Source organism: Pezoporus flaviventris, unplaced genomic scaffold, assembly GCF_033815535.1.
Source record: "Pezoporus flaviventris isolate CSIRO_AGI_PZ_B2104156 unplaced genomic scaffold, CSIRO_AGI_Pfla_v1 ptg000096l, whole genome shotgun sequence".
NCBI lineage: Eukaryota > Metazoa > Chordata > Aves > Psittaciformes > Psittacidae > Pezoporus > Pezoporus flaviventris.
In genome coordinates, this window is record NW_026892644.1 from 2337260 (window position 1) to 2470364 (window position 133105).

At 43.2% G+C, this 133105-nt stretch overlaps 4 protein-coding genes and 1 long non-coding RNA gene across 15 annotated transcripts; 3 read left to right on the forward strand and 2 right to left on the reverse strand.

Moving 5' to 3' along the window:
* Positions 1–23719: 23719 nt before the first annotated feature.
* LOC133281158 (zinc finger protein 79-like) lies at positions 23720–29817 on the reverse strand. The gene is made up of 5 exons (XM_061476403.1): positions 29694–29817; positions 28798–28870; positions 26405–27064; positions 24667–24768; positions 23720–24586 (listed from the first exon to the last, which is right to left on the reverse strand). The coding sequence occupies exons 2-5, from the start codon at positions 28868–28870 to the stop codon at positions 24279–24281; spliced, it is 1143 nt and encodes a 380-aa protein (XP_061332387.1). The 5' UTR covers positions 29694–29817; the 3' UTR covers positions 23720–24278.
* Positions 29818–37914: 8097 nt separating this feature from the next.
* On the forward strand, positions 37915–58443 carry LOC133281143 (zinc finger protein 436-like). Of its 3 annotated transcripts, none has more exons than XR_009747393.1 (3): positions 37915–38279; positions 38770–40102; positions 58352–58443. XR_009747393.1 is itself a non-coding variant. In XM_061476368.1 (2 exons), the coding sequence occupies exon 2, from the start codon at positions 38781–38783 to the stop codon at positions 39762–39764; it is 984 nt and encodes a 327-aa protein (XP_061332352.1). In that variant the 5' UTR covers positions 37915–38061; positions 38770–38780; the 3' UTR covers positions 39765–42679. The 3 variants fall into 3 exon arrangements, 1 of the variants encoding a protein (XP_061332352.1); XR_009747394.1 differs by lacking the exon at positions 58352–58443 and adding an exon at positions 50916–51331; XM_061476368.1 differs by lacking the exon at positions 58352–58443 and having other exon boundaries at positions 37915–38061; positions 38770–42679.
* Positions 53066–69553, reverse strand: LOC133281144 (uncharacterized). Of its 5 annotated transcripts, none has more exons than XR_009747396.1 (4): positions 66988–68763; positions 66682–66766; positions 60958–61027; positions 53066–53723 (listed from the first exon to the last, which is right to left on the reverse strand). It is a non-coding gene; the product is annotated as an uncharacterized LOC133281144 (long non-coding RNA). The 5 variants fall into 5 exon arrangements; XR_009747399.1 differs by lacking the exons at positions 53066–53723; positions 60958–61027 and adding an exon at positions 69412–69553 and having other exon boundaries at positions 65723–66766; positions 66988–67798; positions 67924–68010; XR_009747397.1 differs by lacking the exons at positions 53066–53723; positions 60958–61027 and adding an exon at positions 65257–65628.
* LOC133281141 (uncharacterized) lies at positions 69169–104449 on the forward strand. 2 transcript variants are annotated; one of them, XM_061476361.1, is made up of 15 exons: positions 69169–69536; positions 88601–92165; positions 93969–94050; positions 94416–94480; positions 94788–95050; positions 95873–96033; positions 96941–97093; positions 98429–98558; positions 99438–99512; positions 100251–100340; positions 100658–100812; positions 101483–101644; positions 102057–102127; positions 102448–102552; positions 102829–104449. In XM_061476361.1, exons 2-15 carry the CDS (start codon positions 88616–88618, stop codon positions 102981–102983), a joined length of 5217 nt encoding a protein of 1738 aa, XP_061332345.1. In that variant the 5' UTR covers positions 69169–69536; positions 88601–88615; the 3' UTR covers positions 102984–104449. The 2 variants fall into 2 exon arrangements, with proteins under 2 accessions (XP_061332345.1, XP_061332346.1); XM_061476362.1 differs by lacking the exon at positions 69169–69536 and adding an exon at positions 69720–69843.
* Positions 104450–107416: 2967 nt separating this feature from the next.
* On the forward strand, positions 107417–124199 carry NOBOX (NOBOX oogenesis homeobox). 4 transcript variants are annotated; one of them, XM_061476367.1, is made up of 9 exons: positions 107417–107747; positions 110613–111305; positions 111717–111823; positions 112339–112427; positions 112787–112920; positions 120038–120308; positions 120843–121186; positions 123063–123404; positions 124086–124199. In XM_061476367.1, the coding sequence occupies exons 2-9, from the start codon at positions 110705–110707 to the stop codon at positions 124121–124123; spliced, it is 1926 nt and encodes a 641-aa protein (XP_061332351.1). In that variant the 5' UTR covers positions 107417–107747; positions 110613–110704; the 3' UTR covers positions 124124–124199. The 4 variants fall into 4 exon arrangements, with proteins under 4 accessions (XP_061332351.1, XP_061332350.1, XP_061332347.1 ...); XM_061476366.1 differs by lacking the exon at positions 107417–107747 and adding an exon at positions 107794–107956; XM_061476363.1 differs by lacking the exon at positions 107417–107747 and having other exon boundaries at positions 109562–111305.
* Positions 124200–133105: the final 8906 nt, after the last annotated feature.

Consider the following 133105-nt stretch of genomic DNA (forward strand, 5'->3'; position numbering starts at 1 on the left):
GCTATACACTTCTATTCTATAGTTCCCAAAGTATAGAGGTGATGACCACACTGGGAATGCAAGCCAGATCAGTTTCATGATCAATGAGTCTATTGTATTACAAGTCATTACCATAAAGTACAATGAAACAAGCCCAAGGCCTGCAGCTGATGTACACTAACACAGCAAATACCGGCTGTAAGTAAGGTATGATGTGCTGAAACTCTGAGATCAAGAGCAACAACTTTGAGAGCCAATAAATCAGCATTGTGAAGAGTGACTATTAATCCAAACAATGAATGCTTATCACAAATACGATTAGACACACTCTGGTCAGATCTGTCGTTATCTCAACCTTCTGTGCCTCACGTTGGGCACCAAAAAGAACTGTCGTGGTTTAAGCCCAGCCAGCAACCCAGAACCACACAGCCGCTCGCTCACTCCTCCCCCTTCCTCCCCCCACTCCCGAAGGGATGGCGAGGAGAATCGAAAGAACGTAACTCCCATGGGTTGAGATAAGAACAGCCCAGTAACAAAGGTATAACACAAAACCACTGCTGCTACCACCAATAACAATAATGATAAGGGAAATAACAAGGGAAGAGAATACAACTGCTCACCACCCACCGACCAGCAATCTGTCCCTTCCAGGTAACTGCCCCCAGTTCATATACTGGGCATGACATGCTGTGGTGTGAAATACCCCTTTGGCTAGTTTGGGTCAGGTTTCCTGTCTCTGCTTCCTCCCAGCTTCCCCTCCTCCCTGGCAGGGCATCAGACTCAGAAAGTCCTTGGTCAGACTAAACATTACTGAGCAGCAACTAAAAACATCAGTGTTATCAGCGTTGTTCCCAGGCTGAAAGTCAAAAACACAGCGATGCACCAGCTACTAAGAAGGAGAAAAATGACTGCTACTGCTGAACCCAGGACAAGGTGCTTACTTGACGGCCACTGCAGTTCAGCACAGACTGTATGTGCACCACAACTGTACCACATCTGTAGGACAGCTGCTGGCGTCCTGGCATACGTGGAACGGCACCCCATCTACAGGCAGCTGCCAGCACAGGGACCAGCCAGGCAAGGAGTGGGGACACGAGGATAGAGAAACCCCAAACTTTAAAAGCAATGACTCATGAGACTTTAACCCAGACACGTAAGACCTGGAAGGGTCCATCTGATATGTGTCCTCCAGAAAAAGATAGGGACAGGTCTTCAGCAAGGCCAAACTGATCATAATCCGAACGACTTCCTGAGCAACATACTATATCCACATGAGAATACTACCCCAAAATTCTTAGCGTTACAAGGTAAGGATTTTCATTTAGACTCGGTGTTGACACCATAATCCTCTTAAAGTCCAGAGAAATATGGTACGGTTTATTTCACCATATAGCAAGAAAAGTTTAAGGATGTTACTGCATTGGCATCTGTGGGAGGTGGGAGTAACCATGGTTTAGATGCATTTCTAAAAGTTTAAACAATAATAGTTCAGGCTGTTGGGTAAACTCTTAATCTAGCAGTTCTCAGGCTTGCCAGGAACATTCTGACTCTATGACAAATACTTCACAGTACTTTAAATGATGCCTGTAAGGCCATTTGGAAGCGGTGGTGCAGTAAGATAATGACATCACTTTGACAAATAACAAGAAATTTGGTTGTTTAATTTACAAGTAGAACAGTTCTTGCCTTTTCCAGTTCCGGAAATAAATAAATAAAAAGTCTTTCTTGCTGACATAAAATCTTCAGTTTGGAACTTCAAGAGTCAATAATCTCTAGCAGCCCAAAGCAAAGACACTATCTCAAGGTCTGAATTCAGGCACTCCATCAGTGTGTTTGTAGACAGCGAGAATGTCACATCCCTTAGAAGTCTCCACTGTCAAATATTCAAAAGGGGGAGTTTCTATTTTAACATTAAAGCTCAAGTCTAGTAAATGTTTCCAGCCATCTGCGTTGGAAAAGCCTGAAATCAAACCATCTCCAGTCTCTTGGCTGCTGCAGCAATTGTTTTCAAATGCCTATGCACAGCAGAGCCTACCATGAGTCCACTCGCATCTCTTCTAGCTGGTCTGCTGGATCTTGGCTCATTCCCCAACACTTCACAAAGATTCATGATAAACAGATTATCTGGGCTTCTTCCAGTGCTCAGCAGGAGCACAGCAGGATCAGACACGCTGAGTGCTGAGCACAAACTGGAACTGGTCTGTGTTTCTGTATTTCCACTTTAATTCTAGTCACTGCAATAACCTCATTTTCAGAAACTTTAAATCTCATAAACATGTATATATTCCTAGATACATGTGTAGAATACATATATTAAACATATGTCTCAAGACAGGACTTGTCAAAATATTTGGCATTCATGTTATCTGTGGATGAACATATGAGTGCACATAGACATACACACAATTTTGGAAGGCAGGGAAAGAGGGCAGATCTAACCTGAGTAGGGCCAAATCCTCACATAGCTTGGTTTCTGGAATGGGAGAGGAATGGAGTTTTAGTATTGACTGCCATTACAATTAAGTGAGGCTAACAGGAGGGTAACAATGTGCAAGCATGCTGTAAATAGTGGCACACTATAAGGTACCAATGGGTGTAAAGGGAAACTAATTTTACAGAAAGCATAGCCAGAGATGCCTTAATTTCAGTACAAAGGTAAGATATGCCTTACCTAATTTTTAAAGTCACACATACTCAGTGACCAAAACTTTTGTCCCCCAGACATTATTTTAAATGCTAGAAGTTTAAATTACTTTAAAAAATACCTGCTGTTAAATCCCAAGGGGGCTACAAGGTCCAAGACTTGGAGATAGTCGATATGGATGGACTGGAATTTTCCAGTTTCTGTCCACTGCTATTCAAGAAGCAGCATTCCATTGTCATAAAACTAAAAAAATACTTACAAATTTCTTAGTTTTCAAAAGAATTGTTTACCAAAAAACACACTACAAAACATTTTGCACCAGGCATTATTGATAAAAATGTTCTCATCAAGAATCAGAAATAATTTTACTAACTCCTTTCCAAAAATCATATCTCTTGTAGAAAGTTTTTCATCTTGGACTCATTTCACCAAATCACAAATATATTTTCCTCTAAATTTCTCCAAAAGGATTTGGTTTTGTTTTTAATTGAAAAACTTGAGATATATACCTTGATAAAAGCAAAACAAGAAACAACCAGACCAAGTCTGAAAAAGGGGTATGAAGACTGAGGTGGTATTAAGCAACTATGACTAATTCTGGATGAGAAGTGTTTCTTCCTGCCATGTAAACAATCATGCAAGTAGCCTGTTACTCATCACCAGCTGGCCAGTTTCTCCTAAACACTATGGTAGAAGTGGCCTTGTGGAACGCACAGCACGCAGAGTGCTGCCAAATACAAGATAGCAACCTCTTTTCAACGACTCAGGGTAAATAGACATAAAAGCACTTGTGTATGTGTGTGTATACATCTATGTATGTGTGTATACATCTATGTATGTGTGTATACATCTATGTATGTGCGTATACATCTATGTATGTGTGCATGCATGTCATATATATATGTATATCTTTAGATATAGATATGTAAGTGTGGGTGCCACAGATTCTGCAGGTCTAATCCATTGCTGCAGGCAGGGGAGCTTGACTCACACCAGCACTAGAGCCAAATCCACACCCTATGTTTCTCAAAGGCACCTCTTTGCCAAGATATCTGGTTTGTCTGTTCTGTTGTCCCCAACAGCAACAGTATTTCTCATAATCCAACATCACATTTCTCGCATTCTTCTAGAAGTTATGCAGCTCCAAATTTCCTCTCTCCTCATTATCTGTTCTCTTTTCACACCCCACACACATCTCTTGAAACATTTTGATTATAAATCCTTTATGATAAAAACATTTTCTTTATTACAGATGAGGAAGAGAGAGGGGAAGGTCCAGAGAGGCTCTGGCATGCCTGTGGTCCAATATTAGAAGGAACCGACTCGTCACAGCTTTACTGTAAGAAGAAAGAGGGCTGAGCTTGATGTTTCTCCATCCCCAGAATATCCACTTGATGGTCCATAGCTGTTTGAGATAGGCTAAAGCACAGGTAGGGAAGTAAGGAGAGAAGGAAGCACAAAGCTGCCCCAATTTGCACTGAAGGACTCCAGATAAAAGGAGTGGCTTTGTCTCAAACTTTGCACAAGCTTCCTGCTACTGCTATGGCCACCGCAACTTTATTTCAGTCTCACCTAACAGCATTCAGCATGAAAAACAAAATCCGACCCCTGCTGTTCAGATTAGATAGAAATAGATTTCATTCTTGTTTTCAAGTTAATGGCACCCTTAGTCGTATCGATTTTATAATTATGCTCTTCCATCAGAATAGCATTTTGGCAGTCTTGCTCCAGGCTTTGTAAGACTTATACTACACATCCTAATCCACTAAGAAAAGAGAAGGATGTTGAGGGCTTTTTGTTTGCTGGTTTCTGGGTTTTGTTTGGGTTTAGAGAACAAACAGAGGATAAGCCGTTCAGCCCTACTGGTTTTTAAAACTGAGGATGGAGATCACACCTCATTATGTTGGTGTTCTGTAAAATGAAAATAGATAATGTTTAGTAATCATCTTCTACTTCCTTGCAATAGAGCAGACATTAACAAGAGAAAAAGACACAGTGATATCAGGAGCCTTCCCTTAACGAAAACTGTTTAAAATTCTGAAACTCAGGGCATACAAAGACACTGTTTACATTCTGCTAGCAAATCTTATCTTAAAATATGATTTTCCACTTTGTTAATGTAAATGTGATCTTTAGGGAGAAAAAAAAATAATATTATTTTCCATTAAGACGGATCAATGAATTGAAGCCATCAGCAAGAAAGTGCAAATTCATTCTAAAGCACAAAGATGTAAAGGCCAACCTGCAGACTTCAATATTTAAAGCTTTTCTTCTGAAATTCTGATAACAGAGTATCATCAAGCCAAATAATCAGTTAAATAAGCTAGGGAAATTGTATTACTATTCATTTGCAAACAGAAGCAAAAGAGGGAGGTGGAAAATGATTTAATGCAGGACAAACAATCCTCAGTTGATAGACTGTCACTTATATGACCGAATAAGCACCATGTCTCAAGGGGAAGGGATCCCAGCCAATCTCCTTCATCTAACGACAACTAGAATTTACTGTTGTTCATTAAGAACAGACCCCACTGGTCCCAGTTCATAACTGCCTGAATCAGGATTATCTGACCATGAAAAATGTGGCACAGTGATGAAGTAGATTTCTGGACTCAGGCATTCATGCCCTACCTCTCAAATGGGATACCAAAGCAAAGAAAGTTGAATTAACCCATATCCTATTCAGAGCCGTGAAATGGGCACACCCTTACCTACTTCTCTCCATTTAAGTGACCTGATGATGCAAATTCCTTTAACTCCTTGCAGTGCAATCTCACAGGTGACTTGCTCCTTCTAGGGAAACAGGACACACTATGCTGCTAATCACATGAGCTTCACCCAGCCCCAGATGTAAAAGCCACATCGAAAGTAGACATCAAAGATCTGCATATTGTAGAACAATGACCCAGAATGAAGACTAGACAGGACAGCACGAAGGCAATAGCTCTGAAGCTGCCTGTGAAAAGCCACCTAGTAGTGATTTCAATTGGCTGCCAAAACAAAACACCACAGGGGAAACCACACTAAATCCCCTAAAACCATTATTCTGCATCCCTACCCACTGGTCTTGTCTATGTCCTGATATGTGTCCAGGTACCACAGAGAAAGAGGAGAGAGTGAAAATAGAACATCATAGATGAAGGTCCACTGACACAGATTGCAGGCACAGGTGTACAAGTGACAGTGTACCTGCACAGAGATCAGCCTGAACATAACTTGATCCAAAGACAGGGAAGAAAGTAACTTTTAAAATCATGGCTGAACAAAATGCACACTTCAATAGCGTTCTCTGAACAGGGTATGCAGAGAGCTTTTCAGAAAGCTTTCAAAAGGAATTCCCACCTCAGTGAGTAGCAAATCAAATGCCATATGCCTGATTCACTTCTCATTGCAAGCTCCTCTCCAACTGAGCTGTTTGGGCTTATAACCACTCCTGAGACCAGGAAAAGCTGCTGCCAAAGTGCCACATAATTATTGGACTAAGTGTATATAAGCTAGTTAGAGAAATCAGGGCTGGTGAAAATGCCAGCAAAAAGGTTTGTAGGAAGAGGTTGTACCTGTATCTAGATCACTAAATGTAAATACAGAACAGGCAAGATTTGAAGAACACAAGGCAAATGTTTTGTTAATTATAATGCTGGTCCCTTCCCACTGTCATTTGTCACTGCTTCTGACAGTATTTGCTGTACAAGACACTGAAAAGGCCCCAGAGAATGGGCAAGTTACACCAGTCTCTCTGCCAGTTACATCTTGATGAGAAAGTAATAGAAAGCTACAGCATGGCACAATCTTGCTGAGATAAGGTGTATTTACCTGTATGTTATTCCTACCCATTGCCTCAGGCCCTCAAAAACAAACACCTTTTGAAATTTGAGGAACTAAAGAAAAACTAGAGTTTGCAATTGTAGAGTAATAAATAAACATTTGGCTACTTCGAAGTGTGAATGACAGTAACCTATTCAACACTATGTTTATGCAACACTGATTTGAAGGGAAGTAGGCAGGATTGCACTTCCCAAACACAACGGTGACTTGGTGCTAAAGTACTCAAAGTAAGAGTGCTTTGCGAGAGTAACTTTGCATAGATATTCCTGCATCCTCTAGTGGGGAGCTTCTTAGACAAACCTCACAAGCCAATCTGGGACCTAGCAGACATTCACATGCGTAATTAGCTAGGCAGCAGCTCTAAAGAAAATTACATCTGTTTGTACCTAGCCTGACAAGTCAGTCAAATGGCTGCTTCTGGGCAGTGAGCCACACATTCAAGTATGCTGTCTTGAATAGAATGTTGTAATCTTGCATTGGTTTTGTATTTGCTGAGATTTTGATTCATATTTTTAATCAGATTACCATGGAGAAAGACATTAGAGGCTTAAAGTTTCTCCTTTGCTGTGAGGGGAAAATCTGTGTTTTGTAAACATGTCAAATGTTTATACAGTGAAATTAACAAACCCTGATGAAACTGAGTTCTGTGATACCACCTGATCTGCAAATGGATTTATGTTTGGTTTATCTACCATCCCACTTATCTTCACAATAAAGCTTGTGGGGCAACAATATGTTGAAAATAAGATGAAAGCTAAGCACAGCAGTTAGCTTCAGTTCAGTTCAGGTTACCCTGAGACACCAAATACTGTAATCACCTTTCCAGGGTTTTCTTTCTCTCCTTCCACCACACTCACTTTCCAGCTTGGTCACATACTCTCTCCCCTGTGAGCCACTGCAAGGCCTCCTTACCTCAGCTCCCCTCCTGAAGCTGCACAGCTTACTATTTCCACCTCAGCAGCCAGCCTGAGCATCTCTATATTGAATTATCTCTGAGGCCTTCAGGACATTCTTCCAAATTCATCAAGGTCATTTCAAATTTTAATCATATCCTCTCATGTTTCAGCTCTCACTGCCAGCCTGATGCCATCTACAAAATCGAAAAGCACACATTGTATGCCAACATTTAGATCATAAACTCGACTCCTAGGCAATGCCAAACCCTCTAATTTCCCCATGCTGCTCCTTTTGTCCCTTATCCCCTGCCCCTTTCACCTCACTTCCTCCATGGGGAAGCTTGTGTTCAACTGCTGCTGACTGGGAGTTGGAACAGATGATCTCCAGAGGTCCCTTGCAATCCTAACGGTTCTGTGATAGCCAATGCTATAGGCCAGGCACAAACCCTTACTCACTTCCACATGAGATGACATCATCCTACAAAGCTACTCATGGATGCAAGCAGCCCCGCCACCACTGCTGCAGATGCATCACTCCACACCACATCTCACCTTGCCTCCCCCCAGGCCCTCCTGACACAATTTCTTTTTCAGAAGGTTTAACTTCAGGTTTTAGCAGGAAAAATCCTTTAATCAAAACTCAAGCCTTCAGATTTTAACACAAGCTTCCCATTTTCTAAAATGTACTCATAATGCATAACCAGGGGTAGCTAACCCTCCCCCTCAAATCAAAATACTGCATTTCCAATCATTTACATTTGTACTAGCCATCTTTGGTCCTGTTTATATTATTTGGGTAAATAAAAGAGAGAAAAACATTTTTGACACAGTCCTACTTTATCACCTTATTCTATATTATTCCCTTTCTTTTTGTGAACCAGTACCTCTCTTACATGTGTAATAATTGATATAAAGTAATAACAGTAGTACAACGTTTGAGGGAACAAAATTCCTTCTCATCAGAGAGCCTGAAAACCAATATATCACACTGTGTTTATTTCCTTACTGAATGGGTCATCAGAAGATCTGAGAACTTCTCTGATGTTACACTGGCTGCAGTTTCACCTGTTCTGAAATACTGTTGTAGAGAGAGACGAAGTAAAACTGAACCCTGAGCTAGGAGTTCTAGCCTATGATCAAAACTATCAAAGACTAAAGGGTCTGAGAGAATGCTTATCAATAAGGCAGTGAATTTTGCTTAAATCTGTTTGATCTAAATCAATTTACACTGCTTTTGGCTTACCAGCAGGGCAAGGAGGATATAAGCAAATTAATAAAAGAAAAGGAAAAGGAGAAAAAACATCCAAGCTGCAACAAGCTTAGCTCTAGTTTGGTAGCCTAATATCATAACCAGTATGAAACAATAAAGAGCTACTGAAAATTCAGGTCCAGTATGCAAATGAACAGAACTGTAGAAACATCACCCAAACATTTAACAGGTACAGTGTAATACCATTAGCTACAGCAAGCCATTTCATCAGAAATAACTGGCAAGGAGCTGATGCCTAAAAATCAAACCATAAGAAAGGGAATTCTTACAGTTCTGTAAGTTTGGATTGGTTTAGAAAAAAGGAAAAGTGAGAGAGAACAAGATGAAGTGAACAAAGTGATGGTATTTTCCTGATTCATGACCAAGGAATCCCTCTGTCAGCAAGCTTCTGAAAAGCTTCAATGAGTAATAGCAAAAGCTGGGGGAGAGAATGTGAGCTTAGACATTTGATAAAAGACAATCCCAGCAGTGGATAATAAAAGCAATAGCTACTTGTTTCATATTTATTTTTGATCTTTGGCATTAAGATGAGTCTAATATATCTATAAAGACTTTTTATACATATTTTTCCCCAGCTTCATTTGCATAATTACTGACTCAAAGAACATGAAAGAAAGCAAAAGAATTGACTAGACCTAACATACATTAAACTAAAACTAGCTTCTATTTGTATTTCTTCTAATCAAGATATTCTTTAGCCTTAGAAAGCAGTATAAAATCAGCCAATGAGCAATACAAAATAGCAAATACATTTTTGTATGTAAAGCAAGAATGCCTGCTGCTATCGTTTTTCAGGATTTGTTGTATTATAGCAATTGGCATTTTATTTGGAAGTGCTATGTTCTGTGATAAATATGGAACTGGAGCATTGAAAAGTTTTACTAAACTAGACACATATATCAGTTTGACTTATTTCTCAGCAACAAAAACGGGCATGAACCCTCTGACTCTGCGCTTACTGGCAATCTTCCATGATCATGCAACAACCAAGATAGTGACACCAAAAAATATGCAGGAACATAAGTTAGAGGTTAAGATACTCACTACCCACACCTTTTTACACCAGTTCCACTGAAAATATCAGAGAAAAGTTTTAGATCTGATGGTAAATTCAGAGAGACAGAAATAGCATTCCCATGGAAAGACAGATCAGATTTTCCTAAGCGGGCTTTGAGACATACAAATATTGCAAGATTCAGTCATCGATGCCACTAGCAAAACATGAGCGAACAATACATTCTTAGGAGATGGAATTTTCAAAGTAACATGACTTTACAGGCTATTATGACTTAGACAGTCTCCAAACCCAGAGAGTATGGAACCACACACCCAAAACTGACAGAGGATGCTACAACCATATGTCACTATCCTGCCAGGATAGCCCTGACTAGGTGCATGAAACTTGCCCTGGCTGAATGGCACAACTCTGGGGAACCAGGCATTAAATCTCATCTTGTATGGATATTTTGCCATCAGAATCGCACCTTCCATCTGTACAATTAAGTTATGCACCTTCATGAATGTCTGCATATTGAGACAAGGGGGCACAAAACGGAATATATAAACCTTTAGAATCAGTTTTAAGTAATGTTAAGTTTGATGGCTTTGTAACAGTAGCAATGGAAAATTACTGAGGTGCATGATACATAGAGAAAAAAAGTAGACTACAGATAGAGAACATACTGAGAATTCTTGTACAAGATAAATCGTTATAGTTGACATAGTTTTAAGAAAAACAGTCTAGAAGAACAGGACGCAGGGATAAGGAGTATCTGGGAATGGCAGGTGTCCAGGATGGGCTACAGTTAAACTAACTGATAAGTAGGAGGACAGGAGGATTATTGTGTCTCTGGTGCTAACGAACCAATTAAGCTGGCATAAGCATCTACTGCGCGTGCTCCAAAGGTGGCCAGAAGTGATGAAGATTGTTGGAAGAAGTAAACGACCCTCAGAGACCACCACCACAATTCTGTACGCATGCGGGGAACTTTCTGGAAAATGATGTAATCCATACGTAGCCTCATGAATATGTATGTATGCCCAGTGGCTATAAAAGGACGGCTTGCGTGGCAATTGGGGGACACACATTAGGAGGAGCTACCCCCCGTGCCTCCCAGCACCGCAATAGAGAATACCTGCTTGTCAGCTTGAAAACTTTGTTGGCAAGTTTGTTCCTGGAGTTTTCTCTGAATCAATGTGTGTCATCATAAAACGAAACAATTAATTGCAAATTTACCCCTCGATAACAGTGGAATTCACTTCAGCATACTGATCTTGGCAACATAAACCTCTTCTGTTTTTTTTATATGGCACAACTGCAAGATCTTTGTGCGTTAATTCCCTTCTATAATATCATTTATCCTGCAGGATTCCAAATTAAAAGATCAGAATTTCTTGGCAATAATTATCCATTCTAACCCCACATTTCTCTGGTAAAATTTATGGAAACTGTACGACTACAGTCACCACTATAAAAATATCAGTCATATGTCTTGCATCCCTTTTCTTACACACAGAATTTTCTATGTAATAGATCCTTACATTTGCATCTTTTCCTGCCTTAAATGTCCATGTATATGTAGTTGCAGCATTATTTTTCATTAATTTCATTTATGTGCCTAGTACTTTAAAAATTACATTTAATCCATTTTATATATAGGATAATCAGTTCCCTCACTGAGAACAAAAATTAATTTTGTTACAACATGAAGAATATTTACCTGTTTCTCCTAAAAAAGAGAATCAGTTGAATGATTTATCCATGAAGCCCACAATTTCTTATACAGCTAAATAAGAGGGAATAATCCTTAGAGCCGTAGCAAAGCTATAAGGCAGTATTTCTTACCTGGGCACTAATTCTACTCATTCACTGACACAAATTCAGAACCATAGACAGACATTTGAGGAACAAGTTATAGGAGAAAAACAAAACAAACACACACAGAAGTATTCCAAAGAACTAAGTTTTAAACCGTATTACTTAGATATGCTAATAATTAAATAGAAAAGTCAAAATAATGTAATAAAAGTATTACATTTAAAATCAGAGATATTGTTTAATGTTGCAAAGAAATCAGGGGGGGAAAATCTGCCTGAACATGTAAGTTCTTCTAAGATGGTAATAAACAGCAGCAGGTAGCCAGCCAGCTGGGATTAAACCTTGCCCATACAAAAGTGAAGTGAAGGTGCAAGGAAAACAGTGTATTTTGTTAGCTGCAGGTGGAAACCTTAGTAAGAACATGCAGTCCACTGCCAGAACACAGCTCCAGGGCAAAGCCCATCTTTTATTCCCTAATCACTAATAAAAAGCTGAATGATTATGAATTGATTATGGCAAATATGATCAGTGAATGTACATAATTCACCATTCTCCCCTCAAGCAGGAAATACGCAATGTTTTAACTGTTCTTAGAACATGCTGTCTCTCGATCTGCTGCTTCTACTCCACACCTACCAGACTGAAAAAGCACATTAGAAGCCACTGATGAAGTTTGGCAATGCTGAGGACCACCCTATGTCATGATTTACTTTAACGACTGAATTAATCCCAAAGAAAGACACTGTAATGACATTTCAAGAATGACTTCACTTTACACGACCTCCTGTCAACTGATCTCAATGAGAGGTGGAACAGGATAAGATTTCACTCCTAAAGAAAGGCTGTGCCATTATGACACCAGCATGGATTCACAAGAAAAGCAAGGGAGGGAAGCAGGAATAATGGAGGCATTGTTCACAGCATGATGGTTCAGAGCTTCAGAAACAGCAGTGAGGAGACTGTGCTATTACTTATTCACTCTTTTCAGTAACTGCTTAATGGGTTTCCTACAGAGTTAAGGCATTTTCCAAATGAGGCATTTGCTGAGTAGGTATGTCAGATTGGCAGCTGCCTGTCTAAATTTCAGCATGTCTACAAATCACCCACTTCAGGCCCTGCAGTGACCTGCCAAGACATCAGACTTGACTGGAAGCAGAGGAACTGAATTTCCAGGTCTCCTCCTCAACTGTGCATGCCAGAGACTACTTAGCACCTGCTAGTACTCACAGCAACCTGTGTGGAGGGTAAACCCTCTATAACAATCTCTTCTGGCTGTCCTCACATACATGACAGTGCGGTTACTGCTGTCATTTTCTGCTGCCAGTGGCTCAGCAATGGTGTAGGTTTTCTGTGCAGAGTACTCAGCAAGTTTTGACTTGAAGGTGGTCTTAGTAATTGGCTTCCTCCACCAGAGAGTAAATGCTGGTCAGCCCAAGTCTCCTAGATAGCCATTCTGAATAACCAACTACATTCCCCAGCTGAGCTTGCACCATTGCTGTGTAGCAGAGACCAAACACCTACATCTTCTTCTCCCCCTTCAAAAATTATTATGATGAATGGGAGATGACAGAGGGGAATGGGAACACTTTCATGCTCTTTTGTGTTCTGGTTATCTGCATGACACCCAACTTGCCCATGGATTGGAAAGGGATCAGTCTAGTTTATAACTGGTAAACACTTCAGGGTAGGGAAACACCTTGGAAATAAAATGGACCAGATTGTGAACATGGCCCTGCTCTGAGAAAGTTGACAGAGACCACAGTTCAGGGTGTTGAATCTAGATGCACAGTGTGACTGTCCAGAAAATCAGCTGGAATATTATGATCATTAACCTAAGAAGCACCTCACTAAAGAGACTCTTCTTACATACCACGACATCATTGCTTCTCCCAGCTTCTTGGTTACCAGAGAAATGAGAACAGCAAATGTTTATCTTGTCCACCACCTGGAAGATTTTAACATATAGAATCATAGAACAGTTAGGGTTGGAAAGGACCTTAAGATCATCTAGTTCCAATCCCCCTGCCATGGGCAGGGACACCTCACACTAAACCATATCACCCAAGGCCTCGTCCAACCTGGTCTTGAACACTGCCAGGGATGGAACATTCACAACCTTAATATGCCTTAAGAAGGAGTCCCACATACCTTAGGACTCACCCCAATTTCCTGACTTCAGCACCCAGCCATTTAATGGTGTTGAGAAAGAAATACACCTGCTTTAGCATTATGATAATCTTGCTAGTCACTATCATATTGTATTGTCCACAAAGCAGCTGCAAGAAAGAACTTACTGGAACCAGTCAGGTTTACAGAGCAGACCAGCATGATGTAGATAAACTGTATCAAACAACTACAACAAAACCTTTCATTCCCTTCACTAGATTTAAGCCTCTGTGCTGACATCACTCCATCTCTCCTGAGGCTGCATGCCAATACTGCCACTGTCTCATGAAAAGAAATATGCATGGTAACAAGCTATAATGCTACTTCCAGAAAAAAACTACTTTAAAAACTGTGTGCATTTGTTTAATTTTAGGTCCTTGAAACGCCTCCTCTTCTACATTTGGTGTGTTTTAATAAAGAGCGCCATCTGTGTGCTTTCATGCAAATAACAACCAAGAGAGGAGGAACAAACTTACCTACAGATGAGATAACAAGAAAATAGAGAACAGGACTGAATCCACCAGATGTCCACATAAAGAAACAGAAGAACTGTAAAAATCAAGAATTTTCCCTATGACTTACGAGAAGTGAGACAAAAAAAATGAGCGAAGAGATCCCAGGCAACACGCACTGCCACAGGGCACAAAAGGCAAATCAAAAGTGCATTCCCTACTTCTGCTCAACAAGAACCCAAGAGACATGATGAGAACTTGACATCCACCACCGCTTTGCCTCCACACTGAGCACACATTTTTGGGGCCAGGCCACACATGCACACACATATTTTGGTGTGTGAGAGTCCGAGTGAATTAAATCTATGCAAGAATTAATGTGAATGACCAAAAGCAAATTGCTTAGAGAGTTCATTAAAAAAAAGTAGAACAACAAAACCAACAGAAAACTACCTTCCCATAAAGTGCTCTTTCCTACATTAGCTGTTATCTATACAGCAAATGGATAACAAAGCTAACGAAAGGTATGGAATAGGAAAATGTCATGTTGTCTTCTCCTGTGATATGGTAGAAAAGAGGCAGCAGCTGACAAAGGGAATGATTGATGAGTATTAGTGATAGAGAGAACTACTGAGGGATAAGGAATACAGGAGATCATTCTCACAAAATGATTTGAGCAAGAGCGCTCTTACAATCCCGATAATATTCGGAGACATTCACTTGCTCAGCAGAAAAAGGGGATTACTATAAAAAGCAAACATATAAAATGATCTTTCAAACTTTATAGTGTCAGGACTTTCAAAGAGCACAAACGGTGAAAGGCAGTCAAACTGATTTTTTTTAAAGCTATTTTTTCTGCAGATTGCAGCCAAGTAATCGGTTACACTCATGTACACTTAATGCATCTACACTTTAATGGCAGAATTCTCACCGACTTCAGCAGTGAATGGGTTATGTTTCTGTGCTGTACAAAACGCATATCCACCAAAGCAAGGGCTGCTTGCCACTGACCTCCTACTGCAAAGGAGAAATGAGTGAATTGAATCAAGTCCTTGATGTGACAGTCCTTTATGCTTTCCAGAATCTTAAATCTGGCATGAATTACCTGCTCTATGAGAAGGCTTATCTGGTAATTGTAATGGGTTTCTTCCTCTCCCACTCCCCCTTTTCCAATTTCCTTTTTAAGAGCTGTGTATAGTGGTGGGAAGGACCTTTTCAAAAAGGTTTTCTGTGAACAAGATTTAAATTACCATCATCACAAAAATGTGAATAATGCCAATGGAATAGTCAATGATCGTAATTCTAAAAACCTAGCTGATTTTTAAATATAAATCTATATTTATTACTGAAGAAATTAAGGCATTACTTGGCTTGTAGAATTATAGAAATGTACTGGTAATATTTCAAATTTTGATTTTGATCCAATGCCTAAATTAGAGATAATGCTGCCTTGTATAGTCATGATTACACACTGAACTCCTTAGCCTTAAGTGCTTTATTTTTTTAACAAGATGACCTTCTTCTGTGGAAGTATTAGTTCTGCCAAGGTGAAGGGCTTTGTGTCACTGTGTGCAAAAAGTGACTCATTTATAAAATGGTGATTCTAATTCTTTAAATCTTAAAGGACTTAATGTTTGACTTTAAAAACAAAATAATTTATGAAGTGAGGTGGGAAGGTGACGCATGACACGTTTCCAAAAATTGTAATTTCCTTATGCAAAATTCTAGACCTTGGAAATTCAAACCAATTTCAACATTTATACTTGTGAACCAGTGATCTGAACACTGAGAAAAGCGAAATTAAAAAGGGCAAGGAAATGAATCATGATGGGCTGTTTTCCCATAGCTTTTCCCTACCAAATGGCAGCTGGACTACTTTTGGTTTTCTCCAAAGCATTTTGGAAGCATTTAAGAACAGAGGGACAGAAAGCAGCCTTCTGAGAAGTTAGTTTGTCCAGTTCAGGATGGTAAAAGGAGGAAACATTTTGCAAAGAGCAGGCAAGAACACCCCTGGGTTGACAGCTCAGAGCCGGGCAGCTGCAGAAGCACCACAGTTACTAACAAGTTGGTATTCATCTGTCCATCTGTGGTAATACACATTTTAAAAGTTAGATTTGACAGTTCTGTATTTTCTAGTCTTGATATATTTTGCATTTATATGTCAGACTTCATGCACATTTGTGAACACATCAGGCGATGCTGGCATCAGACATTATTATATAAAGTCTATTTTAATCTAAAAATAACCAGAGATGATTATGTTGCCTCGCTTTGGTGGATTTTAAATGAAAGGCAAAATGGAACAGAATTCAAATATGTTTAGTAGAAATAGTTATTTCACTGCCTATTTTCCTTCTTTTTTAAGATGTTTTTATTTGTACTTGCAGATCTTATGCAAAAGAGAGAAAGGTATCTGCAAAAGGAGAACTTGCCACTGAAAAGAATGTGTATTATTAAAGTGCTCCCTATAAAACAGATAAAAGGAAAACATACATGTTGTTATAAATGTTCTGTGTATATATATATATGTATACGCACACAAAACACGGTGCAAATACCTGACTATATACAGTAACATGGTGTAAATGCCTGAGGAACATATTTAAAGATGCTGTCATTTGAATACTTGGCTGTACGATAATGGATATACAAATAAGGATATGGAAAAATAGAGCAGGTGTAGCACACACAAGTATTTTCATACAGAGGAATAACACAGGAAGCATTTAAAACACAAACATATCTAAAGAATCCAATGCACATTATAGAAAGATGGAAATGAAATAATGATTACTAAGCTACTAGAGGATGGGAAGTTTTTGTATCTTCCTGTGACATTGCAGAAGTTGGCTACTAGATGCTGTATTTGTTAAACGGAGAGTTTCTGTTGTCTTTAAGTGTTGTACTGTAAAATTACCTATGTGGTGGTGTTTTTATTTTTTCATTTTCAAGGCGTATGAAATCAGCTGCATTTTTCTCACCACAAGACTGTAGTATTTGTCTCTCTTAAGCCTACACTATAGCTATTATAGAGCTTGAGTGATATTTGCAAATATGCCTAAACTAACAGAGAAGGAGAACAATGAAGTAAGGACACGTTATTTCCAGAAATGACATAATTAACACAATACCAACAAGAAAAGGGTAAGAACTCGGGTTAGAGCAGGTAGATAAGATATTACAGAGAACTTAGGTTAGATTTTTTTAATGTCACCCATAGACTTGAGCAAGCTGAGGTGGGCTGGTAGATATCATGGATTGCTCAGGAAGAATGGCAGGATTGTAAAAGACAGACTGCAGGAAATACAAAAAGAACCTGGGAACTATTTTTAGTGAGGCTGACTTCAGTATAAGAACAATACTGAAACAAGATGTAGCAGTCACATAGCAGTTAAAAAGAATAATAGACAGTATAGATTTCCAAAGTCAAATTATGTCATATCAACTTTTCTCTTACAATAGAGTGAAAAGCATTGTTAAAAACAGAGGAGTTGAACATGGCATACAGTCAATGCTTTAAAAGGCTTTTGATAGTACCGCACATGATTATTCTCTTGCCGAGGCAAGAATACCATAAAATTAATGCAAAACATGTCAGCAAAATCACAATACTTATTTGCAATTTAATGCTAACCTGGAAAACTGTATTATGTGTTACCACACACCAGAAGGATCTGACAGATTCATGAATGATTTGAACGACGGGATACAGAGAATGTTTTTTAAAACTGCAGCTAACCCTGAGGTGCAAAGGCTGCAAGCCCTGCAGAGGGCAGAGTTACTTAGAACTCTGAATATTCCTGTTGAATTAGAAGACACAGCTCCTACTGAAGTTAGTGAAAATCATATCTTTCAAATTAAAGGCACTGGCATGGACATCTAATATAGACTTATTATGCTAATTTCAGAAACAGTTTTAAAAGGATTTTATATAAATGAACATTTTTCATTTTCCAAACTTGAGAATTTAAAATTATAAAATGCCATATCAAAGCTTTCTATCCCACTGATGTATTTATGACAGGCTCGTTAATTACTTGCATATTATTTGTGCATGAAGAACCACTAGTTTCTTCAGTGAACTTGATGAATAAGAAAACCGAAACATTTTTTTTTTTGCATCTCTGTTACCTACATGTGGTCTTACAAGCTATCATGCCACAGAGCTCAAATTCCACTAAGCCAATAAAATAACTCATTTCTTTATTAATTTTTCTGTGACAGTCATTAAATGAGATACTGGAAACATTAATAATTTTGACAACTTCAGACACATTGAAGTGTCCAACACCACTAACTCCTATATTATACACTATGAAGTCCAGGGAAAATAATCCAGTTTTACTGCGAAGTAGCATCTGCAACCCTTAAATGGGATACTTAGATCCTCTAAAGTACACAGGGAATTAGCCACTGCAGAAAACGGGACTGAAAAGCTGGATCAATGAGCAGCACCTAAAGCTGCCATAAAATGAGTGACAGAAAAAAGCTGGCACAGGAGAGGCTGGCTTGTGGGACTGGGAAATAAGGACTGCTACTCCTGCCAGAAACCTTCATTCCAAATGCAGTGAGCTACCAGGACCCAGCTGGAAAGCACTGTCCAGAGGTCTCTTGAATTCCGTTTCAGAACACCTTAGGAGTTTCTTACCTCTGAGAGTGTGTCCCCATGATCTGTGCTATTGAACTGCCCACTTAATGTTCCCTAACCATGTTCAGCCTCTAGGACTGGCAGTGTACCATCCCCTAACATGAAAGAAGAGGGAAGGGGCATGCTCCTCCTTGGAGTGGCTGGATCAGTCAGGAATTTTCCGTAGCCCACATTTCCAGCAATAGTCCCAGAATTATTACATCCCTGTCCAGGTTTGGGCAATGACCCTCTGTGATACAAACATCAGTAATGGCTGTGCCAGTAGTAGCTTAAAAGATCACTGCTCATTCTTCCTATGGTGCCTTCTATTTCTTCCCTTGCTTCCTTTCCTTGCTTTGCTGTACACAACAGGGAATGTGCATTTTCCCCAGATTTGCTTCATTTGTCATCATTTTTTACAAAACTGTAAGGAATGGCTTTCTTCTCAAAGCAAGAACTACTATTTTTATTAATTATTTGCAGAGTTCAGAAAAAGGGGGCAAACCAGTTGCTGGTTTTGCTGTAGCAGGAACAGCAATAAAGCACTAACACCTAGCTAGACTATAAAGAATACTCACATAGTAACATAAGACAGGCATCTCCTTTGCCCTTCAATAGAATTCCTGAAGACAGACACTGATGAAGACAAAAGTGTTGCAGTTCTTGAGGAACCTTAGAGAAAATAAGACTGAAGGCGGCCCTCAAGATTATCTAGTACCTACTCTGGTGTGTCTGTCTTGAGTATAGTTCACATGCAATAACTAAACTGTCTTCAGATTATGCAAAAATCACCTATCAAAAACATTGCTTTCATCAGAAAACTGTTAGTGAGTACGGTATTAAGTGTGGCATCCAGTCTGAATAATACAAGTAAAATGTAGACATGCAATATGTTAATATTATTCCCAATTTCCATATAAGTTACCAAGGGATTGTGTAATGGTGATAAAAGTTACCCACTGATCTTAATAACAGATTATAGGAATGAAATCAGCAAGAGCGCTGTTAGTAAGTTGTGGAGTAAATTCTCTGTTTATCACAGAAAACAGTTACCGTTGGGTAACTGTACTACTAATAACCTACTATTTTTTTACTTGTTAGGTAACTCTGAATCCAGAGAGAATAATGGATCACATCTGAGGCTCTTGCCATCACCCTCACTTACCTGAGACTGCAATTCCAAAATATTTGGAGGACACCAGCAGGCTCAGATAGCAGGAAGTGTGCCAAGTCCACTTGCTGGTAGAGAAACTGGTAACGGGTTTGACGGATTAGTGCACTTCTGGCACTCTACAAATGGAACTTAATAAAAAAAGACAACCATAGTCCCAAAATAGTTCAGAATAAGGAGCAGGGCAGAGATTGTTCTTGAGCTGTGTTGCAGAAAAGAAAGTGGCCAGATGACCAGTCAAGCAGGAAGACATTGCTCCCCATAATTAACTGGCTTCTTTTAAACAATCAGCATTTGGTGTTTTTCTCGTCTTTATTTCTCTGCATCTGCCACAACCCTACCCATTCTTACTCTTCACCTCCTCTACCAATTTTATACCTTCCTGCACAAAACAGGACGAGAGACATACTTAGGTCAGCTATTTACTGCTCTCTACTGCACTGCCAACAGTATTCATGCTGCCTGTGACTGTACAGCAGGATTACTCACTTGATACAGGCCTGATCAGAGATCAGGTACAAGTCAGGTGCAAGTGTCACTGGGGATATGGCAGTGAACTTCTCCAAGGAGTTCAGACAAAAAAGTGTCTCTAAATTCTAACATAATACCCTTCACAGAGTCCTTTTTTAGGGACTTTGCACATGCGGCATCTCTGCCCTGAGACTACTGGAAACATCACTGGACCTTCCAGCTCCTGAATTTCGATTTGTACTGATCTGTTGCTTGATGTCAGGCAACTATCAGGTATTTTCACCAGAAAAAAAAATACAAACCAAAAACACAAACAAACAAGAAAAAACCCAAACAAAACCCACAAAACACCAACAACAAAAGCTTAAGGAAAAACAAAAAAAAAAAAAGAAAGAAATCATTACTTGACTAAAGCAGTAATGTCTGAGCAGTCACACAAGTTAATCACAGAAGACTGAGGTAGAAGAAAACATCAAATCCCCAACTCTAATAAGCTTTGAGCAAGCTATTTACAGTTTGTCAGAAAAAGCACTGCTAGAGCACTGAAAGCACTTGTATTTCCAAATACATCTCACTGGTGCCAAGCTGCTGGAACGGAAACAGAATGGAAATACTTAAATGTGATCTTAGACTCCCACTTCCTTCACATGGCTAAGCCAGGATGTTTTAGTAGTTTTCCTTTGGAAAGCAGACTGTAAAAAAACACTGTATTTTCCTGCCTGCAGTACTTCAACATTTTGAGCATGGAATGAATGAATTCCAGACCTTTCCCTGCATATGGATTTTGGGAAGGGGGGGTGGGGGGGGGGGCGGAGTTTGGGTTTCTTTTAAGATGTTTTAAGAGAAGCTGAGGCTGAGAAAGTTGGGGCTGTTCGGCCTGGAGAAGAGAAAGATGTGTGGAGACCTCATAGCAGCCTTCCAGTATCTGAAGGGGGCCTTACAAGGATGCTGGGGAGGGACTCTTCATTAGGCACTGTAACAATAGGATAAGGGGTAATGGGTTCAGACTTAAACAGGGGAAGTTTAGGTTAGATAGAAGGAAGAAGTTCTTTACTGTGAGGGTGGTGAGGCACTGGAAGTTGTGAATGCTCCATCCATGGCAGTGTTCAAGTCCAGGTCTGACAGAGCCTTAGGCGACGTGGTTTAGTGTGAGGCGTCCCTGCCCATGGCAGGGGGTTGGAACTTGATGACCTTAAGGTCCTTTCCAACCCTAACTGTTCTACAATTCTATGATGTAAGATATTGAACCTCCAGTCCTAGGAACTGTCAGCTGTCAGAGTTCACATCTCTGCCAGATTACCTTTCATTTGTCTACACTCTGTCCAGTCCCCAACATCAACTACACTTGCACGAGGAGAGCATCTGTGATATCCTCTTACATATTCCTGGACACTGCAAAGTTATCTAGTATCCTTGGCATGCTATCTGATATTGCCCCACACACTCTTTTATATCATTGCTGGAGCACTGCAAGGGAGAAAAGGAAGCAAGAAGCATTCTACGTACCTTCCAACATGGGCAAGAAGACCCCAGCCCCACTCCACCTAGGAAGTGGTGTACTTTTAGTGTCAGAGATGCTTTTCAGAACAACTTACGTGCTTGGAAGGACAGGAGGAGAGAGACTTCCAGCATCCACTCTCACACAGGAGAGAAGTGTAACACAAAAATAGTAAATATGTTGGATTCTTGTGCTTCTCTCTATAAATATTTCCTTCAGTCCTCAGCACATCTGCAGTTCAGAGGTATTTCAGGACTTAATCCTCAAATTCAGATGTGACCCAACAAACATATTAGAGAGCACCAATAAAAAGGATGCAGCTCACCTTTGGTTTGCTACAAACTGCTCCCAAGCCTATCACCTACAAACAGAAACATCATATACAAACTCCCTCCTGAGAGGCAAAAATCCTCCTAAACCTAAGCCCTTGAAGAGATTCCTCCTACCTGATCTAGACTGCAGAAGTGGCAGACTTAGCTACTTTTTCTTTTACAGGAGCTTCCAAAGACATAAATGCAAGGAGATACCTTTAAATCTTCTTGCATCTAGGCAGGATAGAAAGAGGAAAGCAGAAGGAGCCACATATGCTAGGCACATACATTAGAGTAACTGAACTTTAGTCTGGGTATTGAAGTCTAAACACTGGTGCTATTTTATAAAGGACAGACACTCAAGAAAGACTCATTTCTAACAAAAACACAACATTTTAATACTGAACATCTTAAAAAACACTACAATACAAAACTTTGCTTTGAAGAGGGGACTCAGCTTCTAAGCAAAATTACATTAAACATTCAAGAAATTATGAATGGCAGGCATTCCCCAGTTTCCACACAACATCAGCAACTATTATTGGAGCTCTTAAGTCTAGAGCCACACAATTAATATGCTCAACTGAGGGAAAACACACGCCAAACACTTCAGTACAAATTCACACCAGAAGACTGCCCTTTAAGGCCTCTCAGTTCGGCTTAGATGACTATCCTACTGAGTTAAGGCCAATACAAAATCCTACATAATAAGAACCAGTGAGTAATTTTCATAGTCTGTGTGCACACATAGAGAAAGAGAGTCACGCATCATCCTACAGACTTTTATCTTTGGAACAAAATCTGACATCACTGCACTGTCACCAACAAGACAACTTGTTAGAAGAAGTGCTTCCCATTCTTGTAATCTAAATCTGATTTTAGTAATTACTAACAGTCCTTTTACAAAAAAACACAAAACCAACAACCCACAAACACAATGTCAGTTTAAGAGAAAGACTGGCATAGCCCCTAAATTTCTTTATCCCAACTGTTGTCAGATTAAGTCACAATTAGCTTTTTGGCACTCAAAGGCTCTGACACTGCTACTAGCCTGAGTCACTGAGAGAAAAAAAGGAGGTAGAAAGAACTAATACTTCTTAAAACCCTATACTTATTAGAAGCAAAAAATAAACATCACCATCTCCTCTGCAGACAAGATGGCACACCTGAGCTTTCCAGTACTCTTCCCCAACAGGTAATTATTTACCAAGTCCTAACACCAGTGAACCAACACACTGTAGTTAACAATTTGTAATAATAATCCAAATGGGATGTAACAGAACACGTAAAAAAGAGACTCAAGCAAGTTCACCTCTGAACAAAAGAACAAGTGTTCTATAAGCCAACCTGGCTTTTCCTCAAACTCTTAACAAGCAAAGTAGACATGAATGATGGTATTTTGTTGAGGTTTTGGGTCTGGGGTTATTCTGGGGGGGGTGGGGTGGTGGTTTGTTTGTTTGGGGTTGGTTTTATTTTTTTTGTGGGTTTTTGTTTGGTTTAGGGCTTTTGGGGGGAAGAGAGGGGTGGGTGTTTGTTCATTTTAAGCAAAAAATCCATAAAATACTTTTTGCAGTTTCAGTAGTGATGCTGGCCTAAAACACAGCTATAGTCACCTGATCTAAAGCCTTCCTGAATGAAGGAAACTTTCACAAATGGATGCTGGGAACAGAAGTGCAGTTAAATTGAACTTCTTGCATGTTACTTCTACATAAATCAGACTTACTAGGAGCTGCTTAAAGCACCCATGATGATTTTATCATTAGCTTCAGCTTCTTAGGCGAGGTCCAATTGCCCAAGTACATACTGAAAGTGTATCAGGTAGAAAAATAAGTTTTATGCATTATCTTACATAAGGATGTTGCACTTAACTACACCCCAGTGATAAAGATCTTGAGCTGCCCTGACAAAACACATTACTGGTCAAAATGTCTGCATGCCACTACAAATGAATGGGCAGTGGATTTGGCCAGCTGCTGTTTGCTGATGGATCCAAGGCATGCATCTTTCCAGGTTTGAATGTACGGTCAGCATCTTCACAGCTACTACAATTTCAACATTACAACACAAGAGATAATATGTTTGAATGATAAAACACCACAAAACAATAGTCACATTTGTCTACATTGGATACATTCACAGCACAAAACTGATCAAGCTGTAGAAGAGGCAGCATTTTGAGAGACTGAGGAGGGAGTGGGAGGCAGACTTCCAGGTGATGACTGGGATACAAGACTGGCATTTTCAGGGAGAAGACTGCTGGGATTAAGAAGGGGAAATAAAAGAGATGCTGCTGCTGCTGCCTGCCGTTCTAGCAGAAGTCCTAAAGTATAAACATTTGAATTAATGAGATCATTGCCTGAGAGAAGTATGGTCAGTTGTTTCTGTATTTCTTGCAGGACCTGCAGCTGACTTTGCTGATTTAGAAGAAGCATATCCGTATTTTCCCTCATTTTCTGCACTGTACAAACAGAAAAGAATGTTAATGCTTGCTATGTAAGAATAATTCACATAACAATTTAGAAGCCTTTTTCTACTTACACTCTTCAAGAACAATATTCAAGTGATCCGTGTCAGGTTTTCCTGCACCACAACTTTGCTCTTCTTTATGATGCAGAGATGTAAATCCAGAACAGTTTGCATCTAAAAGCAAAACAGTACAAGTCAAGAGCCCACTTTACCACCAATTACTAGGTCAGCATTTCAAATATGCGTGCACACAAGGTAAAGGCAGATCAGTAATAACCCTTCCTCTTACTCACATTTTAAACTTAAAACTTCAAGTCAGATGCTGAACCAAATTAAACCAAACCAGAACGAAGACAAAGCAAATATAGCCCCTGAAACATCTCAGGATTGTGTTTTATCACAATCAAGATACTTTCCTCTTGTTTCTCCCCTCCTTTATTTTTCTGGGGGGAAAGCAGGGAAAGGAAGCAAAGTCGGAGCAAGAGCTGCAAGGAATAGGACAGCTGAGATTCAGTAAAATACTCAATTTATAAATACATAAAACTCTTTGAAATAGTACCAGATACAGAAATCAAATTTCATTCCGAACCCACACATTACAAGGCTGATCACAAAAGAAATTTTAGCATACAGCTTCAATTACAATGATGCAGTAGCAGATGCAGGATAAGTTTATACATTTTCTTTTGATGCAGGTATACTACTAGGCTGATCTGATATTAATTGTAAAAATGAGATTGTTTTGTTTCATGAATTATAAACTCTTCAATCTAACAAAAAGAAAAAAATTGAGACAGAAGAAAAAAATCATTAGAAGTGAAAGGTCCCATCTTTAAAGCTCATTAACAGAGTTCCTAGGCCACCTTTTTACATCTATGGACTGAGTGTTCTCAAACTCTACCTTAGGAATTCAGTTTTGAGTTTTGCCATTTCAGTAGAAGTTCATTATTACTTCCATTGTTAACATGAAAAGTTCTCCTGCTCAGATTTTTTTTCAGTAGGAAAACTCAAATAAAACTAATGAAAACAAACCAAACCAAACCTGAAAAGCCTCACACACAGCCTCATGTCTCAACTGCCATACTGTTACATGATGTGGTCAAGACACCAACATCCAGAACAATTCTATGGGTAGCTAGGCAAGATTCAAGATTCAAAATTAAAACATTTTTGACCAAGTATTAAGGGACTACCCATGTAAAGGTACAACAAAAAACAACCCACAATATTAGTTTTTATCCTGGAGTTTCTGGTCACTACAAAAATGTGGAATAGTGCAAAATCTCAAAAATTCTCTACTTTAATCAATCACCTTGCCTGACAGCCTGTACTATGCCACCAGTATTACAAAGGGGGAGCCAGGAGAGGCTTCCCCCTGCAGGCAACTAAAAGCTGCTCATTTAATATCCACACATAACAAAATAACTGATAGAGATTATCAAGTCTCTGATTCTCAGCCTAAATTCCTTCTGCTTCCCTAAACTTAGTATTTTGTTAGCCGAGCACTTCTGAAGATCTATTTCTAGACAACTATGAAGCAGGAATTTGTGGGATCCAAGAGCTTTAGAGCGTCTAAAGCCTAAGTTTCAACTTTGGCATTTTCAAGGCGCTTCTTCAATGACAGAGATAAACATATAGGAAGGGGAAAAAAAGAAGGGGAGAGGGAGGAACCCTAACCAAACAGAAAATACTCATAACCACAGCAAGGAGGTAAAAGTGTTTAGGAACAAATGGAGACCAGAATATCCAATATATCCCCTGTGAACTTGCACAGTTTGAAATAAAACTCAACAGATCTTAATTCAGTTACCTGCTGTTTGCTCACTGGGTCTTTCTGTTAAATGAGTCCACTGATGTTTGATGAAGTTGGAGTATAGACGGAAGCTATTTCCACCCTCGGTACACCTAAAGGGCTTCTCATCCATATGGACTTTCTGATGGTGGAAGAGAGCTGCACTGCCACTGAAGCTTTTCCTGCATGTGGTGCAGGAAAAGGCTTTCTTTTTTGTGTGGGTTTTATGGTGAGCGGTAAGGTTTGAGGCACGGCCAAAGGTTTTCTCACATTCTTTGCATTTGTAGGGCTTCTCCCCTGTATGGACTCTTTGGTGCAACACCAGGCTGGCCTTCCTGCTGAAGCTCTTCCCACATTCTACACACTCAAACATCCGCACTCTCGTGTGGGTTCGCATGTGGTTCAGGAGCCTGGGACACCCCTTAAAGCTCTTCCCACATTCTGTACACTTGTATGGTTTCTCTTCTGTGGGTGCTTTCTGGATATCAGTAATGAGGGCAGGTTTCCTGAAGCCTCTTTTTTGGTGAGAGGGGTTGTTACAGGCTTCCTTCTGCTGCCTTTCCAGACTGGCTGGCCCCATGTCCGGGCTGTGGGCTTCTGGTAGCTGAGGCAGTACATCTTGCTTAAGCTCTTCAGGGATTCCTTCCTCTTCCTCATAGTTACTCAAAATGCAGTCCCCTGATGGAGGAAGAGAGCAATCTGACACTCCTCTTTCCCTAATGCAGGTAAAGTGCCCCTTGTAAAATAACTGATTTTTCCAGGCCTAGCAACAACTTGCACCAGAGTCCCCTTCTCCAAAGATGAAAGGAAATTATGAAGATTGAGACAAAAAAAACAAGGAAAAGTGGCACAAGGAAGAAGAGAGGTAAGAAACCTACCTTTTCTCTTCCCTCCCCTCCCCATTTCCTTGTTCCCTCAGGGAATGGCAAAGGAAGACTGCCAAAATGAAGGAAGGCAAAGGAACATGCTGAAACACCTTACCTGTCATGAACACCTACTTTTAGCTATTTGTCTGAGACTTCGCTCAGATGCCTCATAGCCTGCTAAATTAGGATTAACGCTCTGTTTTAAAGCTGTGCATTTGGGTGGGGATAGCTCAACACAAAGTAAGTCCCCTTAAACTTTGTTAGGCAAAATTAACAGGGAAATTAGGATGTTTTCCACTTCTGTTAGTTATTTACTAACAGCATTTAAACTACTTCTTTTACAGGTTGGCACATCAGCATTTTTTCCCTAAACAAGATCAGTTGAAATTACTACAGGGAAACTGTCATGCATCAGAAGTCAAAGGAATTATTTCTTGATTAAAAAAAACCAAAACTAATTGCTAATTAACTATTACTATGTCTTTACTATCTAAATCTAGCATGATGCCTATTTTTACTGTAGCTACAAGCTAAATAAAAGGCATTTCAAGGAAGTTCACAAGGAATATTCAAACATGGTCCTTTCTTTCCTAAAAAATGCAACCTAGGTATTTCACAAATGAGTTTGTATGACCATGCACCCTACAGTTAGCTTCAGTTACCTTATTCTTCTGACTAAATTTTATATTTAGTACATTATTAACTGTAAGGTTCACCTGACACAGGCTTATCCAAGTTTGATTTCTGCAGGCATCTTAAAATATTTATTATTCACTCAAGTACAGGACTTAGCCATTAGTATCTCTGATCTAGCATTAAAACATTCAGTTACTCACAATACACATACATCCACTTAAAACATTAAGTTTCATTATTCCACTAACAAAAACCAGGCTTTCTACCTTCACAGTAAAACTCTGCAGTGCGATTTCAGTCCTACCTCTATGACACCAAGAAACAGAATTCTACAAGTAACGCCCTTCAAAAGACAAAATGCTACTTACTTGGCCACATGTGCCAAGACATAAATACCAGCAATAAAACAACCAGAAACACCCACTTACTGAGAGAGCCTCATCTCTTACATTAAGGAGTTAGAGCCAAGAGACAGCTTTCTCCTAGAGGGATGAAGATGACTCCATCTTACAGGAGCAGTCATTCCCTCATTCTACAGCTGACTATTCACAGAAGCCCATGTAGGCCCCAAGTCTGTAACACTGAAATGGAACTGAACAACCCTCCATTCCCATCTATAGCTAGCGCTGAGGAATCACACTCCTCAGATGCAGTTGTGCATCTCCCTGAGACCTTCCTCACCAGTGAAAAAGCCTGAATAGAAATGTGCTGGCTTTCCTTCACCCCAAGTTAACTGTATTATCTTACTTTAAAACAGTTGCTTGGCAGAAGAAACAGAAAGAAAGACAAAATACCACCGAGCACCTTGCCCCAACCTAGCATGCGACACCATCCTAGCAACCAAGGCCAGCCAGTTAAGGAACAAGAGCCTCAAACTTCTGGAATTTAACTAGCAGAGCTACACCTCACCTGTATATCCTGCAATATCACTCTTCCCAGCCTCCTGGAGAATAGCGAATACAGACTCTATCACTGGCTCCATCTAGGCGAGCAAAAGAGAGAAGACATGTAGCGTGGAACCTTTTCCGCAGACAGAAAAAGGGGAGGAGCAGACACAGGTGCAGTGCATTCTGGCAGTGCCCACGGGGTACCTAAAAGGGCAAGCCTGCACTTGCTATCGACTACAACCTGAACTGAGTGATGAGACTGTTAGAAAAATAATCCTGAATTTCAGTTACTTGCCAGATGGGAAGCTTAATCAAGAGATCAGTGTGATAAAAAGCGGTCTTATCTAACCTCAACCTCCCTTGTAGCACCAACAAGGTCTGTTTGAGGTCCAGGGTCCTATTCTTTCCTTAGCCTCACCACCTCCCGCTTCTTCTCAATCTCTTCCAAGTAGCACCTCCGCCCGCCATCAATTCCCCGCTTCCCTCTAGAGCCGCTCTACCCCTCTCCAAAACCTCGGAGCAGCACCTTCTGGCCTGCTCTCGGTTGGCCCCGTCCCGTCCCTTCCCTTCCGTGCCGCAGGCCCCCAGCCTGGCTGTTACGACAGAGGCCGTAGCTTTGCTCCTCCCCGAGTCCGCTGCTGCCTCTCCCTGGCCCGGGGCAGGCAGCAAGGGGCCCTGGGGCAGCAGTAAGCCCACTCAACCCCCCCGGCCCCGCATGGAGCCGGCAGACACGGGGCCGACTCCCCTGCCTGGAGCTTGCCGCCCGGCCAGTGCTGCCGATCCCCTGCTCTACTGGCACCCCTCAAAATACGGAGGGGTTTTCGCCTTAATCGTCCCGTGGTGGGAGCTGGATGTCTCTGCGGTTCCATTCCCTTGCATTCTGGCCGTGTTCACTCGTTGGGTTCACCCAGCCCTCACCAAGGCGTTGCTGTGAGTGGGGCTGTTTTGCTCATCGCCTGTGTGGCACAGAGTATAAATAGGGCATCGTGCCGGCTCTGAGAATGGACGGCGTTCCCCTGTAGAAGTGCGAGCTTTTCTCCACAGGCTTAATGCTTACTGCGGTGCAGCTTGGCAAGGTAAGGAAGGAAGGCAGGTAAAGAGGAAGACCGGTCCTGTTGCAACGGAGAACGTGCAGCAGATACCGCGGCAAAGAGAGGGCGCTGCTCTCAAAGGCTCAGAAACGACAGAAAAATGGAGGTGGTGGTCACCCTTTCACATGGAGCTTCAGCAACTAACCGCCCAGTAGTGCCTCTGCCCGCAAGCTCCCTCCCCGGCAGGCAGGAGCTGTGGTAAGGAAACATGCTGGAAGGCAAACATGCTGTGGGTAAGGAAGCATGCTGGAAGGCTCTGCACCCCTTCCCTCGAGCTGCATGAATTACTCACACCTCCCTAGCAGCACGTTTCCTCAGAAACGTGCCTGGATGGGTGTTGTTTTATGGACTTGCATGTGCTGCATGCGTAATGCTTCAGGCTGGGAGCAGGGCAGGAGAAGCGACTCCTGGGTTCTGCTCCTTCCTTTCCTGGGTTCCCAGCGTAGTGAGGTTCATCCAGTTTTTCCACAAGCTGGACTTCTCCACACCTTAAAATCCCTATAGTTCTGCTTCCCCATCTTACCCTTGGGATATTGTCAGTTCTTTTTCACTGATCTTCATTTCCATACCATGTGTACACAGATCAAGAGCTCACCCTCCCATTCGAATATTCAAACAAAATATTCTCAACACACACATAATAACAGAATATTCTGTTTGCTTTTGACAGCCACTCTTCTACAAAACATGGTTAAAGTCTGTCAAAAGAGGCTGAGAAAGTTGGGGCCATTCAGACTGGGGACGGGAAGGCTGCATGGAGACCTCACAGCAGCCATACAGTATCTGAAGGGGGCCTATAAGGATGCTGGGGAGGGACTCTTCATTAGGGACTGTAGTGATAGGACAAGGGGTAACTGGTTCAAACTTACACAGGGGAAGTTTATACTGGATATAAGGAGGAAGTTCTTTACTGTAAGGGTGGTGAGGCACTGGAATGGGTTGCCCAAGGAAGTTGTGAATGCTCCATCCCTGGTGGTGTTGAAGGCCAGGTTGGACAAAGCCTTGAGTGACATGGTTTAGTGTGAGGTGTCCCTGCCCATGGCAGGGGGGTTGGAAGTACATGATCTTAAGGTCCTTTCCAATCCTAACTATTCTATGATTTTCAAACAGATACAATAAAAAGATTTTTGGTTTTGTTGAAACAGATTTTAGAAAAATAAATACTTGTGGTAAGCCCCCCTCTTTGTAATTATACCTGATAGTCAAATATAATTGCCTAACTCAAAATAGGTTAAAACATAAAGTATCATTGTATTTGCTTGCAAAGGCCATGACAGTTAAATGCCAATGCATTTCTTAATCTCCTCATTTTCAGTGAAAAAAAATAAGGAATTCTTCCAAGAGGTGGCAGTTCACCTTGCTCTCAAGGCAGAGGTTCAGAGGAAGACTAAATCTTGCTCACAATCCTTCTTTCCTCCAGAGAAGCTTTTTCTTCCTGTACAGTTCCTCCTCCTTTTTTTCTGAAAGGCAAACAGCGGCTGTATAAGAAATAAAGCATCCACCATGTAAGTAGAGATCATAACTGACCAGTCAGAGAACCAATCCAAAAGTAACCTGCAAATAATTATGGCCAAACAACTACCAAAGATTCTCCTGCTGTAACTTACAAACTTTTTTTCTACCCACATAAAGCTTAAAACAATCACAAGAGAAGGATCCATGTATTTGCTCTTTGCTTACACAGAACTTAAACAGAGAACAGAATCAAAACTGTGTTGCAGCTCAGTATCTTACCCGATGAAAAGCTCATCTGGTTGCTTTTCCATCTCGGCAGTGCAGAGCTATTTGGAATATGCAGGTGCACAGGATCTCAATGGTACCTGTCAGGTAACCAGAGGATAACACATCTGGCAGTTTGAGTATTACGTACAATTCTTTCTTTCCTTAAATGAAAAAGCAGAAGTTACAGCCAAAATATCCTTTTTCTCTCGAAATTCAGTGGTTGTCCAATTTTAGCTGTAATGTATGAAAAAAACCAGCAGGTGGAGATCTACTATTGCACTCCATTTATACGCTAGCTGCTTGGTGACCTTGTACTGGACCAAGACATGGCTGTACTTTGGTATTTTACAAATGCAAATATTAGTAAAGAATATCAGAACCTTGAATAAAGGCTTGAATAAACTTTAGGAGCAGGAAGAGGGTGAAAATGCAGAAAGATACAAGTTCTGCCTACAAGAAACAAGGAATGAGGCTGAGAGATTGTGTGGCTACATGAGGTTCTCATTTAAAAGTCTCAGGGAGCATTCCCAGTACCAGTGGGCAGATAATTCCTTCTAGGAACAAGTCCTGACCCACCAGAAACTTTAAGAGAAGTCTGTGGGTTTTCTGGGTGGTACAGCAGATGCAGGAGTTTATTACACATACACTCTGTAAATCAATAGCACTTTATTAGTTTAAGTAAGTAGACTAATTAATGAAAAGCCCTTTCCCAACAAGTTTAGTCATTAAAACTTTGATTTAGTAGAAATTTAATAAGAACTATAACAGCACATAACACTTGTGTTAAGGATTAGTTATACTCAAAAGCAGAGATTTTCTGGTTTAAATGAAAGGCATTTAAATGGCTTCAGAATACGAAAGTAAAATTTCAGAAGAGGGCATCTTTAAACCACGTAGGAAACAATTCATTTCTGTCACAAAGCCGTTTGAAAGGCTGGTTTAATATCCTTCAAATCTGCCATCACCTAGGCAATCTAGGAAACATCACTCTGTCTTACTGGGTGTGGCAGGAAAAAAAAATTAACACTGAAGCCATGGGAGAATCCTGAAATGTCCCACGTGAAAAGCCAGAGGCTGAAAACATTGGTGAATTCTGAAAAGCCAGGTAGGATTTCCCCTGTGTTGAAAGCATTAGGTCCACCACTTAAGGTTTCTAGAAATTGTCCCATGTCTCAGGTAAATCTCAGTGGGATCTGGGAATCTAAAGCCTTTAGAATCCGTTGGCTTCTCAGAAGGGATGCACTAGCATCCTAAACTTACCCCATGTGTCCTGAGACCAGGAATATGAAGACCAGAAAGACTCCTTTGCCAGCCTCACAGTGAAGAAGGCAATAAATGGATTTAGAGTCCCAAGTAAAAGGGCCTCTTCTTTCATGCTTAAAGTAAGTGATTGAAAGGAAAATTATTTGAAACTACCACAGATTTTGATGGACACCAGCTGGCAAGTAAGCACCATGCAGCTGCTCACTCTCATTCCCTACCCTGGTGGGATGTGGAGATGAATTGGGAAAAAAAATGGTAAAACTTGTAGGTTGAGGTAAGAACAGTTAAACAACTGAAATAAAGTCATAATAATAATACCCCTTCTACATAACTCCCCCCATTTCATATACTGGGCATGACGTGCTGTGGTATGGAATACCCCTTTGGCTAGTTTGGATCAGATGTCCTGTCTCTGCTCCCTCCTGACTTCTTGTGCCTCTCCTCGGTGGCAGAGCATGAGAGAATGAAAAGTCCTTGATCAGAGTAAGCATTACTTAGCAACAACTAAAACATCAGTGTGCTATCAGCATTGTTGCCACTCTAAAGCCAAAACACAGCACTGTGCCAGCTGGGAGGAAAACTAACTCTATCCCAGCTGAAACCAGGTGACATTCATATCCACAAATTAAATAAATGTTTTGGGATGTTCCCTCCAGGTTCCGAAGTTTCATTTCCATGTCCTGCCAGTTGTACTTGCATAAGCTGTGCAGTGCCAGAGCTGCTGGTATTTAACTATCTGCCATTTGTTGACTGGTGCAACTAGACTTTAGCCTCTGTTCCCCAGTCCAGTATTAGTAAAAATCACATTTCCTTACCTCCCAGGGAAGAGGTAATATGTCTAAGATTGTGAATGTAACTCATCTAAGACTGTTGAGTGTTTCACCTTAGGCACAGTAAGGCTCCAGGTCCATATTCCAGGAAGGAAACAAGGACAAGGACTGACAAAAAAAAACATGACCTCATGTATCTGGTGCAAAGTGTTCATTGCCTGTGAGATCAAAATGTAACTGTCATCCTGAGCTACGTAAGACATCTATGCAGCTGGTAAACATTTACTGGCTACATCTGTCTGTAATGGTATCAGCTAAACTCTGGATGTGAAAAGTGAACCCAGGCACAAGAAAGACTCTCAGTCATCAAGTCTGAAGATGACAAGATTATTATTGTGTGGGAGACCACATTTCAAACAGCATGAGATGATACTAAAATTACACATTTTTCATTTTACCTTATGGTAAGGAGCAAGTGTTCCTGCTCCTCTGTGTGAAGTAAAAACTGTATGTCCAACATGTGGTTTTGTTTAAAGAGGAGTAATCACTAATCCACACAGATTTAAAGGCTAATACCACAAGGTGGATAGAATTTTCTCAGCTAGGGTACCTTCTGTAGCAACAGATCCAAAACACTATGCACAGATGAGCAACATCTGTATATAACCATGAAATAGCTATGTTAGTAACCACCAAGCACCACAGTTTCAGCAAACCAACACAGGGCAAGTGGTACATATAAATCTGGGACAAAAATAAATAGCAAAGTACTAGCAGTAAGCACCTGGGCAGATAGGACCATGCCAAAATAAAACCAAGTGCTGAAAAAGCCTCAACTGTCATCTGACCTCAAAGTCCCAAAGGTGATGAGACATCTAAGTCTACAGGGAACCAACAGGACACTTTCCAATGTAACCAGAAGCGCACAGGGCAGAAGGAAATTCTCCATCAGCACAAACCAGAAAAGGGAAAGTGGTTTGCAGACCATTATTCTTCACAGTCTGTGAGACCTGGAGAGCCACATACCAATATCATTGATGGCCATGAACCTGTAATAGATCATACTCTGGGACTCATGGCAGACCACCTCAGACTGGTACATATAAGATGGTATGAACTGCTGAAAGGCAGGAGGAATCTGCACAGCATTTCAAAGGAGAAAGAAAGGAAGAACTTGGGGAGCTATCAAGAAGCCAGTGTCTGTGACCCAGTCCTTCTGTAAGAGTTTATCTTAAGAGAGTTTGGTTTGGGAACTAGAAGGCCGCATATTATTTGTCAACATATCGGAGGACACACAGCACTTGAAATGGGAGAGAGTCTGGGAAGGGAATGGTGTGAAAGCATAAGCAGCCAGCCAAGTTGATAAGTATTTTCTCTTGTGGTTCTGTTTAATTTTAAACTAGAGATATTTTAATGGTTTTGGCTGTTTTGAGTTTGGGTTGTTGTTTTTTTTTTTTTATCTTCACTATGAGTGTAATTTTTTCCCTGGTTAAACCTATTTAAATTACACATGAAAAGATGACCATCCATTTTAAAGCCCAGATTTACAGTAACCTGTAAAAATAATTTGGCTTATAATTAAAAAATAAACTGAAGCACAGTATACCTGTTGCAAAAGTCTTACAGAAGATCATCCACAAACATACAGTATTACAGCTTAGTTTCCCTTTCCAACCTGAATAATCATTAGGTGTGAGACCTATTACAATTACCACCTCAGTTTCTTAAGCATTGGTTAATAAATATCACAACTTTAAACATATAGCATTTCTTAGTTCTATTAATCATATTTCACTTACAAGACAAATTCAAAATTCTAGTTTTTTCTTCTCAACTATTCCAATTCCACAAGCATCTTGTCAGACCTGCGATAAACAAAGGATGTATTTAATAAATAGGAATTTAACAGTTTACAGTCATGGCACTGAAAATTTATGTGAGTTAAATAAACACATGTTAACTTATACAACTAATTGTATGTATATGTATCCTCCTCAATAAAAAAAAAGGCGGGGGGGGTATTTTGTGAAAAGATTACTCTTAGTTTAAGATTTCTAAGTGTTCATCAAACAATAAGTTTTTCCTTTAGGGAAGAAAAACCTTTAAAAGTTATGCCTACAAAATATGATTAATATCACTTACTTAATCCAAATTTGCTCACTTGGTGATTGAATGTATGATAAAAATCCGTACTATAAATTATTTTTGTATGAATTAAACTACTATAAATTATTCACAACAAACCATCCTGCTGTCATCCTCCAACATTTTATTGATGTTATTCTTATGATGCTCACCTCTGTGAGTATTGTGTTTCAAAGCTTTAGCAATGTGTCCCTGGCCATCTTCCGAGTTTTTCTTTACCCAGTGAGCAATTGGCTCCATTTCCATTTCCTTCACCCATGTCACTTCAAAGATATGGAAGCACTGTGCAACAGAAAACACACATTCCCAAACAGCTACACGTCCTCTTTCATATCCACTTCCTTTGTGCCTCCACCCTCTGTGATGTTGATGTTGTCCTGTCCTAGGATCAGCATCTTCTTTTGCACTGGCATGTAAATGTTAATGGAACCTTCCTCTGTGCTGTACTCCTAATTGCCTTACTCACAATATGATCCCAGGTTCCGTCTTCCCTACCTGTGGTTATTTTCCAGGTATTCATCCCACATAACACATCTCCAGCTTGCAGATAACAGGCTGAACACAATGGCTACCACATTCTCCCCATTTACCGTTTGCTCCTTAAATTTTTTTCTTCAAGATTTTAAGCCGGTGCTCCCTTGCAGCCCCTGTGAAAAAGACATTAGCCAATGCTTTCTCCTCCTCCCACTGACTATACCAGGCACTCTGAGGGTATGTAGTTCACTGATCCTCCCTCTTTTTTTCCATCTCATGAAACACATTATCTTATTTACACAACTTAGTTTCTCTCTTGCAATGGCTAATTTTCCTGGTCAACAACACTTACCTCAGTGGAGCAACATTTGGGTATAAGGTCTGTAAAACAATTACTAGACGGAGCTGTTTAAAAAGGACTGGGAATAAACCAGAAAAGAATTCAGGATATACAGTGGGGACAACAGAGCTGTCTTCCCACCATATTTGGTCAGAAGGAAAAGTTGGGGTAAATTTGTTCAAGGGCAGCGAAGCACAAAAAAAAAGTTTTTGTTTCTTCTGCTTTGAGTAACTGTGTATAATACTAGCATTTACCTCTGATTATTTAACAATCATAGTCAATTTTTAAATGAATATTCCTGTCAGTATTTAAGCATATAGAGACAAGTGTCAGTTTAGGTTCTGCAAACCTTTGCATCCTGAGCCAAAAGTAGGTGTGTCCTGTTCTCTTGATTGGCTTGGTACTTTAAAAAGACTCAACTGCACGAAGGTCTCATGAAAATCTAGGCTTCTTTCTTACCTTTGGTAAACCCTTTTTTTGGCCTGTGTGCTCCAAGTTTCCTTTATTCAGAACAACCAACATCCTCATTTACAGAACAGTTTGGGAACACATCAGGTGCTGAAATTCGGAATCAGAGAATGGTTTGGTTTGGAAGGGACCATGGGCAGAAGCATCATGCACTGGACTGGGTTCCTCAAAACCCTGTCCAATCTGAACACTTCCCGCAATGGGGCAGCCACAACTTCTCTGGGCAACCTGTCCCAATGCCTCACCACCCTCATGGTGAAAACAAACATTCTTATATGTGATCTATATCTACCCTGTTTCAGGTTAAAGCCATTGTCCCTTGTCTTGTCATGACAGGCCTTGGTAATAACTGTTTTTATGCACCCCTTTTATATACTCAAAGGCCCCAATAAGGTCTCCTCAAAGTCTTCTCTTTATTCTAGAGCCAGAATAAAGAAACATGAGGGAGCAAGCTGAGCCAGGCGTGATACAAGACATGCTGGGGAGTGTCAGGTGAAGAAAACAACTGAGACAATGGAAAACGTGGTAGTGTGAGGAAGCTTGTGGGCTGTGGGACAGGACTGAAGGAACTGGAAGCCATGGAACAAGAGGGCAGGATGGACAACCAACTGAGGATGCCCATGAAACCTCAGTCCTTCTTGCTTCCTAGTACCCGCTGCCCCCATCTAAGTGCAGATCCTACGCTTCGAGCGAGCACAGCTGTATCCCTGTGTCATGCCCAGGCCCGCTCCAGCCTCTGCTGGTTACATCCAAGTCCCTGAACAGGGCCGGGCACAGGGCAGGTCACACCGCAGGGTGGGCACAGAGGAGCAGCGGCCAGAGCCGGGGCAGATCAGGCTTCGCAGGATGGTGGCCGCCCCGGGGCAGCTGCCAGGTGCTCCCCAGCTCGGGAGCGGCCGGTGGCAGACACCCGGGCTGGGAGGGGCTCCACCGGCCACCAGGCCGGGCCTCGCATGCCATCGCTTCCTGCAGCCCAGCGCCCGGCTGGGAATGGGGAATCTCCGACCGCCGCCGTGAGGAGCGGAGGGCAGGGCGGGCCGGGGCCGGAAGGGTTACAACCATAGAGGCCGACCGGCCTCCTCCCGGGAGCCGCAGGAAGTGCCGGCGGGGCGGGCTCCGCGCGGGGAACTTCCCCTCCCGCGGCCGGTGGCCCCGCCGCGCCAGCCGGGGCTGTGCCCGGCGCCCCCTCCGCCCCCCCCGGGTCGGGCTGGGGCCGTGCCGCCGGGCGGAGGTGAGGCGGGCACGACGGGTCGCTGGCCTCGGGACCGGGCAGCTGGGGCACCGGGGTCTGGGCTGCGGGGTGCACCCGGGGCGGGGGGTGGTGTTTCCGCAGCGCTGCCGGCTGTGCTGCCCCCGCTGCGGGGCTCTGGAGGGCCGGTTGAGTGCTGCCGCCAGGCCTCGCCGCTAACTGCCGGCCTCCCCGCTCCTGGCGCCCCATCCCCTGGCCCAGCGCCTCGGCCTCCAGTGCCCCGACCCAGCCCCCTCGGGCTGGCGCGGCGTCACCGCCTCCCCAGCGCCCGCGTCGGTCGAGGGTGGCGGGTGGCAGCGAGGGAGGATGGAGCTGGTCCTGACACCTTCGCCTCTCGCCTGGAAGCAGCAGGGCCGGCCCGGGCTAGGCGGGAAGGCACAGGTGTGGGGTGGCCAGGCTGGGTGGAGAGAAGGGAGGTGTGCAGATTGTGACTAAACGTGTTGGTTGTGTTTGGCTTCTTCTGCCGCTGTAGGTGATGGGAGCATGAGTGAAAATGAGGCGGAGCTCCAGCGAGATGGGCCTGAGGCAGCTGAGCGCTGTGGGACCCTTTCAGACTTTTTCATAGGGGAAGCTTCTCCAGGCCGTGAGCAGGAAGTGTCCCATCTGAGGCCAGACCCTTCCTCCCCAGACACGGGGCTGGAGAAGACTTCTCGCTGTGGCTTCCGAAAGCGTAAGGAGACTGTGGTGCACCAGCGGGCATTCATGGGAGAGAAGCCCTACATCTGTGTTGAGTGTGGGCAGAGCTTCAACCGCAGCTCCGACCTGATCCGCCACCAGAGAATCCACACTGGGGAGAAGCCATACATGTGTGCCGACTGTGGCAAGAGCTTTGGCCGCCGCTCCCACCTCATCCAGCACCAGCGCGTCCACACGGGTGAGCGGCCATACCAATGCAAGGACTGTGGGAAGAGCTTCAGCCAGAGCACCCACCTGGTGCAGCACCAGCGCAACCACACTGGCGAGAGGCCTTATGTCTGTGCCAAGTGTGGGAGAAACTTCTACCAGAACTCAGGCCTGCTCCGACATGCCAACTTCCACACAGGTGAGAAACCCTACAAGTGCTCACAGTGCGGGAAGCGCTTCAGTGACAGCTCCAACCTCATTGCTCACCAGCGGCTCCACACAGGTGAGAAGCCCTACAAGTGTGCTGACTGCAACAAGTGCTTCAGCGAGAGCTCTAAGCTGGTCATCCACCGCCGTGTCCACACAGGTGAGAAGCCATACTTGTGTCCTGACTGTGGGAAGAGTTTCAGCCAGCGCTCACACCTTGTCCAGCACCGTCGCACCCACACTGGGGAGAAACCCTACAAGTGTGCTGAGTGTGGTACCTGCTTCAGTGACAACTCTACTCTCATCCGTCATCGTCGTACCCACACCGGGGAGAAACCTTTCCAGTGCTCCCACTGTGGGAAGAGCTTCAGTCGCAACTCCTACTTAGTCTCACACCAGCGAGTACATGTGTGGTAGGGTGTGGTAGGCAGCTAGGTGTTGTCTGGGAGTGATCTAGGATGTAGCTCCTGGTCTCAGCCTGTCTGAAATGTGCCTAAGGAACAAGGGGTGGACAAGGATGTGACTATACCAGGGCCCCTGGATTATATAGGCAGCTGGCCAAAGTAATGCCCTTGGCCCATGTTGCTCATCTCAGTCACCTGCTCTTCCCCTCAGCACACCTTGGGCATGTAGACATACCCTGAACCAGAGAAGGAAGGCATGCCTGGAAAGGTTTTCTGCAAGATGCTGCTTGGATGGAAGGAATGAGGGGACTGTAGGATAGGTGCATGGCCTGTTCTGGAATCTCAGAACTGGTGGGTAACTGATGTAGAAAGCTATCATACCTGAAGACTTTAAAAAACATTAATTGGAATTATACTTGCTGCTGAGATTGCAGTACACAACTCGATAGGCATATGGAGGTCGCCTGTGAGTTTGTGCTTTTAGCATCCTCATTCTGCAGAATTTGGGTTCACTTGTATGGTTCAAGTGGGCTGGTGTAAGCTGTGTTGCAAAATGGAACAGAATAACAGTGTACTAGGACTGACATGATTCCATACCAGTATTTCTCAAGTCCTGTTTTGACCAGTATGTGTGTGCATGAGTGTGTAGATAACATCTATATGTATGTATTCGCATACATACAAACTAGCTTTCATACTAAGTGTATCTTCACATTCTCATGTGAGCAATCGTGCGTGCACAAACCATGGCAGTAGTAAAAATGACCAGCTATACAACAGTACACCATATCGGTACTTCTCAAAACACGAAACATACTGTATATGCTTGCATTTATCAATAGGAAGCTGGGAGATACAGGTTTTGTACCAAAACATCTGAATTTTCATATCAGAACGTTCAGTTTTACACTGAATACTTTGTGTGTGTGTGTGTGTGTGTGTGTGTGTGTGTATAAGACCCAGAATTGAGTTGTTTTATTTATATATCTATAAAAAAAATTCTGGCTCCTATGGTTGCAAGTAATGACTTCTAAATGTCACTCAGTGTATAGTAATTTTCCTCCTCATTTTACACAGGTACATACTGGTGGCAGTTGTAGGATGCACCTCCCCTCATGGTTTTGACTACAAGGAATTGCAGTGCAACACTTTACATTGTTTGTATGTTTGACTTTTGCTGCTGGTCGTTTTAGTGGTGGTACGGACTGGTGTGCTTACCCAGGACTGCTGGAGCTTAGAAAAAAGTTTGTGGTTTTGTGATGTACATTACTAATCCTGCAACTGGTTTCATGGCTTCGGTAGGTCTCTGGAAAAAGGATTGCAGACTGAAGCCAGTGAAAAGACTGGAGCTGTGGTGGGGAAGAGATGAAGGAAATAAAGATGCTAAGAACATCCATGGATTTGAGCAGCTGTTGGCCACAGATGCTTGTGGATGGTTTGCCTTACAGAACTTGCTGCTCCCCAGGAGACTGCAGGGATCCTTTCTGTAAGCCCCAAGCCACTTTCTTGACACTCAACTGCTGATAAAATGTTACTTTCATATAGTTTAATAAAAAGGAGCTGTAAGGGGAGCATGAAATTACTTGCTGCTCCTAGAGGAACAAGGCACCTTTATGTGCAGCTGCTCAGGGAAGTAGAAGGAGCTTTCAGAAATAGGGTGGGCTTTGTTTACACAGGAACCAAAGCCTTTGTTTGCAAATGCACATTTTTGCTTTTAGTTTTGTTTGTTTGTTGTTTTTTCTTTTTCTATGAACAGCTTCAAACCAATGACTTACTGATTTCTGCCCACTTCTGGAAAGTGGTTTGGGAATGTGACTAATGGTCATCTAGTTGGTTCCAGAAGCATCAAGATTTTCATTTGCTAGCAGACTTTCAGAAGGGATACTACAGTTCTCTGTTGGTAGGCTCATTTTTAACTAAATTGAAAGGTTATGCTGCACTCCAGCAGTAGAACTGATCAATTTATGTGTGTCTGTCCCATTCCACTTTGTTTCCTAAAGGAAATCTACAGCACTAAAACTGGCTGAGAAGCCCTGTTTGCCAGGGAAAAGAATCTTGTGAATGAAGCTTTTCTTCTGGCATTCTGAACGTAATTGCTCTAGCAGATCAATGAAATCAAACCCAGGTCTGCACATAGTTGGCCTCAACTCAAAGGGAAACCCTCGCATCAAGACTGATTTGAGAAGGCGAGGCCAGCTGCCTCTGAACATGCCTTCACAGCAGTCTTCAGAGCATTTATTTTCCTTCTACATGCTTTGTGAAGTGCTGTGTATACTTAACAGTGGTCTGTAAGTGAAAGGATGGAGATGCATTTATTTCTAATTTTTATGAACTTATTTAAAACTGTATGCCAAATCAAAGTGGCCTTAGGGTTCACAGCACATTGCCAGTGCAGTAGTCTTAGTGGCTTAGGACTGGATTGCTCACCAGTGTAAGCACATTTCTGGAGTTCCTTTCCACAGCCACTGTTAGTTTTTCCTGTTCAGTGTCACTTGGCTGAAATAATTCACTTCCCCTAGCCTGTGTGCTCTTTACTGTTTGTGATCATCCAGCTGGAGAAGAAAATCTGGGCACCACCCATCCTTTGCTGTTGCAGAAATTACAGGGTATGTTCCTCCTCTTCCAGGAATTTAGTCACTTTATAGGCAGCACAAACTCGAGCCAAATTCAGAAGGCAGAGGTACGGGCATGTGCAAAAAGTGAAGAACCAGAAGGTTTACTTTCACAGCAGCCAGCTCACTGGCGCTCTACCAGCCATCTCCTCCCTTAGGATTATAGTGGGAGACCACGGGGGAAAAAAAAAAAGCTGGAATAAAAAGTTTATTGGCTATTAAAATTTCGGCAGGCCATCCCTAGCATACTCCATCCCAGACCCATGGTCACCAGTGGGTGCCCAGGTCCTCCTGCCAGCTGAGGGAGCTCTGTAAATTCCTGCTGTGCTAATGGTGCTTAGATAGTGCAGTGAAACTATAGCACTTTAGAAATACCCGAGGCAAATGGATGAATGACATCTCTGAAATAAATTTTTTCACTCTCGTGTTGTCTGTTATCCCATCTTTTTTTCTTCCTTTCTCCCCAGAGTGACCTCTCTGGCATCAGTTTCTTGGCCCCTGGCAGGACCAGATTTGAAATAACGTGTTGTCCCTCACAGAGGAATGACTATATACTTAGCAGAGCTGCTGTGCAATGCAAATAAGAATCTGGAGGTGCGGGGTATTCTTAGAATGGGATTTCATGTTCATGTAGCATTTCTGCATGAATCTGAAAAGCCAGAGGATGGCACACAGTGCTCACTATTCCTTTATGAGAGAAAGTGACAGAACCTTACTGTGCTGCTGGTAGATGAACCTGGTTCTATTATTGCTGCAGCTGGTCTGAGATTATCTTACTAGTTCTGTCACCTGGGTTGTATGGCATCCAGTTTTCCAGTCCCCTGCTGAAAAAAAGATGTTGAATAGTGATGACTGAAATACAACTTCTTTTACATTGCTCTTTACTGTGTATGACTGGGAAACCAAACTGCTTTTGATCTTGGACAAGGGGTGTGTTTTGTGTGCTTAATAAAATTTTAGGAGTATTTTATGTGTAATCTCTAAAGCACTTTTGAGATCTATCAAACAAAGTGCTCCTGCTTGCACAGCAAACTTCTTTCTGTCCACGTTTCCCCTTTCCCACAACAACAGTGATCTGAATAGCCAGAGACACAACAGCACCAGTACCCATCTCTGAAAAAAAGGGAAATACAGGATATTTCAGGAGGTGGAGCAAACAGAGGCCCAAAGAGGCATTGCTGGAATAGTCTGCTTTGCTGCTTATCCTAAACTCTGAAAGACTTTTATCCTTTCCATGCCAAACCTGATATATCTCATAAGTAGGCTGATACACCTCTCAACTGTCCCCTCCCTTTTCTCATTTAAGTCCTTGCTAGCTTGCTTAGTAGAAAATGCATGAATCCACCTGATAACACTGCTTTTGCAGTCCTAATGGACTTTGATATATGTCTGGTTTTCTTCTCAGAGGCCTGGCCTGTCTGGGATGCTCATTCACATGACAGGGACGCTCTCACATGTGAGAGCCTAAGAACTAGAGAGCATCAGAGCCTGACTTTGTAAGGGAAGCTATGAAGAGGCTTGCTATGGAGGTATCTGTATGTGAAGGGAGCTAACTACCTGTGAGACATGCTGGGTTGGGTGGGACAGTACACAGTAACCCTTCAAGGGTAAATTAAAGCACCCATTGATTAAAGCAGGCCATACCAGGTCCAAACATCTTCATGGATGCAGAGAGTGCAAAGATATGCAAACTCCTTTGTTTCCTTCCCTTTGGCAATTGCTGTACAAAGCACAGCCCGACTGGATGTAAGTCAGCATTGCTTGCAACGGACTTGTTGAACAGCCGTAATGGACATGCAGCTCAAAATAACTCTACCACATCACAGCACACCTTGGGTGCACAGCCTCTAAGAATTGACTGAAGTAACCTTGCTCTAAAAAAGCAAAGCTACTCACAGAACTTGCAGCAAGTCTCAGGAGGCCAGACCAAGTAAGCTGCTTGGGAATGCAGCTGGTCTGATACCTGACAAAGCTTCCCTGGAGAGGTTTCTCTGGTAATAGTGCAAGCACAACACAAAGTAAAGGTGTTACAAGTCATTTTGCCATCACAAAGGTAAGTGGTTGAACCAGGCCACCGTGTGAGGGAAAGGATAGGCAGACGAGATTGAAATAGGATGGACAGCTAGGAAGAAAGACTGAGGAGTTGGATTTCCTGAAGCTGCTGGGAAGACAAGGTGATTTGAAAATGGTAAAAGCTGCATAGGAGAAGGGTAACCATTCTCCAGGCCCCCTCCCCAAATAATTGATCCCTCATATCTGGACTTAGGGCTTTTTGCTTTCCAGAGCTCTTGCAACTGTGCTGCTGATTGCTGGTCATAGGTTGCTTTTGGCCATTGCCTGCCGTGTCTCTACCTCAAGCTGACCTTCACCACAGTACTGCTGAACCCTACTTAGCTATAGTTCAGATGTCATCTTTAGGCACAGAACCACAGAGGAGGCTTCTCTGTGTCCCTATTCTGTCAGTGTTTCCCCTCACAAAACAGCAGTCTCTCCTTGCTTACCCCACACCAGCCCAAAGCATGTATAACATGCATCTGCCTTTACAGAAGGCAGAGCTTTTGACAGGCCTGTGTAATTCGATTTGCCTTTTCCCAGCCTTAGCAGAAGATCTTAGGATAGGGACTGAGAAGTTGCTTCCCACAACTCTGCACCTCACTGTTCTGCTTAAGATGCCTCTGCTGGTCAACTCCTTCCGTTTCCTGCCTGATTTCTTTAACAGCTGACCTTTGAATTCTCTCTGTGCCTTCAGGCCCACAGAAATACCAAGCAAAACACAAAAAGTAGAGTTTGCATATAGTATGAATTAGAGAGATTGCAATTATCTTCCCAATTCATTCGACATATGATCAAACCTTTATGTGAACCTGGGGTCAAGCAGGAGCCCCAAGCTCTTCTATTTAAAAAAATAATAAAAAATATTTTAATAGTTATGACAAGAAGGAAGCAGCAACGGGAATGCAGGGGGCAAAGGGGTCAAATGTAACATTTTTTCATTGTGTGTACAGAGAAAAGAATTAAAATCACTGAACATGAGTCCTCATGTTCTTAGAAAGGTGAAAGAAGGTGGCAAAATACAATGGTAACTGTTCTGGGCCCTTGAAATCTAAGGAGGAACCTGGCATGGTTGACAGTGATGTTATGTCTCAGGCCTATTCCAAGCTCAGAGGTTGGTGTGAAAGCATTCAGTTTGCCTTAGGGCAGCCACATCCTGCCCTAAGCCTGAGGCACTTGCTTTCATATGGCTAATGTAGCTGCTAATGTTAATGTGTGGGTTTCAACTGCATCTTCCACCTCAGTGTGTACAGCACCACTAATGTATGTGAACGAAGGGTGAATTCCTTTCTCAAGAAAAGTAACTTGAGAAGATCCTGAAATTCCTCAGGTTCGGAGGCTCTTGATGCTTCACCTTCTTTGCCGTAGTGCTCAAGCCAGCCAGCAAACCAGCGGGGGCATTCCTGGAGAGGGAAGCAGTGAAGTGCCAAGTCAGAAGTAGAAGGGACAGGAAAAGGAAATGACTGGTATTCAGAAACACTCAACCCAGGAGTCATGATCCAAAAAGAGTAGCCAGAAAAAAAACCACCATGTATTGGCTTGTAATATGAGAGAATAAATAATTACATATGCTCCCCTCCAAGCCTATGAATAGGTGAAAATCATGTCACTGCTGCTGGGCTCATGTAGGTTAGTGCTGGTGCATCACAGCAGTGGTATTATTTTGCTAGAGTTGAGAAGAGGTGTTCTTCTGGAACACATGTACAGATTGGTACTTCACTTTGTACCATGATGCTGATAAATTCATGTCTGTGAAGAATACTCTTCTATTCTCTTCCTTGGTGCTAGCACAGCCCCATAGCTGCAGTACCCTTACAGCACTTAAAAAACCATGGTAACTTCCTTCTTAACCCACAGAATAAACAATATACATCAGCTGAATAGCATACACTGCCATTAGCTCATCATATGAAGAACTGCTGAAGTGAGGCTTGTGTGAAGAGGTTTTCTGATGGCAGCTGTGCACAGTGAGGTTTGCTCTCTTGTCCCTTACAAGCACGAGTAAAGGATTCATTCCTGCCTCGCCGTTCATAAGGGTCCTTCAGCTGGCTGAAAAGTTTGTATTTCTTGTAGCAAATAGGTGTCTCCGAGGCTGGGCTTTCATGTCTTCCTGCAGTTGCAAGCAGCTCTCGCTGACTTGTGACAGCAGATTACATCGGATGGCTGAAGCACTTGCCATCCCCAGGCACCCTGGGCTATTTTTAACTCGGATTGCTTCCCTGATCCAGCACTCAGCACAGCTCCACAAACAGCAGGGTTGGCACAAGGGAGGGAAAACTGCAGTCTGGGGCGTGTGGTAACAAACATGTAAAGAACTCAGCAGTTCCACAAATTGGTATTGCCACCATGCAGTCCACTTCATGAAACGACAGCTCCAGGGGAGCAGCAAGGAGTTAAGAGAAAGCAGGAAAAAATGCATTAAACAGAAATCCACCTTTTTTTTTTTGCACACAAGGAGTACTTCCAGAGGAGGACCAGGAAATTAATCTTTTCAAATGTACATTATGCAGCTGGAATCAGTGCTCATCTCTTGCTAAGTATCTTTGGGGAGTGAAGCTGCCGGGTTTGTACTACACAGCTCATCCCACTGAGGCTATGGTTCCCCCTGCTTTTCTTTCCAAGTCAGCATGACTGTCCCCTCCTCACCTCTTCTGTGAGTCCTCTTGGTCATTTACTGATAGAATCGTAGAATGGTTGGATTAGAAGGGACCTTAAAGATCATCCCGTTCCAAGCCCCTGCCATGGGCAGGGATACCTTCCACAGATAAGGTCATTCCAAGCCTCATCCAACCTGGTCTTGAACACTGCCAGGAACAGGGCAGCCACAGCTTCTCTGGGCAACCTGTGCCAGTGTCTCACCACCCTCATAGTGAAGAATTTCTTCCAAATGTCTTATCTACATCTCCCCTCTTTCACTTTAAAGCCATTCCCCCTTCTGCTGTCGCTACATGCCCTTCTAAAAAGTACTAGTACTCCCTTGCTGTTCTGTGACAGTGCAGCTGTGTGTGCAACTGCATCATGAGGCAGACTGGAAAGCTTCAGTGGATAAAGAGTAATAGTTCTCCACTCTATCCTTGGTTATTTTTAGCCAGATCAGTTTGTGATCCAATCCACTGTACAGACACACAAACAGCTGTGTCAGTATGACAGGCAAAAAATGTTTGAGGGAAAGGGAGGAGAGGCTTAGATTAGTTGCGTTTAATCATCACTGGTACCGAATGGGAAACTGCAATCATGAATGATTGCTTTAAATGCCCAGCAGCAATCATTTCAGCTTCTCTACAGCCACCTGCCTTACTCCTTATGCAACAAATAAGGCCTAGGGAACTTCAGAAGTCTGTGCCACGGAAATGAGATGGCATTGTGCCTGGTTTAGCTGCACCTTTCTCAGTGAATCCAGGCAAGCTGAATGCAGGGAGTCTAAACAAGTCTGCTGGTCTGCAAGGTAGAGAGGAGTTCTCATACCTTGCTTACCTGCTTGTTGTTTTGCCAGCCTGTGTGCTGAAATGTCAAGTCCTGCAGAGATCAAAGTTTGCCATCTGAGTAGTTTGTTTGGACACCAGCCATGAGCAGTTATCAGGACGTGTGCAAAATGTGTTTAGAAAATGCTCTAGAGATGATCTACTGGTATTTTAAAGCAACATGTGGCTTGCTTTGAAATGCTAAGTATTGTGGCACAAAATGTAAGTGGCACCTTCTCTGCTCTGCAAAACATTGTTATTTTCAGGTTCATACCCTGGGGCTCAAGGTAACCCTGCCTGCTTCAAGCTCTCTTCCTGCTCCCTTCCTCCATCTAGTACACATTTTAGACACTTGCAGGTTGGATAAACAAAGAAAAGCCCTTCAAGCCAAATGGCAGCTTGGCTTTCTCTCATGTGCTGTTGCCCTAACCTGGAAGTTTATTTTTCTTGGTGCAAGTGGTTTGATGTAACATAAGATTCTGGGTTTTGTTGCCTTCTTTGAGCTTTTTGCCGCTGGGATGCTCTCTCCTACTTCCTTTTGTCTTTCCCCAGTGGCATGCTCTGACAGACAGCATAAGGGATGGGGAGTCAGGGCCGATGTCCTCCTGTGTTTATGGGGATTGTTGCCCTGGCGTTATCTTGCCTGCTTTGGGAAAAGCATCTTCTCTTTGTATTTGGAGTAGCAGGTTAAAAACAGAAACCTGGCACATCCTCCAGCACCTAGAAGTGGGGAGTTAATTAGGTCCTCTGCCTGGAGTACAGTATTGCGGCACGCTCACCTTGGTTGGAGGAGTGACTCGGTGAAAACATGTCAGAGGGAGCGTATGTGATGGACCATGTGTTTTGATTCGTGGTTTCATAGAAAGCTCGTGAAAGTGACAAAAGCCTCTGTGGTCTTGGAGGCAGAGACTGAAAGAAAAAGGGAGGGAAGTTGTTCCACTGCAAAATGCTGAGGGAAAAATAAAAGAGCTGCCAGAACCTAAGCATGGGTCCAGAGTTGGACTCAGTGGACCAAAATGCTAATTTTATACTATGTAGTGATACTATACCAAAATGCACACACACACACAAAGCTTAAATTCCAGTTAGCCAGCTCCTGCTGGCACATTATATAATGGTCAAATAACATGCCTGAGACATATGGTATTTACTGACCACTATAAAAAGATAGTAATTCTGAAGCATAATTTAAAGATGAAAAGTATAATTAACAATCTAGAGATTTATTCAGAAACAACAAAAAAAAAGACATCTTAGTCAATTAAAATAACTTGCTGGGGTATATGACATGCTTCTCCAATAGAGTGCATGAGCAATTGCTGATGTGGGAAAAGAATGATGGAAATACTGTTAGATGAAGACTTTGTTCCACAAAAAGGCACAAGTACAGAAATGATTTATAGAATCACAGAATAGCTAAGGTTGGAAAGACTCTTGAAAGGTCACCTAGTCCAACACCCCTGCAATGAGCAGGGACATTTTCAACCAGACCAGGTTGCTCAGAGCCTCATCCAACCTAACCTTCAAGGCTTTCAGGGACGGGGCATCCACCACCTCTCTGGGCAACGTTGAGAACTGGGAAACCGGTGTTTCACCACCACTTCATGCAACAGGAGTGACTTCTGCCTAGATTCCACTCAGTATGTCAAGTTGTCAGCCAAAGAAGAAATGCCACAGCAATGGTGGCACAGCAAAACACCTGACCTCCTACAGCATTTGCTTTTGAAACTGCAGAAAAAAAGCATATGGAAAACCCCATGATTTCATCTCTTGTTAAGAAAAAGATTTCCCAAGAAGATAATGAAAAAATTATGAGGAATACTGGTATGCTATCTCTTTAGAAATGCAGCCTGTCTCTTGGGAGAGAGGTCTTGCAGCAAGCACAGGAGTAGCAGGAATGCCACTGTTTGCCTGGCTGCTGGAGTCTTGGTTGGGCAGAGCCAGAAGGGAAATATCATGCTAAGAGCTCAGTCACAGATAGGTGGGAGAAGCCGGAGCACAGACAAAGCAGAAAACTGGCATGGCAGTTATCTGGGGGCTGGACTGATTGCAGGCATTAATGCAGAAGGCATCCAAGGTGATCCCCTGTTCTTTAGGTGATTTATTATGGATTTAGCAGGCCCAAAATGGGATTAAAAGGGAAAACATGAGGCATCTTTTTATTTAATATGTTGGTGTTTCTGAAGGTGAACTCTATGGTGCAATAGCTACAGCAGCAAGCTTTCTATCCTTACCTAACCCCAACTAATCCTTCCTCCCTCCGAGCAACAGCACATCAGCATCCATTCTTTCCCTATGTGGTTCAACAGGGAACTATTTACAACAGGGCAGTTACACTGACCACTGAGTGACTGTAACTAAGACAGCATTCAGCTGTGGAACACGGGAGGGGAATGTGGAGAGGGTTGAAACTGAAAAGGGAAGCTCTTAAACTGCAGAAGAATTTGTAACATGGAGCCACAGCCCCTGTCACAGATACTGAATGGAAAGGGGGTGGAAAATGGTACTCAGGAAACCAGGTTGACAGACAAAGGTAAACCAGCCCAGAATTACTTTTAGGCCAGAGGAATAAATTGGCTGTGTCCATTTTATGGAGTGCCAGCAGCACATTTAGGTGCTGCTAAAACCATACAGGAGGATCTATTGGTCCTTTTACCTGCAGGATAAAGCAGGCTGGCCTAATCCTGAATGTTTTCCCAGGTAATGTGCTGAGTCTAATAAAATCCCATTTTGTTTTAACTCTTGATTTATCCTATCAATTGAAAATAAAAGTTGAAAAGTTTTACAATGAAGTCAATTCAAACAATCATGAGTAGGAGTCACACCTAATGCGTACCTCACTAGCCTAAGGCTCTATCTGTTCTTCCAGCAACAAAAAAGCATTAAACCCCAAATGGCTGGTGCCAGAAATATGTGGCAGCTATTTCCTTGCTGCGCAGTGTGTGCTTAGCACTCTGCTCACCATCTTTTCCAATGGCCCATTATCTTCCAGCAGAGACCCTCCCATCAGCTGCAGCACCTATTTTCTTAGTCTAAGAGAAACTGCAGACACCCATGACTTTTCTTAGAAATTGCCAAGGAAAAATGAGTTATTTACCCACATTCATGCAAAGTCGTTTAGAAATTACTTGTGGATGAAGAGTTTTCCCTTCCTTGGGTAAGGTTCTTTGACTCACACAGGTATTTTGTGGGTTCTAATGACTACATGGGGTCATTCTCTAGCTTTACGTGAGCGCTCTAGAGTTACTACAAGAGACCTAATTAAGCCCTCATATAACAAAATTAAAGTCTAATGGGTTAGCTAGAGTTGATACGGACTTTTGCCAGGACTCTTCCAGACCCAGCGTCAGCCATCAGTACCACACAGCTTTCCGATGAAGCACCTCGAAGACCTTGCTGCAACACCCCTCCTGTGGTCTTTTCCAGTATTGCACAGGTCAAACGCTGGGACGTCACCTGGCACCTAGCAGAGAAATAACATTCTGCAGGTTTAGATTAACAATCCAGTCTCGTCAGCAATGGGAAAAACAGAAGTGGAATGGGGAAAATTTGATATTTTAAAACCAAGGGGAAAAAACACCCACCCACCCCCCAAAAAAACAACAAACAACCACAAAAAACCCAAGAGAAAACAACAAACAATACCCAACCCATCATAGAATCATTTAGGCTGGAAAGATCTTTAAGATCATACAATCAAACTGTAACCCATCTTAGGCTGCATGGTGCATTTTGGTCTGTTTCCCATTCTTTATTATGATCCATTTCATTCATAAATTTCACATTTTCCTTTGCAAACAAACAGCAGGTAGATTTTTTTTCTGAAAGCAAGAAACCCTTAAGAACATTGTAATTATAAAGTTGATAGGAGTGAAAGCTCAGCTTTGTATGTTATATATTATTACCATTGTGGGTAACACCTGATCTAAGATTTTTATCAAACCTAGAGGTCAGATTTAAAATACTTATGACCCTATTTCATGCTGCAAAGGTCTCATCCCACCATAATACACCTATTTCATGACATGAATGCATTAGGCACAATCAACTGAGAAAAGTACAAAAAGAAAGCATTGTGAATTATCCATAGCATTAAAACACAACATTAAAAAATAGAAGTGTTCCTGTCCCTGCCCTGCAGTATAAACCAAAATGTTGCACATAATATTACTGTAAACTCAGCCACCACAAAACTCAGTTCAGAATACTCCTTCCTCTTACAGAGATAAAACAATTGAGAATGGACCATTGCATTGCTTTCTAATTACACATTTATACATTTGTATTTATAATTAATCAAATACTTATATTTTCATTGAGAAATTTTATGAAGCAAGCATTTTATTTATGAAATTTTAAAAGTCTTTCAATTTTTCAAATTATTACACATACAAGTTTTCTACATAAGCAAGAAGAAATACAAGAAAAGTTGTAACCACAAAGACATGTTTTGCCTAGAAGAGCTGCTTAGCCCTGGATGAAACACGTCATCACAGCAACCTAAAACTCCTGCACAGTCATCTGAAGTTTCACAACTCTACCTCAGATTAAATACCAATGACCTTATTCATTCTTACAATTAATTCATTGTAAATAATTCTAAAAAGCACATTTTATACCATGTCTCAGTATGTAAAACATCTTCTGCTCGTCCTGGCCAGAGCTTGCTATGCCCCACACCTACCTCCAGCAAAAGCTAAGCGTCAGCACAGCTGATAAATGGCCCCACAGCTTCTTAACCAGGCTTCCAGCACTCGCTCTTCCCAAAGATTAGCGTTTGAACTCGTGAAGGGTCCAGGGTGATTTGCCATCTGTAACTGCAACAAGGAAAGCACCCCCAATTGTATTATGTTTTAAAATAGCATCCTATACCACCCAAAATAGAAGCCACTTTGACTTTTAGGGGGTGTGCATTAAAGCAAGTACTAAGGACTCTATGAAAGGTCACAAGGAAAAGCGAAGATCTATTAATAGGCTTGCATGTGCTATACAGCAGTTGACCAATACACTGGAAATGTTCAGGGGGTCTGGAACTGAAAACTACCCATTACAACCACTTTTATAGCACTGAGATCAAAATCAAGGAAGATGACAGACCACGCTGTTACAGACTCTTAATTCCTTGGAGTCCCAAGCGGTCAGCATTACATAAAATATTTATTAAAAATGAATGCCATTCCATGAATAACTTGCATGTATTATGTAAAATATTTATTAAAGATGAATGCCATTCCATGAATAGCTTGAATGCTGCTTAGTTTGAGTAACAACAATGCATTTATCTATCGTAAATGAAGTTCTGTCAACTACCCAAGACTGCCAACCAGTCTTTTATACTTCAGTCTATAACCCTTTTCATAAGTAAAGTTTATAAACAAGTTTATAAACACATTTTATACAACCACATTTTAGGTGACATACTTTAAAACACAGCTTTCATACAAACACACATAAGAAAGAACAATTAATGCAGCTCATTGGTAGCTCTTGACAACAGCTCAATGGGAGGCAAAGCAAATACAATAGAGAGAATAAAGTGTCTGTGATGTAGCACCTCTAATCCTGGCCTGTGGCTGCGAGACAACCATGTTTACATAGGAACATGAATTAGAGCTCAGGTGTATGTTCCACCTGAGTTAAACCACTTCCCACGTTACTACTTGAATGACCCTATGCTGACTGAATAAACCAGAAACAAGAAAAAGCAAGAAGATAAGAGAAAGCAACACCAAACTCTTGACCCCTTCAGAGGGGCTGGAGCAATAGCACAGCATCCCTCCATAGTGATTTCAAAATACAGCAGCTGCTGATGTGCTGTTGCACATGCTGCCCTGGTGCAGAAGGGATCTAGAGGGAAAATTCAGACAATTGAAAAGAGTCACTGTTAACCTCTGCAGACAAACATCTTTACATTTGGGGACCGTTTCTGAAGCTAGGTCCCATCTCCAAGTATTTCTTAGCTACACTGGAAGGTTGGAAATGCAACTTTAAAACCTGAATACCTAGCTGGATCATTGGAGTTAATGAAAAAATCATTTATTCCATCGCTTTCCACTTTCCACACACAGATCCTTCTCTGTCAAGCTCCTCTGCCACCTTATGCAGAGAGATTTGGAGTCTACAACAATATATACACACAGAGACACATAAAATCTGTCATAGTATATCTCTACATTGTATAGTGTCCAATATAATAATATGATATTGGGTAGTCTATAAAAAAAAAAAAAATCTGCCCTTTTGCATATACACAGTGATTCCTACAGTTAATTAAACTGCAGGTATGCATACACAAATTCCCTTCCCCTCTAACTGAACAAACAGGCTTTTTACAGAAACCACATCATCTGTGTTTCCTGACTGTGTTTTTTCAGATTCTGACTTGCTCATCCTTTTCCCCTCTGGGCTTCTATCTTCTTTGGTCTTAATACTTCATCATTTCTATTTCACGCACCCTTTACAGAGACAAGCCACAAAACCACAGGAGTGAAACTGCTGATTTTTTGAAACCCCAGCTCTCAGAGAAAGATGTCTTATCAGCACATCCTCATCTTGAGTAAAAAATCTTGAGTAAAAATTAACTCTCTACTAAAAATGAAGAGAATTAAAAAATATTACTTAAAAGGAAGACATTGTGCATATAACAAACTGAGAATAAGTCACTGAACAAAACAAGAAAAGCTCCTTATTCAAATATTCAAGAAGCATTTCTAGGGCATGATTCACCTACTCGTAAGGTGAACATCTAAAATAGGCCAGATGAATCACTGCCTAACAGTGTCCATTTCTCTCCAATGACTGTAAAGGGAGCCCGAACTGTAGAATCATGGAGTCATAGAATCATCTAGGTTGGGAAAGACCTTCAAGATCATCAAGACCAACTATTACCCCAGGACTGCCAAGTCCACCACTAAACCATGTCACTAACGGCCTTGTGACATGGTTTTTGAACACCTCTAGGTGAAGACACCCATACTGCAGCTACTAAGACGTGAGCAAACAAACACCACCCCCAGTCTTCCCCCGATTGCCTGCCTCAAATGCACCCCCCAGTTTCTGCAGGAACTACCCCAAGGAAGCAGGCCCTTGATGGAAGGAGAACAATAGCTCTGCCTGATGCCTTTGGTTGCTTACCTGCCCTTTTCCAGCTTTCTCAAGAGAAGCATTTAACGAGAGCTGCTGCAGCAAGCAGGCAGAGCTCTTCTATCCCACCCCTCCCCTCAAGAGGTTTTGGATGAAATGAGAAAAAAGAATGAAAAAGTGTTTTCCTACCCCCTCTTCCCTGTGAACACAGGGTCAGTCTGCTCATCCTAAACTTGCTTTCCACTTAGATATATTCAGAGTGAGACAGAAGTCTCAAAATCAGAAGGCAGTTCAAACGCTCTATCCAATCTTTATTAAAATACGTATTTTCAGACTTGGGGATCAATTTTATGATATACTTTTGACAGGCTCATGGAAGTTTTTTTTCTGTAGTTTCTTGAGGAAGTAAGGCTTTTTTAACACACTGTCAGTCCCCCATCAGTCACTTAGGGATGAACTGGCTCATTTCAAATTTAACATGCACATAGAAGAATCAAAAATGAGCATGTTCCTATAGCCAGAGATCAGCAGATGGGTACAGCAGAGAGCTCTCACTGGTACCCCCATGTGAGGATCAGCAGGGAGAGACTGGCCCTTATCCATGTTGTTTGGCAGTTTATGTCATATCTTGTCCAGGCAGCAGATCAAAATATTTGGTTTAGGGACACTGAATCTGTTGGGAATGTGGGAAGGACATAAGGATTACTGGGAGGGACAGAGCTGCTGGGAAGAGGGAGTGCTAATAACCAACAGCAGAATGTGCCACTTCTCTAATAAAGTATTAATGGGAACATTGGTAATAAAAAGCTAACTATATGCTGCTTGAGGTCTTCAGACAGTAAAGATTTAGTTCTGTAATGCTGCACATGACCAGGATTTCCACTAGTGTCTACTGAAGTAGCTGATACAAGGTTTGTCAAAGAGCTAAATGTAGGGCTATGCCAACTCCAAATGAACCTGGAAGCTGGTGCTCTTAAGATAGAGAGGACTGGGTTTTGTAGCCTGCTCCCTGTAGGAGTTCCTCAAATGCTTACATACCACAGAACATGGGGAACTCTGCCTCCCAAGAGAATTACCAGAAATTAATCAGAAATGTAATTAACTTGTCTTGAAGACAGTGTGAGAGAGTTGGGGTTCAGCCTGGAGAAGAAAAGGTTCCAGGAAGACCTTATTGTGGCCTTTCAATATGTGAAGGTGACATATAAGAAAGATGCAGAGACTCTTTGTACAAGGGCCTGTAGTGAAAGCTCAAGGGACAATGGCTTTAAACTGACAGAGGGTACATTTAGATTAGACATTAGGAAGAAATTGTTTACTGAGAGGGTGGTGAGGCGCTGGCACAGGCTGCCCAGAGAAGCTGTGGCTGCCCCGTCCCTGGCAGTGTTCAAGGCCAGGTTGGATGGGGCTTTGAGCAACCTGGTCTAGTGGAAGGTGTCCCTGCCTGTGGCACAGGGGTTGGAATGAGATGATCTTTAAGGTCCCTTCCAACCCAAACCGTTCTGTGCTCCTATGATCTGAGAGCAGCTGAGGAGAGAGATGGTGACTTTTCTGAACCTGGGAATCCAGGATGAGCCCGTAAGCCAAGGAGGCCACTTCCTGGCAGGGAAGAGGAGTGAACTGCACATGCTGGTTCCTGCGCTCAGCAGGGCCCAGGGGCCTGGCACCCATGCTCCCAGCACTTGGCACAGCAGAGCCCCAGCACCCACGCAGCATCCTCGCCCGGCCCCAGCAGGCATCCCATCCCATCCCACCCCATCCCATCCCAGCAGGCCAGACCCACTCTGTGAAACAGGGTGCCCGGATGGCAGGCTACAGGGTGGAGTGAAGCAGGAAGCCACCACTGAAACCACACAGGGCAACATCAAGTAGCTCAGCTGGCCCAGGCAGTGAGCACCTCTGCAGAGATAAGAGGTTTGGAAAACAGTCCCTGGGAAGAAGCGGGAGAACTGGGTTTGTTGAGTCTACAGGAAATGGCTGGAAGGAGGGCAGGACGTGATAATGCAGTTGCAGTGCATGAGAGGTTGTTGTGAAGAGAGGCAGTGATTGCGTTGCTAGAAGGACAAAGATAAGATCTAACTGGTTTAATTTTCAGGAAAGAAAAGAAGAAAGGAAAAAAGAAAACGGCTGGATGTTGCAAAAGCTGTCTCTGAGTAAGGCAGAGCTGCAATAGATTACTAGCTGGGGAGGTTGTGAAACCCACTTCACCAGAACCTCTAAGAAGTTAATCAGACATCACTGTGCTCTCTCAGTAAAGAATGGACTACCGTGCTATTTCTCAGACTTTGGAAAGTGGACGTCTATCCATACATATCATGTGGATCATTAAATATATGGGTGATAAATAAAAAGTTCAGCATTTGGACTTACAAATCCTGAGTTTACTGCTACAAATGCAAGCATTTAAGTTGAAAATAACATTTGGATAGCAAACTTTGATCTTTCCTCTCAAAGAAATTGCCTTGCAGTTCTGGGGCAGGTAAATACCAGCAAGGTCTTTTAGCACTATTTCTGTCATATGAGTTACCTTATCGCACCTCCTTCGTGCTACCAACCCTTTTCCTCTGTTATCTCCTGCTCACACGTAGCAGCCTGCAGGGTTGTGTCCTGCAGAGAAGCACTGGCCACTTTTGTGTTCTTTCAGGCACTGTTATTTCTACTGAAATGCCTGCAGTTATTTCTCCACCATCTGAGGTTATGGGGCCATAGGATACCTCAGGCACTGGGACAAACCAGATTGCGTGGTTCTTTTGATACCCATCATGGTGCAGAATAATCCCAACATACAGAGTATACTGAGGCACGCAGACATTCCCAGTCCATTTGGACATCTTAGCTGCATTACCTAAAGGACACAGAATTATAGAGGGGAGTTTCTTGAGATGCTGCATGGGTGTCTAATGCTAATTGTGTAATCAGATACTGAGTTCAGTCTGGCCTTTCACCACCAAATGATCCCACTCCCAGTAAGTAACTGAAAAGCTTGGCTAGCCAGCCAGCTAATGCTTGTGGCACACCTGGCTAGGGCTACAAGCTGACTCGGCAGCTTGCTGGCAGTCCCTGGACAATACGAGGAGGTGATCCTCAGTCCATCCCATGCAGATAATGTAAACTACCTTGACACTGCCAAGTCATTCCCTCTGCTGGGAAGTAAGCTGCAATGACAATGGAATGACTAAATAGGCTTGGTAGAGCTAGGTGGCTCTGGCTTATAGAGATTTGGGTGATCTGGTGAGACACTTGTCTCATCAGTGTTTTGATATACACATATCTTGTGAGCTCAGGCACAGTGCTACGTGTATTGGTTCATGGCTTTCATCCTCATAAATGCTGTTCTTCATGCAATGTTTGAGGGAATAATCATATCTGATGAGTTTTTACCCCCTCTATTCCAGCTGATAGTGTTGCCCCAGCTGAAAGTAAGGAGACATATCATCTAAAAATTCGTACGAAAATTAACACACTTTGACCTTTACATTCACCAACAGAGGGTCCAGATGGGAGAGAAACCCCTTAGGTTCTGTGAATGTGGAAGGGTTTTGATAGGAATTCTGACCTGACAGCATCAGCTGGTTCACACTGGAGGGAAGCCTGATCTGGGTACTCCGTGTGGGAAGAGCTGGAGCCAGAATTCATCCCTTACTCAGCATCAATGTACACACCGCAGCAAGAAATCAACACCTGAATGGTGTGCTGTGAGTCCTGCAAGACAGGCACTCCTGCCCCACAGATGGGATAAAAGTGAAGATATCTAAGCCACTGTTGGGAGTCTTGGAGGGAATATGTGGCATAACCCCAGACACTTCAGAGAACAATCTGACAGTGCTTCAGTGCAGTGGAGTAAAAGTGGCTGGGTGTGAGTATGCTATTAAGAAGATAGGCCTTGGGAGGTAGTGTTGGTTCTGTGAGAATCACTAATGAGGGAGGAGGAGGTCCAGGGAAGGGGGAACCCTGAAGTGGTGATAGAGAAAGAGATAAAAAAAAGGAGCAGATTGAGTGAAGTCAGCAGGACAGCAAATGGCATCTTTGGGGTGTTAAGAAAGCTATCTGGGTGCTGGGTAAGCAAAGAAAGCACCTGCCCAAAACAGGAAAGAAGGTAACTTTATGCTCGCTCTGTTCTGAAAAAGCATGGTACAACATACTCTGGAGTTATTATGAATCATTATTTGCACTTCATTAGTCACTGTTAGCTGTACCCTGTAAGTACTTTAGATCCTAGGCTACATTAAGACCTTACAAGGATTTGTTTCCCTCAACTTCTGTCCTTTGACAGAAGTCGAATATCTAGATCTCATGTCTACCACCTTACAGCTCTGACAAGCTAAACCTTAAGCAACTCGTTGTCTTTGGTCTTTGATTTTTTATTCTCTTAGATGCTTTGGAATTCACCAGCAGATGTGAAAATTTCAGAAGAGACAGAAGAGACTCTGGCTGTGACAAATGTATGGCCAACACAGGACAAGCGCATGGTCTCTACCTCAGCCAGTTTACAATCTAAGCCTCTAAGGTAATGTAGCAAGTGTTTTTTCTAAGGTAAAAACCCCACTCTTTTTATAGGGTCACTCTGCTTTTATGTTTTACTTTCAGTATTATTCTTGTGCCATTCTTAATTAAATGCAAAGAAAACTAAAAATACCACACAGTGTGAATCACAAAAAAGGGCTCTTTTGTGTGTTAAGGACAAAAGCTTACTTCATGAAAAATGTGCTCATAGAAAACAATCCTTCTTCAGTCTGCCCTTCCAACAACAGAATCATAACTCCAGACAAACAACTCTTCCTCACCCCAATGTGGACTGTTGTATTTTTCTCTGCAAGCTCACATCCATATTTACAGCCCATCATATGGGAAAGGTTTCGTTTTCCATGACTGAGGTGAGTGAGGGGCATGGGGAAACCCTCTTCTGGCATAAAATGGGTTTTATACCACCTCACCATCGAGAAGGTGATTTCAATAACCTCATTCTCTGTTATTAAATTTGTGGGCCATTATAGGATTCATATTAAGTTTAGGGTTTTCACAAAAGCCACCATGAGTGGCCTAGCTGGGTTTTGGTCTTGTGTTACCATGGGCCAAAAAGAATATGCATTTCAAGACCTAGCAAGGTCACTGATATTAAGGATCAGAAACTCGGTGAGAGTTCGGTTACAGTAAGGGTTCAGTCACGCAGAAAATGAATGTGACCAGGGCAGTGCTCTCCAGGTAGACCCTGACAAGGGATGTTATCCTGGGCCAACACCACGCAAGTGGAGAACCATAGCATTAATCTCACTGCAATTTTTGTAGTAGGGTGAGGGTATGGTTAGGACTGCGTGATGAGGGTGGCAGGATGGGTGGGAGATAAAAGGGCCAACCTTGGCCCTGCTTCTGCAGTGTAGGGGAAGAAGAGGGATCAGGTAAAATCCATAGAAAAGAGGTTTCTCCTGTTGCTGTCAGGAATGGGAGAAATAATTGTTGCACTACAGGAGAGGGTATCCCAGGTGGTAGGATTTGCTTCCTGTGCCTGACAACCTCTCTCTGTCTAGGGAAAGACTGAGGACTGTTTCTTTGGGCTACAGAAACCACCACAGATCCAGAGTAAACAACCAGTCTGCAGCCCCATGCATCTCCCTGCTGATGTGAGCCAGTTTGACTTCTATGCCTTGAGCTGAATGAGGGGCTCTCGTCTCCTGTGGCTGAAATCACAGAGATTTTGCTTTGAAAAAGCTGAAACTATAATAAACCAGTAGATCTTTCTTGAACACTCTCACAGAAAGCTTTAATAGGCACCCAGTGCAACTGCTTGTCCGAGCCCAACAAAAAATATCTGAGGGAGGAAAAGGTGTGTTTTTAAACCTATTGGTTTGATGCTATACAGACTTCATCGGTGTACAGGATCACGTGAAACAGTCTAGTATTTGTGTTAATGGCATCTCACCTGAACACAGCCGGGAGACAGTCAGGAACAGCTTCCCAACAGGGGGCACTACGTTATTACATATAAAGGCTTGGAGATCTCCACCTCAAGGACTCCTCGCATGCGAAGACACAGAATGTGGAGCAAGGCACATTTCAGCTTTGTTTGTCCTCCCCTACAAAAAAAAAAAAAAAAAATAAGCTGATGAAAAATTACTTCGTTTATTTCATTAGAAGTTACACTATTATATGTAATTATATCCACCAAAATAGTCAAAACAAAACCCACAAACCCTATGTCAAGGTTGCAGGGAGAATGCAGAGTTCCTGAACTTTTAAGTGCTTGATTTCACAGGCACTCAAGAGTCTGTTAATACAAGCCAGGGACTTTTGTGTGCAATTTGTTAATTAACAGGGAATCATCTTTATTGGTGCATGGGACAGATTAATTTGTCTGTGGGCTGGATTTTGTGTCTAGCCAACAAGAGGAAGGAAAGTGAAGGGCTGGTCTGAGTCATTACTACTGACCTATACCACAAGCAACAACACACGGACATTATCGTAAGAGGATCTCAGCTAGGAAGAAGTAGCTTCCCAGCACAGTGGTTTCCGAGTGAGCATGGATGGGCAGGAACGGGGTTGTGGCAGAGGCAGCGCTGCTGTTTGAAGCACAGGGGAAGACTTTAGAATGTCATTCTCCCACCTGCACTGCACACACCGAGGTGCTGCAGCTGCCTGCAAGGGTGAAAAGCTGCACATGGGCATGTGCAGTGCTTTCTGTATCCAGCTCCTACGCAGCAAGATCCTCCCTTTCAGGTTGAACCAGAAGATTATTTGGCAAGCCCCTTGGAGGCAGCATACTTCTGCTTTCATTTTTGCTCTCCATGCTGAGGTCCTAACTATAGTTCAGTGTTTGAGCAGCTCCGTACTACAGTAAGATTGCTTGCAGTGGTGTGACTTTGTATTCCACCTGTCCCTTACAGTGATTTATTTCTGTAGCTCACAGTTGCACAGAAAGCCTGAAGAAACAACCACAGGACAGCTGTCCTACCTGAATCTGAAGAGAGCAGAAAGAAGGAATGAAATTTCCTAGTTGTTCTGATAGCAAATTGATTTATTTGTGGTCAGCAGGGCTGACCACAGAGGGCTTTGAATGTCACATACCCCCCAACTTATGTTATTGCCATGAAAGCCATATATGAGAATAGTACAAAGGCTTGCCTTGGCAAGTTCTTGCCTTGGCAAAAGGAGTGGGAGTATCTTAAGAGTCCCACCAGTCTTTTCCTAGGCTTCTCAAAGGGTGCTGGAGTAAGAGAAAATGGAAAAATAGCCACTGTCACAGATCTTCTCTGTATAGGCCTTTTCTTACTTCTAAGGAAGGAGGAGAAACATCAGTGTGTGAAGTCCAGGTAAAGGGCAAGGCTGGTAAGAGACTCCAATCCAGCATTTACTGCATGTGTATGTGAGAGACACGTGTATGAAGTGGGCTGGGAAACAATTTACTGCACCAAGACATCAGGACTTTCATTCAGGTCTGCACAACGAATTAGCTGTGCCTAATTCAAGCAGTTAACTTCTGCACAGTTGCCCTCTCTGCCCCTCTGCTGCCACCATGCAGGAAGGACAGCTGGACATGACACTGACAAATTCCCTTTTGCCTGTTTGCTGATGCTGATCTCCACTGGTTTCTTCCATCCCAAGAGGCCAAGTTCACAGGCCATCCATCCTGCCAGTCTGCAGGGAGAACGTGATTCTTAGACATAGATCAAGAGTACTGCAGGAGTAAAAAGAGGAAATTACACCTTTGAAGTGTCCAGGCTATGAATTACAGCCATGTAGCCAGAGCCGTGGAAAAAAAAGCACATAAGAGCAAAGCTGTTAGCAAATTAGTCTCCTATTCAGGGAAGGCAATAACCAAGATGGGGCTTTTAAGAACTGGATCGCAGTCAGGCAGCTGCAGCCTCACTGTCTGGACCAGACTTTGCAGTATCCTCAGGAAGCTGCTACTCCCCTGCACTGCAGCCTGCAATGTTCTCAGCTGTTCTTGCAGATCTCTGAAGGCCAAGCGTACTGGAGATCAACACAGGATTTGGGGAAAAAATAGCTTTTTCCTCTTGCAGAATCACACACACAGAAATTGAGAGCGCTGCAGGAAACCAAGAGCTGCCTCCTAAAGCCTCCCTGGGAGATACAACAGAGGATTTCAGCCTGTGAGAGGCACCTGCCAGGAACAAGCAATAACCAGAATATCCTTTGCATAGAGCATCTCAGTGAGGAGGAAGCGTAAGCCAAAAGATTTCCTTAAAACTGTAACTGAGCTAGAAATTTCCTGTGTCAATTGGTGTAAAAGAACAGCTGTTTGGAAATGTTTGCATAACTGACTTTCGTTAAGATTTTTCAGAAGTTGTTTGTGGTATTTCTGGATAGCGAGACCAATGTTGTGTGTTCTGGATTAACAGGAATTAACACTTTTGATGACAGAGTAGAGGCAAAGCCCATTAAAAGCTTTCCTCTCTTTCTCCTTGTCTGACTACTCATTCCCCAGTACAAATTGTTTTTCTCCATAATGTGCTTTAGTCCTTTTGGAGGCACCTTAATAATATATAGCACCATTTTTTCATCTGTTGGGTTTTTTTTAGGATCCTTGTTCACAGATATTGCCTTTGTCTTTCTTAGTTCCCTTTTGTAGATCCTCTTCAGGTAACCCATGGACCTCCTGATGTGTGTGGACAACACACCAGAAATTACTGCAATAGTCTTACTCAGTAAAAGACATGTACACCAACATTCAGTGTAAAGTACCAAGGAATGCTGTCATGGCTGTTCTTGGTCATTAACCATCTTTTCCCTGCACTACTTCAAGCTCTACATTTTGGAAAAAATTGTTTCTCAAGCTCATGTTATTTAGCTGCAGGGACACTCCCATATAGATGTCCACATATTAATCAGGTCGGAATAGGGCTTGAAAAGCCATACATTCAACAGGAAGGAATGTGATGTCCTATTGCATTAGGTATATCAAATGTTAACTTTTGCAACTTTGGCTGAGGAAAATCTTTCTAGCAATGTAGAAACTTAGACTGCAGTATGTAATCTTTAAAGGCTGGGCAGCGGCTTCAGAGAATATACCCCATTTAGTTATAGGTCCTTTTTTCCCCCAAAGAATAAAAAGAAGCTATAATTTCAAAAAAATGTGCTATATATTTAATTTAGTCTAAGAAGCTTCCTGCTTTTACAAGAAGTCCATTATTTTATTAATCTTGGGAAAAAAAAAGGATGCAATATTGAACGGGACTTTAGCTTTAAGCTGTTTCCTTCTGTCTTTTCAAATAGCATGTAAGGCAATAAATCTGAAGTTTTAGGTTGTGTTTTGCTGTAGCTGATCATATGAAATCCTGTGCAGAAGCTATGTTGTGTGGATTTTTTCTTCTTTCTTTGGTTTGTACCTAATGCTGTGAGCCATTCACATTAGTTTGTCCTGCCTCCTGCTCAGCTAACAATATTTGTAACATGTGAGGCTATTTTGCCTGCTTTTGCTATTGGAGACTTGCCATTCCTGGCTCCAATTCAACCAAAATCAGGGAAGGTCAAGGAAACCAGCATCTGCGCTGTGAAGCCCATACCTTTCTGAAGCCCTGGCATGAGCAGTCATTTCCCTTGACAACAGTCCAGATTTCAGTGAAAGAGCTGTGGTTGTAACTGGGAAAACTCAAAAGCCTCGACCAAGCACTCATCTTCAAAGAAAGAACTAGTTTCTTGCCTTTTAAAACAGGAAGTAGCTTATAATCAAGGGAACTGTTGGGCAGCATCAGGCTAAATGACTGTATGCAAACAAAATACACTTTTGCATCTTATGTGGCTGACAGGCAGGGACTCTCCAGACAAGCCCTTACCCTTATGCCTCTGACAGCAGCCTTTGTCTCTAGCTGTCAGTCTGAAGTCTCATCCATTTGTTGTTTATATTTTCCTGGCAGCACCTGTAAGGAAGTGGGGTTTAGCAAGCAACCCATTTAGGACAATGGCCCTATTTGCACATCAGGCAAGACCACTGCTATTATTTTGGGAGAAATTTGTACAACACACTAAATGGGCCATTTATTTTTAATCCATCCTACCAATGTAGATCTTCATAGTAACTGGCACATAGTTCATCATGAGGTAAAACTATCACTCCGTGGCAAATAGGTATCCATTTGGACAGAGTCCCTGCTGCTTTTTGTATGGAAAAAAAAATAAAAAAAAGGATGAGGTTGAATAAGGATTATAAAGATATATAATTTAAGTGAATTATTTTTCTCCTGGTTTTATTCTGTAAGAGCAAACAGAAAGTGTCTAGGTCACTGCAGACTAGTTGGAATTCCCAGGAGAGAAAGCCCATTTCAGTCTATAACTGCTCCTCTCAGCATGTATGTGCTCTTTGACAATATGTATTTTTGTCTTAGAGCTACTATTATTAACTCAGATTATGTTGTATGAATGTGGGCTTATAACTAGTTTCACATAGGAAAGCAGCTCTAGCCATATTACCTGAAGGACTTTCCCAGTTCTTCATTTTCCTAATCCTTTCTGTCATAGCCACCTATCCCTGGATATATGCTGTAACAAGTTTCAGGAAAGTTTCCAGAAAACAGTACTTGCCTATGTGAAGTCCATGGTCTCCTGAATGCCCTGGGATAAATGCCAGACAGCAACAGGAGTTCACAGCTGCATCCACAACTGTCACTGAAGCAGATTCCCAGACTATGACAGGCCCAAGCTCACTTCCACAAATGAAGAACTACTGTTAAGTAAAGAAAGAAGCAAAAGCTAAAAATACTGCTCTTTCTTAGCTGCTGTCAAGGGGGAAAATCAGAGCATGCACCTTATGGTAAGGATACACCTTAGCCTGAATCAGCAGGTTCAAACTCATATCTCTGAGAAACGGTTTACACACTGACACACCTTAATATTCCACTGTATCCTCTGCCCTAAGAGACTGAACCCAAAGGGACAGTTAGAGGAACATAAAACCACTTTCAATATAGCTGTATTCAAGATAAAACCAAAAAACACTGGTGAACTGTGCAATCTGCCATTTTGTCCCCTCCTTTATTCCAGCATCTGCTGTCACTCAACAGGCGCTAGCACTTACAAATCCAACAGGAAATGGGACCTGTGCTACCAAAGCTGAGCTGAGGTCTGGGAGAGCCTGCACTTCTCTCAGTGTGCTGGAGAAGAGCCTGTGAAAATGCAGTGCTGCATACTGGGACTCTGCTAACTGCTGAGAGCAAGCTATAAATAAGGGGCAGGAAAGGAGATGACTGAATTTCAGAAGGACTGTTACTGCTGGGTGTTCACAGCAAGCCTTGGAGGAAATGAAGGAAACAGCCAGGACCTGACTCACTGGGGATGGGTGTTTCACTTGCTGCTTGTATAAACTTAACTTTGGTTCAGCTTCCAAACTCAGCATTGTGTTTCTTGCCATTCTTACGATGTTTTTTCTTGCCATATACACAGGTTTGCATCTGTTTGGAGTAAGGTATAGCTACTAAATATGCCCAGGGAAGTTATTTGTTTTTCCAAGGAGTGCAGGCTCAAGCAAATGATTTTAGCTAATTTTAGGAAGAACTTCAGATTCCTTTCCCCTTACAAGCACCCCCCCCAATACTTCTGATATGTCAGCATCTTACCTAAGTGTTACTAAAACCTGCCAGATTTTGTCTTGTCTGTCTGGCTTTTTCCATTTACAACCACATTCTTTGCATACAGTACGAGTTAAACCCAGAATAATGTGTGCTATGGAGTGGTGAGGATGGGAAAAGGCAGGACTTGAGCTGGACATGATGCTTACCAGGATGATGTCTGAGTGGGAGGTTAGTGTCTGAACTGCCTCTCAGCCCACTGAGGTTGCAGTGTGCTCAGTCAGTACAGGGGCACTGCAAGAAGGAGAACATCAGGGTACAGCACCCTGCTCCTGGTACTGCCAGGTCTCACTGGAATATGTTTCCTTGGATACAAAGCGACATGCCAGGTACTCAGTTGGTGCAACTTGCCATTTGGTGGGCTGAGAGAGCAGACAATGCAGCCCAACCCATGTGGGACACCTCTGCAGTAATTTTGCATGGGTCCACACAGAAGATAGGAGTCCAGCTCCCACCCAGTTAGGGAAAAAGATCTTGGCCCACAGAAGGATTTAGCTATTGTGATACTGAGAGCTGCACATTATGACTTCAGGCACTTCTTCACCCTATGTAATATAAAAAGAAAAGTTAAGCATTCAAACTTCCTATGCAACAGACAGGGAAAGCAAGGTACCTCAGGATATGATTCATAAAAGCAAATAGAAAATTGCCTCTGCAGCTGCTGGAGGTGCCAAAGGGAGGGTAAAGGTTAAGCCCTTCTTAGACAATGAGATGTCCTTTTCTGAATGACAGAGGTGCCATTTTCTAGTCAGGATGCCCAACTCCAGCCTGCTGCTAGGAACTTAGAAAATGCAATAGGAAGAGGCATCGCCTGTTTATGTAATGTCCCAGAGGTTTTGAGCACCAACTCAAAAGAGACATGATCCAGAGCTGATTTCCCCAGTCTCTTGACTTGCGGGAATTTGAAGCATCCCTTTCCTCTCTGCTGACAGTAAACACAATGATGTGGAACAGGAATCTCAACTGCATTAGCTGATCCGCTATGATGAAATAATCCATGCACATAAATGAATGAAAGCATTAATTGAATCAGAAAGCAGCAGCAAGCATGAGTACAACTGTGCTGGTGGCTGGGTAGGGCTTTCACTGTGCTGCTTCTTGGGGAAGTTTTCCTGCCTGGGAGACCCCCCAGAGATTATGCAGGGAAGGACAGGTTGAGGGCTGCATGGGTGTGGACTACAGGGCTTCTCCAGTGGCTGGTTCCAGCTCCTCTCCTCTTCTGCTGAACTCTTCAGAGCATGTCCTGGAGGATACACACCTGCAAGCCTCATTACATGATTAGGAGAAAAAGGCTCGGCAGAGGTGACACCAGATTATCAATCTGAGGAGAAAGAGAATGTAATATAGATAATGCCTTCCTCAGTCACCTGTCTGCATAATTCTTTGCCCACCTTGCAATCTTTGCAAATATATATACTGTGGTAAAGTGCATTCTCACATAAATGCTGTATTCCTTTAAGCAAATCCAGGAATCTATGCTGAAAAAAACAAAATTGAGGCAGCGGACAATGAAGCAACCTACTCTGTTTATTTGGCATGGAATGAAAACCCCAAAACTTCTGAGCTTTCCCCCTTTTTTTTTTTAAATGAGCACAATAATCAACTGTGTCAAGGTTTCCCTTTTCCTGCTACTCCCAAACACACGTTGTCTTTCATCTACTTGTCCTCCCATTTTTTTTCCCTTTATGTATGCCTTTCTTTGCCATGCTCTGTTCCACAATCACACGTGACGGAAGTCTCCCTATGGACCCTATTGCTACAGTCAAACTGGCAGACAGGGACAGAATTTCCCTTATAGGGAACTGATATGCTGGGCCCTTTTCAGTCCACATCTAAGCACAGCAACCAGAGAAAGCTTTGATGCAGACAGGGCTCCTCAGGATATTGACCTGTGTACCTAGGAGAGATAGGATGCCTGAGAACGGTAGCTGTGTGTTCAGGTTTTAATACGGAGTTTTTCTACCCACATCCTACTTAGATCCTTCCGAATCCAGGTGTTAAATCTATTTACATTTATTTGACAGATCTCAGGTGTGATCTTGGGATCTCCAAGCCCTGCCACGTGTGGCAAAGGGACAACTCTCCCAATGCCAGGCACTTTTCTTTAAAACCCCTACTGCCCGTTGGGAGGGAATACAAACCAGGAGGGTACAGGCATGCAAAGTTAAGGAGTGACCTTAAGGAGCAGTAATACAAGAGACTCAGGTAAAGAGAAAGAACAACAACCAATCAAACAAAACCATTCAAACCCTCCCCCTTCCTCTCTCCCCCCCCCCCCCCCCCCAAAAAAAAAACAAAACCAAACCCCCACCAAAAAAAGAAAAAAAAAAAACAAACCCCCACCAAAAAAAAAAAAAAAAAAAACACCAACAAAACCAAACCAAACCCAACAGCAACAAAAACAAACAAGAAAACGAAAGAAAAACTCTTCTTTTTCTGGAGCCAGTCCGGGGACCTGGGATCAGTAGGTCAGGTGTACCCGCTCTGCTTTCACCCTGGAGGCAAAGCAACCAAGGGGTAAGCGCTCTATTCCCCATGCCCAGGGGAGGCACAGTTATTGTCCCCGTTGCAATTAAACGTAAATATATAAATTAATTAGTTAATTTTGAAAAAGGAAAGTTACCTAAACACCTTGCAGTGAGGCTTGCAGAGGGCGCGAAGGGCTGCGCCCAGCCGTGGACAGAGGCCGCGAACAAGGGGTCGGAGCCACCGTCGCGTCCCGCTCTGGCCCTCCGTCGGCGGCGGCTTCGCCCTGCCCCGCGCCGTCGGAGCGCGGCTCGCTGCCGGCCGGGCTCGCCCCGCACGCCAATCAGGGCGGCCCGCCTGCCTTCCTGTAGGTGTGCCCGGCTCACCTGGGAGCCTCGGCACTCATGACATACCTGCGGCCCCGCGGGCGGCGGGGAGACTGCGGCCGGCTGCTGAGGACGAGGGGGGGCGGCGGAGGAGGCAGCGGCGCCAGGGCGAGCAGCGCTAGCCCCGGCACGGCGATGTGAGCCCGGCGCAGGTAAGCGCGGCCGGCGGGGGCGGCGCGGCGCGGCCCGGCGGGAGCGGCGCTGCCGTGTTCCCGGGAGAGGCGGGGTGAGGCGCGGGCCTGGCGCCGGATCCCCGCGGAGCTCGGGCCGGGCCGGAGGAGCGGCTGCTCCCCCCCCGAGCCGGAGCGGCGGGCAGGCTCGGGGAGCGGATGGGAGGGCTGCCCACCATTTTAGGACCCGAGGGGGACTGGGCGGAGGGATCTCCGGGGACGTGAGCTCTCGCCCCACCCGCGGCGGGCCTGCTGCGCTCCTCTGCGGGGCCGGGCCCGCGGCGCACAGGTGTGGGTGCCCCTGGAGGGCCGCCGTCGGGTCCCGGAGAGCCGCTCCCGCCGGCGGGGCGCTGCGTGAGCTCCGGTGGGCCAGTGCCTCCGGAGGGGGAACGGGGGGCGGGGGGGTGGGGGCGTCTCCTGCCGGCCCCGGGCAGGCGGCGGGGGCGGGGGGGGCAGCTTTCGAGGAGGCCTGTGCGGGACGGCAGCGCCCGTTCCCCGCCCCGCTCCTCCTGTTGCCGGCAGCAGGTAGGGCCCGACGCACAGGCCCGGTCCCAGGCGCAGCTGCCAGCAGCCTGGCAGAAATGGTGCCTCCCACGCCGGAGCGAGGTCCTACGGTGCTTGCTGGGGGTTCAGCTCCGGGAGTCCCGGCGCAGAGCTTGAACTCTGGACACCGTGTTGTTTTCTTCCTTGCTCTGCTGGCTGGCGCCTTGTGACTTTTATGGCCTGTCGCGGAGGGAAGGGAGGAGAACGAAAAGGAGAGGTACTAGCTTCCCATCTCCGTCCTGCAGCCTCTTCGGAGCCTTGCCACTGCAGCAGCTCTGGTGGCAACCTCAGGACTCCAAACAACATGCTGCAGGGACTTCTGAGCTCTCACGGTTCTGGCCTGACCCATCTACCCCCAGCACCCGTGTCATCCTAGCGCTTGGTGCTTCCTCTATTCCTAGAGGTTGGATAAGACCTGGATCAAACCTGGTAGGGAATACAGAGCCAGGGAAGGCGATCTGAGCTCGACTAAACTGTATTGACTTCTTGCAGACTTGGCCAAGTCTGGAGCTGCTGGATGGGGATGCTGTTGGCTTCTCCTTGAGCTGTGTGCCTGGTCCTCTGACCAAACCACATCTGTAGCATGTTAAAAGTTTTGTGACCTGATTCCATGGTGCTTTGGAGTTTCTCGTACCTTAAATGGCTTCTTGGAGATGGCTTGGATAAGGGCAGAGATCCTTTTAAAGGGCTGCATAGGAGGGAGGTGGCTTGGTTTGGAGGAATAATGAATGGGTGACCCAGATTTCAGACTGAATTGGGTGAGGAGGAGGCATCTGCAAATCGGACATGAAGTTGTACCAAATCTGAGTTCTTCTTAATTCTTGGTTATTGTTAATACTGGGAACAGCTCAGCTGGCTTCTGTATTTTGCCAGCTCTCAGTTGAGGGTAGCACTGAGCTGCATGTATAGTAGCAGAGCCATCTTATCAAATCTGTGAGGTTATACAATGTAATTGCAAGTGACAACAGTCAGCCAGGCTTGAGGCTGGTGCTCTTGCTGAAGCCCCTTGTTCCTGCTGTGTGAAATAGTGGAACCCAAATACTTCCTCTGGGAACCTCTTGTGCAACCTGAGAGATTTTGCTGGGAAGACTCTCTTCCCTGGGACCTTTTTTCTTTATTATTTCATCCTGTTAACTTTAGATAGGCATTCTTAATCTTGTTCTATTGACTCTTAATCTTACAGTTCACTTGTTTCAAGTGCTTTCTAGAGCTAGAGCCAAAATTTTTTTTTTTTTTTTTTTGTTTAACATATTCTACTCTGGAGTCTGGTTTAAAGTGGGCTGTTATATTTAATTAGTTTGTATTCATGCAAATTACATTCACTCTCCATGGTTATCCCAGACAAAGTTTAAGAAATAGCCTGCAAGGGGTTTGAAATTCATAATCAGAATCAGACTTTTTTCCAAGAATATTTGATTCTAAGGCTTACCATGCTTTCTGTCATCTGGTATCTTTCCAGTTTGATGTTGGCTGCTTGGTTACTGTGTAGCTAAGTTATACATAGCTAGTTTATTTCTGTAGTCATGCCTGGTAAATTCTGTGATTCCTTTCAGCTTTGCAGCTCCCCGCTGAACTCCTGTTGTATCTTTTAATGAAGTACTTAGAAGTGACTTTAGTGCAAGTATAGTTGCACTCTATCATTTAGGCACTTGGGCTGTACAGAGGGAAATTGTTTCCCTTTTCTGAGAGATGAGCAGTTGATGTTCATAGTATCAGCCATTTGGGGACAGATGCCTTATTCTGACCCCTGTCAGGTATTTACATTCCCAGCTGGTTATCACTGCATCGAATCCAAAATTCTATTGAAAAGTACCCAGTCTTGATTTCAAGATACGAAGTGATAGACTGCACTGGTTCCCCAGGTAAATTATTCCAATGGCTGATTACCCTCGCTAATTTCTTATCTCAGTCTTTCCAGCCTGGTTCCTAACCACAAAGTCTTGCTACAAATTTTTGTGCTAGATCAGAGAGCCTGTTGCTGCCAGGATGACACATTCCAGCAAAAAGGTGGCCCCTTGTACCACCAGCTTACAGTTGTTGCCTGTGCTAACCTCTTGCTTCTGGGAAGAGCTGTAGTCATAGGGGCACTGGTATGATTTAGAGCAGCAGCTAACTGTGCCTGTTTATGGTGTCTGTGCTCAGACAGGGCTTTCTGAGAAATGTAACTGAATAACTTGCGTTGCTTGGAGTACAGCTTCAGGTGATGGCTAATCCAGTGTAACTACAGGCTGCTGCTGAAGGAACAATCAGTTCTCATCCAGTCCTGACTGCAGGCTCCTGCTGCTTCCCTTGGATCGGATCTAGTGACCAAGTGGCCTCAGATCAATTCAATCACTGCTCCAACTGAAAATTAACCCACTTCCTTAAACAAAAACTGTGATCTGGAAGTTGGATCAGCCTGCTTGGTGGCCAGATAGTGCTAGGTCTGATGCAGAAGGGTAGCATGCCACTGGGCATGAGTAACATGGAGAGGGACTACCTCTTTCAGGAGCAGCTCCATTCCTGTGCAGGATTGGATGCAAGAGGGAGTCATACATTGAGTTCCTATGTTTCTATGCTTGGATAAACAGGCTGTGGTTGCACAAATCCTCTCGAGCTGGCACTGCTGTTGAAAGAAGCCGTCATGCCTACCTGTTCTCATCCACATCTGTTACCTGCTCTGGTGCATTGTGAGACCACACACGTGCCTATACAGCCGAAAAAGAAAGGGCACTGTTGGACTGGGAATAAGGGCAGAGGATGGAACTCTATTGGCAAGCTGAAGAGGCTGGGGACACAGGAATTGTCACAAGCATACCTTAGCTTAAATCTTGATGGAAGCTAGTGTATTTTTTTCACCTTCCCACTGCAGCAGGTGTGTGAGAATAGCTGCCTTGATGTGCTCAGTAGCCCAGCTTAACTCTTGAGTGATTTGGGAGAACTCAGTTTAGCCAAGACTGGGTTTAGGTCAGCTGCATTTGTGTCTTTGTCAAGAAGCATGTGTTGGAGTTAGGGTTTGTGTGGGAAAGAGTATTTGACATACAAAGAAGGTTTGTCCTTTGGCTGTGGTGTACTGATACTTATGAAAGGTTCACCATTGCAGAAAAGTTGCAAACTACTGTATTTATTTTAGATGTGAGGTTCTTGGTGGTTTTCAGTGCCTGAGCAAGGTAGGGGGTACCCTTTTGGGAAAGCTTTGTTAATCTTGTTGCTCCCATTAGCAAGGCATTCCAGATTTCTTGCTTTTCTAGTGGAATTAATTTGCTGAGACAAAATCCATTCCCCGTCTATTGTTTTAAACACTATTCCTTCAGGTGCCATGCTGAACACTTGTGGGGACCTGTGGTGGAGACTCATTTTGAACTCATGGATTGGTGATTGGATTACAGCTAGGTGAAGTCGAAGAAATTCCCATGACTTCAGTACAAGCTCAGTGCAAGGTCAGGGAATGGGCTATTGGGTTTTGATAGTGGGAAAAATTTAGAAGGGGGGAAGGTGATTACAATTACATGTGTACAAATGTACATATGTAAATAGATGCATATGTAAATGTATACAAAATAAAGGGTATTCTGATGCTAGGAGAGGTTGAGGAGTGGCTATAGAAACTGTAACTGGATAGTATACAAGAAGTGAACTGAAGTGGGAGGAAACATGTGAACCTGCTGCTCAGCGAATACTGCATTAAAGCAGAACTGGCCATAAATTAGCTTCTTGAGAACATATCCTATTTGCAGTGAGTCACATAGAGGTGTGTGACATTCAGATGTCAAAGTACCTTTGTAGTCTCAAAGTGAACATCTGTCTGTACGCAGGTGCTCGGTGTGTGAGGTCTGTTGCCTGTGGCCTTGGTGGTGCTCAGAGTGCATTCAGCACTGGAGTTGCTGCTGCTGATCATACACAAAACTTCCCAAATCCTCACCAGGTTCATGCTGAGGTGGTGCCCAGTGGGATCCACAAGCTTGGCAGGCCCCTGCACGTGGCACCCGTGGGAAGAGCAGAGTCACATGCAGATGAGCAGAGGGTGTGACTGTAGAAGGAGAGGTGAGGAATGGCCAGTGCTTCATCGATGGAGCCAACAGTAGAGTTGATGGATCCAAAATACACCCTTGAGAGGGGAGGGGATTAGTATCCTGGTCATGTTGGGTCACAATTCTTTTGAGTCACAGAAGCCCTGAGATAATCGGGGGACATGCGGCACAAGGCATGAATCTTGGTTACTAGCAGACCTGCGGCATGGACGTTGGCACTCTTCACAGCTGCCACAAGGTGGCTGCAATGGCTGCACTTGCGTATTCATTTGATAATAGAAATAGATGCCCAGATCAGTGTTAAGCCAACACACGCATCACTTGTGGGAGGAGAGGTGGCAAGGAGATGCTTTGCCCACAGCGTTGCTGGGCAGCTACAGAAAAATAAGCATGTGTAAGCTTTATTTTATGTGTTCTTTATGCTCATAAGAGCTTACAGGTGTAATGATCAAAAGTGCCTACGTATATTATTTGAATAGCATAAATAGTAACTGAGCCCTTATGACTTTACTACAGGTTCCTGTCCTGTGAGGAGATGCTAGTGGAAACTGTAAAAGTACACCACTAAGAGTATAGCTTTGCCAGTATACTTCATCTTGTAGGAAAAGAAGGGATGCCATAGCCATACCAGTGCCTGGGGATGCTCTGATGCTGTAGCTGTGTCTTTAGTGCATCCAGTCTCTAGGCAAAATCCTTTTGGCATGGATTAACCCTGAGCTTCTGTTCAGATGCAGAAACTTTGTTGTAGGTATTCCATAGTACAGGCATCTGGGGTAACTCTGTGCCTTTGAACTGTAATCTAGCTGCAGCATTTGAGTTGGTCTCCTTTCTGAAGTACTCTGAGATCACTGTTTGTTTTTGGAGGTGAGGACCATCAGGTTGATAGCAATGAAGTTGAGTAGGTGCAGTGTGTATCTCTTTCCCTTCTGTTGCTGGATTTATAGGAGAAGAGATGTTCTGAGTATACTGCCAGCTCTGCAGGGCAGGAGCAGTGTCTCACCACACAGTACTTAGAAGAGTGAGGATTTGGTTGTGGTTGTTGGTATTGAATATAGCTCACATAACCTTTCCCATTGTTTGTTGCCTCTCTGTATCTCTCTTTCTGTAACTCGCTTCGCAGTGTTCGCATGGAGCTTGATCAGGCTTGAGACTGAGTACAGTATAGCTGATGGATCTTATGGGTGTTTTGAGAATGGTGCACTTCTCTCTCCCTTTTCTACCTCTCCTCAGGAAAGGTGTTTTTCTCCTGCCTTTCGTAGGCAAGAAGAGGCTCAGGGTGGGCAGTGGGGGTAGTACTGTGTAGGATGCAGTACAGCACACAACCCTGCGAAGGCTCTATGCTGTGATAAACCACAGGGCAGAGAGAGGATGGGGAGACAAGCGAAGTGGTATTATCCCTGTTTCTGTAGCAGATTATGGGTCATGGCATATTTTCCTAAGCGTACAAGTGATAGAAAGAGATGAGTTTACCCCTCAAGTCTCCCAGTAATTTCTTAACAATATCTGGTGCTATGTTGAATTATGGGAAATGCATCACTGTCACTTCCCTCCTCATCCCTGAGTACCACTGGGAAGAGGGGATGCTTTCTTAGTGCTTGTGAGAGGACTGAAGGGAAACCTATAAGGTGTTCCTGTAGGCACAGGGTCAACACTGCTCATTTGGGTGCAAGTCTCATGCCATCTGGGAAGGCAGTCTTCTGACATTGCTTGGGCAGTCCATCTTATCTTCCTGTTTCTGCACAATGAGTAAAACTGAGCTATTTCGCTTCAGAGAGGTGCATAGGAGGGAAGATGAGCAATTTGGACGTATGCTGGAGCAATGAGATGTGCCTCATCCTGGAAGAGCAAGGCCAGGCATGTCAGTTATGTCACAGTAGTGTGTGCTCTGACCAGTCACAAGGGACAGTCAGGGCCATATAAAACAGCCTAAAATTGTAGCTGTGTGTATAGAAAAATCATAGCAGCTGAGTTGCCCAGGGGGTGTTATCAAACATAACAGAGCCATTTTTTCTTATTCTGTATGCAGCATAATTTTTACCTATCTAGCTGCAGAGCGTGTAATAACAGTAATATCAAAAGCATGAAAATAGGCATCTGTGTGTGAAAGGGGAAAAATGGATTGACTGTCTCTGACAGTTGTAGCAAAATGACTTCAAAAAAGAACAGAACAAGAAAAGATGAGATGTGCTGCATTGCATGTGCAAAGAATCTGGCATAATCAGACATCTCAAGGCAATATGGAAGAAAATCTGCCCTGAAATGTATTATGTTTTACCTGAATGCCAGCTTTGAAAAGTTAATTTAAAAGATGGCATTGGGCACAGTTTGGTTGTGACAGTGGAAAAAGACTGGAAGTGTATTTAAATAATGATGAAGTACTAACAGATGTGGGAGCCAAATACACAAGTGTTGAGGTAAGAATGTGCAAAACCACCAACTTGGTTTTAAAGAATGGTTTGGTAAAGAGACACAGTTTTGTGCTTAGAGGTAGCAAAAGCTATCTGATGCTGTATGTCCTAAGCTCATAAAATAGATGGAATTTCAGAAGAAGTCTCATGTGAAGGTGGACACAGTGTGAAACAGACAACTGTAATTATCTGACATATGTGAGGTTATGGGGTGGGGGATTTCTTTGACTGGGCAGTGGGATCCCGATAGTATAAGTATGATCCCAGAGTAACACTGGTCCAGGTGAGCTGAAACATCTAGTTATAGACACTATTTTGGGTGAAAAATGTGTCTGTTGTTTGTACTGAAAAACTGCAGCACAAAAGGAAAATATTTTGGGATCATCTTTTGTATCTGAGAGAGCCTGGAGGCAAAAAACACATAAGGAAAGAACAGACTGAGCAGTCAGTATATTTTTGTTGGTGAAAGGATTGCTTAAATAAGTCTTTGCTTAGGGTTGCAATCAGATACAAAGTTTGTAACAGGGCTTTGCATATTCAGTGTGCTGAGCAGCCACTCCCTGACTAATCCTGAGAGTATGTCTATGAGGTAGGAGGAGTTAGTATTACCTCAGTTGCACAGATGACCCTCAGAGAGGCACAAACTGCTGGAAACTGCCAGAATTTGGATCTGACAGTTCTGCTGGATGAGGTCTGGGGATGAAGGCGCAGTTTTCGGTTGCCTTGAAAAACATTAGTTACAACCTAAGCCTTCTGTAGATCCTTCTTTTAATTAATGACTACAGTGGGGAATTGAAGGAAGGAGAGCACCTATTATCATAACATGTATGCTCCTGTTCCATGCTATATTAATTACTGATGATGACTGTTCTTTGTGGACCCAATAGCTTGAAATTTGTAGGTGATAGCAACCATGTTTAATTGTCTGTAAGCTACAGATGTTAGTGGAGGCAAGACTTAAAGCAGCAGTCCTATGGATGTATCTTTGTTGCCTTCTGTTAGAGTAAATGCTAGTAGAGCAGGAATAGTCAAGAGTTTGGAGTGCAGGGTGTTTCCCCATGACTATGACAAAAGCAGTAATGCTGTGGGTATGGCTGCAATTACACCTTCTTTAATGCGATTGCTTCTTGGGAGCCATCTAGTGTCATCTGTGTCATATGTCCTGTGTAAAGCATGGCCAAGGGTGACAGAGTAGATTTGTCACATCAAGACGTGTGTCACTTCTTCCCTTCAACAGCCTTGTGGCAATGAGTCGAAGCCAGATACAACTGTGAGTGCTGCAGGATCTGCCACCAAGCAAAGGCAGAGCCATTGCTCATAAAGCAGTAACCGCATTTGTGGCGTTAAACCCTCCTGCTTTGCTGCCCCTCCTAGGCAAGGACCACTGCATCAGCCTGCTGCAAGGGTGGGACCTCACTTGTCATCAGCTCTCTGCTTCACTTGCAGTTCTTCTGACCTGTTGAGCCAGGGACTTGGAAAAGCTGCTCAGTTTGTGCCTGTGCCTGTGCACTAATATGCTGACCAGCTGGCTGTCATACATGGAAGAGGCAAGGTGCTGGGTTCAGTAATAGTCAGCATTTGTGACAAAAGCTGGGTTCCTCAAGTGCAGCAATCTGGAAGGGGTAACCCTGAGGACCCATTTCCCATATGGTGGGGGCATTTGGGAAGCAGACTCTAAGAAGGAGAGCTCTCACTGTTTCCCTCCATCTTGGGCATGGTCCACTGACATCTCCACCCTCTTTCTTGGTACCCTCCCAGCTGTTCCCACTTCAAGCACCACTATTGCTCTTAGTTTTCCCAAATTACGGTGATTGTACTCTTTGTTGTCTGTAATGATATTTATTTTTACAGCAGAGCATTTTGCTGTGTGCCAGGTCTGATAAACTTGTTTAGGTGAGTTTGATGGGCAGTGTCAGAAGTTATGACTGTGAGCTGCCTGTGAGGCTGAACTGGGGAAACTCTGCTGTATCTCATGTTTATGTGTTTCTTTATGCCCCACTGATCAAAGTGTGCTGCAGGTAATGGGAAAGACAGTGAGCCGAATCCTAGATTTCATTAAATGGGTTCCTACAGCTTCCCAGGGGAAATTTCTCATTCACGCTAAAGTATGCACAACTTCAATTAGAATATAGCATGCACACTTGCATAGGGTGGTGGATGCGAGTGTACCGAGGACTTCACATTCCTTGGCCAGAGCTGGCATTATTTTGTGATCGTGTCATAAAGAGGTAAAGGAAATTGTCTTGGGTCTGTATTACATTATTAGTCATGGTGACTGTTAGGAGTTAAGTTGCCTCATGTTCTAAGTTCTCACTAGCACACTGAAATCATGAGCTTGGGGTGAATTTAAGGTACACATACCTTATTTTGATCCTCTGCATCACCATCTGATAGGGTGGAACCTGGGAGGGTAAAGAGAGAGGTAGTTTTATGTGCCACAGGGTTGAGGAAAAGAAAGCCATAGGCCAGTCAGGAGTCAGAGTTGGTGTCTTCAATGGCTGCCAAAGGGCAATCTCAGGATTTAAATTGCTCAGCTAATACCTGAAGAGCCATGGAGCCATCAAGGGGTACTACTGTAGGACATCTTGAAGGGTGATGATGGGAAGCAGATTCTGTCCCCTCATTCATATGCAGAAAAATGAAATGGATTAAAATATCTGTAATTTTTTCATCTGCATCTGCACTCACATGGAAAAGATATTGAAATTAGTACATCATGGAATGCTAGTAATATTTCTAAGTTGGCATAAAATCTATAAACTAATGCAGACTTGGAGCTGGTACTGTGTGTAAAAATAGGTGGTAATAATTTTTGCCCATTAGAAATAAGAAGAAATACTGCTGAAATAGGAAATATAGGTATTGTTGATCTGGCTGTGCTAGTCTTTTTTTTTCTTTTTTTTTTAACCTGTAGGGTTCTATTTTTTTCTTTTTTTCCCCTTTATTAATGATTTTTATAATATGCTGTGTTAATTACAGTATTAGGAACCAAAGCTAAGTCTTAACTACAACATCTGTGAGCTGTAATTACTACTATAAACTGTGAAGTAAGGTAGTGGTAATTGGTGAAGCTAGTTATAAAAAGCATTTCATAAGATTGATGTATATCAGTTACACCATTTAAAACACTGATTTACACAACTTTTCACTGCTCATTCTGAAAGACAGGGTCACAAAAATGCCTTCCCCTCCCCTTCCATTTGCAGTATTTCCGTGCTAGACTTCACAGATGGTTTGAGGAGGTTTCCAGGGCTTTCCCTAGCAGCTTCTTCATGTTGTTACTTGTTTTCAGAGTTGCTCACAGGGGCTGGCTCCTTTGAGTTCACCTGGCTGCTATGCACTGTCCTCTTAGAAACCCATTCCTTTGCTGAGAAGAGAAGGCTGAGTTTGGGTTCACGGGAATGGCGGAGTGAGTGGCAATAATGAGAAAAGGAATCATTAAACTGTAAAATAATGGCTTCCTTGTTTGTCAGTCCGATTAGAATATCTTGCTTCCCGTAGTACCTGCTTCTAACCTGGAAGGGCAGCAAGAGGGCTGGTACCATGAAGGTGAATCCCGTGTGGGCTGCTGAGGGTATACCTGTACCAGCACTTGGAGTCACATGCAGCAAGACACCTACGCTGGAGCGTCAGGGGCTTGCGTGTAGAGCCTGGGTGTGGTTTCACCAGAGCTTAGGTCCAAGTTCAGGTTTCTGCTTCCCCGCTCGCCTCTTGTTCCCATCCACTCCTTGCCCTTGCTGCTATGGCTCGTACCTGTGCACGTACAGCTACTTCAGGGAGCACTCCTACTTACCTTTATTTATTCCTTGTTTTTTTCCTCCTGTGTCACGCCTTTCTGGGTGTTCACATCACTGCTGCTGGGTTCTTTCTTTGTCTTGATTACTTCCTGAGCTGGCTCATGTGTGGTCACATGGGATAAGATGGCAGCAACCTGGATGCGCATTGCCTTAATCTGTTCTGGATTTCAGGGCACCATGTCAAGTCTTGATCAGAATTTATTAGGACCTGGTTCCAGGTGGGTTGAATGTTTTGTACAGTCAGCAGTGGTGGAAGGAATTGAAGGAGCGCCACATCTTTTTTTAGGACTGGGCCGTGAGCAGATCAAGTTTGCAGAATATCTGCAAATACTTAAATTGGGCCTGATAAAACTGATTGTTCATCTTTGTTAACCCACTAGTACCACAGCATATTTCTTCGCCAGTCTTTAGTTTCTTGTATCTCCTGTAGTTCACTGGATCATGTCTGAATACCCTGCAGACAAGTTCAATATCATCACTCCCTACTGCTGAAAAACAGTGATCAGGGAGAGGGGGAAAGGGGAACTGGCCTTGATCTTGTTGGTCACAAGTTAAGACTTAACATTTAACATATGCTTAAAAAAATAAGATAAACTCAGACAACAAGATCTAATTTTTGAGTCATACTTTGTTTTTCAGGCCTTTTCCACACCCATTAAAAGCCAGACATACATTTTTCTTAACTGTAAGCCAAAATTCTCACATAACCACATGATTCTAGGAAGTGGGACTGTATGAAAAACAGAAAATATTGTGATGTGCACAATAAACCTGTGCCAGTTGGCCATGCAGGCATTATACTGTAAGTAATAAGTTTTCCATGTGTTTGCATTAGTACCTTCCTATTCAGCACCCACACAATTCCTGTGGCTTTGGGTGTGTGAAGCTATTTTTCCACGGGGAGAGGGAAGGGGTCCTTGCTGGTGCTTTCCCACATTTACATTTCTTATAACATTTTATTTGTATCTAATACTTTTTGCTCCCAATAGCAAACACAACTCATTGTGCTTGTTAACTTCTTCAATCTAAGCACAGCAATTAAATTTCCAAGAAAGAATGGTTTGTTCCCTGAAGAGCTGGGTTAGGGGAGGGTTGTACCAAAATCCTTTTCCCACACACATCCCTGCATCTCTTTTGGATGGATTTTCTTTTTTCTTTAGCTGCAGTTTTCAGTACAAAGCTTCATCACTGTTACAATATTACCCAGTGTTTGTGATTATGATGCAAGTCTTATTTTTTTTTTAACTTATTTAATAAATCTCATTACCAGAGTCATAAGGGAATTAAAAATGCTATGGGAGCTAAGGTTGAAAACATGTATTCTAAAAGCACAAAGTGTGTTCAAGATTTTTTGTTGTTGCTGTCTCATGGTATCTTGATATCTCAGCAATTTTTTATTGTTAGTAATTGATTACCAGTTGATGGTACTAACAATATTGAAGCCAGATACATGGTACATGCTGTAGGTATAGCTGTTATGGCTGATGAAGTTGTGCTGGTAGGAGTCATTAGCACAGTATGATATACAAGTGCAGTTTTGTTATTTTAGGAATTGCTTTGGTTGCACAGGATAATCTTTACATGTTGACACAAAAGCAGCATTCTGCCAGTATATTTATGGCTGGGTATATTTTGATGTTTAGCTTATCAGTCTTCCCATACTGCTGAAAAGTTCCAACTTTGTATCTTCTGTCCTGTAAAAGGTATTGGTAATAGCAGCAAGGAATCATACAGATATCAATGTAGAACTTGATCCGGCTGTGAAAGAGGTTATATTGCATGTTTGCCAGAAACATCAGACAGGATAGCTTTGGAGGCCCTTTCTGCAGGGGAGGACAGCTTGTCCCAGTTCAATTTGCTGAATATTGCTCATCCTTATCTGTCTGTAGCTTAACTGTGCTCAGGACTGCTACAGGTAACGTGACAACAACTGTGCTCAGCAATGGTTCCACTGTGCAGTCTGGGCAAGGCCAAGCTTTCAAGTGTGTTTCCAAGCCCTTTGATGTTTTAATGGCATTTGCATCTGTCAAAATGGCTTGGTGCAAACATTAGCATTCTTTAATCTGAGACTCAAAAACAGCAGCGTGGGATTCTGGCTCATGCTTCAGTAGCATAGTAAGAGACTACAAAATTTCTCCTGCTAACTAGAGAATGTCTCCAATCTAGGCCCTGAATCACTCTGAAGAGAAACTGGGAACTCTAGTTCATAGCAAACCTGCACTCTAGGAATGTGTATAGCTGGTTGCTAGCAGCCAGCACAACCATAACACACATCTTGGAAGTACTTACCCTGTTTTGTGCCACAGATGTTTTCTGTTGGTCATCTCTCTATCCCCAGGGTTTGTACAAAGACCTACACACACCTAATGCAGTGACTCTGTGTTATTTTCACTGTGGGAATTCTTAGCCAGTCTGCCCAGTAGTGTCAGTAGTCTTTCTACTGAGCTACAACAGTGAGAACCATACACCACTCTTGTTTGGTCCTGTGCTAGAAGACTGCAGAATATCAAGGCTTATCATTGCTTTATAAGTATAAAACTTAAGCTCTGCTTGGAGTGTAATACTTAAGGTCTACTTAAAGTGACCTGGGTTTTCTGATACATGGATGACCCCATTTTATCTTGAGACTGAGTCATTTTTACTGCATCTCTTGGAAGTGCAATGTGCCATCCAGACCATAGTCTTCACTTACTGTTTGGCAGATGTTCAGTAGCAATTTCCAAGGTGGAATTTTGTTCAACCCAAATTGATGTTTCTTTGGCACCTTTTTTTTTTTTTTTTGTTAGCATTAAGTATTATAATCTACTTAAATGGAAACAAATGCAGGAAAGGTATCCTTATTTTCTTTTTCCTCAGTTAGTGAATCATTAGATAATTAATAGGCTCAGTATAGCTTGAGTGTGCCTACTGTGAGTGAAAGCTAGTGAGATGCTGCTGGGAGTGTTTAAGCAGTCAGGCAAACAGTCTGCACTGGTGTGACCAGCAGGTCTCGTTCACTTTTCCCAAGCTTCAGTAGCAGCTCAGATGCATTTTCCAGGAGATCAGGTACTCTTGACAGATTTGTTTTTTTTTTTCCTCCTTCCTGAAACACTTGCAGCAGCTCCTAGTTCCCAGAATGCTAACAGCATGTAGACAGTTTAGCACAGCAGTACATCCTACGTTAATTTAACACATACCTTTTTAGATTGCTTTTTCTTATTCTTTATGCTCTTTCCTTCAGCAAGCTCCATCTGCTCTCCATACCCTCAGAGCTGTGGCCACATAACATTATTTCCCTCCTTCATTCTTATCTGTAGCACCCTGTGTAATCTCTTCCTGAGCTCGAGAGTTTTGATTCCACTCCTTCACCTCTCTTAATAAGCTGTACAGTGATAGAGCAGCTCGGGGTGGTGCGTGAGGATTGGTAACCATTTGTTTGCAGAGGAATACATGCAGTGGGCATTTCTCATGTGGAGGGAGCATCCATATGAAAGCAGGCCTAGGCATGGCATGAGTAGCTCTATCAAAGTAAAGTTTAGACTTGTGGTAGGGCAGGCTTTATGTTAGAGCAGTTGCACCAACCCCTTTCCTGAGTCTCTCACAAATCGGAGAGCAATTGTGTCCTCCCAAGAGAGATGGTAACTGGTGGCAATTCCCAGAGACCTCTGGATTTTGTATTTAGAAAGGCAGGTTCTGAGCTAGCCCCACAGACCCAGCTCCTTTTAAAGTGTATCTGAACCGTGTGACTGAGATGCTTAAGCCGAGCTGAAATATCAGGAAGGGGCTTGGGGAAGCCTTGTTGCTCTCTGGGTGGCTGTTACAGCCTACGTGGAGCACTTTCCTGCCAGAGCTGCAGCACTTAAACCTGGCTTTAGCATTTCTGTACTAATATGTGGCCACACCAGAAAGGATATAGAATCATGGAATGGTCAGGATTAGAAAGGACCTTACAGTCATCTAGTTCCAACCCCCTGCCATGGGCAGGGGCACCTCACACTAAGCCATGTCACCCAAGGCTTTGTCCAGTGGGGCCTTGAACACCACCAGGGATGGAGCATTCACAGCTTCCTTGGGCAACCCATTCCAGTGCCTCACCACCCTCACAGTAAAGAGCTTCCTCCTTATATCTAACCTGAACTTCCCCTGTTTAAGTTCAAACCCATTACTCCTTCTCCTGTTGCTACAGTCCCTGATGAAAAGTCCCTCTCCAGCATCCTTGTAGGCCCCCTTCAGGTATTGGAAGACTGCTATGAGGTCTCCATGCAGCCTTCTCTTCTCCAGGACCAAGTGATGGGTTGTTTGGGAAAGCATTTGTTTTCATAAGAAAATCAGTGCCCTTGTCCATGCTGCCCAAAGGTTTTGAATGGATTTCTCCTCTCGCAGCCAGAAGCCCCTGCTGCTGTGTTGGTGAAATGGAGTGCTTGGTGCACTGATGGGCAGCCCAGTGGGCTATGGAGCATCTCTGCTGTTGCAGCTCCCGTGACATGTAGGGCAGGGTTTTCTCTGCCGGGAATGTGCTCACAGCAGCCTGTGTGTGTGGGCCTCCCCAGCGCCTGGGGCAGGGGGAGGGGATGGGGAGCACAGCCCAGGCTACCCAGTACTGCATGGGGAGGGTGAAGATGTCACACCAAAAGCTAGGTCTGTCCCCTGTTTTGGAGGAGGAAGATCTTGAGGCTCCACTTAATTCTGTGCTGCCTTGTTTCCTGGCTAGCTGAAGGGCTTGTCTGTGCTTGATAGCACTTGTTATTTCTCCTTTCTTGCTTGTTGGAGGAGGTGGGGGAGGGAAGCTGAGGTACTTTCTATTTAAAACCCTGAAGTGTTTGTCATATCCATTCAGGTGAATTAACCCACACTGGAAGGAAGTATGACATTGCTTTTTGTAATCTGGGAAAGCCATGGATGGATGTGTGCATCATTGCAGGAATTTGTCCAGTAGTGCTTTGCTGCCCTGTTTTGCTCACCTGGCCACATTCTGCATCCTGCCCTTCTCAGTTCTTGTGCTCCTGCTGCAGTACGACCAAGCATTGCCCCTTTGTTTTCATTTCGATATGTGGCCAGCTGTACTATCTCACGTCTCCAGCTTGCAGTGTGTTTGTGCGCCCAGAATCACCTACAGATTAGGTGCATGTGAACTGAAGTCCTGGATTTCCAGGCCCTCTTGGGAGAAGAGCGTGGCTAACTTCACGTTAACAAGGGGACAACAGATCATCTCATTTGACAAATAGTGTCAGCATACAAGGGAGTGATAGCAAGCTCAGCATCTGATCCAGAGAGATGTGAAAGATCGATAAACCCCAACCGTGGTCATGGTGAAGTTTCTGGGAGAGTTTGTGTAGCTTGCTAGAGGCTGGCAGTTGCCAGATGGGTTCCTGTAGGCCGTCTGTCATGTTACTGGCCATACTGCAAATGTTGTTGAAAGCTTACTTTGTCTAACCCAGCTCCTGGGGTCTTCTGGGCCCCTCTGTAGTGGAGCACCAAGTTGACCTGCAGTGGGAGCTTATCATGGCAGTGCTCCACAGACAGTCTCTTCTAGTAGCTACTGGGCTCCTGTACGTAGCTCCTCTATATGTGAAGTCATACACAGTCAGTCTTGTTTTACTATTTCCTCTCCCATCTCCACGAAATCCTTATTGCAGAGACATCTGCATCTTTCACGACAGTGCACCAGCCTGCAAGCAGGAGCTGAACTGCTTCCCTGAGTAGATGTGTAAGTCCTCCCCCAGTGTCTCTGCAGAAAGTTTGCCTGTCCCTGCAAACTTCCCAAAGCTTCTCTCTTGCTCTCCCTGAGGTGTGCAAAACACCTGGCAATAATATGATGAGACAAATCTCACTTGGCAGCTTCCAATGTTGATCTGCTGTGCAACTCCCTCTGTCTCCTAGTATCATCATGGAATCAATCCAAATGCAGCTTTAAGCTTCTCCTTTCACCTGTCCAAATCCCTTGCAACAGAGCCAGGGAAGTGGAAACTGGGTCTTTGAGCTTAATTAGAGGAAATTTAGTGTTGTATACATCCGTAACAGCACAGTGAGCAAGAGTTGTTCTTCCTCTCACAGTGTGGGCTTGAGTTTGAGGATCTTGCTGTTCAAGCTTTTATAGGCCATCCTGTCTTTAGTACTAGTAAACCTTTCTGAGCCATCAGCTCATGTCCAAGATCACCAGCGTCCCTAAACAGTCTTTCTGCTCTTGGGGAGCCCATTTTTGAAAGCTGTCTGTATTAGGTGTGAGAAGTAGTATTTTTCTAGTTGGGTAGTATGGGAGGCTCAGGTAACCAGAAGAACAAAGAGCAGTGTAGCACAAGAGTGATCTGATATGATCATGGAACGTTTGGTAAAGGAGGGCTCAATGTAAGTAAAGTTGGTCCTGTCTTGGACAAGGTGTCTACAAGTTTATGACCCTGCTGCTTTCTGTGCTTTGTCAAGCTCTCCTGTTTCTGTGCTGGAGCTTCTTCCTGACAGTCCTGTGCCTTCCCATGTGCAACAGTTTCAGAACACAGTTTGGCAGCACCAAAGTAGTTTACTGTTAGCTGACAGTGTAAGATGTGGCAGAAGCCCTGTGGGAGCTTTCTGAATGGACATATCTCTTTGAAACGTACTGTTTGTTGAAGTTACAACTATTTACAACTGCTCACTACTTTCTGTGTGGGATCACAAAAAGCTATGACTATAGAGCCACTTCAGCACAAGGAAATCAGTATTGATCTCAAAGATTTATGTTTCTATCCACTTTTCTTTCAATGTTTATGAGTCTCCCAAGTTGAAATTGTCATGCATGCTCCGTAACAGCAAAAACCGGGGGAAAAAGCCATCTTTAAAGTCATAGGGAAATTAGGAATGCCAGAGGAAGAAAGATCAGGTTGTCTGTTTTGAGCAAGAAAAAGAATATTTTCTTGCACGAGCTTTGTGAAGGGTCCTGAGCCAGGCCTTGAGGCTTTTTTTTTTTTTTTTCCTTTGCTGCTAAACAGCTAGCAGGCTTTTACCTGAAGAAATGTGGAATGGTTTCTCTGACCATAAGATGCAGGACTATGTGTCTGGAGTCTTTGACGTCTGTAAGAGAGGATGAAGGAGGAGAATGCTGAAGCTTTATCCAAGGGGAAGTCTGACTGTGGCTGCACATTGCAGCAGATTCTTCTGGACTAAATTACAAGCTCTGGTATGACTGCCACTGTATGTGAAGCAGCCTGAAGCAGCAATTTATAAGCCACTTCTGATAAGCAGGGGACAAGGAATAGAGAAGACAGGCTGGGATATTAGAGAAGGTGTTCCAAAGGCAAAAGAAAAGGGAGGGGAAGTAACTAAGGTTTGTCTCTTTCTCATGTCTTTTAAGGTACGGTTTGTTGGTCATGGTAGAAGGCAGAAAGATTAAAGCGGTGAATCAGATTCCACCATCCTTTCACAGACGTTTCCCAAATGTACATTCCCCAGTGCTTTGTCATGTCTGACTTCAAATGCAATAATGGATGGGAAATTCCACTATATCCTTTGGGAAACTGTCCAACAATCCTAAGATGACTTTTTTCTTTTTTTTTTTTTTTTTTTTTTTCCCTTCCTTAAAAGAGTGGACTGAAATGATGATGTAGTTTTTCTTTGTAGTCCATGGGTATGTTCACACACACCAGAGGTACCATGTCTTTAACAGCCTTCAAATATCTCATGTTTTGTGATATGTCCCAGTTACCTGTTAATCAAATTCTTACATTCCTATATCTTGTTAATCAATTCTTGTGATCAGTTTCAGTAAAGCCTTGTGTTGCACATACACAGAGGTCTGTAGAGAGAGCCATCAGCTCCAGTTATAAGCTTTTCCCTGTAGAAATCGGAGATCTTTTAAGACTTAGCTAGCCACTAGAAGAGTTCATGAGTATTCATCCACCATGCCCCACCAAAATTAATGGAGACTTTGATTTTCTCATTCTCTGAATGCCTTCTAGTATCCCCTTTTGAGTTTGAGATAGCTAGTCATTGCCAACGCTTGAATAATTAATAATAATTTAATAATTAAAGTTGCACTGCAGCTACTTCAGAGAGGTCACCATCTCTGCTCTTTGACCAAAATCACTTTCTGGATTGGCATGTAAAACTAAAAAGACGGTAGTAGTTTTATTTTGTTGTTACTCTGCAAGCTTACATTGGGTGTTTACCTACTCTTGGTCTTGGTATTTGTTTCCCAACTCTTATGACCCACTAAGTATGTTTTTGGTTAGCTGTTTTTTTCTCAGCTGCATCAGTACCTGTTTTTAAAAGTCTCTTTAAGCCAATGTGGTGCACTATATCATTCTGTAGTAGTAACAGAAAAATGCATTTTTCTTCAGGAGGATGTGCCACTGATGGAGTCTGAAGAAACCAGTGAGGGAGGTACCACTCCCCCAGAAGCCAGCAGCGCCACTGGGGAAGCTTGGGATTCTACAGCAGTCGAAAGAGAGCATCATGCCCCTTGTGCCTCAGCCAAAATGAACACCAGCATGTCTGACTCTGCAAAAGGAGCAGAGCTCAGCACTCCCAAAGACTGCCTTGCTGCTCCAGGGAAAGCAGCAGAGATGCTGCGCAGACCCTCTAACCCTGTGCAAACAATGCCAGCAGGACTGGAACAAGAGCAAGGTGATGCAGAGCCTCAAAAGGGAGTCTCAGAATTGGAGGAAGAAATGCTTTTAGAGGAGGGTGAACTGCATTGTTCTCTGAAACTTCAGCAAGTAACGCTGGTTGACCTGGAAAGCAACCAGGACTCTTCCTTTCTCAGGACAGTCCAGGATGGGCTGGCCCCTGGCAATGCCATCCTGCAGGCTGTGGACCTCAGCGCTGAGTTTTCTCAATGCCAGGCAGAACTGGCTTTTCATGGCTCAGACTCTCAGGCCCATCATCTGAAATCTCCTTTGGCTGATGCCACTTCCTCTCAGAGAGAGACATCTAAGTGCTTGTTGGTGTGTAAAACTGTTTCAGAGGGGCATTATAAGGCTGAACCATTACTGGATAAGATCTCCACGGATTCTTTGCAGGAGATTGATGCTGGTGCAGAGCAAAAGCAAAGCAGCGAAAAAGTGGCACCAGCAACTGATGAGCAGCCTACCTCAGAGGAAGCAGTAGAGGGCATGGCTAAACCTTACACTTCTGAAGATGCTCAGGAAAGTGTAAGAGCACTCAAGAGTTTAGAAGAGAACATAGAGTCTTCCTCTTCCCATCAGTTGTCTTCCACCTTAAGAGATGACAACCAAGAAAGTTCACTACAAGCAGAAGGAAACTTCTCAGCTGGTGAAACAAGAAATAGCACTATCATCACAAACCAGGGAACAGTAATGGTTCCTGAAGAAAACTCATCCACTTCTAAATGCCTTCATCTTGAAAATGATCACAGAAAAACAGAGGGCAGACCAGCCTCTCCAGCAGAGAGTGCCTTCCAAGTAAAGGACATTGCTAAAAAACATGAGGAAGTGAATACTTCACAGCATAAGGAACCAGCACAGGAGGAGGCAGTGTCAGAACTTCAGCAGGAAGAGGAGTGCAAAGGGCAGAATTTGCCAGAAGGAGGAAAATCTTCAGAGTCCAAAGATCAGAAAAACAAGGAACAAATTAAGCAGGAGCAACAGCAGAGGGAAAAGCTCAAGCTGGAGGCTTTATCATCAGCTTTTGGGTCAGAGATATCTTCTGTTCACAGGCATAATATGGACCTGTGTGGTTTGGAGAATGTTTTCTTGGCTGAGCAAACAGGATCAGCATTTCCTCCTGGGGAACGTGTCTCTGGGGATCAGCATTCTGGTGATGTACTGCTGAAAGCTCGTGTTGCAGAAGCAGGTTGTGGGTCTCGGCCACCTGCGGTTAGCCCTCTGTCCTCAAATAACCTGAACCCAGGGGGTGAGACTCCAGTGGTGCCTCCACACACATGCTACATCTCTGACCAGGCGGAAGACCTGGAAGACTCTGGCCGGTTTTCCATTGGTGGTCAGGATGTTGGAGAAGCTGACTGGGATGACAGGACAAGACTGGGTAGGGAGGATGAGTACAGTGATGGACATGGAAAGGGTGTCCATAGGTTTGAGAAAAGAGATGCACCACCCCATGGACGAGTGGCAGCATCTTCTAGCACAGAGGATCCAGAGACTTCTGTTACAGCACACCCTTCCTCTGGTACCAAGAATTTAGAGCTACCTGATACCATGGATCTTCATCCTATTACAGAAAATTTGGGAAAAGCTGAGCTTCAGGACTTCATTCCAGCTTTACCCTCAGAGCTCACCTCTGTGGTTTCAACATCTGGCACACAGCAAGAGGGTGGTAGTGGAACAGCCTCTGTGGCTCCTGAGGACCATCCTGTCTCTAACCTGAACAAACTGCTAGACTCATTAGAGAAGCCAGATGCTGCTTCTGTACAAGTGTGGGACCCAACATCAGGGGAAGAAACTGCTATTGGGAGTACTGATCCAGGAGAGGCTGATGCTTCACATCAACTCCTTACTTCTGAGGAAAGCTTTCACGAAGACCTTAGTGGCCCATCTTCTCTCTCTGTAATGTGCACGAGCTGCCTTCCTCTAGAGGGAATCCCTCCTGAGGATAGGAGGACTCTGGATATCATTGCAGGGCCTTTGGAACCACTACAAACACTAGGCAGGACTTCCACTCCCCTGAACCACCCAGGGACAGTTCAGCAAACCCCCCCAGAAAAAAGTGCCATTATCCAAGGAAAAGAAATGGAAGCAAATGTGGATCATGAAGCACAACAAATGCCTTTACTTGATCAGTCTGACTGCAGTGTAAACCAAGAAGAGCCTGGATCCAGAATCTCCAGAGTCCTGAGCAACCTCACTTGGCCTTCTGAAGAAGATATGGTCCATGCCATGAACCAGCCAAAACAATCTCTGTCCCATGTGTCCCACTCAAGCCTACCTCTGGTGTCTGAGACTGATGCCAAACAGCTTGTTCATCCTCCTTCCATTGTCCAAAGACCCCGTCAAGCTCAGGCCCCTGCATTTTATGCAAACCACCTTACTCAACCTCCAGCCCTTGAAAGTTACCAGCCACTGGCTCCTGTAATCTACTCCATGTCACATCTCAGCTGCGGTATGGAGGATAATAAGTTACTGTCCATTCACCCTGCTATAAGCCATTCTGTACGGACTGCCACCTCTGTGTCTGATTCTAACACTGTGGCCTCTGCTTCTGATGGAGACCATGTAGCAGAAGATGACCTTGTTCCATTAACTAGAGAGTGGGAGCTTGGTGATTCAGGTACCCATGATACAGAGACTTCTGATGACTCAGGGGTCAGTTTGTTAGCCAAAAGCTTTTCTGCTGTTGGAAATGAAGCATTGGCTGGATGCTCTGAAACAGTGTACCAGCACATGGATATGCAGTGTGGAAAATCCCCACCTGACGACCATTCGTGGCCCTCGCTGGAAGGCCTGATAACATCCACAGGCTCCAAGAACAGAAACTCTGCACAGCCACTTCCAATGCTGGCATTCACCAATCCAATCCACTTCCTCCAGCTCAGCCCTCCATCACCACCAACCACCAGAAGGACCTGCCAAGAGGAGGACGTCTCTGGGGATCTGCAATGGGAACAACAGGCAGGCATCTTTGGTATGGACACAAAGAACATCAAAGCTCCATTAGCAATCACAGAGAAAATGGAAGGTGAGAGGAGGGTCAAGCAAAGGCTAGAAGGAGAAGGGGGAGAACGCCACTTGGTTGCTCAGCCAAAGGAGGAAGTGCGCAGACATTCACCCTTGGAAAAATCATCAAGTTGGCCTGACAAAAAAACAACCGGGGTCGTTGCACAGGAGCCAGCAGCCCATCAAGAACACCCAATTAAACGCCGAGTAAAAAGCAAGGACTGGCACCGTCAGGGCCTGAAGAGGATGTCAGTACCCCCAGACATCTTGCAGGGTGAGTCCTCTCCTCCATTTCCCTCCCCATACTCCCCAGCCTTACTGCAGATACCAGAATTTTAGGTTTAAATTAAATAGGCAATATGATAGGCATGACAGCTTGAGAGCTCAGCATTGCTCTTGTGCCTTGCTGGTAATACTCCTGTAGCCCCCATGCTGTACTGTCTCAAGCTCTCCCATCCCAGTTCTCCCCTAGCTCCTCTCTGCTATCCTGGAACCAGTGTATCCTGCTTGTTCTCAAATAGGCCTGAACTCTGGGGCTCCGTCCCTTCGTTTAGCTCTGACATATGCAACAGAGAGCTTATCACGTTTCACCAATCCCTGACCCCTCAATGGCGCATCCAGTTTCTCCTCTTGTCCCATCTCCGTGTGTTGTGATCTGTCACCCTTACCCAGTAACACGGGTTATTTTGGCCTATCTGCAGGAATGAGTTTCTTGGTGGGGCTCGCTTTAGAGCCTCTGCTCATCATCTTTGCTGCCATCACGTGGCCGTTGCGTTTTGCTGCACTTGCAGCAGCCTGTTTCCAAGCAGTAGGCAAAACGCATGCACACACCCTCAGTACCCCGTGTCTGTTACCACGTTTTAGTTCCTTGTTTAGGTGCTACCTCCCTTTATTTTGCAAAGGGCACCTCGAGATTCAGATTTGACCTTCTGAAAGAGATGATCTTCCTGAGAATGTAGGTTTTGAGATTACAGATAAGAACACAAATCTGTCATATCCAAGGTCCCAACTTGCATAGAAGCCAAATCACCAATGTCACAAACAACAGCATGCATCTTCTGTAATGTAGCTTATTCAGACAGTATTGCTGTTGTGATGTGTGTCTGTTCTTTATTATACCTTACAAAAGCTTTAAATATATTTGCTTCTTCTGAGCTCTTACTTAGCTTATTTTCCAAGCTGTACAACATGCTAGATTTTTGGCACAGAAGAAAAGGAGGGGAGCGTGGAGGGGTGTAAAAGATTTGGCAGCACTTGAATCAAGATTTGTTCATGTGTTTGACCTGTAAATTTTTAGTTCTAAATTTTAAAATGTTCAAGGCAGCAGTACTGTCTCTCCCCTGACCCATACTTGCTGCTCAGTCTTTGGGTTTTTTAACTCCTTCTGCTTCCAACAAATTTTATATATAATTTTTTCACATCTTATTGAATTAAATCCCTCACAAAGCAAAAGAAAAATCCACGCTATCCCCATTTTACGTAAACAGAAGATCACTCGAGCAGCTGTTTGTGAATGTTCACATAGTACATAAACCTGAGAACTGGATTGCAGCATTCATTCTTAGGCTGCATCCCTTGTGAGACTCTTCACAGGAGTGACTTTCTTAGATGTCCAGTATTTCTGCCCCAGAAGTCACCAAGACTTTTTTGGGGCTCAATATCCACAAAAGAAAGTCGAAGACTCAGATATGACTAATGACTTTGGGTCCATTGATCCTCTGATGTGTGGCCAGAAGTGTTGAAAGGGGAGAAGCAGCACCTGATGATAAGGCCTGGAGCAGCATCTTCACTTGGACAACTGGAAAAGGAAGTTGATTGAGTTACTGTCATTGCTGAAAGTGTCAGCCTTTGTATTTATATGCAGATGTGGCTAAGTAACAGATGTAAAGTGTAAATAATGTTAAGGATTATTAAAACTGGAATGTTTCTGACCCAGAAATACAGTTTAGGAGGATATCAGTACTCCAACCCAAGACCACCACTTAGGTAGCGTATAGATGAGTGGTATCTCTATTGGGTTGTAGCTTGACTCTAAAAACAGACCTATGTGTTCTCTTTCTACTTGCCTTATATGCAGAAATTCCTACTGTTCCTTCAGAGGAAGAAGCTCACAAGTCACACAGGGAGCTACCGGTCAGTTCAGAGACAGTTATATTGCGGTAAGTCTCTCAAGGACACCTTAGAGTTTGCCCCACCCCTGTGTAGCACGGACACCTGATGCTCTCCATTGTTTCTGAGGGACTGAAGATGATGATAAGGCATAGAAGACTATAATAAAATGACATAAGCCTATGTTTCAGTCTGTGCCCTCTGAGTGAGGAACCCATTGCAACAGAAGTGTTTCTGTCCCTTTAGGACAGTGTTTCCATTAAGCCAAACTTTGTTAGGCAGAGTATGTGGGGCTTGAGCTCGTTGGAAAGAGAGGTTCTTGCTATGACAGGTCTGTTACTAAGATTTGGATAAGCCATCTCTGGTGCTGTGCTCTTCATTCGCTCTTTGCTTCCAAATCTTTATTCTCTCATAGAGAGAAGAAACCTGCAGATGCAATGGAGAACTTCAAGCGCCGGCACTCCAAACTGATCAACTCCTGTAAGTACCTTCTGCCTGAAGTGCTGTGGCAGACCCCTTTCCTCCATCAACTCTCACCCTTGGAGTGAGCATAAAGGAGATGGGCTCCTGCCACATGGTAGGAAGGAGAGAGTGTTAAGAGCGTGGTGGTCAGTGGAGGGAGTGAGACCAGAGTCGTGCAGTACACTCAGGCACGCTATAGCAGGTGCACGTGGTCTCATGTATTCAGTTATCCTAATATGAGACAGTAATAGAATTTTCTCCAGATTGAAGCAGAGGGTTAAGTATCTTCTATAAAAATTATGAATGTATATGCCTCTATTCACAGCAAGATTGCTGTATCAGGAGTACAGTGATGTGGTGCTGAACAAGGCCATTCAAAGCCAGAAGAGAGTGGATTCTTTCTCAGAGGATATAGAGTCAAGTTTTCCAAGTTCCCCACGGCTACGGAGGAAAGTGCTGTCTCCCCAGGACTCATATTTGCAGCGTCTGTCAGTCTCATCTAACGCGTCCCTCTGGCAGGACATCCCCATGATACGGGGCAGCAGAATGCTTCTCAATATGTCCCGTGATGAGCAAAAGCTGCAAGAGGTAATGGACACATCTCACAAGATAGATGGGTGGTCTGTAGTGAAGAAAAGAGTCCCCAGAAGGGGGGTGGTTAAAGTGCAGAGCAAGTATTCTGATGTGGGAATGAAGGTGGTTGAATGCAGAGGTCACTTCTACCCAGTGCTGAAGTTCAGAATGGTAGAGAAAAGGAGCATTGAAGGACTCTGGACTATATCAGTAATTTCATGAAAACAGACATGGGGAATTGGAATGAGATAAAACAAGGAATGTTTTTTCCATCATTCTCCACACACAAGGTTATGAGAGATGCTAATAAAACCACAGTGAATTGTAGTTTTTGTGGTAGAGTGTGAGTTTACTGAATTGACCTGTGTGAGCTGCAGGGCTGAGAGAAAACAGGAAGATGACGGGTTCAGCAAAATGATACATATTGAAACTGAGTAAGGAAAATTGGAGGAACTTAGAAGTGGATGGAAGGACCCAGAGAAAGGCAAAAAACCAGCATGGGAAACATGAGGAAGGAAAAAAAATGTGGGTGATGCAGATGGTGGAAAATTTGTGGGAACCTAGTAAAGTGGAGTTGGGGGGAGGGGAAATAAAAAGTAAAATGAGAGCAGGTAGCTGTATTTGTTTTAAGTCACACCGCAAGTCTGTCTTCTAAAGAAAGACAAACAGGCTATATATAATGGCATGCTTATCATTCCTAAAGCCTCTCTTCTGTAAATACTACTTACATCATGCACTGGGAGGTTTTCTTGTTTTGCCCCTGTCTCCTGTCTGTAAGATTCCTCACAGACTCATGTAGTCTGCTGATGCTGTGCTCCCTGATTTTTCTCTCTCAAGGCCAAGTTTGAGTTGATAATGTCTGAGGCTTCGTACCTGCGCAGTTTAAACGTGGCAGTGGACCACTTCCAGCGGTCAGCAGAGCTCCAGGCAATGCTCACCAACCAAGAGCGTCAGTGGCTCTTCTCCCGCCTTCAGGATGTACGTGATGTCAGTGCAAGGTGAGATGTGGCCCTCTGCTTCCAGGACTAACACCCTCCATGAACCACAGACACAGCCCATCATGTCCATCAGTAGCATCTCTCACTCCTGTTCTGCATGTTCACTGGCCTTCAAGGTAGATGCACACATGTAACACTTCGTGACTGCATATCAATGATGCCCTTCAAGGAATGTTCACCTCTTTAGGTGACAGGGCAATGTAAATCTTGGTGTTAAGTTCTGGATATTATGGTGCAATTGTGCACAGAGCTCATTGCAGGAGATCAAAATGTTCAAAACGCTACTGTAGCCATGTGCTATTGGCTTCAACTACAACTAAACTTAACTAACTAGACCTCAGTCCAAACCAAGTGCAGCTCCTGACAAATACATAACAAAAGAAGCAGCTGCACAAGCCCTGACCAAAGAAGAAAAAAGAGCGGAGGAAAAAAAAAAGACTGAGTTACAGCCATCACTTGACAGAATCTAATGTGAATCAATTGAGCGTAAGTCATAAAAATGTAGACATGACACCACATGCAAGGAATCCTGTATGTTGTAGGATTCTGTTCTGCTTTTCTCCTGCAAGGCTTGGCTACACATATTGCTAAAGTAGTAAGGTTTGCTGTTATCTTTTCCATTTCTACTAGTGGGATTGTTCTGGTGATATCTTAATTTTCAGTTGTTTCCTGACAACTTCTTTAAAAGTGTGATCTCTTAAGAGCAGAGGTCTTTTGCTCTGCTGCTTCCCTGCTATCTAGCCTTAAATTGTCATGGTACAGGCATTGTGTTCTCTCTAGAAGTAAAGAGCTGTCTTGTGCTTATATGTGGGCTATCAGGATTTTGGAGGACTGAAGCCATTCCTGCTTTACTGAATGACACTGGTATTTCCCTCTCCTTTTATGTTACCGCAACCATGTGCTGCAGTTTCCTCTTTGACTTGGAGGAGAAATTTGAAGAGGACATGTTCACCTTCCATGTGTGCGATGTGGCTCTGAAGCATGCCCCTGAGTTCCGCAGGGTGTATCTACCATATGTAACAAACCAGACATACCAGGAGCAGACCTTCCAGCGGTTACTGTGAGTTTACTCATTCGTTGCACCTTTTTCCCCTCTTACTTCCTTGCTGCACCTCAAATATCCACTCTTTCAGATGATGGGGAATGCAAGTGATCACAGGCTGTTGGCCATTGCTTTTACTACACCCCCAGAATAGGCAGAAACCTTCTTCAATTCAGTAGCATTTGGGACAGTAGGACAGAGCTGCTGCAGGCTGCTCTCCCATAGCATTGGAAAGGGAAAGATTAATACCTGATTCTATTGCAGCTCATTCTTTGTCTGCCTTCTACAGAAGGCTGTCTTGGATAATGGTTTTCAGACTGTGGTTTTCAGGTTAGTAAGAACCAGAAAGTGATAAAGTGAAACTTCCAGACATAACTATCACTAAGAAAAATATGGCTGCTGCCGAAAAAGTTTAAAGTGGCTATCCAGGAGTCTTTAAAATGGGGGCAGAGAACACCATCAGTCTCTCTTGCTCTGGATCATGAAGTGGAAGATCTCTTGCCCTCCTCTTCTGTACCCAGTGGCACAACCAAGCATTCATCAGGCACAGGCCCAACCCTGAGAAAGGTTTCCTTGCAGTGCTTCCCTTCATAACAACCCAATCCCAATGAAACTATGCTAATTCTAGGAGGAGACACTGTTCCAAACAGGCTATTCAGGCACCATCTCTGGGTGCTGCTGACAGGGAAAGATGTAGCCTCACAATTTGTTCCCATCACGGAAGGCTTAGTTCCACACAGAAGGGATCTCCAGGATATTGTCTAGGACAACTTCTATTGGGCCTACAAACTTCTTCCCCATCTTTTCAAGGATATGTAGTTGGCTATTCTGATGGCTGGTGCTACTCTCATATCATTAGCAGATAAAAATGTGCTCCTGCCCAACATGAAAAACTGGATGGCAATGGCTGTGTCTAAAGGGGTAAGAGAGGCATTGGGGGAAAGGCAGCTCCTCTCAGGAGTAGCAAGGGAGGGAAAGCAGCTGGTTCCAGGCCCGAACACAGCCCCTGGAGCTGGAGCATTCAGTGTAAGGAAAGAATGCAAACCACCGCTGTCTCTCTGAAAGGTGCCATACTGATGCAGGGGAAAAGAAATACAGCTGTTACTTCTGAGTCTTGTTCCAGAGGGCTATGGCAGAAAGAGGAAAGAGGAAAGTTGTACTGCTGTCCTGTAGCTGTTAGAAACCCATACTTGCTCTTCACTAGCAGTGGTGCAGCTTCTTAACATCTGTCTCTTGCCCCAGGGACAAAATCTGACTTGTTTGGAGTACTCCAACACTCACTGAAATATAGTAGGAAGACTTTACTTATTTGCTGTGATGCCTGGATGTCTTCTTTCTTTACCACTCCCACAGAAATGGAAACGCAGGGTTCCAGCAAGTCCTGGAGAGACTGGAAAGTGATCCAGTATGCCAGCGCCTCTCACTGAAATCCTTCCTCATCCTCCCTTTCCAGCGCATCACTCGACTCAAACTCCTCCTACAGGTAACTGTGGTGGTTCTTTGCTTCCTAGTTCTCAAGATGACCCTTCTTCAAGTTTGAAAGTCCAAGCATGGGGTGTAAGGACTGCATACAGCCCTTTATGTTGCATCTGTGACAAGTTTGGCAAGATGCTCTAAAGCCACTCTATTGTGTATATTGTGAATATGCCTTTGCAAAACCAAACCCATTTATCATCATATTTATGCCTGTTGTGCATTAGACCAGCACCATAAGTTGAACATGATAGCCTGTGTGAGACAATGCAGTTTGTATACTGGTTATGACTTTTGTTGCAACACTACCTCAGTTGTACTCCAGTAAATATTTTATGGAATCTACTCAGAACATTTGATTTACATAGTATTGATTTTTTTTTTTTTTTTTTTCTTCCTGCTACAAAAACAAAGCAAGGGTTCCTTGGCTGCTCTCTGAAAGGCAGCCTGTCTCTACTCTTTGCCTGCAACATTGACTGATAGGAGCCTTCCAGACAGGGAACCTGCAAATGCCTAATGAATTAATTTTGATCTCTTTCTCTGAAATTCTTTTTTGATTATTTGAGCCCTATTTTAACAGCAGAAAAGGAGTATCAGGCAAAGAACGATTCTGTTTGTAAGGCTGTTAGTGCTTGGATTAGTGGTTGCTTCCTGTGCTATGTAACTTGTACATGATGGTAAATATGATTTAGATTTTTAGGGGTGCTGTGTTCAATGCAGCTCATCAGTGACATTCTACAGCTCAAATTTCTGGCCTTCCTATCTCCGTATCTCATCACCTACCACTGCTTTAATTTCCTTTGAAGCTGACATGTTTCTCCTACCCCTCCCAGATACACGTGTCCAGCTTTCCCTGTTTGCATTATGAAAAAAATCTTTTCTCACACAGAATATCCTGAAGAGAACTCGGCCTGGATCTGAGGAGGAAGTACAAGCAACACAGGCATATGATGCACTTGAAAAGGTAAGGCAGTCAACCCATTTTGCTGCCCAGCAGAAAGGGATCTGGGGGTATTGACTGATGATGCCTTCAACATGAGTCACAGCATGCCCTGGCAGCCAAAAGGGCCAGTGGTATCCTGGGATGCATTAAGCACAGTATACCTAACCAGGTGAAAGAAGTGATTGTCCCAGTATACTCAGCATACAGTGGAGTCTGAGATTGGGGGGCAAGATGTCCTATGCTGAAATCCTTGGACTCTGGCTGTGTTCAAGCCAGTGTTATGTCTGTGATGCTGTTACGTAGCTGCCCTGTAACACCTCAGGATGGCTATGTAGGCAGCTTCTAGGCTGAAGCACCTGTGTTCCATTGTGTCCTGTCCTCACAGGTACTGGCAACAAGCTCTGGGTTATGGAAAATCAGGGCTGATGTCTATCTAACTGGCCTCCTGTTTTTACAGTGGAGCATCTAGTAAGAGCTGCTTCCAAATTACCAGCAATTCAGTCTTTTTCAGCTGAGAGATGTCTCTCATATTCCTCCCAGTATCCCAGTTAAAACTTACCACAGAGACTTCATCTAAAGAATGCCTTTCTTAAGAAAGAAGGTATGAAGGAGTTCAGTATGCTTACCTGGAAAAATACTTTTTTGCAGGAGGATGCCTAAGGAATTGTCACTTATATTGACCCTTGAAGGGCTCCTGGGAGTAGTACTGATCCCACCAGGCAGTTCTGTTATCACCTCACTGATTGTTTTCCTCTGCAGCTCATCAAGGATTGCAATGAAAATGTCCAGCGCATGAAGAGCACTGAAGAGCTGATCTACCTCAGCCAGAAGATTGAATTTGAGTGCAAGGTGAGCTCATCCATTCCCTGGGCCTTGCTCTATCCTGGTTTATTTTCTCTTTTCTCACAAAGTCACTTGCACTGACTTTTTGTTCTCTTCTCCAATACACACAGAACTGTTGAACCACAGTATCATACACAGGTCAGCTCTTTACCCAATTGTTCACATCAGCCTTCAGCTGAAGGTGCCTACCATGACTTATACCTGTCTAGCTGGAGGGGTGAAAGAACACTTCCTCTAGAGAAAGGCAAAAATGCAAATCCAAAACTCATGGATACGGACTTCCTTGTACATGCTTGACATAAATGTTTATTGCTGCCCTGCAGATATTTCCACTCATCTCACAGTCCAGGCGGCTTGTGAAGTGTGGTGAGTTGACAGCACTGGACTTCAACACCCTGAGTCCAAAATGGAAAGTCACCACCCGTCCCATCTACCTACATCTTTTCAATGACTGTCTGCTCCTGTCTCGGCCCAAGGAGTGAGTGCTTCAACACAATTCTTCCTGCCCCTTCTAAAATACCTGTCTCTTTCTGGCTCTGTGCTTTGGTGAGAGTCCTTTCCCTCTGCCTGCCAGCAAGTGGCAGCGTTTGTCAACTCACTCTCCTAACCCTACATTATGTGAGTATCACAGGAGTATGTGGAAACTGATAGTACCAACTGTTAATTACAACATACTAATAAGATATCTTCTGGTCCCTAGAGCAAGTGCAACACTTATAGGGATGGAAAGGCAGAATATAATATGGAACACTTTAATAATAAACATTATTCTAGTTTTACTTGGTAAAAAATTGCTTCCTAAAGGACAGTATGAAGACTAGTGAATGTGCAAATCACTAGTTTGTCAAGACACTAAAAGAATGGTTGGTAATGTTGGGTTTTATGGGGGTGGTTTTTATTTTTAAGCTGTAAGTTCTAAAAGAAAAAAATCTGACAGGACAGAGCTTGGTATTTCTACCCTTTTCATTAAATTGTCTCTCTCTTCTCTGTCCTTTTGAGACTTCTAGCAAGAACAAAGCTTAAGGCCTGAATAGATGAAGATTCATTAAAAGCTTTTTGCTTTCCTAACATCAGAAGACAATGTGAACTCACTTTGTCATTCTCATCACTTTAAAACCTCTTGCTTTCTTCCTCTTCTTTACCTGCAGGGGTGGACGTTTTGTTGTGTTTGATCATGCTGCTTTCTCAGATGTGCGTGGGGAGAAGTGCGAGATGAAACTGCATGGAACAAACAAAAATGTTTTTCGCCTCTTTCTACTTCAGAATTACCAGGGAAAGAGAGTGGAGTTTTTGTTTCGTACAGAGACACAGTAAGAGCTCAAGGTTACCCTCAGTGTATCCCATTACCATAGCCAGACACCTCCTAGGAGCCTGATAGTTGTCCCTCAGCTACCCCAATGCTGAAATATCAAATGCAGCTGCTGACCAGAGGACTTGAAAAAAAACAACCTCTTCCCATAAGGAGACCCTAATGAACCACCTTGCTTCTCTCTTATCATAGCTGCTCATGTAGTACTACTATCTTATGTCATAACATCAGCCTCCAAAAATAGTTTTGCCATTTCCCATCTCCCTTCTCCAATTCCACTTTCTTGGCTTCCCCTAAGTACCCCCTCCCTGACCCCTCCTGTAAGCAAACCTGTATGCACACACACCCATTCCAGTCATCAGACTGATATCCCTCACACTGGATCCTGACACCTCTCTGGTGATGTTTTCCAGCAGTGAGAAGTTGAGGTGGATCTCTGCTTTGGCTCCTCCACGAGGAGAACTGGACCTCCTGGAATGCCCTGGTAAGACTTCTCTGCTGCTACAGCAATGGGGGTGGGCTGGAGTCACTGCAAGGTGGAACATCCCAGAATGATTCCAAGGCAGAATACTTGTCTTTTTATGAATAAAGAAGATACTCATGGGCTTTCTCTCACTGCCAGGTTCTGCCAGTTATTTTACCTGGTTTTACTCTTCCTACTAGGTAGAAGACCTGTAACCTCCCTTCCAGTTCTCTGCTTTTTAGTGTTTGGGCAGTCCCTTATACCCTACCTGCTCTGGGGCTGATGCACACACATTTACTGTTGTTTTCTAGTATACAGTTATGATCTTTCTTCCCCTTTAGATGCACCACAGGTTCAATGCATAAAGACTTACAAGGCTCGGGAAAATGATGAGCTGGCTTTGGAGAAAGCAGATATCATCATGGTTATGCAGTACAGCAATGATGGTGAGCAGAATAAACAATGGGTATCTTAAATTATGGGTTGGAAGTTACTGTAGTAGTGTACTTTAACAACACAATCAGGTTTCAGAAGAAGCCTCTCCTTCCTGACTGTTAGGTTCAGAAGGAGAAGAGAGTCTTCATTTTCATTAAGGCACTTTATTTGGAAGGTGAAAGGGGTCTCTTTCTTTGATGTTAGGGTCTTTTTGGAGGGGGCTTTTTGGGAAGAATGAAAAAAATGTTTAACTCTTGCCTCATGTTCTGCTTTTACCCTCACTGTAGGATGGATAGAAGGAGTAAAGCTCTCAGACCGGGAGAGAGGCTGGTTCCCCTCGGAACATGTGGAACTCATCTCCAGCAAACATGCACGACAGAAGAACCTGAAGGAGGAACAACGTGTGAAGAATGCCAAGCAGCAGGTCTTCTGCAAGAAATAAGACTCTTTGGACATGTACAGTCTCCCTGCCACAGGGAAACCATCTTTTTTCTATTGTGCCTCAGAAGAAACGCCTCTGCGAAGAGCATAATACAGCACTTTGACAGAATCAGGTGTTTTTTGCCAAAGAAAGTGGGAATTCAATCAGGAGAAATCATTCACTTCCTCTGTATCACCAGGACTACGGCAGCAGTAGGAGGAAAAAAAGTTGCATGTGTTGCTTGCTTTGTGGTAGCAGGGAGGGACTTCAATTGGACAGAGATCTGGGATCTGGACCTCTGAAAATATGTTCCTGGTTTTGACACTGACAAGTTGCAGGACCTTGGGCAAGTCACTTCAGAATTCTGCATCATTCTTCCCATCTGTGAAATGGGGGTAAACTTACCTACCTCACTGGATGTTGTGAGGCTAAATTCGCTAGTATTAGTATACTAAGAGCTTTGAGTTCCTGAGAAGGAAGGTGCTAAGTGCAAAGCACAACAGAGTTGAGAGTTTTTCATTTGAAAATCCTCCTGATATCTTGATGGTATTGATCTCCATAGTGTAATTGCCACTTAGAACAATTTATCTATTTGATCGTGCAAGTCTACTGTTTTTTAGATAGGCAAACATTTCATCTTACCTAAAATTAACTCTGTCTCGGCATACTGGGGAAGAGTCCTTGACAGCACTAGGAAATCCACTGGACTTAAGCAAAGTTATTGGAAGCCACTGTGATGACTTCCCCCACCGTAAGAGGTATCAAGCTGAAGAATCTGTTTCACAAAGGTCACCTCTCTTCTGAACAAGTGTCCCAATAAGCCATCTGAAGTGATTCTGTTTTACTCCGCGTCCCACTAAAGTGTAACAGTGACTTTTGACGAAGATTTTTCTATGTGTTGGTACATGCCCTGTACAAAATAACCATGACTAGGTATATGCAATGAAGTGGCACTTTCCTGCTGCTCTTAATCTGATAGCTGACGTGGTATTGCATGCACCATTTTGCACACTTATAGAAAACACTGAGATATTTAGCCACTGTAGATAAAGTCAAAATATGTACCAGGGACTTTGTTCTTTTTTAGAACTCTCTGGTTTTAAGTCCAGTTTACATGCAGTCCTGCTTTTGTGCAGAACCTGTCTATTTGAGGATATGCTTTCAACTGTAAAATACTGTTTCTTTGTTAAAGTGTTTGCATTCAGTCAATGCAAGATCAAGTAGAAGAATCAATACACCAAAGAAAGCAATGTGTAGCCTTCTTGCATTTAATATATTTGAAGAATTGGTTGTCTTCACATCTCTAGCGTTCTTTCTCTGTAACATTCTGCCTTTAATTTCCATTTATGGTGTATCTAGTATAGCTTATTACAGCCTATTTATATCAATTATTTTAGCTGGATTAAAAAACCTGTTGCTTTCAGTCCTAATAAACTCATGCACTTCTCCAGTTAAAATAAATTTGTTACTTAGGTTTTCATCTCAAATGTAAGTAATTCAATATTTACTGAATATATGTTCAGTATGTTCATTATTTTTTCTATATAAATTTCCTCTATAAGTGAATATTAAGTACAAATAGCTATACTTAGTAGAGGCAGTGAAGAAAGCTTGCTTTAACCATCCATAGCTTAAGCTTTAGGGCATTAACACCAGCCCTGAAGTGGCTGCTGCTACAGGTTCCCTAGTGGTGTTATTTATCATTAATATATCAAGGATGACCTACAGAGGGATGACCTAAAGGGATGACCTACAGAAGATGGAAGTTCAGTAGACTATACCAGTAAGACAGGATGCAATAATGAGATTGTCTTTTAAATCTATGGTCCAGGCTACAATCTGCCTGCACTGTTTTCCCCCTAGACCAACTGAAGCTGGTTCCTACCTAAGAACAAAAGTTAGGCCTACCTGAAATGAAAAAAGTGATAACTATGAACTGGCAGTGTGCCCTTGTGGTCAGGAGGGTCAAGAGTATCCTGGGGTGCATTGGGAGGAGTGTGGCCAGCAGGTCGAGGTGATCCTCCCCCTCTATTCAACCCTAATGAGGCCACGTATGAAGTACGGTGTCCAGCCCTGGGCTCCTCAGTACAAGGAGCTACTGGAGAGGATCCAGTAGCCCCAAGGATGGTCAGGCGTCTGGAGCATCTCTCTAATGAGGGATTGTGGCAGTTAGGCTTGTTTAATCTAGAGAAAACTGAGAGGATATCTCATTAATGCATATCAGTATCTCAAAGGTGAGTGTCAGGAGGATGGTGCCAGAGTCTTTTCAGTGGTGCCCAGTGCCAGTCTGAGACATCCCATACCCATATCAGCTTCATCTTTGCTATGTGTATCATGAGGAGGCAGGCCATACTGCTATTTTCACTCAGAAGTCATCTTGTTAAGATACTTGAAAGTCAGGAATTCTTTATTCTTTCAACTTCTGCTCTCAAAAGCTAGCTGGCATATTGTTCATTAAAGATTCCCAAGGTGGTTTCTATGTTAAGTTCCATATGTTTCTTGTTAATTGTCTCACCTGTTGAGACAGATGAAAAGCTTCAAGGCCACTGTTATGATTGACAGCACTTCTATACTGTATAACTAGTCAGCTCAAAGGTTAACGTCTTCCTGTCACAGTTACAGCCTTTATTTCCCATTGTCAAGTTTTTGTACGCTTAGGAACATTTAAAGAAGCTTATGCTTCTAAGTGCTTATGCCCTGTTTACTTTAACTTCTTACATTTCAGATAGGCCTCAATTTTTCACTATTTTTAATACCAGCACCATTCCACCACCAAAATCCATAAACAAATCTCCTGAATTGCTTCATGCTTTTTGGAACTGATTAACATCTCCTTGGTTTGTACAGACTTAATAGTACAGTATCGCTTACAACTGCACAGTCAGGAGACAAAAATCAAGTTGACAGAATACCCACCGCATCCTATTAAGGTTTTAATTATGAGTCAGGATCTTGCTGTGCATTACCTAATGTAGGTAACCTGACTTCCCAGAAAATCACTATTAAAGCAGAAATACAAGCATAGAGTTTGTCAGCCAAATCCCCATACATTTTTAGAAAAATCCCCAATGAAGGTCCACAGAATAGGACCACTGTCTGAGAGACACCAGTGTATCTTGATCAGCTGGTATCAAGATACCAGTGTATCTTGAACAGCTGGCTGTAAATTAAAGCATGAAGAAACCATCAGCTTCCACAGGAACCTGTGGAGACTGGTACATAGTGTATCTGAACAGAAGGAATTCAGTATTTCTATAGAAAAAAATGAAAGTGTTCAGAGGGCAATTACACTCATTTCTTTTTTGTGGTAAGAACAAAGATGAAATACAGAATGAACTACATTTAAGAAGTTTTGTTGAGAGTCTGAAAAATTAATGGTCTATGTCTGAAAATCAAATGACATTCATAAATATATACATGGCTCTAAAAAAAAACAACCACAAACTCACAGCCCTGGAGACCTCTGTTGGTCCCTCCTAAAGGAAAATAAAGTATTCTCCAGAGTTCTTATTCTCTTTCACAAAGCTAGAAAAAAACTAACATTAAGACTAGAGTTCAGTAAATAAACACATTACTCAGAAACGGGAACCTCTAAAGCAGTTAGTGAATTTTATCTTTGCGCTTTTATCTAATATTGAAGAGGTGCCATCCCCTCTAAGATCCGAGTTGTATTTTGTCAGATGAATGCTGCTAACAAGTTAAATGCCAGTTTAGCCACAATAACATCCCATTGCATTTGGTAGCTGTGCCAGGTGCACTGATAATCTTCATTATACTGCCTTCAAAATGCTGGCACATGTGTTTCAGGTTACGCTCATTTAACATAGTGAAACTACTCTCCGGTGAAAGCATTTGTAGCAGCAGTACCTTTGATGCTGGAGTGAACCTTGAAACAAAGACAGGACACATATGTAGAATGGTGCCATGCCAGCAATGAGATATTGAGCCACCAACAACACAGGGATGAAGGATGTTTTGTCCTGGTGCAGCAGAAGACAATTAAGCAAATCACATTCTTCCAGCAAGCACCGTCTTTGCTGTTTGCAGACACACAACTTGTATTCACAGCCAGCTGCACTTCACTTGGTAGTTAGGAAAGCTGTACACAGAGAATGCAAGAGCAGAGGGTCTGGCTTCTGAAATCATTGTTACCCAAGCTACAGCACGGGTCTCTCCACCCACTGAGTGTGAGAAGGCAGTCACCAGGCTTGGTTCACACCTGCCCTTCATCTTGTGTAGACAGGTGAGCGCACAGAGCTGGTTACCTGGGCAGATGACAACACTTGCAGTAGTGTGAGATCACCAACTGGCTGGTGCCCCTGTTAGGAACCTTGTTTTCTCTAAGAATTGTTAAGCACTGAAAGGACGCAGAATACAGGACCTAAAAGTCAAGAAGCACCACTCAGCCACCGCTTCATGGAGAGTGTGAAGCACCGCTAAACAACTGTGGCCAGAGCACATAAAAGAAATAATGAATCTGCCTTCCTGACAGCCCACAAGAAAAGATAACAAGGTTCATCTCATTCATATTAAACGATCCAATTCTGTAGCATCTGGGTTTCTAAGGTGTGTTATTAGAGACATTTAAGCCCTCTCATTACGGGACCTCATGCTGTTTCAGGTGCCCTCAGACGTGCCAGAGGCCCTTCTGTACTCTATATGCGAGGACCAGGTTCCTCCCTCCTCGCTGACCGGCTCCGGCCCCCCTCAGCCGCGCTGCGAATGCGGGCGAGCAGGCGCCATCCCGCACGGCGGCCCGCAGGGGATGGCTCCTCCCGGCCGCAGGTAGGCTCCCAGGTAGCCCTGGTCCCGCTCTCGCCTCTTGGGTAGCTGGCGGCCCAGGTGGCCTTGATGAGCCTGCCAGGGTCGGCAGCCGCAGCCCGCGCATTGGTCGCTGCTGGGCGAGACATTAACTGGGGTAGGTCGGCGGTGCTTCCGCCGAGCCGGCATGGACGGGGCGGGTGCGGACGAGGAGTGGGCGCTCGAAGGGTCGGGTAAGAGCTGAGCCATGGGGCCGGGGGCCGAGTCTCATTAACGCCCTGGGGGAGGCACCAGGCAATGAGCATAATGAGCAGCCCCGGTGAAGGATAATGACTGTCGCCTCGTCCAGGCTGTTATCTATGCGGCGGTTGGCAGCCATGAGCCGCTGCTTCGCCTCATCGCCTCAGGCAGGCTGCCCGTGGTGTCTTGGCGGGAAGGCGCAGTTTAGCCCGCGGTGCCTTGAGGTGTGGATTGCGGCAATAGCTGCGTGGTCCTGGTGTCCCATGGCTTGTAAAAGCGCCTGGGGAGCCGGTGTGAGGGTTGGGTGGTCATCCCTTCATATCCCTTTGTACCACGCAGGGGTTCATACTGCCTCTGGGCTTCTAGGCTCCCGGCACTCACCACCTTGACCACTGTCCAGTTTTCCTCCCTCTTGTCCGAGCTTGTGTGAATGGACCTGTGAAGCTGATGTTTCTGCTTGTGCGTGTGTGTTCAGGTTGCTTTTATGCTCCAGAAAAAACTTTAAAATCTTGCTGTTGCTGTGCCAAGTGGTTTTCTTGCTCCAAGAAACATCTAAAGAGGTGGCAGTGAGAAGAGGATTTTGCTTCCTGTCCGTGCACCTTCAGCAGCTCAGGCATTCCAGACCCTATGATGTTCCCAGTCAGTTAAAATCCCTTCTATGTAAGGCTGTATTTATCAAAAAATAGAACAAAGTAGGATGTTTGGTCTGGTCTCTCATCATTTGAGTGATGAAGAAAGGAATGGTTTGGTTAACGCCCTATTTGTTACCATGCAGGCCTACTTCAGACTTTATTTTCATCTCAGTATTTTTCTTTGGCAGTCCCAAGACGTTGTCAAGCCTTTGCTGTATGCGTTAGAGACAGCAATTTACTTTCACTGGAAGGAATATTCCTGTAGATGACACAAAACTCCCAGGTGTTAATCTCTTTCTCTGCTGCAGATACAAAGTATATACACAAGACTTTGAAATGTATTTTGTGATGTAAGCGCACACCGGTGTTTGCATAAAAAGAAGTAAAAAGCCTTCTCAAATCAAAGCACTAATCTGAAAATGCTGTTCCTGATTTGAGACCGGGTGAGCTGAATGGATGACGGGTGAAAATTTTCCCTTTTTCACATAACAAGTGAGATGAGCTCAGAAGGAGTGAGGAGGATAGTCGAAAAATGAATTATATAGAGCATAGCCAGCTCCTGCCTCTCTCAGTTCTTGACCTTCCCCATCAGGATATTTCATCTCATTTAATAGCAGTGGAAACTGTTGCTACTTAGCATGATCAAATTATTACAGTTGCATAGTTTCCTGCTTCTGTCTCTTTCCCCTGCAACTAATTCAGTTCTCTTAATCCTATAAAAAGCAAATTAGAAGGTCTTGGAAGCAGCCTGACGTCCCCTTGTACTTCCATAAAGATTGTCCCATCTGACTGGTGGTGTGGGGTTCCATCTTGCTAAACAATTATTTAAGAAAGAAACACTGAGGCAGAAAGCAAGTTCTTTATTTTGGCATATATGTATATATCAAAAGCAGGACAGAGTGAAATGAAATTATTTAAGATACTTCCCAAATAACCACATTTCTCTGTAGGCACATACAACTGCCACCAGCCTGTTCAAACTTTCCTCTTTCCAGAGACAGATATATGGTTTTGGTTTTATTAGTCTACTTTCTATTCTTAAACAATAGTAACTTGTCTTTTTTTAAATTTATTTTTAAGTGCAGAAATCACAGACTCACACATTCTAATCTAATCAGCAGGTTTTCTTTTGGAAACGTACATCCCAGCTGGGAAAGTACAATGCTTCTTCATTATTCTGTTACCTATTTTAATTATTTCTCTTGCAATGCTCTTTCTGACCTGTCTTATACTGTCCAGGCTCTCTTATTTTAATGGAGTTTGTGCTTTTCGTTAAACTCGGTCAGACTTTTTCACCTACTTTTGTCCTCAGCCAACCTTATAGATTTGTCTGTCATAAGTTATGCCTGAAGCTGCAGAAAACTAATTTAAGGTAGTTATTTGAAGTTTCTACAGTTTTGGGGTGTTTTGCTTGGTCAACTTGAGCATGATAGAAACAAAAACCTCTATAAATCAAAGAGTGATGTAATTTGTCAAATAATCACTGCTCATACAGTAGACCATAATTTTGCTTGTATTTTTTTTTTTGCTCATTTTAATAAGATGACACTTAGTGTCCTGGTAAGTCATTGAATCATTTTCTGTTCCTTATTCCAAAGACCTTTGTTATCCCCAGTGTTGTTTTCCCACTTCTGTCGTTATAATACACAACCTTTCCTTTATTCTCTGAGCCTGGAATTAATTCTTCCTCTAGTTTAGAGTTGGTTGATTTTGCAGGCATATTCATTCTCAAAATGAGGCTTTTCTTGTCCCAGATGTTTGAATAGCTCCATATTGACCGGATCCCATTCTTTGCTGTTGCTTTCCTAGCAGCACTTGTATGGTGACAGTCTTTATCCTGAACTCTAGTTCTTTTCACTGTTGGGTTTAATTGTGTAGTGTTTTCCTTCTCCTATAACTGGCACCTCCTAACCCAACACACTCTTTTTTTTCATGCCATCCAGGCACAGCACATCTGGCTTAGACAATATGCGTGGGGGGGGGTTGTGGGGTGTTGTTTTTAATTTTTCCCCTGTAGAGTGCAAGGACAAGAAGGAGGATGCATCATTGAACACTGAGCACTTTGTGGTACATGCTGATGCTGCTGGTGGGCATGGTACAGGGAGCAGTATGCTATCTATGTCCCAAAGCACAGCTATAAGGGAAGTTGAGGATAACTTGGGAACAGAAGATAGAATCAGCCTTATAAAGGAGGTGGAGAAAGATGGAAGATACTGCACCCTGCAGGCAACTGGGTCAGCTTCCCAAGACTCAGCAGCCTTTGATGGCCAGCTTGACCTTGCCTCTGTATGTGGGAGGTTGTCAAATTTCCTCAGTGACACAAAGGCTGTGCCTCCACTTTCTGTGGTTGAATCTGCACAGGAGCCCACATCACAGTCAGGGTCCCATGAGCAGTGTCAGAGCTATTGCTCTGATGGGATTGAAAAGGAGGCAAAGAAGAAGAAAAGTAAAAACAGAAGTGGGATGTACTCCAATAAAGTACCTGGTGGAATACCTGGAGACCTCTGCAGACAGGACGTGTGTGGCCCAGCTACTCACCGATCATCCAAATGTACTTCAGGCAGCGTTGCAGCTCAGCAATCCTACAACATGTCTTCAGTCCTGGAATGTGGAAGTAGCCATGATGGGACCAAGGGAAAGAAGAAATTATTTGAGAATCCAATAATTCTGCCACCAGTCAGGAAGAAGTTACGCACCTTCTATAACGCAGGTAGATACTGGGGAACCCACTGGCAGTGACACTTGTAGTGTCAATGGCACTGATGTTTCCTTCACCATACTTAAGGCACAGTATGGGGGTGCTGAACTGCTCTAAATGGCATTGCAATGCATTCTACATTTAGATGTGTGAAGGCTTCTTCAAATAAAGGTTTCTGAGTACCTGATGCTTGAAGCATCACTAGTAATGCTCTTTGTTTTAGTGTAGAAGATTTTTACTTTTGTGGTTTACTTGAAAAAAAAGCCCAAACCAAACAAACTAAAAAATCTCTTATGTTGTTGAAGTATTTTTAGGTATAGTAAAAAATGTTCTGTTTTGGCTTTTCCTGTCTTGTTTCTTTGTTTGTTTTCTTATCGCGTACTCCCGGTTTTTCTCTCTCTCTGAACAATGTACCATATCTAGAGCAGTTAGAAGAGTTGGAGAAGATGTTCCACGAAGACCACTACCCCGACAATGAGAAGAGGAAGGAGATTGCAGCTGTGGTTGGTGTAACGCCACAGCGTATCATGGTAACGCCTGCATGGGTAACAGTGCTGACAGTGTGTGCGTTCTGTGCAGAAAATTGATGGGAGAGGGACTGGGGTACAGAGGAAGAACTTGAATAGGAAGGAAAGAGGAGCTCATGAGTAGCAGGCTAGAGACTGCACTTGCCACTGGTGACGAGAGAAGGAAAAGACCTCACAAGGATGGACACTGCACAACCAACTGCCCCATTCAGAATGGCAGTGGAGCCTGCAGTTGTGTACTCCATCTCTTCCCATTTCCTAAGACTAGACACATGGTAGGTAAAAGAGGCTGGAGTTAATCTCTTACCTTGAAGATCATGAGCAACAAAGGAAACTGGTGTTCAGGAGGTATTGTTCTACTGTTCTTCTCTTTTATTTGCAATAAATCTTGCAGGTTCTTGCAGGAAGAAAGGTTTCTTATCTGGTTATGTGTGGAGGCAGTCATTGTTGCCTCCTTGCCTGTGTCCCCATGTGTAGATGGTTTCCTCTTTGAATGCATCCTTTCTTGCATTTATCAGGTCTGGTTTCAGAATCGCAGGGCAAAGTGGCGGAAATCAGAGAAGTTGAGTGTGAAAAGCGACAAAAAGCATCCAACATCCTCAGCACCGTAAGTCCCCCTTGGGTCAGATGGTTATGGGTGAGGGACTTAACTCTGTTTTCTCATTTCTCCACAACAGATACCTAATGAACTAAGTATTTTCCCTTGCCATTTCCCCTTCACTTTTAACCTATGGAGAACTGACCATTCAGTTAGACCTCCGTAGCATGTTGGATTTATGGGCAAGTCGTAGTGGACTCTCTTAAAAGCACTTTTGATTAACCTGGAGCACTGTTTTTGAATAAAACTGTTTAAATGGCTCTGGCTCTAGGATTTGCCCATCGTAGAACAGTTAGAAGAGATTACATTATTATAATGTCTTGTCTTGTCCTTTGGTCCATGCTCATACACTTTATGTATACCTCCAGGCCACCTCTTCTGCCCATGCCTCCATTGCCTGACATTGCTCATGACCAGTCTGCTGTGCTGGACGTTGACACTACAGGTGGGAACTACTCCAGCTTGCTCAGTGGATATCCTGCACCACTTGCCTCCTCCTCAGGTGAGACCCTGTATCATCACAGGTGTTTTGTGGAGCTGCAGCATTAGCTGGTGGTGCTGGTAGGTTCTCAAACACTTTAGGGACCGTCATCTGAGATCCCTATGTCGTCAGTCCAAAAAGTGACATCAGGTTTAACAGCTCTCTGCTAACTGAGTATCAGTTATGTACCAAGTTTGCAGTCTTGTTCATGTCCTAGCACAAGCCATTAAGGAATTCTGAATATGACTTCATAAGCATACATGGCTGGGGCGTTCTTCCATAAAAGTTGTTTGACACTAGTACTGCTTCTCTGAATTATGATGAAAGTATTATTCTGGTTATTATGTCCCTCATGGCAGATACACACATCCCATGTTCTGGTTTAGGCTATAACATCCTGCCTTGAATCTGTAGTCAAGTGAGCTGTTTGAGGAACATGCACTGTATAAAATCTTAACTGTTGGGGTTGTAGAGCCTCCCTCAGGTACTCCATACGTTTAAATCTCCAAAGGAAGTTCCTTGACTTCTCCAGCCAGTGCAGTTTTTGTGCAAGATCTTGAGGGAGTGAGACTAGTTGAGTGCTTAAGCATACAGCTTAATTGCTGGTGCAGTGTTGTTGAAAGTCAGTGGGGTGTGCTATTTGACCGTTTTTCTATGTAAGCTGTATTTAGACTTTAAAGATACATGGCATCCAAAGGGAGAGGATTAGTTCAATTGTGTATTCATGCATGAAGTACCAGACCATTCCCTAGAGTCAGGAATGTTCCCTAGAGCATTTCCTATATATGTTTATGTTTCCAAGTTGGCACAACTTGAAAATATTTCCAAAGTGATGAGGACTTCGCCACTTCCTTAGGGATGGATATCCCAAGCAGTAAATGAGCTGACATCTGGTACTGCTGTACATATTTTCCTGCTTCCCAGTGTAATTAATTCTTCTGAATTTTATGTCATCATTTCTGCCCGCTCATTATATTCTAAATATACAGTGTTATCAGTATTAAGGGCAATTCTATCCACGTCATTTTCTAATAATGACTCAAAGACTTCAATGTATTTTTAATAATGCTGATACCTTAAAAGTATTTCGGCACAGTAGAAATCAACTATAAGATTGTACCAATAAGCTTAGGATACCAATAAATAGATATGTATGCTAAAAGTACTTAACTGAGATATTACCTTGATACCATCATTTAGGACTTGTTTAAATTTGCCTGTCATAGTTGCAAGGCAAGGACTACTTCAGTCTATCTTATGAGCTGTTTAACCAATACGACTGTAATTCAGTTAGTTCCAGTTTCTCCATTTCTTTGTGTAGCAGAATAAATATGGGCAAAGTGTTTGAATAATTCACTGCTTTCCAGAATGATGAAGTGGTGCAGTCTGTTGAGTCCTGTATTTAATTAGACAAAGATTTTGCAAAGTAATTAATTTAAAGGAAACAAACCAAACATCCTCATCTTTCTGCTCTTGTATTCAGAACTTTCCTGCTTCCTAAAGTACATCTGCAAACATGCTATTTAGTCAAGAGAGAATATGCTGAAGAGATTCAGGGATGTGATGTTGTCATCTGTCTGTATGGAGCAATTTCTTTCTGGGGAATCTGCACAGTGGGATGCAATTCTCTGTGTAGAAAACACCAACAATCTTTCTGATACAAAAGAAATGTCCTGTGAATTCTTTGTGCAATGTGTAAGGAAGAAAAAGGGCAAGTGAGCGTCTCTGAGAGTGGACTGGGTATGTGAGAAAATAAGCAACAAAGATAGCTGGGTTTTTTTACTCCTTCAGTCCTTTGAACTTCCAGCTGGCTGACATCTATTGCATTTGTGTATGCATCTAGCGTTTATGAAACACATGCTTCCTTTGCTCATCTGAAACCCCTATATCTTCAGTGTAATGGATCTGTGAAGATGAGAATGCACTTCATTCTGCTACATTTATAAGAGGGAACAAGCTTCCCCATGTTCTCTTTAAATCATGCTGGGCAAGGAGTAATGAAATCTATTTGTGCCATCTAAAGCTGGTAAATACTTTCCAGATACAGATGTGGGTGCAAAAAGAAGAGAACCTTTTCTAAATCACTCTTCAGAGAAGAGGCATGCTTTGCTGCATGGTGAGGTTTGGTGATTGGTTTTTAACCTCCTTCCTTGAGGGAAGGGAGGAATGTGGTGTGTGTATAAGACACCCACCCTGCCCTCCAAATGTGTACATAAAAGGTGGAAGTCTTAAAAATTACATTCTTACAAGTCATGGAAGAACTGGTGCCCAGGCAGTGTAGAGACCTAAGTTAGTGCTCCCTCTGAGGAAAAAGACTTAACTAGGTGTAGAGACTCCTCATGGAAGAGAAATCTGCATGGTAGAGTTGCTTGAAAAGCTTCAGATGCAATTTTGCCTTACTAGAAACATAATAACACAGCCATGGGGAGTGAAACTTGCTTTTTTTGTTATCTAGCATTGCACAGGCAGACTTTTCTCTTTAAGAATGAAAGCTGAAACTGAAATGGAAAGAAAGACGATCCGACTTCTTAATTCATTCAGCCTCCTTGTTCAAAAAAGGCTTGACAATAAATACAGCCATCTAGGGTCCACCTTCTTTCTGTATTAGAAGATCTCGGAAAAAGAAGGAAATAAAACTTGATAGGATAAAATCCAAAATAACAGAGGCAAAACAAAAGAGGGAACAAATGAATTAAGTCATCAACTTAGAAGGCAAAAACCAATTGCTTGGTAGAAGTGAACCTTGTGGAAACAGCTAATGGTGGGTTTCAGCAAAATAATTTGTGACCTGTGCATAATGGTGCAGTTATATCTGGAGACTGTGGCCTAATGGAATGGCTATTCAGGTGCTTTCCTTGGTAGCCATGTGTTTAACCACTTTCAGCAGGACAAGGAAATGACTTACATGCATGAGAACAGTATGATTTGTTACCTGACACTTTTGGAGAGTGTTCAGTCCTGCCTTTTCCATTGTTTTCCCTTGCTCTAGACAGTAATTCTGACTGTCTGATGTGGGGTCTCTTTTATGTCCCACTGTTTCGTACAGCTCTCCAAACAAGCTGATTAAAAATGTATTTGATATGTATTTTACCTTGCTGGCAGTTATGGCTTCTGGTTTTGGTATTAGACCCACTACTTGCCCTAACAGCCTTTTCTGCTTCAAAAATTCCATCTTGACCTTATTCTGATCTTTGGATTTTATTTTTTTTTTTTTTGCTGCTTTTGCTAGACAGATAGGTTGCTTTAAATTAATGTAGGGTTTTTGACATTGGCAGTTATTTGAAATTTTTCTTATTTTTCTGAGATTTCTTATGGATATATAAATGTGTGTGTGTGTGAGAGAGAGAGTCATTGACTTAAAACATTGGCTTATGTTTCTTTAGAGTTAACTTTAGAAATTAAAAATACTTTCTATGCCCATGGTCTGTGGGAGGAGACTTTTCTGCCCCGCAGATGCTTTTGTAGGAACTACTTTGTTTCATATGGCTATCTCAAGGGCCCAGGAATAATATCAGGAGCCCAGCCTGTGCTGGTAGCTCTGATGCAAATAGCAAGATGATTTTCAGTGGCAGAGATGGGATTGTAATCTACATCTTGGGAGCAGTTGGATAAAGTTGGATATCGTCTGTCAAAGAATGGTAAATAAATGACATGCTGTAATGGTTTCACTTAGAGGATTCTGGCTTTTGAACAAGTTACTTTAAAGCTGATGATGTGTAGCAGCCATGGCAAGAAAGAGTCATACCTTTCAAACAAGTGGTAGGTTCCAGAAGAGGATCAGAGTAACATGCTTCTCAAAGCAGTGCAGTTAGAGCCTGAAGCTGATTTACTAATCTTCAGTCCATTAAATTAAGAACACTCTTGCTTCTGTTTGATTAATATTTTGTTTACCTTCAAAATGTCATTTACAGAGAAATGTATTTTCTTGTGTTTTCAAGAAGAGGATGTATTGATGAAAAGCTTTGTGATGGCCCTTAATGTTCCTGTAAATGGTTTCACTAAAAGAAACTGGATTTGATTGTGTGTGATATAGAGACTCTTAGTAATAGAGCCTTTTGCTGTACTCTTGATTTGATGCTTGACAGAGCAGCCATAGCAAGTAGACTATCTGAGGTTAGTTAGGTTGTTCAGCCTTTAATCAATGTCAGCTGCATAGTGCCCAGTACTGGGCTTCTTAAACAGTTACAGTCATGGTCTCTGGCCTCTCAATTTGCATAGTTAACTGCCAGAATCATTGCAGGTTTCTCATGCCAAAGCCTTTTGGAGTCAGCATAAGTGCTTCACTAAGAAAGTCATGTATGGCTGATGTCAAGAGGAAGGCCTCAAGGGCAGGGAGGTGTCACTCAGGCAACAACTGTTGTGCACATAATCTGGTCTGTTAATAACAGTGAAAGGAGCCTTCTCACAGCTGAAACCATTCCCTGTTGGAAGTTCATGGGCACCTTTCTAGAATAGGCCTTAAGTCTCCTTCAAGACTGGTGAAAGACTTAAATCACATTCATCCTGACAGAAATATATACACATCCAGTTCTGTTAATTTAAGGCTCTGTCCAATTCATTAGAAGCTATGTGCATTTCTTTAATGGGTCTTCTAACTGCCAGGATATTGAGGAAGCAGCTATATAGGGGGAAGATATCTGTGTAGCCAAAGACTTCAAGTACCAATTCTTATGTTAAGACAAGTGTAGCACCAGGACTGGTTCAGAGATTTGAAGCTGCAAATTACTATGTTGCTCTCAGGAAATTCCCAAGGTTATCTTATGGGCTGAAAATCCAGAAATAATGGAAGAGATAAACAAAGATCCTACTGTTACATTCTCATGTTCACTGGAAAGCCTCTGTGGTTATTGTATCAATGTCAGGAAGAGTAACAGATTTGGAAAATGTAAGTATTATCTCAAGCCAGTGATCAGAATTCATCACTAAACAAGATCTGTAAATATAGTGTCAGATTTAGCAGGTATTACTTCTCTGGCAATTATTTATTCCTACTGCATTTGTGACTTTATTCAGAAGACTTTATTCAGACACAGAAATTCTGTGTCTGTCTTTGAAAGGGCAGAGAAGTAGGAGCAGCTTTAGAAAAGGCTGAACCAGCTCTTTGGAGGCCAAGTGTGCCATCTTCACCATCTTTTTGCCTGTGTCCTAGTGCCGTGATCCACAAAGATTATCTGTGTTGTTGAAAATGTTTCAAACCCAGAACTTAATTCTTACTAGGTGTGAAAGTGGGTTTAGAAGCAACTTCCTTATCTCTGGTGTTAATACTGCTTGTATTCATCCTGAGCAAGACCAAGGCCTTGTGCAGAATAGCTAATAACACTGTCATTATTGAAGTTTTGTCTGGATATAGTCTTTTTCTGGTAAGTTGTCCCTCACATGGCTTCTGTTTCATAATGTTTGTGTGAACTCCTACATTCTGTGACAAAATAGTTAAAAGAACCAATGCAAATGGAGGTTCAAAAAAAAAAAAAATCAGAAGAGATCTTCAGCTTCATTTCTGGCTAAGCCATTTTGACTTCTGAGGAAATAAAATGTTGACAAGTGCTTTGTTTGTGTGGGGAGTAGATTTATGCTGTGTCAAAACCCAGGAATGTGACAGGTACATTGTAAATGCTGCCTGACATAAAGAAGTCATATGTTCAAATAAAAAAATGTAAACCATGTCTGGGCATGTGAATGCTTTAGGGATGCCACCCCAGATCGTGCTCTAGTTTTCTAAGTGAACCTATTCATGTTTTCATTGAAATGAAAACTCCCTCTCTCCACAGTTGCAGAGAGCTGAAAAAAAATTGATATGTGAAGGTGCAACAAGATAGGCACAGTTGCACAGCACACTGGCAAATCTCAGAACTGATGCTGTAAGATGTTAACGTGGCATCTCCTTGTCAGTTCTCTGGGCATGCATTCCAAAATTCTCTAAAAGTTGCTCTGCTTGCTGTGGCAGCTTTATGTTTAGGTTTTGTCTTTAGGCTTTATGTTTAAGGCCTTTGATTCACATCTGGTGGATTGTATTTGATGTTACTCTCTATGTTTGCAAGGGTGAAGTACAGCTGTAAGCCACCCATGCTACTAGCTTTCCCTGAATACTTTAGTGGGTGGGAGTAGACCAACTTTACCTGAACAGTCAGTGATACTTTCTCATACATACCTACCTCATCTTTGTGCTGGTTCAGCCTAGCTAGACTTCACAGAATCACAGAACGGTTTAGATTGAAGGGACCTTAAAGATCATCTAGTTCCAACACCCCTGCCACGGACTTAAAAATCATTTCAAGTTGTGTCATGCACACTTGATCATTAACACTTCTCAAGAAGGAAATCACTTGCCGTTTGGCACAATAAAACAGAATCTTGTTCACCATGTGCACGCTTCTTGAACTTCCGTGTATATATGTTACTCTGGATCACCAGTATACATGATTTTGACCTTTTCATTTCCTATATTGTCCTCTTTCCGCAGAGGCTGTTCTGTTCCTCCCTCCTTTTCCAGCAGTGACCGAGGAGACGGGTTACCAAACAACATTCTAGCAACCAAATGGTGTTGGTTTCCTTTTCCACCTCCCAGCTTCTTTTTCCCAAGGCCCTTCAGCTGATGTATCTGCTTTTTTATTTTTTTCCTAACTATTTTTTTTGGCATGACTCATCAGAGGCCAAACCAGGAATGAAAATTTGGTTAAAAGATGGCTCAGACAGTGGATCTCTACAGGCACATTTTTGTTTCTTTCAAACCACAGTTACATTTTTCAAAAGAGTAATCTGTGCAGCACACTCTTCCCAGAGGACAGCAGAGATGGAAGATGGCTGGGGGATTGTTCCTGGCTTTTTTCCAGGAAGTACTCTGCTTCATTTGGCTGCCTTGAGAGCAGAATAAATCTAGTATGGAGAGACTGAAATCATGAAGGTAATTTTATTTAACCAATAAACATCATCCTCTGTTCCAGAGAGCTTGCTACTACTCCCCCCTTTTGCTTCCCAGCAGCAATGCTGGTGCTTGTTTACTTTTATTCCCATCAGTCAACCTCCACTCTTTCACTGGCATCTTGTTTTTCTGTTCTGCCACTTTTGTCATTCCCTCTGCTTGCTCCTTTTAATTTTCAGAATGACAGCATAGCATGACAGTCCCTCTTTTTATTTACAGTATCATCAGTGGTAGGAATGGTGACATCCTGTGAAGCAGTTCAGACAAAGGCATTGCCACAGCTCAACTTCAGTTTCAGCAGAATGGAGTGCTTCCCTAGTCTTCCCAGCCCTCCACCCATCCGCAGGGCCAGCCTGCCCCTCAGTTTGGCTGTCAGCTTGCACAACCACGTTGTTCCTTTGATGCTGGACACTCCCAACAGTGAATGCTACTTTTCCTGTCAGCAAAATGGCTCGAGAGAGGCCTTCACGTACAGCATCCAGAATCAAGGGTAGGAACAAACGAGATTAAAAAAGTGAACCCTGGGAGAAACTTTGGGAGGGTGAAGGTGGGACTTGGGACAAGGAAATAGCGCAAGTTTAAAGTCAGACATGGGAATGAAAATGTCCTTTAAATGGAATATGAAAAATATGTATAACCTGTGTGGTAGGACAGGTCACCAGCTGTTGATAAAGTGATGCCTTTAGTAACAGTGTTTTCAGAACTGCATGCCTGTCAAGTGAAAGTATGGTTCAGAAGCACAGTGAAAAGGAATTCTTGAGTGCAGATGTTTTAAGCATTAGGGTGTGCTTTGGAAAGTGGGAAGAACTGCAGGAAAGGTAATCCCCACTAACACAACTGTTAAAGAATCTTGCTGTGAAAGCCCTGGCTCAAGTGGTTTCTGTTACCCTTCTCCCTCCTTGCATTTGAGAGGAAGGGCTGGAGTCATATCAGCTGTCAGGGGGAAGATGCAGTTGTTTACAGGTTGCTGTAGCTGTTGACCCTACTTGAATCTCTGAATTGCTTCTCTCCTTGCTCTTTGCAGTTTGAATTCACCAGTTCCCTTCAATTACCCTGAGGAGCTGGAGTCAGCAGGCAACCTAGAGGACACATACTGTTCGTACGGCAGCCAGGATGGAATTTACCAGCTGCCCCAATATCCCCAGCAGCACCAGCTCTCCCAGTTCCACCAACTGCCAGCTCACCTGACCAGCAATGTGCTCGCCAGTGTCCACCTCAGTCCTACACCCACTGAGTCCCATACAGCTTTCCTCCCCTTACCTGGTAACAGTGGAGTTGTAACCCATGGGGCACCGGGAACCACACAAGCATACATACAAAGCCACGTGGGGGAACAACTGTTGTTACAGCAGCCAAGTGAAAACTCAGGTAAATTCTGAAATCTTTTGGCATCCTGCTCCTCTGGAGTAACTAAACAGTGCACTGAAACATTCAGGATGACCAGAGGTTTTACTGATGACTGTGAGAGAAAGGAGGAATGTGCATATATATGCACAAATATATCTATATAGATATATATGCTGCCTTTTACGTATTTTCTACTATGTTATTTTTTAAAAGCGCTGAGTGACCCATTAATTTGATTCAAAAGTTACTACACAGGCTGCATGTCAGAGAGAGCATTACTATGTGAGTATCTCAGGTATTGCAATAGTTCTGTCTGTAATGGAAAGCTAACTTTTATTTTTCAGGAGTGTACTGTTGTGCAGACTGACATGCCTTCAGTGTATGTGGGTGGGGGTCAAGGGTGCAAAGTGAGAAAGGTGCCACAGCAAATGGAATAGGTGTAGGCAGAAAAAAAAAAAAGCATGCTTCCAACTGCTGGGCTTCTGCAGACACCATTTTGAAAGAATGTTGTGTATGTAAAGGTAGTGCAAAAGGAGAGAGTTAGATGGGATAATAGTATAGATAGAGCTTCTTTCTTTTTCTTCTTCTGATATGAATTTGCAGTACCACTTAGATGAAAGCATTTCAGGAAATTTAGTAGAAAAGCAACTAGGTAAAAATGGCATTGTCAGTCTCCTTGTTTTATGTCAGGGATTTGTATTTTTGAAGTTGTTCAAGTCGAGATACAACCAAAAGGTGAACTATTGCAGTTTATTGTCTGGACTGTCAGGTTTGTTAAATTAAGCTTACGGTCCAAAAAAATATCTCTCTTATCTTATAAAAGAGCAAGGAGTTTTCAGACCACAGAGCTGCTCCTGTTTTTCCACTGTTTTGTGGACCTTGTTGGGGAGAGAAGTCTGACGCACAGGCTGGTGGTACAAGCTGGCTCATGTTCACACTGTTCATGTCTACCACTCTGCAGAACAGGTTGGCAGCACGCATGCTATCTAGCACAGAAAGGATTCTCCTTTCTGCTTGTAAGGGATAATTATTATTTTCTGTGGTGTTTCAGTTTGAAGTGCCAGAAGTAATGGGGTGGGCTGTGTTCCATTGCATGGTGTTATGTTTGTATAGAGTGATGCCAGAAGTGGCTTGCATGCCTTAAGGCATGTCTTGTGAGCATAAAGGGATATGTAAAGGTGCAAACCTTGTTAGGACTGGTAAAGTTGGGGGATTGTTGAACAGAGGCAGAGATGATGTTCCCTTATGCTATACTTAGGTCCAGAGCACAATTAGCAGTGCCCGGCTCTTCTGTTCAAGGAAGGGATCCTCTGATTGTTATGCAGTGTTGACAACCAGGGCCTGGGGTTCCAGAAGTTAAATGGGGAGGGAACCAATCTGTAAATATAGGCACACTCCTAATTTTTCCTCAGCATGTAAGCAAGTGAGCAGTTCAGATGGATTATACATATTCATTAAAAAACATTCCTGCTTCCTGGATGGCAGCTTTTATATATGAAAGTGAAGATTAAGCATCCAGCTTATGCTTTGCAGAGCTTACTTGGAAGATAGGAGTGGAGGAAAGACAGTTGGGGTGTGTGTCTCTAATATTATTACATGCACTCAGGATATATGCTGAAGTGACATGGTTGTGGGGTTTTTTTGCCTTTTTTTTTTTTTTTTTAGATTATAACAACAGTATGAACTTCCAAAGTTTTTCCTTCTAATAACCATGTTTTGGATAAATACACTGCAATGTATACAACAAAGTTTACCTTCATGTGTGTGATGTCTGCAAAACCGTATTTGCATTGAATGTGCTCTCTTAAGCCCAACATACATATATATTTTTATATACGTGATTTTAGTCCTCCTTTCCTTATTTTCATTACTCTGTCCTTTGTTGCTTTTTCCTCAGCAGGCATTCCTGCCTATCCAGCTGTCCCCTGGAATGATTTCTACATGCAGGGAGCTCCCTTCTCAAATCAGCTGTGCTCACGAGTGCCATTTTCTAGCACAGTAGGAGGAAAGTACTTCACTGAGCAGACTTCCTATGCTCAGGCACCTTGCCTACCCTCCTCCCCCCGTTTTCAAGTGCCCAATGGAACAACACTGGGATCCATGCCACATGCTGAAAAACAAAAGGGAGGGACACCACCAGACCAGAGTTCCTATCAGAATCACCAAGAGCCAGAGATGACATCTCTTCCTGAAAGAGAGGAAGTAGAGAGTAGCAGCAAGAAAGAAGAGGCTATTGTTGGTAATTAAAAGGCCAGCTGATTTTTTTTTGAGAAGGAGGGGATAAAGAAAGAGTTCTAAGACAGCAGTAGCTCCTCTGAATATAGGATTGAAACTATGGCATGAATGAGAATGGTACTTTTTCTTGGGTTGCTGTCCAAGACAGATCCTATTATCCTATACCTAGTTCTTAGATTTATCTGCTTTTAGAATCGGACTTATAGGTCAGTAATATAGACTGATAGACTCACAGAATGGTTTGGGTTGGAAAAGACCTTAAGATCATCTACTTCCAACCCCCCTGCCATGGGCAGGGATGTTTCACACTAGACCATGTCACCCAAGGCTCTGTCCAACCTATACAGATAGCAAAGTTTTGTCCTCTGTCAGATATTATCTGTTGTGAGCTGAACAATTATACAGGACCAGTTATTTCTAAGATTTCCATAGGCATAGACAAGGTAGAACTTCTAAGTAAGAAGAGGAAAGGGAAAGGAAAATGAAAACTTTGTGTTTGGATTGCCATTTGCAGACTTTTATTTTGGAAACAGAATTACCTTACTCTGGACTAATTGAAAGGTGTCATATGCCTTAAATAGTCTTTGTTTGTCTAACTTTGAAATATAAAAATTTGTTCAAATTTAAGATATTCTGTGTCATGTGAAATCACATTTTCTTATGCATCTGCCTCTTTTTTCTTCAGAAATTAAGAAGAAACTAATGACTGATGCTGCACTCTGAGGGGGGGGAAAAAGTAAAGGAAGAGGAAACGTTGCCATTTTTTAAACTCTGCAAAATAAGAGCCCGAAAACAAGAGACAAGGATAATATTTGCAACAGAAACAATATTTTGTTCCTTTTTGGGGGTGTTTTTTTTTTTTTTTTTTCTTGTTGTCATGATTATTTTCTTGCTGAGGAAAGAAGCAGGGAAATTTCAGCCAATAAAGGCTTCTGGCCTGTGTTTTTTTTTGCAAACCTCCTGACTTTATTCTTAATGAATGAATTCTAATCTTGAGGAGCACGCAGACAAGAAAAAAAGCTGATACAGGCACCACAGCCCCATGAGTAGGTGGAAATTCCAGATCATGCAAGAGTCAGAAGGTATGACTGGTATCCTGGAATACGTGGGAAGACAGCCCCAGAAGAATAACTCATTTGCAAAACAGGGAGAGGAGCTCCAGCAACTACACCTAATCTTAGGGACTCCAAACAGTGAAAGAAGTATCATTGGAAGTCCAGCACTGGTTTGGTGTTTACTAGCCTTGAACTACTTTTCTTTAAAAATATTTCATATAAAACTATAACAATAAATGGCAGCAAAACTGGGATTATAAATGCTGACAGTGTAACTGGATCCCTCTCAGTTATGAATTGGTTTAGCATCCCATTTGAATTGTACATGGATTTGAATGTCTGAGGATTGTGTTAAATTTTTGTTATGAATTAGTTGATAGCTGAAGTATTTGGTGGGTACTGCTTTCTTAAGTTACTTGGTCATCATCTGTGGAACTAACCCAACTGGTATTGCTGAGATGGCTTAGTTATCTCAAAAGTGATTAAGCTCTCTACTGTCTTTGAGTTAAGTGGGTATGCCTTGCATTTATGTCTGCATCCTGTTGGATGTTTTACAGTTTAATCTGATGGGATATTTTATAACTGTGGCTTTTTTTCATGCATTCCTCAAATCTTACTGTGGGAATATCACACTGCAGTGTCAGCAGGAGTAGGGCAGTAGAGCAAGTAATCTTGGCTTGATAGTCTCAGCTTTTGCTTTACCTGGGGCTGTCATCCTGGGAAACGGATACAACATGTCTCTGAAATCAGTCATCATCAGCAGTAGCCAAGGACTCAAGTGAAGAGATTGTTTACTCTGGTACATAAACATATGGCTGCAGTCTGCAGGAACTGTGATTTCCAAATGAACTTTAACCACCCAAATGCGTGGGATATATGAGTACCTAAAACAGTATGTCAGGCTCTCACTGTGTCCTTGTGAGGAAAGACCATTGTGTTGAGGAAGCTGGGGGTGCGTTTCCTTTGATAATTTGTGCTTAACCCAGCATCTTTCTGCTGTCTTTTGGAGGCAGGCAAGGCCTGAATAGTTTTCCTGCACTGAGCTTCCCTTCCTCCTGCACTGAGCTTCACTACCTTCTGCACCTTCCAGCAGGGCTGAGAAGGCCAGGTGCTGGGGGATGGCCCCAAGTACTCAGCACCACCAGTGCCCTACACTGCTGCTTAGCTTTGGGGTTCTCTCCTTATATTTGAGAGACCAGAGGTTAAGATATAGTAATTTACAGTGATTTAATTACCAAATAATAAGTGGGATAATTTGGGAGTGTGAAGTTTTCCAAGCTCTTACATAAAGAAAGAAAAATGTTTTGTTTTCCTCATACTATGTGCTGAAGAAAATTTTCATAATTTGAAGTGAATTTTATACAGTCCTTTCTTTACTGAAATGAATAACATTTGATTGGTGACTTCTCAACACCTTGCTTGGACTGAAAAGACAGTCCTTGTTTATTGTCAATAAAAAATAGTGATCTTTTGCCACAGAAGCTTTGTTTCCATAAGTGATAATTTTAAGAAAGCAAGCACCATCTTCTCTACTACCATAAATTAGAATCAGACTTACACAATTTCTTAAATAAAGTAGTATATAAAAAAAGTTTATGGTCATTTGCTAGTGGCAGCATTAGGAAACTGGCAGATATTTGCATCTTCAGCTGTGTGCTGTGAGGTGTGGACAGAGCTGGGTCCTGCCATCATTGCAGCCGTGGCAGACTAACACTGAAGGGACTAGAAGAGGTTGGGATGCCTTCGTGGCTCTTCTTTTTCCCAGTGTAATGCCTTAAACCACCCGGTATGCCGCCATGGCTTTCTAATACCTTTCCACATAAACAGTTGTGTGAGTCACCATAATGACTAGGTTAGGTGGTCTATAAGGCTAGATCACCTAGATGGTTAGATGGTCTTGTTTTGCGTTTGGCTTGGGAGTTGTGACCCACACTGTGAAGATGTTTAAGGCTTCCCAAACCCTATGGACTGCAACTGGCAGGCTTTGTCAGCAAGAGTAGCTCCATGTGGAGCATGCTTCTGCTGGCTCCTTTTTGGGAGCAGTTCCCACTGAGGGCTTTTGGGCTGTTGTTAATTAAGTGAAAACTGTATGGCAGGGGGGTAGAAATGGATGATATTTGAGGTCCCTTCCAACCCAGACCATTCTGTGATTCTATGATTTTTATATCTACAGTGATCTGGGTGCTCCTTTTGTACCTTGTGAAATTAAGCTTTACCAGGTCTTTCAGTTTCTCCATAGTGTATTCATAGTGTCTGGCAGGAGCTGAATTCTGCTGCTCCTCTCCTTTTTCTTTCTCCCATGTCTTGTAAAACCCTGTTTGAGAGTGGCTGAAGACTAAGCAACATACTGAGGGACAGATTTATTTCATGAATATACAGATTTGTGTAGAGATTCTGGAATTTCCATTTCCTAGAGCAGAAGTTTATTCTTGTCTGTAACAAGCTGAGGATCAGTGGGGAATGTGCGTTAATTCATACTTGTTTCACTCACCCACAGCTGAACAGCCTAAACCAATATTTCCAAAGGTGTGAATAGGAATTTTCATTGCAATTACAAGTGCACTCTGAAAACTGTTAGTGGTGCTGACGGCAGAATTCCTCATAGCTCAGGCCGGCTATGAATCTTGCCTGGATCCAAACCCAATCCTTCCAAGAGATGAAGAGGGCAAAACGAATAACAGAATGCCAGCTTGTCCACCCCTTCCTGACCCTCCTCCTAAAGAAAAAAAAACAATTTAGGGTGTTTTTTGAGAAACTTTAAGAAATACGCCTTTTCGCTGTAGTCTGGTGGCAGAGCCATGCAGCCAGCTTGCTTATTCTGCCCATGACATTGCCATGTCATTTGGACATTCAGGATCACTAAGGGCTATGTGATACAATCTTAGGAAGTTTGGAGATTGAGCACAGACAGATTTTTGAAATGGAAAATCTTTCGTGTTCAAGCTTTTGGATAAAATGTAGGCTTCTCTGGGAACAGTTTGAGTGGAACAGTCTGATTGGTTTCCACGCTTCTACCTTAAACTTGCCAAGTTCAGTCAGGCTTGAAGTTTTGAACTGAGTTTTCTTTCCTACCACTGTTAACAGCTGAAGGGTGGGTACCTGAGAGTACACAGAGGGCTGGATTAATCCTTTCCGTGGGTCCGCTGAGTTTGATGGAGCTAAAGCAAGGTTAATCTACTCCAAAGGTATGCAGATTGCTTTTTTCCCCTGGTGCTGACACTGGCAGAAGCAATGACAGCCCTTGACATGTGCCAGGTCTCCCACCAAGGTGAAGAGGCTTGCAGTTGTGTGAGCCTTTCTATTACACCTGCAATACAGAGTACACTAGTACTTTGGAATTGCATCACTCCTTAGTCTCCTTGTGCAACTTAATTTTAGTGGAATTATGTACATGTTGCACAGACACCTTGGGTTGAGGCCCCTGTGCACTCCTATTAGCTATTTCCTTTGCAGCTGAAGTCTCAAGAAGGCTCACTTCCTTAGGGTGGCAGGATCAAAATTCAAAATGCCATGGCTTTCTGACTGTGGCATCTCCTCTTTCAAAGTGAAGAACTGTTTTGCCTCTCTATTGTAATTTTAATTGGAAATACCAAGCCAAGGAGTCAGAATTTTGAAGGGAGTCAGACTTGGTGCAAATGGATATGGCTGTGTGTGTGTTATTGAGTACTGCTGTGGCTTTTCCTAATTAACAAAGAGGTTTACGAGGTGGAAAGACAAATCATGGATGTGTGTATTTGTGTCAGATTAACTCAGTACCATTGTTGTAAGACTGGAAACAAGAGTGAGGATATTGTTGCAAGCACGACTCCACGGAAGAAAAGCCACTGTAAGGTTTTGTCCTGTTACCAAAGCACAGATGTTCAGCTGAGCAGTACACATACATACATACTCATATGCATATCTGTACTCTGTATGGTACATTTTAACATAATTAAAATTGTTATTTTAAAAAAGTAATTTAAATTGTTATTAACATTTTAACATAATAATTAATTTGTTAACCTTCATAGAATCATATACTGGTTTGGGTTGGAAAGGACCTTAAGACCATCTAGTTCCAACCCCCCTGCCATGGGCAGGGATGCCTCACCCTAGAGCATGTTGCTCAAAGCTCTGTACAACCAGGCCTTGAACGCTGCCAGGGATGGAGCATTCACCACTTCCATCAGCAACCCATTCCAGTGCCTCACCACCTTCACAGGTAAGAACTTCTTCCTTATACCTAACCTGAACTTCCCCTGTTTAAGTTTGAACCCATTACCTATTGTCCTACCACTGCAGTCCCTGACGAAGAGTCCCTCTCTGGCATTGTTCAGATATTGGAAGGCTGCTCTGAGGTCTCCATGCAGCTTCTCTTCTCCAGGCTGAACAGTCACAACTTCCTTTGCCTGTCTTCTTATCTACTGCTACTTCTAAATACCTGATGTATAAATGGGTAAATTTGGTATATTAACCTTCTCCTGTATGCCTTAGCCAGCAAGGAGACATTATTTTCTACAAACAAGTCCTGTTTTATGTCGTGAAAAAATATAAAATCTCATGAACAAACTCTTTGGTTTTAGTCAAAAAGAGAAATATTTTCTTACAGGCTTTTTAGTTTCTGTAAAGCTACCAACATTTAGAAAGTATCAACATTTATTCAGTATAGCAGTTGAAATTCCCAAGATATTTTTTGCATTGCATATTATAAAGATTGCTACAAATAGCATGAGAAAATAATCTATTGCTGAATGGTAAATGAGGATTTTTATTTTCTTCAGTAGCTAAGCACAAGAACAATAATTTAAAAACCCCAAAAGCACAAACCAAATCTATTATCTGACTGACAGTGCCATCCATCTTCATAGCTAAATGCTGATGGGCATGGAAACACCTGTGAAACCTCATCTGGTGGAATGATAATCATACCTTCAGAGCCAATAAATAAAGCTACCCGATGAGTCTGCACAGCGTAAGTCATTGATTCCAACACTGGGGGAATCCAGGACACATCGCTCAGTCTTCTTGTATGTCTCATGTGCCCACATTGGAGTGGTCCTATCAGACAAGGGCTGGTAAATCTTAAACCTTAAGCCAACAGCTTCACAGAGACCAGGGTTCTGACAGCAGCCTTCTAAAGAAATGAACTGTGGAAAAATGCTTGATTTTATGGCAAGGCAGCTGTAAATAGCCAGGAGCTTAAAGGCTCCAGTTATACAGGCATATAAGCCATCCTCCTGGGATACTTCCTGTGCCCTTGTGCTCACTATATATTTTTACAGCACCTAGAACAAGGGGGTGAAATTCCGCCCTTGGTTTCTTTCCAGGAATTATGAACAAAGTGTGAAAACAGAGAAAGAGCTGCAGCCTGTTTTACCTGCAAAGTACATCTGAAGCCCACCTCTCCCTCTGGTCCTGGGGAAGAGAGGAAGCCCAGCTTTTCCAGTGCTCCTTGCTCCAACAGATGGGCTAAGGAACAAGCTCCCACATAGTTTGTGGGAAGGTAATTCCATCCTTGTCTTTCTCCCTTACTTTTAACAGGGAGATCACACAGCTGCTTCCCCTCAGCCCAGTTGCCTGGGGAAGTTGGGTGGAGGCTTTTTGTATGAAGTCCCACCTGCCTGCCTGGAGGTTCAGGCAAAGGCTGGGCACCTTCCATTTGTGCCCAGGCTCTTCCTTGTGCCACATGCAGCTCCAGGTGGTGTAAATCAAAACATTGTGATCAGTGATGACTGGCCAGAGCCTCTTGTTTTGAACTCCTGTAAGCATTGAGGAGTGCAGAAACTGTGCTGGGAGATGGCCTGAGAAAAAAAGAGCATCAAGGGGAGACAATAATAAGAAAGAGGGGGAGAAACAGATGTGCGAAGGCATGATATGACTGTGTTCAGGCAATGGTGGGAATGCCGAGGCCACAAACAGCTTTGGCTCATTACAGATGTGTTTGTGTCCATGCAATCTCGCTAGTGCTGCTGCCTGGCATCTCCTCTAGCCATGCCCCTGCAGTTTTCATTCCATGAGTGACCTGGGGGCTTCAGGCTACCCGGTGGTCCTGCAGCAGTCTGTGCTGGCAGAAAGGTGAGTTGAGCCTGGGAGGCTGCCAGCCATCTTTTTTAATCTCTCCTTTGTATTTTCATGCCGGGATCAGCATGCTGTGATATCACACCCCCACCCTCTGAGCTCATTTTTGCATCTCACTGAGGAGCACTTCAGGCTGACTGAGACCATGTTGATGCCACAGGAGCCCTTCTGGTAAGCCAACAGCCTCTGGGCACCTACTTAATTTGAGCCTTTTTAGGGAAGAATGAGCCAAAATAAAGGTCACTTGGAGACTGCTATTGAGAGGAGGATGCCCACAGCATCCAGGCTCTGTGCTCCAGTGTCGTGGTGGTGGTCTGGCTGGAGCTCATCCTTGGGGAGCTGGTGAGGCTGCCACAAGGAACTGCATCCCAGCACCCACAGCTCCACCTGCCAGGGCTGTTGTCCTCTCATCACACCCCTCCAATACTCAATGAGAGCTGAGGACGTGCACAGCCAGTGCCGCAGCTTCAGGGCTGCATGGCTGTGTGCAGGGAGGCAGCCCGCTGCTGCTCCCCATCCCACACACACTGGCAGCTGGTTCCTGCGGCTGGGTTGTTTACACTCGCACTGCTCGCAGCAACAAAGGCTGAAGATACTTCCCATAATTTTCTGTTTGCTGTTCCCTGCAGAAGAGTCACAGTTTATTTTTACAGCATTTGGAAAATCACCTTCCTGTTTGTGCCATGCTCCTGCAGTGGCAGAGGAATACATGCCCTCCCAGCCTGCAGAGTACAGCTAAGATGTGATTCCAGAAACACTGAAGAACAGCGCATCTGGAGGCATGCTCTCTGCTGATTCATTTAGTTAATGGCTCAGGAAGAAAAGCCCTTTGTGTATTCATGACTGAATAGCAGCCAGTGTATCATAAGCAAAAGTCATTGCCCTTTTCTTCTTTTCCAAACTAGGCTCCCCACCCTGCCAGATCTCTTTTACCGAGTCATTCCACTGATTTAAAACAATGGTTTAAACTTCGTCTACAAAGGGAGGAAATGGGAAGGGAATCCCCATCTCCCTGCCTCTCTATAGGGGAAGCTTGCTCGGCCATGCCAGACTGCTCTCAGTGAGAGCGTCTGCCTGGGGGAAAGAGTGAGTAATACTTTACAGGAATATGTGTCTCTCTTGAATGCAGCTACAAAGCAGCAGAGCAAAGGTGGAAAAGAGAGGGTGAAATTGGAAGAGGCACAGAGGCATGGGTGGGCAGCAGGAGGGGAGCCAGCACTGCCTAATCCAAGCAGTTGCAGGATGCTGTGGGCAGGGAGGGGGAAAGGCTGGTGGGACCCCCAAGTTGTGTTAGGACTGTCAGTGCCCAGCTGCATACCATCACAGCACTTGGCCAGTCAAAGTGGCTACAGATGAGGAGTGAGGTGGGAAACAGGATTAATTCCTGTTTGATTTAATTCCTTGTGAAATGAAACAGCTTCTGCCTCTAGCCAGAGGCAGCCTGGCTGGGTGGGTGGGGCTCGCAGCCTGGAGGTGCGGGTGCAGACTCTGCAGGACATGATGCAGCGGAACTGTTCCTCTGCTAGAGGATGCTTGGCTATTTTAAAGCACAGGGTACCCTGCAGTATCTCCGGCATCTTGAGAGGAGGATGGCGCCATCTGCGATAACCAAGGGGGGGAGAGGTGCTTCCCTCCAGCCTGGAGGAAGGTCGCCAAATCCTGCAGGGATTTAAAGCGCCCTTTTGCTGATGTTGGCAATGATTGCACAGGCTTGGCTGTAGTGAAAGCCAGTTTAAGGAGCATTTGCTCTGGAGTCTGAACGGGTTCCAGTCTGGTGGGCAGGACTCCTCCCACAAGGCAAGGCTCTTGGTAAGTAAGTGCGCTGCTGGACAGGCTCTAGACCAACACCCTCCCTTTGTCCTACTCCACTGAGGGGCTGGGAGCCCAGAGAAATCAAAAGGTGGAGGAGGAGAGGGAACTCCCTGTTCTGCTCTGAAAAGTGACTGTATAAATGTGATGCTGCTGAATAAAACACTAAACCGAGAATAGTTTCTGTGTAACTTACTGGATCTGCAAACCCCAACCTAGCCAGGGGGAAAAGAGCAAGGCATGCTGAGCCAACACACTACCCAAATTAGGTTCCTGGTTCAGCAGCACCTTTTGCCCTCAAAGGTATTTGCACAAAATAAGCCCCAAAACCACTAATGTAAAAAGGAGCGGCTATCTGGAGAGAGTGCAGAGGCACGCATGGAATTCTCTAGGACTTTCTTACTGGCAACTGCATACAAAATGGAAAATACCCTGCTTGAAACAGAGCTGGTAGGCAGAAAACAAACCCCAGCGTTACATGGAGCATAGCTGATGTGCAGCCAGAGACAGGCAGCAGGAACAGAGCCTTGTATAGTCACTATTTAGAGGGTAGAATAGCATATTATTGAGAAAAAATGTAGAAAAATACTTCAGTTACTAGAGCTGAGAATTCATTAGCAAATGCTGCTATGAAGGTGCAACTTACATTCAGTCTCTTTTGTGCCTATGCATACATGATCTTGTAATTAAGGCCTATTTTTAGCTCAGAACCTCTGTCTCAACCAGTGAGTAGGTAGGTAGTAATTTGGATTTTTTTTAGTCTATTCAGCCAGTGTGTGACTGG

Bases quoted from the DNA above. Each gene is read 5' to 3' on its own strand.
- LOC133281158 (XM_061476403.1), bottom strand. From the start codon at position 28,870: ATGGAGCCAGTGATAGAGTCTGTATTCGCTATTCTCCAGGAGGCTGGG. The intron at 24,769-26,404 runs GTAACTGAATTA...TTTTGCTTTTAG, and splicing joins ACCCAGTGAGCAAACAGCAG to ATGCAAACTGTTCTGGATTT. The intron at 24,587-24,666 runs GTAAGTAGAAAA...CTGTTTGTACAG, and splicing joins GAATATTGTTCTTGAAGAGT to TGCAGAAAATGAGGGAAAAT.
- LOC133281143 (XM_061476368.1), top strand. From the start codon at position 38,781: ATGAGTGAAAATGAGGCGGAGCTCCAGCGAGATGGGCCTGAGGCAGCT.
- LOC133281141 (XM_061476361.1), top strand. From the start codon at position 88,616: ATGGAGTCTGAAGAAACCAGTGAGGGAGGTACCACTCCCCCAGAAGCC. The intron at 94,051-94,415 runs GTAAGTCTCTCA...ATTCTCTCATAG, and splicing joins TCAGAGACAGTTATATTGCG to AGAGAAGAAACCTGCAGATG. The intron at 94,481-94,787 runs GTAAGTACCTTC...CTCTATTCACAG, and splicing joins CTCCAAACTGATCAACTCCT to CAAGATTGCTGTATCAGGAG.
- NOBOX (XM_061476363.1), top strand. From the start codon at position 110,528: ATGCCATCCAGGCACAGCACATCTGGCTTAGACAATATGCGTGGGGGG. The intron at 112,428-112,786 runs GTAAGTCCCCCT...GTATACCTCCAG, and splicing joins CATCCAACATCCTCAGCACC to GCCACCTCTTCTGCCCATGC. The intron at 112,921-120,037 runs GTGAGACCCTGT...TTTTATTTACAG, and splicing joins ACCACTTGCCTCCTCCTCAG to TATCATCAGTGGTAGGAATG.